The sequence below is a fragment of the Camelina sativa genome, chromosome 17 (assembly GCF_030686135.1).
Source record: "Camelina sativa cultivar CO46 ecotype springtype chromosome 17, ASM3068613v1".
Taxonomy (NCBI): domain Eukaryota; kingdom Viridiplantae; phylum Streptophyta; class Magnoliopsida; order Brassicales; family Brassicaceae; genus Camelina; species Camelina sativa.
Window position 1 is genome coordinate 17,244,245 of NC_141896.1, and position 120,438 is coordinate 17,364,682.

The window sequence follows — 120,438 nt, forward strand, 5'->3', positions numbered from 1 at the left end:
TATCATTTTTTTTCTGTATAGTCCAAATTCCTTTTCAAATTCTAGCTAAGATGAAAATGGATACTAACTACCACACACGCGTACATTGGATTTGGATTAAATATCAATCGGCGTTAATATCATCATATCATTATCAACGACCCGTTAATAATTTATATTTGTGGTACATAAGATATGTTAATTTTGGTGGTGCTAAATTTTTTGGTAAGATGGATAATTTCAAACAAGTTTTGTTTGGAAGTGCTATATAATATGATTATCTAAAGCTAATACGTAGAAGAGGTAAATAAAGTATAGGTACACATTAAATAGAGTTGTGAGAAATCTTTTTGTCTTTGTCGTCCTAAGTGATACAAAAGTCCAATTCATAGAAAGGCAGGACACAACTAAAAGATGTAAAAGTCACATCTTAGGATGTTGTTGTGTAGCATGAGAGTTGGGTCCGCACGAAGGAGCCTAGAGATAGACTGAGAGACATTGGCCTCGTAAATATCACATTCAACCTTCGGTTTGCCGCTTCTTCTATTACAGTTACCGGATATTAGATAAATGAAAGATAAAATGTATGTACGTGCTTAGTTTTTTTTTTTTCTTTGGGTCAGTCAACCTGTACGTACTTAGTTATAAAAGTATTATATTGACGAATATAATATTTAAAAGAAATTATCATCTTTCGGTTTTTCTCCTTTATCTTTTTTTTTTTCCCAAAAGTATTACATTGCGTTTGCAAAGACAGCTAGTAAAATTTGGAAAGACTTCCTAATTGACAAGAACAAGAACGAACCCTACTTGTTGTTTCCACTTCCCACTTGGGAAAAACTGAAAAATGATAGAAGCGAGATAGAGAAATAATATATTCATTTTTATTGGCATCATAGGAAGAGAGAAATTAAAAATTATAATTATTCATGTCAGTATGTTTTCAAAACTAAAAACGGTTAAAGCTACTTTTTTATGGCTTTGCCAGTTCCTTCCCATATTTTATGCTGTCTATCAACCTCAACGTTTGGTTTGATGGTTTTGTTTTATTTAAGGTCAAACAAACAGAAAGAGAGTTTCGAATACCTTAGGAAAACTGAAAGTAGTAATTTTTGTTAGAAAATTTTATTATTGTCAAATAATTGAAGACAAAATTAAAATCTGCTTTCGAAAATTCAACAGACAAAAAAAAAAATACTGTGTAATAATAATTGAACCATGTCTTATTTGGACCAAATCAATAGATAGATTTATTAAAAAGATTGAAAGGGCAGTTGGACCCACCAAATTAAAAAGAAATTTTGGAATTTTGTAATAATTTAATTCATATTAGGAGAAGGGTTGGCTCGTGGCTGGCCTTTTGGGATGAAAAATGAAATGACATGTTGTTTGTGGTCCTCTCCTCTCTTTTAAAAACTCTTTCAATATTCATTTTTTGAAAAAATGAGTAAATCCCAAAACGTCAGTGACCGTCATTTTGATTAAACCCCGTTTGGCATCCCCATCTCCTCATGATTTTTGTGGAAACCTTTCCAAAATATCTTATACTTAGATTTGTTTTCTTAACCATTATACTATTGGAGATGTCATCCTATAGATATGCGTTTACAAATCAAGTGTAAGAAAAATATAGGAAAATTTTAATGCAGGTCGAATAGTACCAGAAACATATCCGTACATATAGATGATCTGATATTTTCCACTCAGCCTGGCCGCCTGGGGCATTACGATTTGGTATCATATCCCAATCCCGTTTTGGTATCTGACGAGGGCCTAACAAAAAAAAAGTTAACACAAAACTTCTTGGACCAGTGAATAAAATGAGGTATTGAAGCAAATTTGAGTTTAGGGTTTTTGACGGGACTCATAAATAAATTAAAGCCCAACTACGTAGTCAACTGACTCATTTCGGCCCTCTTCTTCGCCTTGTGATGCTTGTTTATGTGAAATCATAGCCAGTTTATTTATCACTTACGCAATCATTGCGCGGGGTTTAAGTGTTAGAACAGGCTGAACAGCATTAACAAATAATTGTTAAGTGCTGGTAATTTTTTAACTTTCAAATTATCTCGTCTTTTGAGCTGCTTATATTGTATACTCCAACTCCAAATGATGTTGTCGTAAGTTTAAAACAAAAGAAATGAATATAAGAGTGTTGCTGGTAATTTTAACCAGTTGAGCTCAAATATTTTTTTGGAAGAGTACTAGACCTGGTGTCGAATTCAAAATTCTTACGCTCCAAAATATTCTTAAGGAATTTATTCGTTACAAAATCAACCTTTAAGGATAGCATTCCAACATTGATAGTTTAGTTAGTCAACCTAGAATCATTATTTTAAAGAAGAGAATATGTCTTAACTTTTTAAAAACGATCGTCAACAAAAATAATACTTAAATCTTTTTTGACAAACTTTTTTTTCTTTCAAATATGTAGCAACGCATTTTCTTTCAGCTTTAATAATTGAACTTTTTGTATTTCATACTTTAAGCTGGCTGTTTTGTTGTTTTGTTTTCAACTCTACATCCTCAGTAACATTCAAATATCCCTTTTTTAATAAAAGGGAAGTACATGACTTCAAATTGGTAGACCATATACTATTAATATAGGTTATAACTAAGATTAATTATTTGATAGGTTACATGGATTAATTATTTGATAGGTTATATAGATTTATAATTAGGATCCTCTTAAAAAGATATTTCAAAGTATAAAATAAAATCTCCAAAAAAACATTTAACTAACCATGTATAGACAAAAAAATCTCAGAAATTAATCATTTTTCTGCAGATTACAAGTGATTTTCGATTATACTAAAAAATAAAATCTATCAAATTTTATCAGAAAATTTTGACTGAGTAACATGTCAAAATTTGAATATTTAAATTTATTTCATATTTTTTTTGTTGAATTGTATTGTTTTATATACTATAATAAAATTTTACAATAATTTAATTTGGAGTCTTTAAAAATAGTTTAATTTGATATTTTTAAGAATAATAAATATATGATAGATCAAGAAGTTAAAAATTATAAACACTCTAACTTGATTTGTTATAGCATTGGTCAATAATATGTCACTATAATATGAAAAAAATCAAGAAATATGATTTCTTGCTAGAGCACGGGTTAAAATTTAAAAAATATGATTTCTCAGATTAAATTTAAGTTTGGAATAATGTTTTTTAGTAGGCTTTCTCGGTCACGATGATTTTGACAAATATATGTTACATATTTGGTCCTAAAATAAATATGAGCTATACTATAGGTTAAGTCATAAAATTAATAATCAAAATTTAATATATAATTTTAAAAACTAAACAAATCAAATAAAATTAACAAAAAAAAATTATTTTTTTTTATCACACAACTTAATCAACGTTATACCGCAGATTAAAATCTAGATATACTAGAGTATATCTTACAAAATAGATGTTATTTTCATAAATCATATTTAGTATATGATTTCATGGCATAATATTCCATCCAGAAATTTTTTTTTAAAACAAATAAAATAATCACATATACGTTGTTTTAAATAAAAATTATCAAATAAACAAAATAAATAAATTTCAATCCGTGTTCTAGCACGGGTCATATTCTAGTTTAACCAAATAAAAGCATATTCTTCCAATAAACATACATTCTCTGCATAAACAAAAAGTAATCTGTTAATATAGTATACTCACGTTGATTAATTCCAAATAAATACTAAACTAATTCATTTCCATATGTCAACTAATGCATTTTTTCAATATAATTTTCTTAAGAGCTATTTTTTCTAATTACGTACACTTTACCAAACCAACAGAAGAAAATGTCGAGATAGTTTTTTTCGCAATTTTATCCAAGTTTATCTTGAACAGGCTACTTCGAAAAGCCGACCCCAATTATTGAAGGAAAAAAATATGAACACTTACACTATTTTTTTTTTCTTTTGACACACAAAATTGGGTTAATATATAATTCGTGTGATTGTTAGCTAAATTTGTTTCTTTGTAGTTAGTAAGATGTAAAAGTTCTTGTGGTTTTAATTTTATCAATAAAATTTGTTTATCTTCTTTTCTTTTCGTATTTAAGATTAACAGTTTTTTTGTCAACTATTTAAGATTACAGTCACTACAAGGAAATGATTGATTTCCTACCATAGAAATCGAAGGAAATTAGTAAGAAACCGTTGTTTCTTACCATTTTCCTACGAAAAACGAAGGAGGAAATAGCCCGAAGGAAATCAAAATTAGTGAGAATTTGGAAGGAAATATCTTTCAAAATTCCTACAAAACTATTTTCGAAGGAAATCTCGTAGGAAAAAAGAAAGAACAGTGAAAGACAGTATCGTCTATTTTCCTTCGATATATTCAAAGGATACTATTTCCTTCGGTTTTCCTTCTAATTATTTCCTTTAGTTTTCCTTCCAAATATTTCACTCCAAATTCCTTCGAAAATTTAATACTATTTTCCTACCAAAGCTTCATTCATTTTTCCTACCAAAACTTCATTCTTTTTTCTAAATCAAACCCCCAATTAATTTTCCAGTTAGTTTTGCATTTTTATAAATTCAAAATTTATTAACAATTGAAACAATATATAATCCCAAATACAGTTTTACGATCCATACAATTTTAACTTTTTATATATATATATATTAAAATTAAGATCCCTTAATGGGCTAGGGCTGGGCCGATTACAATGAGGACACAGTTACAAAACGGAAGCAATCGGAAAATCTCGCCGGAATCATATCGGGGGCTCGGGTCTTGCTGTATAACCGGAGGCAGAGAGTCAGGGCATTAGCTCCGGCGGATTCAAGGCCACGGCTTTGCGGTAGACACGGCGGCTTGGAAAGACCCGGCGAGAATCTATCCCCTCCAACCAACACCGGCAAAAGACCTTTCAAACCGGACCGGTGAAAACCACCACGGCAGATACAAAGGTTGTCGGCTCAGGCAAACCCTCTTTCACCAGATCCAGAGGTTGTCGGCTCAGTCATTTTTTCTCAGATCCAAATCTGAAACACAAACAAAAACACAGAAACATCGAATATGAAATCGATCAATTCCATCAACTCAACGAAATGAAAAAACTAAACAAAAATAAGGTAATAGTCTAATAGATCGAAATCGTGGCATTGAGAGAACCCACAGCTGTAGAGGATCGAGATATGGTGGTGAACGGCAGCGGAAGCTTCGAGATGTGATGGTGGTGAACGACGGCTCGAAAAGTACTTGTGAATTCTTTGTTCATCATCATCTCGTTTGTCACAAGACTGAAATTGACGACATGAGTAAAAAAAAAACTAAAGAAACTTGTGTTTCATCGGTGAAGTAGAAGAGACAGACATAGGAGAAGAAGAGAGAAAGGAAGAAGAAGATATAGGCCGTTGGATTCATTCAATATATCAACGGTGGACAGTGCAATCCTTGTTTCAGTATATTAGCCAATAAGAAGCTTTCACTAATTAATATATTAATGTGTTAGAAAACCTTAATTATAGGAATTTTAATGGAAACCAGTATGTTTGTTTTAAAATTTTATTTGAAAATAATCTTCACATATTTGAGTTAAATAAATAAATTCTTTGGTTAGTGTTTTGGGATTAAGAAAATGACTTAATTTAAAACTTTAAGGATTAAGTTTGAAAAAGTTTATTGATTTTCTAAAACAAAACTAGAACTATAAGTAGTAGAGATTTAAATTTATAATTAAATAGATAAAAAAATTATTTTGTAATATATATTTACTTTAAATATATATATATATATATATATATGTGATTTTAAATTTATAAGTAAATGAATTTAATAAATAAAACTTACAATTTTCCTACAACTAACTTTTTTGTAGGAAGTTGGTAGAAATTATTTCTTCAATCAGTAGGAATTTGGAAGGAAACATATTTCGTAAGAAATTGGAAGGAAATGTTTCTACGAGTTTCGTACAAAATATCTTCGGTATATTTTTCGTAGGAAATTAGAAAGAAATATTCTTACCAAATTCCTAACCCTTTTTTTCCTATTTAATTCGTTCCATTTTCCTACAAAATTTTCTACGATTTTACGTTTTGAAAGATTTTTGTAGGAAATTTCCTACGAATTTCTCACAATTATATTTCGTAGGAATTTTCCTCTCAATTTCCTTCGATAACTGTTTTTTGTAAAATAATTGTAAGTTTTTGGTAGGAAATTTGTCTTACCAAAACTTTGGTAGGAAATTTAGTAGTATTTAACCATGTTTTCTTGTAGTGAGTTTACAATCCCCTTTGTAATAAAACGGAAGTACACAACATTGTTTTGTAGATAATATATATAATTTTAATAAGTGGTTACAAATAGGTTATACATTAATTAATTAATAGATTAATTGGTTACAAGTTAAATAGTGAGTGCAACCTTAATTGTTTCCAAAAATCTTAAAAGGTATTCGAAATTGATAGATTAAATTGGTTACCGAATTTGTCCAAAAAAAAAAAAAAATGGTTACCGAAAATCTTATTAAGAATATTCCAAATTGATAGATTAATTGGTTACAAGATTAACAGTCGGTTCAACCGAAATTTATTTTCGGAAGTACATTGTTCCCAAAAATCTTTTAGAGAATCAAGCAAATTTATTTTTTCGGAATCACATTGTTTCCGAAATCTTAAAGAGAATATTTCAAATTTATTTTCGGCAGATTTTTTGCTAGACCATATTTTTAACCAACTTATTAGAGATGATAAAATATACTATGAAGTATAACAAAGGAATAAAATCTTCAATTAAAAATAAATTCTTAATGAGAATCTTCTAAACTTTCGATATAAATCATCCAATTTTCCTTTCACCATTATCGACATTGCTCATATTCATACCGAAAATACTCCAAAATAGAAATGACAATCGTTTATTAGTTTACCATGCTAAACCTCTGAAACATAATATTTTATCTAAAAAATCTATTAAAAACAATCATATAAATTATATTAAAATAATATATATAAAAAGAATTTCAACCTGTGCTATAGCACGAGTACTAATCTAATTTATTACTTTTTCTAAAAAATTGTCTAGCTGATTTTGAGGGCGTACGTAAAACTGTTTCCACCGAATTAAATGTAGTTTGTGAGAATATAAAAATGTTAGCATTTAATTTAATGATCTATAAAATTTAATTTGATTAACTAGTTTGTGCGCGTTATTCTAATTCTATACACTTATTTGACGTTTACTTTTGACCCTGAACTCATCCCCCCGATCGCGATCCCATCTAACGTATTGATCCACTCACAGGATCGACGATCCACCCACAAGCCTTGACATAAAATATCGCGACAAGAACCACACGTGTCCCATGGTTCATTGTTTATCATGTTTGTAATATGTTTTTATTACTAACAACTATTACTGATTCGATGTTCAACACTAGTTGACCCTTTTTTTGTTACAGACTCTCTCATCGAAGACTTTCCTTTTTCTGGCAAATTTTTAACGTTGATGAGATACAAACTTTGAGCGTGATCACGTCAATTTAAGTGGGTCCTTCGTCACGACAACCTTTAATATTATTAGCTTACCAACCTTTATTTTTTTCAAATGAATGCCTTCGTCTTGTCTTTCTTTCTCCTGTAGAGGTTTTGGATATTCAATTATTAATTCTCCTATTCTCTATTTTGAATTTTGTGATGGCAAGCTTAATGCCGTCAGCTCCACTTACTACTATTTAGTGGTAAACATAATGTGGATAACTTGCTGATACAGAAACTTACACTTGCATTTTTAAATTTCATTTTTTTTTAGTCTTCATGGAACCACAACTAAAAAAACATAAATTTGTGAAAAATTAAAGAGTCCCAAACAATTTACCTAAATCTGATAAATGAGAAATCAGCAGAGCATATATACACACACTTCTTCAATAAATATTTCCATATATATGAAAGAAAGTGTCAATTATTAGTGGAGTAGATACCAAAGATCATTTACTTTTAGTTCATCATTTTTTCTTCTGTTTTTAATTCGGATATATATATACTCCATATTAGAAAACTGCCCACAAAACTCAATCGTAAATGTTATGAAACAAGATAAATGAATCAAGAAGATTTATTAATGACGATATATTAAAAATGTCATGCATCTAGCTAGCATGGATGTTAAAGAAAAAACAAAGATTTTCATTGTAGCTAAAGTGGGAGTGAATGATGACTTAATGTTTCTCTACTTGAAACACTGTCAAGTTTGATCAAATTAATAGAAAACACGGATATGAATGAACCAGATAATCAAAGTGTGAAGGTGCGTATAACTGATCATAATACCGTAATAATTTCCATAAAAATTTATTTCTCATCAAGTGTGTACATATGCAATAACCGATCACCAAAAAAAAAAAAAAAAAAAAAACGTTCCGGAGTTTATTACATTTACCGTATGCACATTCCTTTGATCCCAATGCCAAGAAAAAACAAAATGCTCTCGTTTCTTACCAGTATATCTAGATAGCAATTTTACGAATAATACATGCTAACAAAATGAGGCAAGAGTCCAAAAGAATATAGAAAAAGCTAAACAAGGCACGACGAACTAACTAGTTATGAAGGCGATCAGGGGAACTAGGGATCCTTCTATTGGAATCTTCAAAGGAAGAATTTGTGTTGTTTACACCAAAAGATCTTCCCTTAAAATACCTTTGATAGAGTCGTTGATGAACATCGTCGTCGTCCTTGTTGTTCTTGGACGCGAGCAGGGCTTTTCTGTCTTTTCCGAGTTGGTCTTCCGATAGTTCCGGAACTTGTCGTCCTTCCCGGAAAAGCCAGATCTGGAACAGAGATATGAGTAAGAGAGCGACGGAGAAAGTCAACAGAATATCTCGACAACCCATACAGAAACGGAGATGAAGAAAGAGAGAATGTTTCGATGAGGGAAAAAAAGAAATAACGAACGTGAGAGATTATTTTGTTTTCTTGATATGACAAGAACGGTCAGAGATTGTTATATTCAGACATGAGATGAGACAACTCCAAATCTTTCTCTCTTTCTAACTAGTCCCTCTCTATGTTTTAATGTGGTGGAGCAGGCGCAGCCCGGAGGGAAGATGACGGGCGTGCTGTGTCATTGAGTCATTTGTAATTTGAGTGATCGAGTCTCTGTATCTGTCGTTTTCTATGTCACTGCTTTGTTCTTTTTTTTTTTTGTTCACACATATATATCTCTCTATCTATAATTGAAATAGCTGTTATGTATAAATATACAACGAAATAACCTATACAATGTGTTGTAATTTACAAGGAAAAGTTAATATACGTTTTTTTTTTGGCAGTACGTATATCACATTTGCTCAATTATGTTTTAGATTTACTGATTTGGGTTTCTTGTCACATGCATGTTCCTTAGATATTCTCTGTTTATTCCTCGGTTAGATGGTCCAAATTTTTTAAATTATGATTCATTGTTTTAAAAACAATGAAGTGGTCCAACAAGAAATGTATGCAAAAAAAAAGAAGATGATAATCATGAGTTGCATTCCCAAGATAGGTGCCATTTTCGTAGCGTTGGGAATTGAATGGATGCAATTTATTAGGCAGACCATATATTGATTTTTTTAGCTACCCGATGGAGATGTAAAGAAGAAAATGTATACAACAAAAGTGGAAACATAGTAGCTATAGAAAGCAAAACGAAGAAGCTTGCTCAACCTACGTTTAAGTGTGTCGGTGATCAAATTTGAAGAAGACATAACGATCGATGGAGGCGAAGTAGCAATGTTGATATTCTAATCACGCAAAACGTTTTCTGTAATGTAAAATGATTTTTTTACAACAGAATAAACAAATTATGTTGTCTAAATGAAACAAATTAGTATATGGTAGTTTTAAACTTCGTTAAAGTGTAGTAAAACAAATGATATACAAATTTCTTGACAAACAGGGATATATATATACGTATATGTTTTGGGTAAGGAGTCAATTGGTCACATGGGTATGTCTAACAAGAAGAATAATGATAGAAAAAGCAAATGTAAAATTGATTTGAAGAGAGATCCAATATCAAATTTGGATTGTCTATATAACAATTTGGGCTAGCTGATAGCAATAATTTGATTCAGTAAGCAGTCCCGTCTTCGCAGGTCCATGAGACCTATTTCTTGGGTAAAATCTCTTCCCCGAAATGAACATAGAGATGATCCAGTCTCTCACATTTATTGTAGCATCTACGATAACTCAGTTAAACTATATACTTAAAAGAAATGGAAATATTAAATTACTAAAAATGTGGTACTCCAGAGATTTAAATAAGAGTTTGGTGGTTGAAAATAGTTGCCACTTTTCTATCACTGTTGTGAGGATAGTAAAAAAAAAAAAAAAAACGAGAGTGTGAGGACTATTTCATGCATGCTACATATTCAGATATTCTATATATATGTATATATGTTCGATTCATTTTGAGTTTGATTAATAATCGAGAAAGCAGTAAAAAACAAGAAACTAGAATTTTGTCTTCTGATTCAACTTCTTTCGCCATTTTCTTCTTGTCGTTGTCTCAAATTTATTTTGTCCTTTTACTCTCCGTTCTCCCTTTGATCCCAGACATTATTTTATTTGTTCAGTTTTAAATATTTTGACTTCCATATCAGTTTAGAAACTTACTTACCTCTATATTTATCTTAAAACTACACTTTAGGAATTACATGACGACTACGCATATGGAAAAACACAGAGTAAAATTAGAGCTAAGTAAACATGTTTTTTTTTTTTTTGTAAAAGGGATAACATTGGGTATTTATTCTGTTTAATCCTAGAATCGAACCCATGAATTATAAGACATCTCTACAAAATAACTAAACATGTTACCAGAGATGTTTGAGTACAACCAACGTATGCAAAAATGCAACTAAAGTCGTCATATCGATTTCAATGCCTACAAGCCACCCGACTTCTAGATTTTTCTCCTCCATGTGGCTTTTTTTTTTCCCAAATGTATTTTTTAAATTTTATGGAAAATTTTAAACCTATTTATTGTGTTTGTTAATGTCTACGTACCCTATAGTGGTATGGAAATTATGAACCGTGAATCCAATTTTCATTCGTTTCGAACTTCTACCATCCGAACAAAGATATATAGAGTCTAGTTTAGTAGAACAGTGTGGCTGCTTCTAAGAACCAACCTAACCAGGATTCATGTCGGGCAAAGATAGGATCCAAAAAATGAAAATCAACAGGTGTACATCTATAAAAAGGATCCAAATTCATAAAGAACCTTAGTTCGGTTTGCTGAACCGGGAGAAAACCAAAAACTTATACTAAACCAAGAGAAAAGCCAAAACCAAGTTGAGAAAAAGTCCTCAAATTAGGTAATACTTTTCTTTTGACAAAAAAAGTTTATGATCTAAAGACTAAAAGTTTAAAATGAAACCATACCAAATCAAAACAAGTAATTTTGATTACAATATGCATGGTTCATACGAAAACCGAAAAAGATGATCTCCATAACCGAACCGATTGGAAAAAAACGTTCAATCTTGTCTTATGTTATCTAAAGGAGGAAGCTGAGTGGAAGAAGTGTTCAAATTCCAAAGATCATCGTCCCACACAACATCATTATACAAAACTTCATAATTTTTCTCAACGAACTCAACGTCCCAACATGAAGGCAACCAAACGGTGCTCCAAGTCATCAGCTCATCGACCACACCATCTCCCGCCTTGAGCCTCATCCCCCACAATTCCTCCTCATCCTTCACCGCCGCAGCCGCAGCCACCGTTGCTGCTGCAGCCAATGCATCTACCACCACCACCTCCATCTTCCTCTCTTCCTTCTTCTCCTCCTCCTCCTTCTCCTCCGGTCCTTGTCTCTTCCTCTCCCTCTTCATATAGAATATGATTAATGTATGTTTGAGTGAAGGGAGAGAAGGATACGCTATTTAAAGGAGGGATCCGAAGAGGAAATGAGTTTTTGTAGAGAATGTGTATGTATGGAGACATAGGTTTAGGACATGGAAGAGAGAGAGAGAATACAGTTGCTTAATCACACACCATCTGTCTGTTCATTCGGCCCTACGTGTCCTCCATTACTTTTTGATACAAATATCTTTGAGGAGAGAGTGGTTCACCAGAATAATTATATAAACTCGAGTTTTTTCTTTTTAATGTGTTGAAATAATCAAAATGCCGCCCAGCAGAATTGAAACTTCCGCACGTACTTTTTTTTTTTTTTTCCTTCTGTTGTTTCTTATGATGTAAAAAGAAGAAAAAGAAAAAAAAGAAGAGATTCGTTAGAGTACTTTAGAAGTGGGAAATGATATTAGAAAATAGTGGAGATCCCACCTGGACAAGGAAGTAGACCTAACGTACATGAGAAAGAGACAAAATTGAGCACAAAAAAAAAATTGTTAATGTTTGGAAAGGACGAGTTGAGATTGTGTGTCTCCGAAGGGCCAAGTCGTAAGTGGACCTTTTTCTCACACAGTCACACGCACACGGTCCATGACGATCGATGTGAATATATCATCATTATATTCTTATTTTCTTTTTCTTTTTTTCGCTTTGTTTGATTGAATACATAAATTTTTCCACTCAAGTACGTTTTATATCCTATGGCCGGTGAAGAAATAAGAGGGCTTTCGTAATGCAGCAAGTTTGACTTGGGTCAATAATAAAAATATGTCTATGAACTCATTGAAATTAAGGTCTTAATGGTAGTAGTTGTTTTTAGGATGGTTTTTTTTTTTTTTTTTTTGTTTTTCAAAAACCATTTAATTATGTGTCAAAATCATAGAAAAGGTAGTTTCCCTAAAGTATAGGGAATCTAGATTTTGACAGTTTTCTACAAATTCTTTAATAAAATCTAAAACCCCACTTTTATGAGTTTTAGAAAATGGTACATGATTTTATTTATTTATTTATTTATTTGCAAAATCCAAAAAAAAAAAATCAAGGGAATTTTGTTTAATGTACCACATTTTCCACAAAACTTTCTAAATATACCACAATCAAGATTTCTTTTCTGATCTACCATAAATGTAAGATAAAATGACGTTTTTGCCCTTCTGCTAATATGACAAATTTCGTAGACAATTTGAGGAGTACAAACTTGTCCATTAGCTTAAATTACTTGTCTAGAACATAAATAAATAAAGGATTAGTTGTCTCTCCTTAGTGCGAGTTTAAAACTGGTCCACTGAGTTAATAAAAATGTTGTTTATTAGAAATTTTTGTGAATTATCTAGTGCATGACAAATTTAATAGAGGACAAGTGGACATTGTGGACAAGTGTAAAACTTGTCTATCGAGTAAATAAAGTATTGTCTTTGTAAAATAACTTGTCCACGATAAGATTATAGTGGACAACCTGATGCGTTTAATTGGTCTATCGATCTTGCAAAGAGAAGCGGAAGACTATGCCAACGACGAACGGTCAGATCCAGTAGTGAAAGTAAGACCAGCAACAGAACTAAAAAGCAAGGGCCAAGAGATATATATGAGGAGGCGATCTGGCGGTTCCGGTTTGTCCGGCGAAAGAGCTCTGACGAAAGAGCTCCGGCGACGGCGGTGGTAAGAAGAGCTCCGAGAAGAACCAGGCTGAGAAGAACCAGATGAAGACATGGCGGTTACTGATTCTCTTCTTCTTCCACTCACTGGTTCACTCTCTTTTTCGCCGGTGTATGAAAAAAAAAAAAAAAAAAAAAAAAGAGCGAAAGAAAATAGAGAAGAAGAACGGAAGCAAAGAGAGAGAGTTAACGTGAAAATTGAGAAGGAGAATGGAAGCGAAGAGAGAGAGAGTTAAAGTTAAAGTTAAAGAGTTAATAAAAAACAAAGAAACATTTTGTTTTTTAGTCAAACAAATGGAGGATACACTAGTCATTTTGGATGAGCAGATTTGGTAGATTGAAAAAAGATTTATGGTAGATTGAAAAAAGATTTAAGAATGTGGTACATTGGAAAAGTTTGAGTTTCAAATGTGGTATAATTGTTAAATATCTCAAAAATCAAAGGCCCTCAATGGTAGTAGCTTTGATGATGATTTTCGGATTCTTGTCATTATGCATGTAAGCATTTTTTCTTGTTAAAATATCACACTTCTAACAAGAACCTCCTCCCTGGACGGTGAAGTACTTCCTCCCGTTCTTGTTGAAGATGTAAAACCTTAAGGACGATCTGTCAGACCCTTCACTGCGTTTGAAGCTGAGACTTCATAGTCAAGTCCCAGCTTTACTCTCTTTATGTTTTGAAAGAAAAAAAAAACAGAGGATGTGTCACATTAATGTTTGAATAGACAGTACAAACACAGTATCTAAAAGACATAACTAGATGTTCTTGAATATTGGATAAAATCTAAGAGCAAAGAAGATGACATACGTGGCAGATTTGTGTTGAAGCTATCAGTGAATTGTCGTATGAAGGAGCGTGCAGACGCAGATGTGATGGAGAGACAAAACTATAGATAAACAAGGGATGGTGTTTTTGTTGCGACTTGTTATGTTTAAGGTTTTGTTGTGAATGAAATATTGAAATCTATAGAACATAGACTAGTGAGAGTTACGTATATAGTAAGAGAGATTTGCATTAGGATGCTTCTGGGAGCCTAAAGAGTTAAGACAGTAAATGCGAATTTTACATAATAATGTTGTTTTTTTCTGCATAGTTTTTGTAAAACTGGCAAACTAAAAAGTTATATCTGTATGGTTGATACGGTGGTCACATTTAACACCATTGAGAGATTGACTACAGAATCCACCCGAGTTTAGTTGACCAAACACCCTAAAAAAGATAAGTTACAAAAGAATCACAAGTCACAACACTTTAGCATACTCATTCCCAAACCTATGCATGCACCCAAGAAAACAACGTTATCCTTCTCACACTGTATGAACTATGAAGCAAATACAATTGCTTTTATTCACAAATATGACGTAGCAACTACATTCATGTCAAGGATTTCCCTTCTGTTGCTGCTACTGTGGGTCCAGTAACCCCATAAGATACATTCACTAGTTGCGCTGCAGCACGAGCAGCTGCTGTTGCACGATCAGCGCTAGCTAGAGCAGCCCGAGCTCTCTCCATTACGTCAGTCTGATCCCGTCTAGTATCAGGAGGTACTTGAGAAGGTGAAGTCAATTTAGATGATGACATGTTTTTGCTCGCTGGGTTTTGAGCTTGAAGCTTTTGGAATCTCTGTGTGGCCTCTGCAGGCAGACTTTCAACTTCCCTAGAAACTGAAGACTGAGTGTAGCCGTGCTGGGATGGCTGAGGTTCAGAGATACCATCTTGACGATGCATTTGCTTAGCTCCCCCCTACAAATGACGTTAGAACAAAACTATCAACTTTATATACCAACTTCATTTGGTAAAGCATTTCCTAAATCAAAGCAAACTCAGCATTCGTGTACAATAATAACTAGGCATCAGAAGATTATCAACTCATTGCTATGCAGATATATAAAGTTATGATCGGACGGGTATAGAAATAGTGGGCAGCACATTTGGAGTTGTAGTTTCCAAATCAATGTCATGCTGCTTCCATTTAGGGAAACCACTTTTTTTTTCCTCAGTGACACAGCTGAGTAGTATCAAAGATTCAAAGTTCACATCTGATTTAGGAGTCTGATGCATGTGAATGTAACTGACTAACTTCCCCGTAAACTGAAAAGTCTAAGTTCAGAGAATAGTACCAGTAGATCTTCATGACTCTTCATGAACTCTGCTACCGTGGCAGAAGAATCCCAATTCAAACTGTACTCCTGCGCAATATCCTTCAACATCTTGAGCCTTGCTTCTCCCGATGGACTAGTTGGAGAAAGCTTTTCAATGATCTGACCAAAAAGGTAAAACAATCCAACTAGTAAAACACTTCATTCAAGAGTGCAGTTCTCTAGATATATGTACACAAAAACATAAATAAGGAAGAAACTAGCCCCCCCAAGTATACTAACAGTACGATTGACACCAGAATCCGGACGAAGCTCAGAAGCAACCATGATAAATTCTTTTCCATATTTTGTACCAAACAGATTCTTAATTTGCACAAGATCAGGCACTTCAGAGCACCTTGGAGCAGCAAAGATAATACTAGCAACAGCCTCTCTCAACTCTCTAGGGCATTCCCTATACAAAGAAACACACATAACATATTAAGGATCATCCCAACTAATCCGTATTGTAAACTCCCATCACATATGAAAACCAAAGACTCACTTTTCACTTTCAAGAATTGGAACACGAGCAAGTACAAACTCGCAGAACAGCTCCAGTATCTCATAAGCAGCCCATAAATTCAGTTCTCTGATCACATGCTCCACCTAATCTCTCAAACAAGAACATAAACAACGTGATTGTTCATTGTAAGAACTAACATACACAAAATCAAACTGGGATGGTATAAAAATGAACGAACCCTGATTCGAGCTATAGGTTCTTGTCCAGCTTGCAAGAACTGAGCTATCTCCTTCTTCATATGCTTAAGCTGCATATCTCTCTTGTTTTGCAGCAACTTCATCCGAGCAATTGCCAGATTCAAGCTTGTCTTGCTGTTAAAAATTACTTCAATTTCTCAAATTTTGTGGACGATCGATCAAAATGATAGTCTCTAACTTCAAATTGAACAACTTTTTGAAGAACCCTAGCTTCTTCAAATCAAAACCCAGATCCTAAACGAGATAAACGTTTAATAATAAGAAGAAGAAGAAGAAGGAGGAGATACCATTTGGCGCCAAAGATGCCACGGTTGAAGAGTTGGTTAAGCAGCGACATTGAATCAATCGGAGCAGAGGGAATCAATACGGAGGTTGCCGATTTGAATTTGATCGTCGATTTGGGAAACAGAAGACGAAGTGAGTGCAAATAATACCCTGCGGCGCGGGACATGGATGTTACGGTACGCGTATAACCTTACCCAGTAAGAAGCGTGCGTGAAACTCCACTAGTGACAACGAGAGTGGGTCACATATAGTAATAAATTGATTGGAAAACAGAGAGGCCAATATATACACTAACTCTCTTAACCGAAATCGAACCGGAAAACCAAAACTCTCGAGTCGGTTTAAATGTTGATCCATTAGAATTTAGAACTTAAGAAGTCAATGTGGTTTACACGAATTTTTTTTTTTTTTTTTTTAATAACGAACACGTTAAATGTCGGATCGAATTGTATCATTTACCAATTTCTGTTTCATACTATTTAAATTGTAGTATTTGAAATATTAAATTGGCTTAAACCTCCATTTGGTTTCATGATCAACTCTGTGAAAGAAATGTAATTAAAGTAATGGTTAGACCACACACTAATTCTCGGCCAGTAACCTAATTCCATAGGTCGTATGTTAATGTTACGGTAAGTTCCTTGGATCAAAGTTATATACAAAGTTTAAAAGATAAGTATATTTTTTTCACCAGTGTTTCAAAAAAAAAAGTATATTTTTTTTCATCTTTCTACTAGTAAATTTAGAATGCCAAAGTCTACGATCTAAAAAAAGAAAACAACTTAAAAACTAGCACATCCGGTTGGTTACATACAAATATTGTATAAATTTGTAGATCAAAAAAATAAAATTAAAACAACATTAATCACATCATAACACATTCGCAATACTTTCAACATCGATTATATTGTCCAACAACAAATTTACTTTCTATCTTTTATAAAATATTTACAAAAACAACATTAATCACATCATAACACGTATTTGCAATGCAATAAACATCGATCGTTCCACGACAAATCTATTTTCTATCTTTTATAAAAAAATTGTAAAAAAATATTTAAAACAACATTACTCACATCGCAACGCGTGTTCTCAATGCAAGAAACATCGATTCTATCGTCCAACGACAAATTTACTTTCTATATAAAAATTTTGCAGATAAAACAAAAATAAAATAAATTAAACAACATTACTCATACCATTACGCGTGTTGCAAAAAACATAGATTCTATCGCCCAACAACAAATCTATTTGTGTATAAAAATGTAAGTATAATAGAAAACTTCCTAAAAAACGTTTCATACATTTTTCTTTTAAATCTTCAAAAACAAATCGGAATGAAAGTACTAGAAATAAAAAAGAGGTAAAGAGACACAAATCGTGTTGCTCACTATGACAAGAAATCAAGGAGCAAAGCTTGCTCGATAGTCGACCAACATCTAGGCTCCACAAAGAACGCGATGGCTGCAGGTAATTTGTAAACAGCTGTTAAAATTTTTGATAATTGTTGAGCTATGAAAATTTATTGATTAGAGAAGATGATGTCTTGAAAAAAGTTTGTTTAGAGAAATTTTCATGAGATGTTAGTCAATGAGATGGTATTCTTAAAATTTTACATATTTAACTAAACAAGATTTTGGTCAAGTTTTTCCAATCACTTTCATAATTTCAAAATTATCTATATTTCTACAATTGACTTTATTTGCATGTGTTACTTTCAGTTTCTCTTCAAACAATTTTAACTTAATACTTTTCTAACATCTTGTAAATTTCTTTTAAAAAAAAATAAGCGTCAATAACGCAACTGGTAAAGACTCTCTAGCAAAGTTTAGAAGTCGTCGGTTCGAAGGAAATTTTTTTGGAAAGGACCATATCAAATGTTCTGGTTCCTGGCCTAAGTGGATATACGGGCATAGGCCATAACCTCTTAATAATTCAAAAATATTTAAAAAGTTCTTAAAAGCTCAACAATTTTCAAAGATCTTTAAAGACATTAGTATTGAAATAATAAAAAATTTCTTGCGTGTCAAGGAGGAGAAACAGAGTACATGTGAATATTTTGGATTTATAAGGTGAAGTTTAAATCACTAACTGCCATTTTAAAGGATGGGATCAGGAGGGAGTAGTAACGCTTACATTCAAATGCTTTTTCAAATTAGAATTTATAATATCTTTTTCAAATTAGAATTTATAATATCTTTAAACTCTTTTTAAAAAGTAAAAGGAAAACACACAAATACAGATCTTTAAAGACATTAGTATTGAAATAATATAATTTTGTTTATGTTTAAGAAGATTAATATGGATTTAGCTCCATATATTCTCTTAAGTCAGTGACACTCGATCTATGGCCTCTAGGACTCGTCTTTGATGTTTTTCAGTAGAATCTAGGACACTAGCTAGGTAATATATAATTTCTTCGTAGATTTGAAAATCTAATCAAATTTATCACATTAAAATATCTTTGATTTTAAAACACGCTAGTAAGTACATCTAGTCTCTTACGATTGAAACAAAAGTTCAGTTCTTTAAAAAACATTTGTTGACATTAGAAAATATGATATGGTGAAAATCAATTTCTTACACATGCTAAATCATACTGTTTGATATCATTATCAATTTCTAAGAACCGTTCCTTCGTAACCGTCCTGCTCCCACTCTTGGAAATGACACATCAAATTCTGTGAAATGGTTATTAATGTATTTCAGTAAACGTTTCAAAATCAGAAAATTTAACTATATATTGACCAAAACAGTTTGTTTGAGTCTTCAGATTTCTCTCCGGGTTATCTGAAAAAGCATTTGAATGTATGCGTTACTACTCCCTCCTGATCCCCTCCTTTAAAATGGCACTAGTGATTTAAACTTCACCTTATAAATCCAAAATATTCACATGTACTCTGTTTCTCCTCCCTGACACTCAAGAAATTTTTCAAAAGTAACGTATTAACAATGAATACTTAATTATTTATACTAAAAATTTAATTTCTCACTGAGGCATCTCTCTTAATTCCCACCTTGACTAAATCTCTCTGGAACTTGGAAGCTTCCAATATTTCTCTCATCATTCAAACATTTATATGGGTTGTGGTTTGGACGGTTACAAGTAAGCTGTTTTAAAACATGGGCATGGTCGAAACTTATATGGTTCTCTGGAGCCAGTCCGAAAAACAAATTCCTCGTTATAAGGATGAATAAATAAGGGTACATGCAATGTTAAAAAGTTAATTTGAATTTACTTTGTAAAACAAACTAAAAAAACAAAATTTCTTCGTGCATGTCAGAGTGACAAACATGAAACATGCGTATGCATCTTTGTTTTTCGGGCTTGACTTAGTAATACATATATAAAAACAAAGAAATTAGCAATGGAGTGGACATAATTTGTCAAAGATGTTTATGAGCTTAAAAACAAAATCATCATATTACACATTTCCAATACTTCAGTTACAATTTTCTCTTTATGTGTCTACACTACACTAATATATGCATGCATGTACGTATTTGCATTTACTAACATGTTAAAATATATATATTATTGATATGAACGTACGTACTATAAATAAGAAGGCTACACCACCACTTAGGGGAGAGCTTAAGTTAAAGCGAAAAAATTTCCTTCAACAACAACAGAAAAAAAGCCAACTCAGTTTCGTGATCTCTACTCTACCAAAAAAAAAAATGGAAGCACTCATCACCTTGTCATCATTCATCACCTTGTCATCATTTTTCCGTTCTCCCCTTTCCACCGTCACTACCATTTCGCAGCGACCACGATCAGTGACCATGTGCATGGGAAAATCAGGGCCAAACACTCCCAAGGACAAGGTGGTCCTCATCACGGGTACTACCGGCACTGGCAAGTCACGCCTCTCCGTCGATCTCGCCAAACATTTCTCTGGCGAGATCATAAATTCGGACAAGATGCAAGTATATAGTGGGATAGAGATTGCAACAAATCTCATCCCACTACATGAGCAAGGTGGAGTTCCACACCATCTTCTCGGTGACTTTCGTCCGGAAGATGGTGAACTTAGCCCAGGAGAGTTTCGCTCTTTTGCGTCATTGTCAATCGCTGAAGTTGTTTCCAGAGGGAAACTCCCTATTATAGTGGGTGGGTCCAACTCATTCAATCACGCTCTCCTTGCAGAGCGTTTTGATCCGACAATTGATCCTTTCGCTCCTAGCTCGAGTCTTTCAACCATCTGCCCGGACCTGAGGTACAACTGCTGCATCTTCTGGGTGGATGTTTCAGAGCCGATTCTGTTCCAGCACTTGCGCAACCGAGTCGACAAGATGATCGAGTCGGGGCTGTTCGAGCAGCTGGCCGCTTTCTATGACCCTATAGTCGATTTAGGGCCCAGACTTGGGGTCCGAAAGACTATAGGCGTAGAGGAGTTTGATCGGTACTTCCGAGTGTACCCACGGGAGAGGAACACAGGAGTGTGGGACTTGGGAAGAAAGGCAGCCTACGAGGAGGCTGTTAAGGGGATGAAAGAGAGGACATGTCTGCTTGTTAAGAAGCAGAAAGAGAAAATTATCAAGCTAATAAGAGGTGGCTGGGAAATACAGAGGCTTGATGCCACGGCGGCTATCATGGCGGAGCTGAATAAGAGTTCAGCAGCCTTGGGAGAAGGAAGGAGTAGTTCGGAGATATGGCAGAAGGACATGGTGGAGGAAAGTGTGGAAACTGTGAATAGTTTCTTGTTGCAAGAGTAGTTTTTTTTTTTAATTAAATAATGTGAATGTGTGTTTAAAAAAAAAAATGTATGTTAAAAATAAATAAAAGTATGTGTGATTTGAAGAAAAATACCATGTTATGCTTTTATGTGAGTACTTGAACACCTTTGCAATATATCAGCTCTACCATATTTATGTTTTTAAGAGTCTGCGGTTCATAGGAACTTAAGCAAGCCACGTTTAAACAATGGGGTCTTTTAAAGCAGAGATTATGACCAATTGTATCAAAGTACGACAATTAATTTTGAAATTTCTTCGACAATGTCCTTCTTCCTTTGTCGTACTTTGATATAATCAGCCATAATTGTCGCTTTAGTAGGTCCTAATGAACTTAAACACAACATTGGCTACTAAAACCATAAATTTTGGTAGAGCTCATATGAAATGCAAAAGTTTTTAAGAACTCATATACAAGCATAAGATGGTTTTTTTCTCTAAAACATACATTATAGTTTTATTTAATTTTTACACACAAATTACAACTGTTTTTTAACACACAATTTACATATTTAATTGGAAAACAAAAAACTACCCTCCTAGCAAGAAGCTGTTCACAGTCTTGACGCTTTCCTCCACAACGTCCTTCTGCAAAATCTCCATGCTACTCCTTCCTTCTCCCAATGTTGTTAAACTCTTATTCAGCTCGGCCATAATAGCACCCATAGCGTCAAGCTTCTTGATCTCCCAACCGCCTCTTATCAGCTTGATGATCTTCTCTTTCTGCTTCTTCACAATCAGACACGTCCTTTCTTTCATGCCCTTAACAGCCTCCTCGTAGGCTGCCTTTCTTCCCAAGTCCCACACTCCTGTGTTCCTCTCCCTCGGGTACACTCTAAAGTACCGATCGAACTCCTCTACGCCTATAGTCTTCCGAACCCCAAGTATGGGCCTAAAATCTACTATAGGATCATAGTAAGCGCTGAGCTGCTCGAACAGTCCAGACATGATCAGCTGGTCGACTTGGTTGCACAGGTACTGGAACTGAACTGGCTCTAAACAAAACCGTCTACTTCACCTGTTTTTATCAAAGTATCGATTAATCTTGACATTTACACCCACAAATCCTTCTTCCTTTTCCGTACTTTGATGAAATTGGTTATAATCACCGCTTTAATTGGTCAACAATTTTCAAAAAAAAAAAGTTCTTAAAAGCTCAACAATTTTCAAAGATCTTAAAACCTTAGCTTTTCAAAATTTATATTTTCAATCATCATATATTAATATTTTGGAATAATAATACAAGCATAAACTTTCAAATTAGAATTAATAATATCTTTAAACACTTTTTTTAAAGTAAAAGGAAAACACACAATAACAGATCTTTAAAGATACTAGGTTTTGAACCCACGTGGATTTATTTGATATATTTTGATGAAGATTATATATAGTTGATGACAGTTATGAAATATTATCTTATTAAAAATTTTAAATTACTATTAAGGCAAATTTTTTATTTCAGATACACAATTTTTAAAAGTATAAAAATAGAAAATCAGTTGTATTATAAAATTAAATCTGATCAAAAATTCATGAATTTAACTCGACGTCCAGGCGAGGCGGATTAAACTGGTGACATCGCATATCCTAAACCATTTATTTGACCACCAGAAAAGGAAACATTTTTAGAATCATGAATTTATCTTGTTTTCTCATGTTTAATTGATCGCTACCACATATGTCTTTGTGTTTTTTTTTTAATGTTTTCTTATTCTTAATATTCTTTCTTATCATTTTCATTGTCAAATTTTAGGGTAATTGTCATCATTACTTTTACCATCCGGTTCTTCGTTATACTTTTCTTCTTCCTCTTCCTCGTCAACTTCTTCACATTCTTCCACTGAAAAACCTTTTTTGAGACTACCACACAACTTGTTAACCCGTCAAACTCCATGACCAAAATTATTTACTTTCTCATAAAATTTGTGCAATTCATGAAGACCAGCATAGTCAACACATGCATCCAATTATTGATAATTTCATTCATATACTTATTCGTTTTAGATCCACACGTATTGAAACTTCTCAAACCAAAATTCTTACTTGCAGAGAAAGTAATATGAACACATGTATAGTTAAAACAATATTTGTGCTTTTCGTCGATCCTTCTTCTTAAAAGCTCAAATAACATCAAATCAAGGTCTTGCGACGTCAATCCTTCTTTCTTAGACTTAAAAAAAAAAAAATTACTCCAAAAGTATCAAATCATCTGTAAAGTCATACACAAAAACATGTTTTACATTTCATAAGAGATATAAAGCACAAAGGGAGAGAAGTAAGATATTTTCAAGATATTAAAAAATTTGATATATAATATTTTGTAATTCTTAAACTTTTAAAATTTTAATAGATATTAAATATTTTAAATATTTTAAACGTTAGATGTAGTTTAAATATTTATAACATTTTTTTAGAGTTAAATATTAATGACACTTTAAATTTTTATAGAGTTTAAATAGTTATAATATTTTAAAAATTTTATGGAGGTATTTATAATATTTTTAAACATTCTATAATAAATATTTAAACCATTAAAATATTAAATTTAAATTAAATCAAATAAAACTTGTAAATTTGGAAACCTGATAAATAAACATAAATCAAGCAAACCTGATAAATTTATAGTTTAAAACATATTAGTTTTATTTATAAAGGTTCTCAGTTATTGTCTAAAATTTTTTAGCCGATGTGGGATGTTGTACATAATTCTTTTATTTCTATATATTTTACTTTTCTTTTTTTTTAAAAAAAATCTTAATAATATATATTACTACTATATTTACAAAAAAATTATTAGTGAAATATCTAATTCTTATTGGTTTTTTTAAATTCTATATGGACACCTTTAGGAGTTCATAGCTTCAACTTTTTATTAGTATAGATATAATATTTTAAAATTTCTATGGAGGTTAAGTAATTGTAATATTTTAATACATTCAATGAAGTTTAAATATTTTTAATATTTGATTCTTTTAAAACTTTCAATATTTATAATATTTTAAACTTTTAAAATTTATAAATTATAATTTTTTAAAATCTTTTAAAAGCTAAGAAAATTTTAAAATTTAAAACTTATAATATTTTGAAACCTTTTGAAAGCTAAGACTTTAGAAGTTTCAATATTTATGATATTTTAAACTTTTAAAAGGTTTCGAAATATTATATTTGAACCTTTTAAAAATTCCAATATTTATAACATTTAAACTATTAAAATTTAAAAATTATAATATTTAAAAACTTTTTAAAAGCTAAGAATTTTTAAAAGTTTCAATATTTATAATATTTAAACTTTTAAAAATTGAAAATATCATAATATTTTTTTTGAAACTTTTAAAAGTTTTAATTTGATCAACTAAAGACCGGATCAAACCGAATAAAACTTTTAAACTTGGAAGCCTAATAAATCAAGTTTTTCTGCTCATTCGTTGTTGGAAACATATTAATCTTATTTATACTGGTTCTGAACCATTGTCTAAAAATTTTCTAGCCGATGTGGATATTATACATAGTTCTTTTATTTCCATAAATTTAATATTTTCTTTTTTTCTAAAAAATTCTGTAAATTTAAATATGTTAATGAATGACATGTCAAATTATGATTGGTCGTTTAAAAAATACCTTAATATAGAAAATTCTGGAAATTGTATAAAATAATAATTAGTGACATGTTGAATTCCGATTAGTTGTTTAAAATCCTAAGTGGACAGCCTTAGGAACTTATAGCTTCTACTTTTATTTAGTATAGATTAGTATTAGAATAATATAATTTTGTTTATGTTTAATAAGGTTAATATGGATTTAGCTCCATATATCTCTTAAGTCAGTGACACTCGAACTATGGCCTCTAGGACTCGCCCTTGATGTTTTTCAGTAGAATTAAGGACACTAGCCCTTGATGTTTTTCAGTAGAACTATGGCCTCTAGGTAATATATAATTTCTTCATAGATTTCAAAATCTAATCAAATTTATCACATTAAAATATCTTTGATTTTAAAACACCCTCGTAAGTACATCTAGTCTCTTACGATTGAAACAAAAGTTCAGTTCTTAAAAAAAGCATTTGTTGACATTAGTAGGAAAAAAAATATGATATGGTGAAAATCAATTTCTTACACATGCTAAATTATACTGTTTGATATCATTATCAATTTCTAAGAATCTTTCCTTCGTAACCGTCCTGCTCCCACTCTTGGAAATGACACATATCAAATTCTGTGAAATGGTTATTAATGTATTTCAGTAAACGTTTCAAAATCAGAAAAATCTATATATATTGAGAAAAACAGTTTGTTTGAGTCTTCAGATTTCTCTCCGGGTTATCTGAAAAAGCATTTGAATGTATGCGTTACTACTCCCTCCTGATCCCCTCCTTCAAAATGGCAGTTAGTGATTTAAACTTCACCTTATAGATCCAAAAACAGTTTGTTTTTTTAGTTTGTTTTAAAAAAGTAAACTCAAATTAACTTTTTGACATTGCATGCATCCTTATTTATTCATCCTTATAACGAGGAATTTGTTTTTTGGACTGGCTCCAGAGAACCATATAAGTTTCGACCATGCCCATGTTTTAAAACAGCTTACTTGTAACCGTCCAAACCACAACCCATATAAATGTTTGGATGATGAGAGAAATATTGGAAGCTTCCAAGTTCCAGAGAGATTAGTCAAGGTGGGAATTAAGAGAGATGCCTCAGTGAGAAATTAATTTTTAAGTATAAATAATTAAGTATTCATTGTTAAGACGTTACTTTTGGAAAATTTCTTGTGTGTCAGGGAAGAGAAACTAAGAAACCGAGAAACATGTGAATATTTTGGATCTATAAAGGTGAACTGGTGAAGTTTAAATCACTAACTGCCATTTTGAAGGAGGGGATCAGGAGGGAGCAGTAACGCATACCTTGTGAAGAAGCAGAAAGAGAAAATTATCAAGCTGATAAGAGGTGGCTGGGAAATCAAGAGGCTTGATGCCACGGCGGCTATCATGGCGGAGCTGAATAAGAGTTCAGCAGCCTTGGGAGAATGAAGGAGTAGTTCGGAGATATGGCAGAAAGACATAGTGGAGGAAAGTGTGGAAACTGTGAATAGTTTTTTGTTGAAAGAGTATTTTTTTTTTAATTAAATAATGTAAATATGTGTTTTTTTCTTAACAAAAAAGTTGTATGTTAAAAATAAATAAAATTCTGTATGATTTGAAGAAAAATACCATGTTATGCTTATATGAGTACTTGAACACCTTTGCAATATATCAGCTCTACCATATGTATGTTTTTAAGAGTATGCGGTTCATAGGAACTTAAGCAAACCACGTTTAAACAATGGGGTCTTTTAAAGCAGAGATTATGACCGATTGTATCAAAGTACGACAATTAATTTTGAAAATTTCTTCGACAATGTCCTTCTGCCTTTGTCGTACTTTGATATAATCAGCCATAATTGTCGCTTTAGTAGGTCCTAATGAACTTAAACACAACATTGGCTACTAAAAACATAAATTTTGGTAGAGCACATATGAAATGCAAAAGTTTTTAAGAACTCATATACTAGCATAAGATGGTTTTTTTTTCTCTAAAACATACATTATAGTTTTATTTAATTTTTACACACAAATTACAACTGTTTTTTAATACACAATTTACGTAATTAATTGGAAAACAAAAAAATCACCCTTCTAGCAAGAAGCTGTTCACAGTCTTGACGTTTTCCTCCACAACGTCCTTAAAATCTCCATGCTACTTCTTCCTTCCTTCTCCCAATGCTGTTAAACTCTTATTCAGCTCGGCCATAATGGCACCCATAGCGTCAAGCTTCTTGATCTCCCAACCGCCTCTTATCAGCTTGATGATCTCCTCTTTCTGCTTCTTCACAAGCAGACACGTCCTTTCTTTCATGCCCTTAACAGCCTCCTCATAGGCTGCCTTTCTTCCCAAGTCCCACACTCATGTGTTCCTCTCCCTCGGGTACACTCTGAAGTACTGTTCGGACTCCTCTACGTCTATTTTTCTTCCGGACCCCAAGTCTGGGCCCTAAATCTACTATAGGGTCATAGAAAGCGCTGAGCTGCTCGAACAGTCCAGACTTGATCATCTGGTCGACTTGGTTGCACAGGTGCTGGAACTGAACTGGCTCCAAACAAAACCGGCTACTTCACCAGTTTTTATCAAAGTATCGATTAATCTTGACATTTGCACCAACAAATCCTTCTTCCTTTTCCATACTTTGATGAAATTGGTTATAATCACCGCTTTAATTGGTCAACATGAACCTAAAGGTGACACTGACTACTAAAAACGTATAAAATGGTAGAGCTCATATGAAATGCAAATGTCTTCAAGAACACATATAAAAGCATACCATTTTTTCCAGTTAAATAACAACAATTATATGTGCGTCTCTTAATCATGTTTAGTTGGAAATAAAAGACATACAAGCTTATGAGCTCCGCCATACTTATGCATTATTGCTGAGAGTTGAAAACAAAGTTTAGTTTCAGAAGATCCAAAAATTCATTATTAATAATTAAGGGAAGTTAAATTCATTAATAAAAATTCGGTCTTAAACTTGTTAGATAAGAGTTATTTGTTTCATCAATTATGATTTATTTTTAATCACTTTTGAAATAAGAGTTTGTGTTAAATCGCCTATTAGAGATGCTCTTAATTAATATACTTAGTTCTGTTTGTCACCACTCCACTTCTAAAAGTAGGGGTGGACATTTCGGTTTAACTTCGGATTTGGTTTGGGTTTGGTTCGGTTCGGTTTATTCGATTTTGGTTAAATTCTAATCAAACTCAACCGAAGTTAGTTTGGTTTGGTTTGTGTTGGGATCGATTTATGTTTGGTTCGGTTTGGTTTGGTTCGGTTTTAGTTTGGTTTGATTTTAATTCAGTTTAAAAATTAAATAATGTAACAAAATAAATTGGTTATGGTTTAATAATAGTTAATTAATCAAATAAATTAGAAAAGCTAGAAAAAAAATTGATACCTGATATTAAATATAGTTAAATACTCCTTCCTGTTAGAATTGCGGCATTTACTAAAGTAGAATCGAGAGAATACTTAGAATTGATGAGAATTGAATACATCGATTGTTTGTTACAAGGATATATATAGGGAGACTATGAACTAGCCGTTAGGCATACAAAGGGAAGGAAAGAAGATATTCTCATGGGATTAGTCTCAATCTTCCTTAATGGTGATAGCGACCTTTCCTTATTTGGTTGATTCGACTTCACTCATCCCCAAGGTAAACATGTGATCTTTCCTTGAGATATTTTGCTCTTCTCTTTCTTCTAGATCCTTCTCTTCTTATGGGCTTCTTATTGTTAAGGCCTCTCCTTCTTATACTACTCAACATCGGCCTCATTGCTCCCTTGTACGGACAACCTTCTTATAGTTGTACCAACAGCCTTGATATCAAGTCTCCTAGATCAATACTCCCCCTCAAGCTTAACCAGGTGAAACGGTTAAGCTTGGAACCCCGTAAGCCATCACCTCATTAAAAACCTCAAAATAGAAAACCACATGGGACAAAACTACCTTGAGGGAAAAAGAATGTGATGGTCACGGGTAGAAGACTTGATCAAGGGTGTGTCAAGTCCACCAGTCCGAGCTTGGGATGAATGTGATCACAAACTTTACGACAGGCGGCCTTGGTGAGAATGTCAGCGAGTTGGTCCACGCTTGGTGTATGATATGGGAGTGTGACTCCTTCTTCAATCTTCTCTCTAACTTTGTGGCAGTCCAACTCGATGTGTTTGGTTCTTTCATGGAACACCGAGTTTGTGGCTATGTGGATTGCGGCTTCATTATCACAATGCATAGGGATTGGTGTTGATGGTTTGATGCCTAGCTCTTCTAACAATGCCTTGAGCCATGTGAGCTCGGTGGTCAGCTTTCGCATTGCTCTATACTCAGATTCGGCACTTGACATCGAGACCACCTTTTGCTTCTTGGTCTTCCACGTGACTAGGTTACCTCCTATGAAGGTGCAGTAGCCTGTGACAGATCTTCGATCCGTCCTATCGCCACCCCAATCCGCATCACAATATCCTACAAGCTCGGTATTGTCATTCTTACCCATCCATATGCCTTGGCCGGGGCTCTTCTTGAGATAGTGAAGAATTCTTTGCAAGAGACTCCAGTGATATCTTGTTGGAGCTTTCATGTACTGGCTAACCTGATTCACGGCATAGCAAATGTCAGGTCGCGTAAGTGTTAAGTAGATAAGCTTACCCACTAGACGGCGATAGCGTGAGGGATCTTCGTATGGTGGGTCATTCCTCTCCCCCTTGCGTTCAACTTGGTAGCCATCAGGGAGCGGAGTGTCAACCGGTTTAGCTCCTAACATTCCTGTTTCACAAAGTAAATCAAGGGTGTACTTTCGTTGGGAAAGAAATAGGCCTTCCGGAGAACGACACACTTCAATCCCAAGGAAGTACTTAAGTTCACCAAGGTCTTTTATATCAAACACAGAATTTAAATGAGCTTTGATATCCTTTATACCTTCTTGGTTGTTCCCAGAGATGATAAGATCATCTACATAAACAAGGACAACCACTATACCTTTATCGCTTTGATGAGTGAAAAGAGAGTTGTCCGAGTGTGTTCTCTTGAAGCCATAACCAATAAGTGTGGTGCTCAACTTGTGGTACCAGGCTCGTGGTGATTGCTTTAAACCATATATAGCTTTCCTTAGTCTCAATACCTTTCCCGGAGCGATCATGTCTTCAAGACCCGGTGGTGGTGTCATGTAAACTTCTTCCTTTAATTCTCCTTGTAGGAAGGCGTTTTTGACATCCATCTGCCATAACTCCCAAGATAGATTCGTAGCTAAGGATAAGACTACTCTCACCGTATGAAGCTTAGCCACTGGTGCGAACGTGTCTTTGTAGTCCTGACCATATGTTTGAGTGAACCCTCGCGCCACTAGCCGAGCTTTGTATCTTTCGATGTCTCCATTGCTTAGTTGTTTGATTGTGAACACCCACTTTGAGCTTACTGCCTTTTTCCCTGGTGGAAGATCAGCTTCATCCCATGTGTGATTTCGTATCATAGCCTCCACCTCATCATCTACCGCTCCAAGCCATTCTTTGCTTTTTTGTGCTTCCTCATAGGTGTTTGGTATTGGTTGTTCGTCTAGCTTCCCAAGGAACACTTGATAATCGGGAGGTAGGTGTGCAAGATAACAAACAGCTTGAATAGGATGTGCTATAGCTTGGTTGTTGTAGTAGACGCGTTTGTCCTTCCAAGTAGACGGATGTGATCGAATATGTGTGCTTCGGCGCAGCTGTGGAGCTGGTTGTGGTGCAGGAGGTGGTTGTGGTGCAGGAGCTGGCTCGGTCAATGTTGGTTCTCCAGATGTCTCGGGCTCCTCCACAGGAGCTGGCTCGGTCAATGTTGGTTCTCCAGATGTCTCGGGCTCCTCCGCAGGTTCGTCAAGCCTGAGCCTACTTCTATTCTCCCCCTCCGGCTCCGGAGGCACAACATTCGGCGGGAAGTCGGACTGATCGGGCAACGATGAGCCGGTATGCGAGTCAGGTGTAGAATCCTGGGACAATCGAGAGGGCTGAGCTGGGGAGATGCCAAGATGGTCAAGGAGGAATTTGAGACCCGCTGACTGATCTGTAGGTGTCGCCAAATCTTTCAAGCCAGCCTAATCTTTCTTGTCAAAGTAGCCTTGGTCTTCAAGAAACTTGACATCGCGAGAGACAAAGGTGCGGTTGTTGACCGGGCAAAACATTTGTAGCCCTTTTGAGTGATGGAATAGCCTAGAAACATGCACTTGGTGCTCTTGGCTTCAAGCTTATTCCTTAGTTCACCTGGTACTAAGACAAAACAAACACATCCAAACACTTTTAGGTGATTAAGTGATGGTTTAAATTGATTTAGTACCTCAAATGGTGATCGATCTTCCAAGATCTTAGTTGGAGTTCGGTTGATTAAATAACAGGCTGTCATCACCGCATCTCCCCAATATCTTCTTGGTACATTGGTGTGAAACATCATTGATCTTGCTACTTCCATCAAGTGTCGGTTCTTTCTTTCTGCTACCCTGTTTTGTTGAGGAGTGTAGGGGCAACTTGTTTGATGTGCAATGCCATGCTTTGCTAGGTGTTCTTTGAATCGGTTGCTTGTATACTCGCCTCCATTGTCTGTTCTAAACACTTTAATCTTAGCATTAAACTGATTAGTGACATAGTTTTGAAAATTTATGAATGCATCAATCACACGGTCCTTGGAGGGAAGTAATGTAACCCAAGTATATTTTGATTTTTCATCTATAAATGTCACAAAATACTTGTTACTATCCCTAGAAACACATGGAGAGGTCCAAACATCTGAATGAACTAAGTCAAAACATTTTTCATAAAAAGTAGTAGACTTAGAGAAAACAGTTTTACAATGTTTGCCAAGTATACAAGCCTCACAACTAGAGTGATCAAAAGAAACATCAGGAATCATTAACTCAAGAGCTCTAGAGTGAGGATGACCTAGTCTAGCATGCCACATTGCATTCAACGAAATTCCAAGACGAGAACTAAATGAAACAGTTTTTGATGAGTTTGGTGAGCTATCTTCAAGAATGTAAAGATCATCTTTGGTTCCACCCTCACCAATCAGTTTTCCAGTCTTAATATCATGAAAGTAAACATCATTAGGCCCAAATATAGCATAGCAATTTAGATCATTAGTAGCTCTCTTAACCGACAAAAGATTTGAAGTAAACTTAGGCATATAAAACGCTTTAGACTCTTTGTTGAACAGTTTTAAATTGCCTATGCCTTGAATTGGTATTTTATCCCCATTAGCAATAACTACATCTCCCTTAGTCGGTTCTATATTATCTAGCAAGTTCGAGTTACTAATCATATGGTGAGAAGCACCCGAATCTACTACTAAGGAGTTGTTAAGCTTGAGGGTAGAAAATGTTTTACCACTTGACTCCTTAAGAGACAAGGACTTGAAGAAGGCCTCCAGGTCAGATTTCCTCACATAGTCACCGGAAGCTGCCTCTTCACCATGCTTCAAGGAACCGCCAGTTTGGACTTGTTCATTCTTGGTGTAGGTCGCATTGGCTCTCGGATCTTTGTGATGGGAACTTGGGCGTAGGTGAGGATGAAGGAACCAGCATTTCTCCTTAGTATGGTTCTTCCTCTTGCAGTGCTCACATCCTCCCTTTGGCTTCTGATCCTCTTGCTTGAAGACACCTTTGTTGGCTGTGACTAGCTCCCCTTTACCACTAAACAAGCCGAGAGAACCTTGTTCTTTTTGAATCTGTGCGCATACATCGTCGAGGCTGGGAAGCTTGTCTGACCTTAGGATGTGCTTTATGAGGTCGTTGAAGGTTGGGTTGAGGGTGAGAAGCAAGGCGAATACCTTGTCTTGTTCCCTTCGCTCGTTGAGTACAGCCGGATCCATGGTGTTTGGCCGGAGCATCTCGAATTCAGCCCAAAGTGACCTGAATTTCCCAAAATGTTTGTTAAACTCCATATCCTCTTGACTCAGGTCGTTGATAGACTTCTTGACTTCAAAGACTCGGGTGAGGTTGGAGATATTGCCGAAGACATTTTTGAGTGTCTCCCATAGTTCGCTGGCCGTTTCACAATAAGAGTAGGCTTCAAGTATGGGAGCCTCAAGGGAGTTTTGAAGTATGGAGAGGACAGTTTGGTCTTCTTGAAACCACTTAGCTTCTTCTTGACGCTTAGCCTCTTCTTCATCTTCTTTGATGGTTTCTTTTCCATCTCCTTTGGTGACTTGCCTTGGAACTCTTCCACCTTCGATGTGGTTCCAAAGTCCGCGGCCACACAACGCTGTTTTGGTGGTTCTTGACCACAGAAGGTAGTTTCCTCCTTTGAGGACAGTTGGTAGAACAAGCGGCTTGGTGTTCTCCATGGTAGAATGCTATTGACCGCCGGATAAAGCTTTTGACCGGTGGGTAAAAGAGAGAAAACGAACGAGAGTAGAAAGCGAACAACAACAAGAATGAAGAATCGGATTTAGAATAAAAGAGAATGAAGCTAGTTTCGTCAAGAATATGTTTACTTTTAAAAAGTTGAACCAATCAGAAACAAAACTGCATAAAATAAATAATAATAAAATATAAAAGTAATCTAAAAGTTGCCTCAAAAATTGGAAACATATGAAACGAACAAAAACCTCTAAAACATCATATATTATGAAACAGAGGGAATATATATTTATATTTAGTTGATTTTATTAGAAAAGTTAAAACAATGTAAAATAGAAACCAAATGCAAATAGTAATAGCTAAGATCACATATTTATAATTTTAATAATATTATTAATAAATTTAATAAACATATTGGGTTACTGGTTCGGTTCAGTTTAATACCGAACCAAACCGAACCATTTGGATTGAAAAGAAACATAACCGAATAGTTGGAAGTTAGAATTGGGTTTGGTTTAGGTTGGTTTGAGTTCAGTTGGTTTGGTTTGATTTGGTTTAAATGTCCACCCCTATCTAAAAGTGTATATATATATATATTATATATTTATCAGCCGGTAACCATATTTTACTATAACCATAATAATCGTAATTGGTACCGTTTATTTTACTGCAACTGTATAAAGCGTAACTAGTTGGATCCGATGACTTTGTTGATTGACACTGATCAACATTTTGGTTGTAAATCTTGTTCTTATTTCTTTCTTGGCAAGTTTACAGTAATAGGTTAAACTCTTTCGTAAAACCTCCCCTTTGTATTTTTTTTAGAATGATATTTACATTCCTATTAAAAAAATAGCGTTACTAGTTAAACAGTATGGTTACAACTTAAAAGACATATATAACCGCCAAACCGCCACGGATGGTACGTTACGTAACAATAAAACGAAAAACATTACAGTAATTATTAACTTGTGAGTTTGTAACTATGGTCATATATAGTTATAAAACGTAGACATCACATGTTGGAGAGGCTGACTCATTCACCTTTTTGCCTTATCCTTCTACGCTCCCTGCAATTTCGTTGAAAGCCTCCGATCCGCTGCCGCCTTTCTCAAACGTGTCTTAAAGATTGTGTCATCACATATCCAGATATATCCTGTAATTATCTACCACGTCATCTCTCTTTATTATCTTTCTTTTTTTTTTTCGCTTATATATTCTGTAATGATCCTAACCCAAAACCTCCTTCTCCTTTTCTCTTCTTTATTTCTTTCTTCCTTACCAAATATAGCAAAAATCTAGTTTAATTTCTGCAATGGAGGTCCCGATAATAAACAGAATAGGCGATTTCGACGTGGGGATAAACTCGATAAACGACCCGACGGTTTTGTCTCGAGCTTTAGCCGTCTCCAGCGTCGGAAAGTTGCATCAAGCTTATAGTTTCTGGAAATGGGGAGCTTTATTGCTACTTGCATTTTTAGCTTCATTCACATTCTTAACTACAAGAATCAAGAACTTAGTCTTTAGATTAATAAATGTAAACGTGTCTCTACCTTCTTCAACTCTTTTATATGATTACGAAAGCGACTCCGATTGGTCTTTCTCTTCAGACTCCTCAGAAGACGACGACGAAGATGATGATAAAGATGATGAAGATGAAGATAACTCGGTCAATAGTGATTTACGCGTTCAAAGATTTGGTTATCACCATGATGACGATGCTACAAATGGAAACATTCCATGGTTGAGGCGGTGCAGTGGTAGCTTCGGAGACTTGTTAGATCTAGGCTCAAGCGGAGTCGTGAAGCTATGGGAGAATCTTGATTTCAACGGAGAAAGAAGTCCACGTAACGCGGTGGCCTCTTTTCTAAGCAGATGCGGCTCTTACTCGTTGTTGTCCCCGGCTGTTTTGTTAGCGGCGGAGAGGAAAGGATCCGAGGACGTGGAAGTGAGTGCGTGGGATGCACGTGTAGGTTTCGGGGTGCCGGCGCTGCTCGCGGAGTGGAAGCAGCCTGGAAGGTTACTCGGGAAGATCATTAGGGTTGACGCGGGTGATGTGGACAAGATTTACGTCGGGGATGACGTCGGCGGAGAGATTGTAGTAGGAGACATGAGGATGGTTAACGGAGCATTGACGGAATCAGAGGTTGATAGAATGGTGAGAAGACGACGCCGTCATTAAAGGTGACGGTGCCATTGAGGAGATGTATTGGTTACAAATGATTGGCATGGTAGGGTCTAATTAAAGAAGGAAAAATCAACGTAAAAATGCATGTGACCCACAGAATTATTTTGTAAATAATTTATGTCTTGTATATATTTTTTTTCTGTAATTTTTTATTTTTTTCGGCAATAAAGAAAATAATTAAGAAAATCTCTTTTTTTTTGTTCTTTTAAGAAAAAGAAATTCAACTTCTTGTTGTCGTGTATTTTGGATTTCATGTTATTTGGTACGTAGAAGACTTGGAATATATTTTTAAGAAATTAAAGATAACTCGGAATATGAAAACGTATTACCTACGGAAAATAAAAATAAAAGCTGGAAACGTGTTGTTTTGGTTGGAGATAAACAATAGGCTAAGTTGTTATTGGACGCAAGATATTTGACTTTTCTAATCAAAACGTGTTATTTTGGATGGAGATACATTAGGCGAAACATATAATTTCTTTGGCTTTGGTCATTAGAATTCGGAAGTCACGTTACAAAATTCAAGGTTATATTAGCAACGATCTTTGTAAGACCTTGTTTATCGGCAGGTTCATAGGGGAGTTCTTAGCATTTTGGGGCAAAAAAATAAATCAGAACAAAAGAAAAAATCTAAGAGAGTCCCTTATATAAGAGACGGAAACTTGGTTTAAGGGGCGCTACGTGTCGGCATTTTGTTGGGCGGAAGAAAAATACAAAAGGGAAAAACAAAAAATTGGGAAGCTCGATTTTGTTTTTCCTCTCTCTCTTTCTCTCGCGATTGAATTCCCGAAACGACAAAGGTATTTGGAATCAGAGGAAGGGTTTGTAATCGAAGGATCTGGAATCAGAGGAAGGATTGAGTAGCGAAGGCGATTGACTCGCGGAGGCCAATCGCGATAGACAGAATCGAGTCCGAGATTTGGAGATGGATGCGATTGAATCAATTTGAATAGAAACCTTGCCATCGTGTTGAGGAGAGTGTTGTTGTTACTGTTTATTTCGATCGGAAAAAATTACTAGTTTTATCTAAATCTCTCTCTGTTTTTTTTTTTTTTTTTCTTAATTCACAAACTATGTGTTTTGTTCTTTGTTAGAAAACGATTTGATCCAACTACTTTTTTCTTTTCTTTTTAATTCAGTTTTGGTTTGGCTCTGTTTGTTTGTGAATACAACACTTGTTTGGTTTCTTTTTGAACATTAGAATTGCATCTATAAGTTTGATTGTATAGTTTCTCTTTCATCTTAATCGAAGATGTTTTTGGATGAACTATGAAATATGTGATTCAATTTGTTACTGAGTTGAGTTTGTGTAGTTTTGTGGTTTGTTGGATTTTGATTGAGAAACCTGATTTTGGCCAATTGAATAATAAAAGTAACTTTAGAACAGGTTGATGTTCTCTGACTACAAGATCTTTGTTCTTGAAACTAGAACTGGTTTCAGGATTGTAGTGAAATAGTATGGTTTGTAATCGATTGTGGGTGGTTTTGTTCTGTGTATGTGTTCTTTCTTACTCACAGGATGTGTCCTCCACTTGTTTGATGATGTCTTTTTGATGAATTTTGCAGGTATTGGTGGATTTCCAATAAAATCCGAAAGCTGCACATGAATGAATTATAGAAACTCAGAGAAGCAATAAATTGATTCAACATCCGAGAGCAACCACAACCTTGTACTCAGCACCAACAAGCCAAGAGCAACTTCAACTTCAATCCTCATGTCATGGTTCGTGCTTGTACTCGCTTCGTGGTTCAAACATGTACTCAGGTTTTTTTTTTCTTTCAACTTTAGTGCTCATGTCATGATTCTTTTTCATGTTTTGCTTGTAAATTGATCTTCGTCAACTGGTTCCTGGTAAAGTTAGTGAAGACGACAAGCTTGTTGAGTATGATGCTTTGCTCTTAGTTCCGTTATAGCTCTTATTGGTTGTGGGATTTCGGCCGAGGGAAGCGGAAATAGCTAAAGAGATCAAAATGACCACGGGTGAAGTTAAAAAGAAACAGATTACCCTCTTTACTCGTGTTCCATTTGGATTTGAATCGGTATATATGTTAGCCTCTTAAGCTCTTTCTCAGAAACAGATTGTTCTGCAGGGACGTTACTTATATTTTTCTTTGTTGAAACCATTTCAGGTTAGAGTTGAGATCTATAAAGCAAAGATGGAGCTATTTTTTGAGCTGGGGAGACTCCCTACAGAGAAAGAGGTAGTTGAGACACTCCAGATAACACCTGAGAGATACCGTGAAGTATTGAGGGCTGCAAAATAGGTTTTTTCACTAAATTCAAAACATGCGGTTACTCAAGAAGAGTTCATCAATGGAAACATGAAGTCAAGGCCTTGATGAAGCTCAAGCATCAGGCCCGAGTTGATTACCTTCGTCAATACATTGTCTGAAACCAAACCAAACTGAACCACCCCGCTCAACCAGTTGTGTATACTTGGTATGACTTCCCAAGCTACTTTAAATCAAATCATCTTATCACCGTTGTATAGTTGTGTATGTAATATTAGAGTTACTTATAGCTGCGTTAAGTGAATCACAACCATTGTATTATATCATTAGTATACATACCCATACTGAAATACATGTAAAGTTTCAAGTTTGAGATGGTATGCATTATTTTCACAAAATTTAACTGGTTGTTTCCTAAGAAAGCAGAATCAATGTAACCGGTTTTGTATAGTAATTTTACTCAAAAAGTATTGCCGGAACACTGAACCGGTGTGAAATAAAGTTTTTCTACTAGTTTTGACCCCGGTTTGATTGAATTGTACTTTTGTTGTAATATGTATTAATGTTTTTATTATGTTTTGTATGTTTGAAAATTAATTAAAATATAATATTTTCTAATTTTATAAAACCTTAAATGTTAACATATTTATACCACTTCTATTCTATTTAAAATTTTAAAAAACAATATTTTCAAAAATAAGAGACCCAAAATAAAAACCTATCAATAAAAGAAAAAATTTTACCTAAGAGATCATGAGTTCTTATATTCCAAACAGTACACAATTAATTCATAAAAAATTTAAGAACTCCCCTTATATGAACCCCCATAATAAACTTGCTCTAATGATCATATTGTACACATTGCAAAGCCTGATAGGCTCTTGAATCCACCAATTTCTTTGGTCTCTTGACTTTTAGTCAAAGTAAAAACTGTAAAAGGGTTTCATTCATATTGTTTTCGTCAAGCTCATGGATTGAAAAAAGCCTACATCTCTTTAATGACAAACTCTTACGGATTGAAAAAAGCCTTACACTTGTATCACTATATGACTGGAAGAAGTCAGTCAAAATACCCATCTAGGCCCGGGGACTTATTTTTTTTTTTCTGCATAGAAGAAAGAGGACTGGTATTCCATTCCTCCTTTGCTGGGATGGTAACAAGCTTATTGTTCATCTCGCTTGCGATTGTGGATATAATGTCGTTTGCTACTAACCGGAAATCTCCTCGATCTCATCATGTAAAGTACCTCTAGTAGTGATCCGGCAATCTTATCATATTTTACGGTGGGAGAATCCTTAGTCATCTTCTAGGATCGAGAACACATTGATAATTCTCTTTACTCAACTTACATCATGTATCCATTTTGAAAACTAGAACTGTAGAACTCTTTTTTTGTGTGGACAATAAAAGTTTCGGGTCTAATCCCATAAATCTCTTCGTACTGAAAGGTTATAACATGTAATCTGTTTCCTTTCCATGTGTCACTCGAGCATGGTTGTAAATTTGTATCCGGAGAGAAAAAAGCTTAAAAAATCATATAGGTTCATATATAGCTAGTTTTGACGTTTGGCCGATAGACCTTATTTTCCTTGATAAACTTTTTGATATCTATTTAGATTTTGTCCTTGGTTACAAAAATTGCTCCACCACATGAAATCTTAGTCCAATACGAGACCGTCCGTATCATCACGTCTTTCGAACCAAGTGGGTGCCACAAGCTCCCGGATAAGCGCTTCCTACAACTTCGAAAGTTCCTTTTGTGAAAATGTGAGCAATATATGAAGTTATTGGACGCGACCGAATGTCCGATCCCTCAAGATGATAAGACTTGCTTTTTGAATACCCTAGCTTGTTTTCATGTTTCGTATATATATACCTCAAGATGTAGAAACAATAATTAATCAGTCAAGTAAAGTTTCAGTTTTCTTTCAAGTCTCTACTCAGTTTCTAAGTTCGTTCATGGTATCAGAGCTTTTGTGAACCTTAACAGGTGAATCAATGGCCGATCCTGCAAATCCTTGCTTGTCTTATCCTTTTCTAAGTAATGTTCATGTCTTAAGTTCAATCACTATAAAGCTCACCGATAGCAACTATCTACTGTGGAAAACACAGTTTGAATCTCTTCTTTCCAGTCAACGTCTTTTAGGGTTCGTCAATGGAAGTGTCACGCCTCCACCAGCCACCAGAACAGTCACTCGTGACGATGCTCAAACTAAAGAGTCCAACCCTCTCTATGAATCTTGGTTCTGCACCGACCAACTGGTTCGTTCATGGATCTTTGGTACACTCTCAGAGGAAGTTTTGGGCTCTGTCCATACTCTGTCAACATCTCACGATGTCTGGCTCCACCTCGCTGAATCTTACAACAGAAGCTCGCTTTCGAGAGAGTTCTCTCTTCGTAGGAGGCTTCAGCTTCTCACAAAAAATGACAAAAGTCTGGCTGTGTACACTCGTGAGTTCAAGCGTCTTTGTGACTCGCTCAGTGCCATTGGGAAACCGGTTGACGAGTCCATGAAGATCTTCGGCTTTCTCAATGGTCTGACAAGAAAATATGATCCCATCACCACAGTCATTCAAAGCTCTCTCACTAAACTCTCACCTCTAAGCTTCACTGATGTGGTCTCCGAGGTTGAAGGATTCGACAGTAAGCTGCAGTCGTACAATGAAGCTGCTTCTGTCACACCTCACCTGGCCTTTGTGACTGAGCAAACCAATCATTCTGCTCCGCACTATGATCCAAGCCAGAGGGGTCGAGGTCGCTTTGGTCAAAACAGAGGAAGAGGAGGCTACTCGACACGAGGCCGAGGGTTCCCACAACATCAGAGCTCTTCACAGTCCCAGGGGCAACGACCTGTTTGTCAGATTTGTGGGAGAGTAGGACATACGGCTATCAAATGCTACAATCGGTTTGACAACAACTATCAAAGTGAGGTTGTCACTCAAGCCTTCTCCTCTCTGCGTGTGGCTGATGAAACGGGAAAAGAATGGCATCCAGACTCTGGTGCCACTGCACACATTACATCACCCACTTCTGGTCTACACGAAGCAAAGGTTTATGAGGGAAGTGACACAGTAATGGTTGGGGATGGAGCTTACCTCCCAATTACTCATGTTGGATCCACCACAATCTCGTCTACTAAAGGTATCATTCCATTAAATGAGGTGTTAGTTTGTCCTGATATCAAAAAATCGCTCTTGTCAATGTCAAAACTATGTGATGATTATCCTTATGGTGTGTTTTTTTATTCTAATGATGTATATATCATCGACTTGACAACTCAGAAAGTGGTGTCAAAGGGTCCTCGTAAAGAGAGCCTCTATGTGTTGCAGAATCAAGAGGGTATAGTGTTCTATTCAAATAGGCAGTGTGGAGCAGACTTAGCAACGTGGCATCATCGCTTAGGACATTCAAACTCTCGGATTCTTCAACACCTACAAACCAGCAAGGAAATTCAAGTCAATAAGAGCAGAACACTACCCGTTTGTGAGCCTTGCCAGATGGGGAAGAGTACTAAGTTGCAGTTTTTTTCTTCTGATTCTAAATCTTTTAAACCCTTAGATCGAATTCACTGTGATCTTTGGGGACCTTCACCAGTTGTATCGAATCAAGGTTTCAAGTATTATGCAGTGTTTGTTGATGATTTCTCAAGATTCTCTTGGTAAAATCCTTTGCGCTTGAAGTCAGAATTTATGTCTGTTTTTACTGCTTTCCAAAAGCTCGTTGAAAATCAACTGAATGCAAAGACCAAAGTGTTTCAAAGTGATGGGGGAGGTGATTTTACCAGTAATGTGTTTAAGAAACATCTAGAAGAGCATGGTATTCAACATCACATCTCATGCCCCTACACACCTCAACAAAATAGTGTTGCAGAGAGAAAGCACAGGCACTTAGTTGAACTTGGCCTATCTATGATGTTTCACAGTCATGTCCCACTGAAGTTCTGGGTAGAGGCTTTCTTCACTGCTAACTACCTGGTTAATCTTCTACCATCATTAGTTCTAAGCAACATTAGTCCTTATGAAATGTTGTTCAAGCAGAAAGTAGACTACTCTCCTCTTCGAGTTTTCGGCTCTGCCTGTTATCCGTGTATGCGACCAGTAGCTCAGCACAAGTTCGATCCAAGATCCCTGCAATGCGTCTTTTTGGGTTACAGCAATAACTACAAGGGTTATCGCTGCTATTATCCACCCACAGGGAAGGTTTACATCTCTTGCCATGTACTATTTAAAAGTGGGTAAAAACCCAGTGGGTACCCGAAACCCATGCTTAAATCTGGGTTTTGGGACCTGTTTTTTCTCTAAAAAATTAAATGGGTTAAAAATGGGCAGGTACCCAAAACTATAAAGTCTTACACGGGTTTACCCTATCAGTTATGGGTACCCATTGGGTTTTTTTTTCTTTCTAATCACCTATACTTTTTTTTTGTCAAGTCTAATCACCTACACTAAACCCGCAAAATCACATTTTCCTACCAAAAACACAAAACACGAAAACTCGTTTTTCTGCCAAAACCGCAAAATTACGTTTTCCCGCCAAAACAGCAAAATTATATTTTCCCGTCAAACCGCAAAATCACGTTTTCCCGCCAAACTCGCAAAATCTCGTTTTACCTCCAAAACCGCAAAATCTCATTTTCCCGCCAAAATCGTAAAATCTCGTTTTCCCGCCAAAACTGCAAAATCTCGTTTTCTCACCAAAACCGTAAAATTATGTTTTTCCGCCAAAACTGAAAAGTCATATTTTTCTGCCAAAACTGCAAAATGTCGTTTTTCTACTAAAAACGCAAATTCTCATTTTTAAATATTTATTGAAATTTAATATGAAATAAGCAAATTATGAACAAAACTTTAGTTTTATCTAATATATAATAATAAATTTTGTTTTATCTATTTAAAACAAAACTCTTTAATATATTTGCTATTCTTTATTTAAATTATATAAAATTATAAATTTTTGAAAATTGTTACAGATATAGTAAAATACACAAAATACATAATATAAATCACATTTGGTATCAAAAAATTAAAGATAAAATTATATATAATATAAAATGCAAAATACATCACGTAAGATAAATAATTCGGGTACCCACGGGTTTACCCACAAAACTAAAAATCCATTCGGGTTTACCCACTAGAACCTAAAACCCATTTGGGTTTTCAAACTTGGATTTTTTCTGGGCAGGTTTTTTTCGGGTTTGGGCTGGGCTGGGTTTTTAAACCCACGACAACATCCCTAGTCAATACCCTTTCAATGATAAATATCACCACTTGTCTCCACAATATCAAACGCCTTTATTGCAAGCTTGGCAACACTCAGAAGCTCTACCTCAGTTTGTGTTAGTTCCGTCTCTGCAACCGCTGCCTCGAGACACTGAAACTGATATACCATTTCAGAACCAAACAACACAAGAACAAGCAGAACCAGAACAGGCAGACAATGTTGTATATGCTGAAAGTGAATCTGAGGTTCAAGAAGAAAGTGAATCTGAGGTTCAAGAAGAAAGTGATGCAGAAGCCGATGAAGAAGCCGATGCACCAGTTCAAGACCCTGCAGAACCTAATCTCATAATCCCTGACAACAACCATTTGATGACAACAAGGTCGAAAGCAGGGATTCATAAACCAAACCCTTGGTACGTTCTTCTTGCTTCCAAACAAATCACTGAAGAACCTTTAAGCATTGTCGCGGTTATGAAACATCCGGGTTGGAATGGTGCGGTAATGGACGAAATTGGACGCATACATATGCTCCATACATGGTCATTGGTGCCTCCCACTGAAGATATGAACATCCTATCATCCAAATGGGTCTTCAAGACAAAACACAAACCAGATGGAACAGTGTATAAACTAAAAGCCAGGCTAGTGGCAAAAGGATTTGAACAGGAGGAAGGACTTGACTATCTCAAAACCTTTAGTCCAGTAGTTCGAACAACCACCATACGACTAGTTCTTGACACTGCCACAAACATGGACTGGCCTATCAAGCAACTCGATGTGTCAAATGCCTTTTTACATGGTGAATTGCAGGAACCTGTGTTTATGTATCAACCAACAAGGTTTGTTGATCCACAGAAACCTGACTATGTCTGTCGTCTCACCAAAGCTCTGTATGGTCTCAAACAAGCACCACGAGCTTGGTTTGATACCTTTAGCAATTTCTTGCTTGAATTTGGCTTTGAATGCAGTACATCCGATCTCTCACTCTTCGTCTGCAATCAAGGTGACAAAACTCTGGTTCTTCTACTGTATATCGATGATATTCTCCTCACAGACAGTGACACTGGCCTACTGGAGCAACTCCTCGCAGCTTTAAACAATAGATTCTCCATGAAAGATCTGGGTCCTCCTCGCTACTTTCTTGGGATCGAGATTGAAGCCTACAAAAATTGTCTGTTTCTACACCAGACAGCTTATGCCTCTGACATCCTCCATCAGACTGGCATGACAAACTGTAACCCAATGCCTACCCCTCTGCCTCAACAGCTTGACAGACTTGATGTCACACCATTTGCAGAACCTACATACTTCAGGAGTCTTCCAGGCAAATTACAGTATCTGACAATCACGAGGCTAGACCTTTAGTATGCTGTCAACGGATGCATGCTCCGACTAACTCCGATTTCACTCTGCTTAAGAGAATTCTCAGGTATGTTAAAGGAACTCTCAATATGGGGATGCCGATACATAAGCACAACAACCCTTCTCTCTCAGCATTCTGTGATAGTGACTAAGCTGGCTGCAAGGACACACGATGGTCCACAACTGGCTTCTGCATTCTCCTTGGATCCACCCTACAATCCTGGTCTGCCAAACGGTAGTCCACGGTCTCCAATTCGTCAACAGAGTCCGAATACAGAGCTCTCTCAGTCGTCGCTAAGGAACTCACATGGATCTCCTCTCTTCTACGAGACATTGGTATTGCTCAATATCATCCTACTTGTGTGTTTTGTGACAACCTATCTGCAGTCTACTTGTCTGCCAATCCTGCTCTACATAACCGCACAAAGCACTTTGATAAAGACTTTCACTACATCAGAGAAAGAGTAGGACTGGGACTTATCGAGACACACCACATCCCTGCGACACTACAGCTCACAGACATTCACAAAATCCTTACCACGATCCTCTTTTTTTGATCTGCGCGGCAAACTTGGTATGTCAGCTCGTTCCGTCACCTCCACGCCAAGTTTGAGGAAGAGTTTAGAAGATGACCCACTGGCCCATCAACAATGTTTGTCTTTTGCCGAATCAAAAGCACAACGGTCGAAACAGAATACGGAGAAAACACATAGCAGTACAGAGAAGAAGACAAGGGAGACGACAAGCTTCTCCCACCCAAACAAATTCAAGGTTCTGGAACTCTCTTCGAGTGACTCAGCCAACACAGCTGTTGACTAAGAGGATAAGACTTGCTTTTTGAATACCCTAGCTTGTTTTCATGTTTCGTATATATATACCTCAAAATATAAAAACAATAATTAATCAGTCAACTAAAGTTTTAGTTTCCTTTCAAGTCTCTACTCAGTTTCTAAGTTCGTTCAAAACCTAAGGTGCTAATTTTAGGATTTTTTTTCTCTATTACCAAATTGATTTTAGTAATTAGATTAGGAAGTGATAACCAAATTAATATGGATAATCGCATAGGACATTAAATATTCTGCCTAAAAGAATGAAACAAGAAAGTTGGGAAACTTGAACTTTCGGAAGGAGCCTCCAAATTCAACATCCCAAAATTGACTTGTGGCCAATTTTGAAACCGACATGTGGGAGCGTTATAAACACATTTACCTTTAGATTAAGGACATCTCTTCTCTCTTTGTCACAACTTGAGTACGAAAAATTAATTCGATGATTTGACGTCGAGTTTGAAAATTATACACAAATTATTTTCATTTTTTCCTTCCATAGCTTCCTCAAATTAAGCCTCACTTATAATGCAATTCCTTGACTCTTAATTTACCATCTTACCGACGATTTTCTTGTAAGTTTTAAGTTTAGGGTTGAACACAAATTCCCATCACAAAAGTCAATGAATCCAACATATAACCGACTAGATTCATCTATGGATTCAAAACTCTATTTAAGATCTGTATATGTCAAAAATGATATCATACTACAGTAATATATTTAACTTAGAATAACAATTAAAATGAGTGAACATGAATTGGAAATAAGCCCTCGTGTCGTCCTTATTTTACACAGAACGTGTCTACTCTCTCACTAACTAAATGAATCATATATACTAGTATACAAAAAACTTATGTTTGCATGTTACTCTCGCCATCTCCAACATAATCAAGTTATCATTACTCTAATAATTTATTACGTCCTTACATTATGTAGTTAAGACATTAAAGAAAACTATCTCTCTCTCTTTGTTTCATTTTAAATATTATTCAAAGGTTTTGCGCACGCAAAGTTTAGAAATTATGATATTTTTTTTATATTAATTAACTCAAAAGAGTTTCCCATTAGCGGAAAGAGGCCACGACCACTTGTCTGTGGCATGTTTAACAATATTAGAATATTGATATTATTTTAAAACTCAGAAAAATGTATATAACAAAATAAAATTAGAAAAAGATAGAACAGAAGACCTTGAAGATGAAAACAAGATGAAAGGTCTGTCTCAGTGGTTCTAACGCTTTAATAATGGAATGGGAGACTCAGTAACACATAGGGGTACGAAGAAGATAAGAGTTGTGTGGTCAAATCAAATCTTGAACATGCAACTTCGGCCAAAGGTAAAACGTATTTCTTCTCTATTCATTTTGAAAGTTTCTCGATCAACCAGAGTCTCCGGTCAACTGTTTTACATTTTTATTTGTCCAATAAAGCAGCAAGAACCAACGACTATTGTTTTGTACAATTTATTAAAGCTGCCCACACAAATCTTTCATCCTCTTCTCTTGTAATAATACAAAACCTCCATACAGAGCAGAGTTCTGTCTGAATCCTTCCCCGAAAAGTCAACTTGCTTGTCGCAATACCACAAAGAAGAAGGACCATACTTACTTGAACTTGAGTTCCCCACAAAAGGATAGCTAGAGGAGACTTCTAAGTTCTAATCCATCTCTTGAAGCAATGAAACCAAAGTCTTGATATTTTTGTGTAGATCTGGATATCGAATAACACACACAGGAGCTTGTGATCAGAACACCAATGGAGTCTGTTTCTGTTTTGGTCTTCTTCTTTCTCCTCCCTCTCGTGGCTGAAGCTAAGAGCACGAACCAGACTGGTTGCGAACTTTTCACCTGCGGAGAATTGGACTTCAAGTTCCCTTTCTTTAGGACAGACATGCCCTCTCGATGCGGTCTTTTCAAGCTGAACTGCAGTGCAAATGTTTCAGAGATACAGCTTGTAGAAGATGGGCAATGGTATAAAGTCAAAAGCGTCTCTCAAGCCAACACGATAACCATCACCGACACGGCGCTTAAAGAAAGCTTGAAAACCGGAAACTGCACTGACTTGTCAAGATTCTCACTTCCAGATTCGCCATGGCTCAACTTGCCCACTTTGTACAGATGCAACAACACTAGTATGAAGAATGGTTTCACTTATGGGAATTGCGGAGGAGAAGGAAGCAGTTTGTACTACTCTAATTTGGGAGATGGTCGTGATGTTCCAGGGTGTTCAGCTATCAGGTCTCCAAAGAGCTGGGTGAATCCAAGTAAAGGGGACAAGTATGATGTAAATGCTACCTTCTCTCTTTATATAGAATTGCCTCGAGGCTGCTATAGCTGCCACAATCGTGGTGGAGAATGTAAGATGAATAAGAAGAATAAGTTTCACTGCGATGGAGTAAACAAAGGTATGAAAACAGTGAAACATGTTCTTTACTTCAGCAACTCTGCTTGCAAAACACTTACCTATATGACAATAATTCCATTTCTTGTCTATTTTGCTGCAGAACCAAAAAGGTTCAATTTGGAGATGAAGCTAGGATTAGGTAAAAAGAGATGTCCTGTTTTGCTCCATCTTTCTCCATGAAAAACTCAAATTTGAATCAGTCTCCCTCTGTAATTGTTCATATAGGAATCGGCGGATTTCTCATCTTGATAATCATCTTGGTGGCACTCTATATCATCCATAGGAGTTGCAGAAGAAGGAAAGGTGGTCCAGAGCTCTCTAGAGACAACTCGAAATCTGACGTCGAGTTTAGCCATGTCTTCTTTAAGATACCAATATTTTCCTACAAAGAACTTCAAGAAGCAACAAACAACTTCAGTAAAGATAGATTACTAGGAGATGGAGGCTTTGGCACTGTGTATTATGGTAAGATGATGCACTATTAACACTTTTAGAAAAGTGTCAAATCTCTCTATTAATCTTTGCTTAAGATGCCATGTCTTCTTTAAGATACCAATATGCTAATCTTTGCTTCCGTTTATTAATCTCTCAGGAAAAGTGCGTGATGGACGAGAAGTTGCAGTGAAGCGTCTCTATGAGCACAATTACAGAAGACTTGAGCAATTCATGAACGAGATAGAAATCCTCACACGTCTCCATCACAAGAATCTAGTCTCCCTCTATGGATGCACATCACGCCGCAGCCGAGAACTTCTCCTTGTCTATGAGTATATTTCAAATGGCACAGTTGCAGATCATCTCTATGGCGAAAACCCGCCACACCAAGGCTATTTAACATGGTCAATGCGCATGAGTATTGCCATAGAAACAGCGAGTGCATTGGCTTACCTTCACGCTTCGGATATCATACACCGCGATGTCAAGACTACAAACATTCTGCTCGACGGCAACTTCGGAGTCAAAGTTGCGGATTTCGGGCTATCCAGGTTGTTCCCAAGTGATGTAACACATGTATCAACTGCTCCTCAGGGTACTCCAGGATATGTAGACCCTGAGTATCATCGGTGCTATCATTTAACTGATAAGAGTGACGTATATAGCTTTGGAGTGGTCCTTGTCGAGCTTATATCGTCGAAGCCTGCTGTTGATATAACCAGGTGCAAGAGTGAGATCAATCTATCAAGCTTAGCTATCAACAAGATACAGAACCATGCAACACATGAGCTGATTGATCAGAATCTTGGATATGCGACGAATGAAGAAGTTAGAAAAATGACTACAATGGTGGCAGAGTTGGCTTTTCAGTGCTTGCAGCAAGACAATACAATGAGACCTACAATGGAACAAGTTGTGCAAGAGCTAAACGGAATCCAGAACGAGGAACAGAAATGTGGAAACAACGATTACAAAGAGGAGACAATAACTACACACCCTTCGCCACCAGATTGGGGCGAGAATGCGCTATTAAAGAATGTGAGATTCCCACGTTCACCGATCTCTGTGACTGACCAATGGACCAGTAAATCAACCACACCGAATACCAGCGCCTACGAATTCTAGGATCCACCAGGTATATAGGTTTCATCATAATTGTGTCAACGAATGATAATAAGATGGGGCACTTGTGGGCTGTAGGTACTGAGAAAATGCACATAGTGACATAACTTGAACTACCAATCACCAATTTTCTAAGTCTAATTCTGTTTACTGTATGTAATATTGACTCAAAGTATTTATAAAAAGAACAAAAAAAATTGACTGTAAGAGTTAACTTGACTCACATTCACAGCCCTGTTATGATCTCAGTAGTAGTTATCTACTGATTTCAGGCCTCTTCTATCTAGTTAATCACTAGATTTGATACCAGAAACTAATTTGTATACATTATCGGAATAAAAGGCAAGATTCCTAAGACTTACAATAATTGTCTCTCTAACCAGAAACACGTCTTTCCTAAGTAGTCACATTGTTCCTTCAAAGTGCTAACAAGCTAATATAACCCGGGCAGGAAGATCCCATTACCTTGTGGTAAATGAAGCGCCAGTTTTAAGAAAGAACAAGGAATTATATCGCTTCAAAGTTACAGTAGCCTCTAACATCTGCAATGCCCACAAAATTCCGTCTAAAGCATCTGCTTTTGAAATTCCCAATTCCATTTCTATAAACCCCACAACCTGCAAATTTGCACATAGAGAGTGTGAGACGGAGAGGAATCTCAAGTATAATAACTCTGAGAATACCTCAATGAATATATCATCTTTAAATACTCGCTTATCATCAAAAGAGCAAAAAAGTATTTATTGATAGGTTACACATTTGTTAGAACGACGAGAAAAGGTTACAACTCAGATCACCACAAGGGGAAAATTTACTTAATTGGAACAGGGCATTGAAACAAAAAAAAAACCTACGAAGCAAAAAGCATGGTTTGAGTCTGAAAAAGCGTTATTTGCTTCCAAGAGGGATATGGGGAGTGCTGATCTTATTAGATTGAGTTTGTGATTCTCTCAAACCCAAATCTTTATCTTCTTCTTCTCCTCGTCGACTAACTAAACTCTTTCTTTGTTCTTCTCTTTCGCAATCCTCCAACTTATTAGTCTCTGGTGGCACAACTTGTCGGAAAAATCTAAGCATCATCTCATACGTTGTAAATGTAATAACTGCTGATGGAGTTGTCCTCAGTAGGTTAGTGGCACATCCACGGTACAACCCAGGAATCCCTTCGCTTCTAAACACCTTTGTGATGCAATCAACGACTCCCGAATACTTAGTCTCAGCGTTTCTCATTTGCCCTTGTTCTTGAAGCTTGGCCCTTATTACCTGTGGATGTAACATAAACTCATATTATAGTTGGGTCAGCTTAACAGTGAGGTAAAGAGGGGCACAAGAGAGAGGAACAAGACAGACCTCGTGTGGGTAAGTCAAAACAGAGGCGATCACTTTTGCGATTGAAGAGGCAATAGCAACATTCCCAGGACTCAGATTCTCCACGGATGTATTATCTGAGAACTTACACTAGCTATGATCAGAAACTAGTTCAGGACAGCACATGATTATGTAACAATATACTACTGGAGGAACCATGTCTTACCCATGTCTGCCATGTATTGCTTGATCTTTTCATAAGCTGGAAACTGGATTGCGACATGGCTTACTCCCGCCAAAGAAGGTAAAATGCCACTGTTCCAACACAAGAAAATAAGCGATATAACTACCGTTTAACATACACACAAAATATCACAAGAAAAAGGTGTTCCAATTTACGGAATTTCCATTTTCATTTAAGATACTAACCTGTACAACCCTCGCAGTCCTTCTTCATGACAAATTCTACTAAATGCAGACATTACACTTTTGTAAGGTACCACATCCGGCCTAATTCCTTGCGTCTAAGAAAACAGGAAGAGATTAGGTAAAGTATATAATATGACAAAAAAAATCCAACATGTCTAGTAAAGCTGAAACCAAAGGAGGAAGAAAAAAGTTACCATTAATCTTGTCTTGACAACCCAAAGCGGATTAGTTGCAATAGATGTTGCAGCTCCGGCACCAGCAGCAGCTACCATGTTTGACCCAATACTAAGCTTGCCATCTATCAGGAAAAATACAAACAGTTGAAAGTCAGAATGATAAATAAGACTTCGTATAATTAATTGGTCAAGTGTCTTAGATACTCTTCCGCTTTAACATAAGCAAACACAAAGCACACAAATTTATTTGTAATTTGTAAGTGATGAGAACCAACCACTTGACTGCAGTACATCCTTTAGTTTCCCATAAACTGAGAAGTAGACCTACGTGTGAAACCAAAATATCGATTGAGGAAAGCCCCAAAGTTCTTCAAAAACAGATAAATATCGATAACAAGACAAATTCTTGAAGAAAGAAAGCTCAGAAGAGAAACGTGGTGCTTACAGCCCAATTTGGGAGGAGAGCTATGATGGTAGGTGAAAGCCCTCGATACATTCCCCTAATGCCTTCATTCTTAACTATACTCTTCAGGCTTGTAATGATTACACCACCTGATATTTCAAACATATGTATAGCTTGTTAATACTCAATAGGCATAGCTCTCAGATGAAACATGCAACAACTTCAACAGAAACAAAACTAGTTGCATATACACAATCTCATACCACCATCACATTAGATCTACAACTACATCCACTACTTAATACTCTTAAGCAAATGAAGCTGAGTTAGTAGCAAAAGTACCTCTTTGACCAGCAGCTGGAGCTTCAGGGAGACCAAGAACCTGTAATCTTGTTTTGATCACATCTAATGGGCAAACAAAAGTCGCCGCGATTGCCCCTGAAAAAGTTCCCAAAACCAAACTTAGTCATACACACCCACAAGAATCAAAACGAAGAAATTGAAAGAAAAAAAAAAAAAAAAACACATAAATCGAACTCTCTCACTCACCAGCGGTGGCTCCAGCGCCGGCGTTTGCAGCAATCTCTCTAATACTACGGTAATCAAAAGCTGAGTTCCCATGTTCAATCATCTTTAATAACCCTAGAATCTCTCAATTTGGAATCAGAAGTCAACAAAATTGAAAACGAGATCCAGGAGTAGATGATGAGAAACTCGGCCGCGTGAATCGATGATTATATAGAGTTGTTCCCGTCGTTCTTGACATTGACCCAACCCACCACACGTAGAACAAAAGAAGAAAAAAAAATCGAAATTTGAATGAAGAACGTGTAGACGGGTGGTGTGATAAAAAAGGAAGAGACTTTTGTTGCGTACGATTTAGGCGGTCCCAAGTCCAAAGAAACACAAAAGAAATGGGTCGAGAGGTTTCTTATTTAGAGGAGGGGACCTTGAATAATCTGATTGATTTTTGATTCCGATCGAAGAAGAAGAGGAAGCGTCGTCACAGTTGGTTTGAGATGACGTCACATATCAGGCAACTCACCACACAACCCAAGAAAACACACTTTTGCCTCTCTCCTCTGCTCGCTCTCGCTCACCCAAGATTCATCACTTTGCTACCGTAATTAATAAAGGAGTCGATTGACTCAAAAGTAAATGTGATTCCTAGAAGAAAGTGAAGTAGTGAAAACAAATTGTAAAGAGTAAAACAGTAAATATTAAAACAAAAAAATTCAAGATTTAATATCTCTAACTGACGAAATTGTAATCTGATTATTGATGTTGATCAGAAATTAACTCAGGACATCTCACTAGATGCACGTTATTTTGAAGATCCCACTAATTAAACCGAGTTAAACCTAATTAAACCGACTTAAACCTAATTAAACCAAGTTAAACCAATTTGACCGAGTTAAACCGCAGTTTAAAGCTTATCCGATTTGGTTTCCGTTGAAAAACTAAAAATCTAATCGGCGACCAACTCAACAACTACAAATCAGGGCCACCACCGTCGTCCGTGCCAACCCACCGGAGCAGACGACTGAGCGGTCTAGTAAAGAGTAAAGTATTGAACGGTCATCATTCATTTGATCTTCGTCTGACCCTCTGGATTTTTAAAGCTAAGAAGAAGCTTTCTTTTCACATTTTTGGAATTCAGATTCTGCAGAAATGGGTAATCTGAAACTTGCAATGATCATCAAGAAGAACATCAGAGACGACTCCGAGTTCCTGCTCGAGAAGCAAAAACGGCCGGAGAAATTTGGGGACGAAGCGTATGATTGTTTCGTCGATTCCGATCTCTGGGACTTGCCATCAACGAATTTACCGATTTTAGAAGACGGAGTCAGGTCTGGATTTACTCTCTCTATACTCGAATCGTGCTCGGAGGAGGTTGATTTGATGAACTTCGACTTCGAATCCGCTCTGATTCTGGTAAGTTCTGAGTTTTTAAGCACAGTCCTCTTTCTCGTTGGTTCTGCGGATTAAAGATTCAGAGTCTATGCAGCTGTTGGAGAATTTAGGGATTGGTTTTAGCGATGTAGGAGAGTGGAGATTCATCAGGTTTGTAGAGGAGCCTGAGTTTGGACCTGGCCCTTGCGTTCGTACTTGTTTCATCGCTGGGAAGCTCTTGGATCATACAAATTCAAGTTTGCAAGGTTACCCTTTTATTCAATAGTATGCAATCTTAGAGGGAATATAGCTTCACTTGGTTCTAAAGAAACATTTTGAGAACTGGAAATGGAAAGAAGTAAACTCACTAGTTTGTCTTCTTAGAGTGCAGACAACTCGAAGTGGATGTCCATGGAAGCATGCCTTGACTGTCTTATTGATGTTAAACCGGGAAGTGATCGTGTTGGACCATTAGTATTACTCGGACTTGGGGATGCTTCCCGTCAGTCCATGAAGCATAAGTTGACATCTTCTCTGCCTATCCAGGTCTATACTTGTATTTTTATTTCATCAGTGTGGCTTCATCTTATGTATGTGTAATAAAATGCTATTCTTTCAATGTTTATCTCAGGAATATCCACCTGGTGTTATGCTTGTGCCAATGCGTAGCAGGACATTGAAACCTTTCAAGACAACGAATTTGGTTGTGTTTGCTCCAGATAATGGTTCAGGGGATCATCAAGGGACCGATTTTGTAGCTCATGGTGATGCATTGATTGTGGATCCTGGATGCCATTACAAACTCCACGTTGAGGTTTGTTACTAGCTATGTGTTTTTTTCGGTATATCATTTCTTTCTCTTAGGAAAGGGTACAAAAAATCTTCTCATTGTCTTAAAATATCTGGTCTTTACTATTCACAAGTGCATTGTTTTCTCTTGACCAGCTCAAGAAAATCGTTGATGCTTTGCCTAGAAAGCTAATTGTCTTTGTTACTCATCACCATCGTGATCACATTGATGGTAGGGATCTGTTGTTTCTCGTTTTTGTTTGGTAGCTTTTTTTGTTTTTCTTCTCATAAAAAAATCCAACACATACTACTTTATGCTTATGACCCTCCTCTTCATCCATGTTTCAGGTCTTTCTGCTATACAAGAAAGCAATCCGGATGCTATTCTAGTGGCACATGTCAAAACTAGGCATCGCATTGGTATCACTCTTAAATATTGTTTTTTCCATTCATGGAATCCAACTTCTTATTTTAAAATACTGTGTTATTCCAGATGGTTGGTCTGGTAACTATACCCCAGTTTCTGGAGGAGAAAACATTTATGTCAAGGGTCAGAAATTGACCGCCATTTTCTCTCCGGTACCTATTTATCTATTATAAATCCTCTGTAACCCTCAGATGGAATGTATATACTTGTAAACTACTAACCAAGAAAAATATTCCAGGGACACACGGATGGCCATATGGCACTACTTCATGTCTCCACTCATTCTCTGATTGTTGGTGATCATTGTGTTGGGTAAGACAGACAACTTCAGAAAATTTCTGTTCCTATAGGACAATTTAAGTCAGTGAAACTAGATTGACTCTTATGTTAAATCCGCAACTTGGGTTGTTTCAGTCAAGGAAGTGCTGCCTTGGACATCAGAGGAGGTGGTAACATGACGGTAAGTACTAAGTATGCTCAGGCTTTTCTCTTTTGAATACTTCAGTGCCGAACTTAGTGTGATTGTTGACCTGTGTTAGATAGTAATGCATTTTTATTGGTCTGTGCGAAATTTGTTTAGCCATGTTCCATTTTATCATTTGCAGGAATATTATCAATCGACATATAAGTTCCTGGAGCTGTCTCCAGATGTGGTGATTCCCATGCATGGAAGGGTCAATTTGTGGCCGAAACACATGCTTTGTGGATATCTTAAGTATGAAAAAGAATCTGCTGCTGTGGATAAATCTGACTTTCAAAAAAACTTGTTCATGTTTTGTCTATCAGTTGATTAAAATAGGATACAGGGAACCCAATAATAAGAGCAGTGAGCTTGTTTTCCAGGAATCGCAGAAGCAGAGAAGAATCCATCCTAAAGGCTGTGGAAGATGGAGCTCAGACGTTATATGACATAGTTGCCAATGTGTACTCAAGTGTGGATCGCAGATTCTGGTGGGCTGCATCATCAAACGTAAGGCTGCATATCGACAATCTGGCTGTAGAAAACAAATTACCAGAGGTAAAAATACTCTTATTTTAATCCAAATGCACACAAAAACATGTCTCTAAAAAACAACCTTTAGTAAGTCCGTAGCAAATTAAGTTACTACCACTCTTTCTCACTGCTTATTATATTGAGTTGGTCCAGGGATTCTCAATCCAGAAGTTCAAAGCAAGTTGCGGACTGCGTTTTGCGATACGGTGGACAGCAGGTTATGTCATTAGCCATATTCCATTCAAGACCAATAAGCCAGGTTTTATTATGTCACTGATAGCTGCAGGAGCTGGATATTTTCTTCTGTACACATCTAAAAGGAAGAACAACCAGATTGAATCTTGATGAGTAAGTGACAGTAAAGAATGGTAGGGATCTATAAATCGTATAAGAAGTTAGTAAATTTGGCAATATACCCTTTTTATGAACTTCGACTTCATTATTAGAGTAATAAAAACACTCCAGAAAATGGGAAGTTGACTTCTAACTAGAGCTCTCTCTCTCTCTACTTTAAATTAACTCTATGTACTAAGGAATTCTAAACTGACGTTTGGATGAATATGGAAACTTCTCAAATTCATTAATAGTACAATATATTTTTTAGTTGACATTTTTATTCAGGTAACTGTATAGTATTAGTATTACATTCTAGTGATTTAGATCCTTTTCCCGAGCAAAAAATGTCCCAGGTAAATTTGTAGTTACGTAAAACTTTAGATCTTTTTTTTTTTGGTGTTACAAAAGTTGAAGATTGAGCCCATGTTGAAAGTTGAAACACTATATTCAGTTAATCTAGTTTAAAAAAAAAAAAAAAATCCATAATTGATTGGTTCTTCTAATCCAAATCCAACTCGGAATTTCGGAAATTAAAAGTCTCATGTAACTTACTTAACCAAAAAAGAAATAAAAATTAGTGAGATTTATTAAAGAGCTAAGATAAATATCAAGTTAGCCAAATTATATAGAATCCTATAAACAATTAATATTTCGAAATAAAGTAATTGGTGGAGTATATTAATTTATGAAAATTGACCTAGTAAAAGTGTAATTAGAAGAAGAAACTGAGAAGAAGAAAACTCAAAAAAAAAAAAAAAAAAAAGAAAACAAAAGACTTAGATAAACGGTTGAGATGAAAGATTAGTATTAAGAAACAATCCAACGGATAATAAATCACCGTCTAAACTTGAAAAATGGAAATCTTATACAACCCGGGAAAATGTTAAAACCCCAAAAAGCACATGCGTATGTTAGCGAACTATCAAATACCGAAACTACCCTCCGATCCAGTATTGATTACCGAAAAAACTCTCCTTCAACTCTCTGCCTATATATACAAAAAGCTTCAGCCCTCCTCCTTCTCTGGCGGTATCATAATAAAAAAAACACCTAGCCGAAATAATTCTCCGGTAACAATTTTACGGCGACTCTGAAAAAAAAAGTTAGCGATTTCTTGTGAAAAAGTCTCTGTTCGTGGCTTGGTAGATCGAAGAAAGAGTGAGTGAAACGAAATCGATGGTGTTTCCCGGTGAGATGACGACGAAGACGGCGACGAGACCTGAGCAAAGATCGAAGAGTCTTCACAATTTCCCTTTACCGAACTTATGGGGGAACCAGAGACACCTCAAGTGCATGAAGATCGACGACTCAAACGGAAACGGCGGCGATCACCACCGACTAAGACGCCGATCTCCTCCTTCGAGATACTCCGATTCGACGGCGTTTCGATTCGGCGGGTCCGATCATCTCCGGAGCAAAAACGCGGAGGCGTTTAAATCTGGAGGAGGAGGAAGCGAGGAAGGGATCGAGGAGTTTAGGGTGAAGCTTATGTCGGATCTGAAGACGGTGAGGGATAAGATCACACAATCCATGTTTAACAAGGACGTAATCGAAGAGGAGAGGGAAGAAGAAGAAGAAATCTCCGGTTCTGGTTCCGGTTCAGGTTCCGGTCAAGAGAAGGAGGTCTCTCTCTCTCCGGTGAAGCCGTGGAATCTTAGGAAACGAAGAGCGGCGGCGTGTAAAGAACCGGTTTCCGATAAGGGAATCGCGATTGAGGAGAAGGTGGTAGTGACGCCGTCGTTGAGAGGAGGCGGAGTGGTCGAAGCGGAGACGGTGAAGAAGATGCGTCCTAAGTTCGCTGTGAAGCTATCGAAGAAAGAGATCGAAGAAGATTTCGTTGGGATGTTAGGTCACCGACCACCGCGTCGGCCCAAGAAACGGCCCAGAACCGTTCAGAAACAACTCGATGTAAGTTTCTTTGATTTTGATTTTTGATTTTAATTTGAGTGTCTGTATTGTTGACTGATAAAAATTTGGATTCTTTTTGGTTGTATGCAGAGTTTGTTTCCTGGGTTGTATTTGACTGAAGTGACGCTTGATGCATATAAGGTTCCAGAAGAGACCACCAAGGTATAATCATCATTCATCATCACGGATTTATTCAAAGGATTTGGCTAGGTTCTGATTCTTTAATATTTGCTTTTTACAGAGATAGATGATGAGGATTTGTAATTGAAGTCTCCTGTCAATATTTGAATCTGGAGTTTGAGGGTTAAAAGATCTTGGAGGCTCCTTCTTCCTTTCTCTTGCTAATTTTCTTTTCTTGATTAATTCTTTCTTCCCAACTTGTTCTGAAATAAAAAATTGTACAAAAAGAAAAGTTATTTAGGTTCTGGTTGATTAATACATAATAATAATGTTTACTTCTTCATTCAACAAAAAGGTTTATTTCTTTCTCTGAACAAATCTATACTATTGTAAGGGAAATCAAAAAGGTTGTTTTCGTAGACTATATAATAATAAGGTGTTGTTCTTTCTCATACATAAGATTCCTCACATGCGTGTGTGCTTAATTAGTAGTGTGTGATCTTGATTAATTACTGAAAGCAGCCTAGATTTGTCTTTTGAGTAGTGCACATTGATGCACCGACAGAGGCAGAGAAGCCCATAAAATCTTTTGTGTGAGAGATTTTTAATTTAAGACAAGAAAAAGGCTTTTGTCTTTTGTTTCCCTTTCTCATATATGTTCTTCTGCTTCAAAACTGATAAAGGGAACAGGAGTTGTTGTTTCATGGTTTAATGTCCAGGAAGGTGATGATGATTGATATAATTACTATGTTTTCCCGCGTTGGCTTTGTTTCCGCTTAATTATTGAGTTGAGTCTTTTTGACTCGTTCTTCCGCTGGTTCACTTCTTCCGGTTTGGTTGGTTTAACAAGAACTGCCGTGCTTAACTTGACTCTTTTAATTGTGGTTGACTTTGCTATATACCACTATGATTATTCATTTCTATGGCCAAACTATATACATAGTTCTTCAACTTTGTAATAATCTGAGAGAAGAGATAATCTACAATTTGAAACTCAGATCAGATCTGTTAAGTATTGTGGGCTTTATGTTCTTTTGGTATTTTTAATATAATCAAATTATCTTTGTATACGTCACACTTTCGTTTAAATTCAAAATATACTCTACTTTCTACGGTAACATTTATCAGTCAAGCTGAAAGTTCAAATGAAATATACCTTCAATTCTCTTTTGCTTCTTGCTCAGCTTACGGATACAGAGTGATCCATGGCAGAATAGCGCTTCAAGCCTTCAAGACAGGACTAAGAAGCTGAACCTTAACCTTTATTCACTGAATCTGTGCGTCTCTTCTTGGTTAAAATTGAATAAACGAATGATATAGAACTAACTTTTAGAGCGAAGATGATCTTCCGAGTAGAAGTGGCTGTTTAGGAGAATGTTTTGGGTACTGTGAGGGGGATTGGTTTCCTTGGGAAGCAAGTTATTATTTTGGTTTAGGGTTTCGTTAGAGGAGGAGATGCAGCAATATGCAAGAACAATGAATATGGCATGTGTTATGGAATGTCTTCTTCAACATCTGACTCAGATTCAAGAGCAGCTCCTTGAGTCTCTTTCTTTCTTTACTACTGCTTTCTCCTTGCTAAACAATGTAAGAATGAAGTCTAAATGAATTGCCAAAAGCCTCCTCGCCTACCAGAAGTTTTTACAAGAACAGTCACCATTTCGGAAATGATGAAACCTCTTCCTGTCTCTTAAGATTATGTCTCGCTGCACCACCCACGACAAGAACCTGAAGAAATTATGACAGTCTCCACAAGTCCTCAAGTTCTTGAAAACCCTAATGGTTGTTCCCGGAGGAAGTTTCATTAGCCCAAACGCAACTGCAATCTTCTCACTATGAGTAGTCAACATATCTTCCTTGTGACCATCAGACTCTATGTCGTGCAACACAAAGCTCGTGTCTGGTACAAACCCCAGCCTCCTCATCTCTTTACCCAACTCTTGAAGATAGTTGTAAACAGCTTCTGCCTCTGGATGCGATGTATCATCCACCAAAAATGTATGCACTTGCGTCTCCACTTCAATCCAACTACAAGCCACTTCCTTTTTTACCCCTCGATCCCGCATTAGTTTACGCACCCTTGCCGCTTCCTCCCACTTGCCAGTAGCTGCATACATGTTCGATAAGAGCATGTAAGTCCCATCATGTTCTGGTATGAGATCAAAGAGTTTGTCTGCAGCGATGATCCCTAGTTCCATGTTTCCATGGACTCTGCAACCAGAAAGAAGAGCTTCCCAGATTTCTGCACTAGGTTCAAAAGGTAATGATTTTATTACACTTTCCGCATCAGAGAATTTCCCAGATCGACAGAGCAAATCTATCAGTCTTGCATAATGATCTGCACCAGGAGGTATACAGTAAATAGTTTCCATCGAATCAAAATACTTCCGTCCCTGTTCTACCAAACCCGCGTGACTACACGCTGTCAAAACTGTAAGCAACGTAATCCGATCAGGTCTTATCCCTTCTTTCAACATCTCCTCATACACCTCTACTGCTTCAGCACCATGCCCATGCTGTCCCAGTGCAGCAATCAAAGCATTCCAAGAAACCGAATCCAAACAAGACATAGTTCGAAACACCTGTCGAGCTTCCTCCACAACCCCACATTTCGCATACATTGTAATAAGAGCATTTCCAGCAGAGAGGCTAGAGTCAAACCCTATTTTAACCAACTGGGCATGGAACTGTTGCCCATTACAATACGCTCCCAGCACTGCACATGATTTGATCGCCCCAGAAAACGCATAATCACAAGGCTCGAAACCTTCTCTCTTCATACAAGTAAACAACTTCAAACCTTCTTCTCCAAACCCGTTTTCAGCTAACCCTGATATCATTATCATCCAGGTCAAGATATTCTTCTCTTTCATCTCTTTAAAAACCAACTTCGCCTCACCTATGTGCCCAGAACTAACATACCCTGATAACAAAGCGTTCCACGAAACCAAGTCTTTTGCCGGCATTTTCTCAAAAATGGCTCTTGCCTCATCAAATTTACCACATTTATAGTACAACGAAACTAACGAATTGTCAAAATGAAACGAGAAATCCTCCCTTCTTAACACATAAGCATGAACTTGCTTTCCCAGCTGAAGCAATCCAGCAGTAGCACAAGCCCTTATAACACTAGGATACGTAAACTCGTCAAGCTCAATTCCTGATGAAACCATACTCCTAACCATCTCCAACGCCTCGTGATACAACCCTCGGTTAACATAACCAGAAATCATAGCATTATAAGCAACCACTTTCATATTCTCGTCCATCACCTCAACCAACTCTTTCCCTAAATCAAAACAACCGTTCTTTACATAACCAGTAATCATAGTAGTCCATGACCTCTCATCTTTCTCAAGGATCTCATCAAACACTTTTCTAGCCGAATGTAACAGAGACGGCGAAGAAGCGCATTTCGAATACACAGACACCAGAGCGTTCGAAACCGAAGTGATAGAACCAGCACCAGACTTCAGAGCTGCAGCATGAAATTGCAGACATTGCTTCTCCTCTTCGACAACTAAAGCTAAAGCAGCGAGAACACTCGCGAAAGTGAAGTTATCGGGTTTGAATCCTTCGTGCTTCATCTTACAAAAAAGGTTAACAGCAGAGTAGCCATCATTGTTATGAGAGAAGCCAGTGATCATCGCATTGTACATCACAGTATCTCGCATACTCACAGGAGTTTCCTCGAACACTCCACGAGCGAGAGTGATGTCACCTGAAGCACAATACCCGGAAACCATGGTGGTGCTAGCGATTTTATCTGGTTCAGATATTTCGTCGAACAGGTGGCGTGCGTAACGAAGCTCTGACGATTTACAGTAAACATCGATCAAACGGTTGAGGATATGTGCACGTGGCTGGAACCCGAAAGTGATGATATTGGCGTGAACGGCTCGCGCGAGTTGCAGAGACGTTCGTCTGATCGGTAAACATAGGCGGAGACTCGCGGCGTAGCTGTTGGCGATGGCTCGAACAAGGTCTGGATTCGGTTGCATTTCATATTTTATGGTTCGGTTCGATTTTTTTTCAAACTGTACCAAAATTAATCTCCTTTTTATATTAAGCCAGCTTCGGTTTAAAGTAAACCAAAAGAACCGATTAAATTCACTCCGGTTAAGATACCCGTCCAATAATTTGGTTACATCTGGTTAAAGTAAAACCGCGTCTCCTCCACAGCATTAAACCCTAAGAGGCTAAGAAGGTCCTCAATTCTCATTTCTGTTAATTTTGTCAGTTTCGACGCCATGGTTCTCAAAGACGATAACTCCGAGAAATCTCTCGAGCTCTTCCTTAGCATTGGTTTGGACGAGCGAACAGCGCGCAATACCATCAATAACAACAAAGTCACCGCGAATCTGACCGCCGTTATATACGAGGTGTGTCCTCTCTTCTTCTCCTCCTCCTTCTTTGTGTTCGCTATCGGCTCTTATTGTATCTGATGAAATTGGATATAAGAGGATTGAGTTTTCATTTTCGTTTGCGAAAGTTTTGATTTCTGTCAATCTGTTGACTAAATCCAAATTTTGATGTAATCTCAATTCGTAATGTTTTGATTGATGATTTTGACTCCGTTGCATGTATGATTTTGTTGATAATTTGATACTCAATTGGATGATTGAGACAATTTGTTCATGACGCTTGTCTTTTGTGTACCAGGCTGCTGTCACTGATGGATGCGATCGAACTACTGGGAATCTATTGTACTCGGTGAGATATATTTCTAATTGAACCTACTGGCCTTGAGATTTTTTTTTTGTCGATGCTTATAAGTAACTTATTGAGGTGATATTTTCCTTCGAATTATGTGTAACAATAGGTTGCTACTAAGTACCCTACAAATGCTCTTGTGCATCGTCCTACATTGCTTAAGTACATTGTTACCTCTAAGGTTAGTAAATGGCTCCTTTTATTATATCTGCCAGAACATCCTTTTCTTGGGTTAGGTTCTCTTTTGTCAATGCGAAACTAGCGGACGCTTGTTTTCATTTTCTCTGATTGATGAATCTGCAGATTAAAACTCCAGCCCAGTTGGAAGCTGCATTTGCTTTTTTTGCCAATACCGGCCCTGAAGACTTCAAGCTAAATGAATTTGAGGAGGCATGTGGTGTTGGTAAGAACTTTTGTGTTTGCTGGTATGAGTATTAGATTTCTTTCTTTAATGCCAATGTGTGTAGGGTTTCTGTTTTTTTTTAACCCAATGCTTTGAGGTTACAATTTTCTGTGTCTTTCCATTTATTTGGGAATGAGATCTTATTGTATTGCTTTGGAACAGGGATTGAAGTTTCCCCAGAAGATATTGAGAAAGCAGTTAAGGACATCTTTGAAGAGAATAAGAAAACAATATTGGAGCAGCGCTACCGAACTAATGGTTAGTAATTGCTCTACACCTCACTGTCAAAGGCATTAGGTTCATTTGAGGCATATCTACCGTTTCTCTGATTCTCTATAATTTTTCACATAACCAGCTTATTCTGTTTCTTTGTTGAATGATGTATGTATGTTATGTAGTGGGTGAATTATTTGGGCATGTCCGGAAATGTTTGCCATGGGCGGATCCTAAGATTGTAAAGGTGCGTTAACTTTTTCAGCACCCTGACTTCTTTTGAAGCCACAAACGATATTGTAGTTTTCTTATCCACTCTTATGTGTCTGCTATAGAAACTTATAGATGATAAGATGTATGAATTGCTTGGTGAGAAAACCGCAGCTGATAATGAAAAACCTACAAAAAAGAAGGAGAAGAAGGAGAAGCCTGCCAAAAACGAGGTGATTGGAGGTTTCATTTGAATGTGTTTTCTGTTGTGTATATTGGGATTTTAATTCTTCATTGTGGCTTATCTTTAGGAAAAGAAAGCTGTTGTGGAAGCTACCCCAGAGCCATCTGAAGAGGACCTTAATCCTTATTCTATATTCCCTCAGCCAGAGCAAAATAATATGGTAACATCTGCTTTTAGTTTATTTATGCTCATTTATTGTACTGGATTTTCAGTTTCACGTTCTACACATCTGAAACTTCTTCCATTGATAATCATATATCCGGGGTTGATTCAGTCATACAATACTAGAATACGTATGACGTGTATTGCGTGCCTTTCTTTGTTGTGATCTGGAACAAACTTCTTATAACATGTTTGACCTTAAGTTATTCTTTTCATGGGTGCATTTATAGCTAGCGTTTGTGATGTAACATATGCTTATTTATCTTCTCAGGTTCATACAGAAGTGTTTTTCAGTGGTGGCTCTGTGCTCAGATGTAGCAATTCAAAAGAAGTTCTTGACAAACATCTCAAAGTGACTGGGGGAAAAGTTTATACTCGTTTCCCCCCTGAACCAAATGGTTATCTACATATTGGACATGCCAAGGTAAAATTATACATGATATGAGGTTTTTGGGATATTTTGCATGATGGTGTATAATTGGTAGGGGCAACGATTTTATGTTCATTTCCGTTGCTTGTACTTTCAGGCTATGTTTGTTGATTTTGGCCTTGCAAAGGAGCGAGGGGGCTGCTGTTACCTAAGGTAAAAATTCTTGTTTGCGTTTACTTGAGTTTCTTACATCTTTGCTTTTCTATAACAATCCTTGTTTCTTCTATAAGGACAATTTTCAGAATTCCTTGTAAATCTGGTTTTCAGGTATGATGATACAAATCCTGAGGCAGAGAAGGAAGAGTATATTAATCACATTGAAGAAATTGTCAAGTGGATGGGTTGGGAACCCTTCAAGGTATTGTCAAGTATTTTGCACTGATAGTTCATTGTTATTATTATTTGTTTGACCTTTTCCATTGTTTGAATCTAGATTACATACACCAGTGATTATTTCCAAGAACTGTATGATTTGGCAGTGGAGTTAATTCGGAGAGGTCATGCTTATGTTGATCATCAGGTCAAACAATTTAAACTCTGTTAAATGGATTCCTGTTGCTTTTCTAATTAATTGAGATTATTTTGCTCTAGTAGTGCAACAATTCCACACATTAAACTTATCCTGTCAAATTGTTTTCATATTTTCAGACTGGCGAGGAGATAAAAGAGTACAGAGAGAAGAAAATGAACAGCCCCTGGAGGGACAGGCCTGTTGAAGAATCTCTAAAACTTTTTGACGAAATGAGACGAGGAATGATTGAGGAGGGGAAGGCAACACTAAGAATGAAGCAAGATATGCAGAGTGACAATTTTAATATGTATGACCTTATTGCTTATCGAATAAAGGCGAGTGAAACTAAAATCATCTCTGGTTAGATATAAGAGGCTCTCTCCCGTCTTTTGCTGTCTAACTTGTTTATATGCTTTGCAGTTCGCACCTCATCCTAAGGCTGGTGACAAATGGTGTATCTATCCGAGCTATGATTATGCCCACTGCACCGTTGATTCTCTTGAGAATATAACGCATTCGGTATGTCCCTTTCTCGGTCTTTCTATTTGCAGCATGAATTTGTATCATTGACGGCTGCATTTTGTGACCCACTATTTTACTTTCAGTATCAAAAGCATCTGTTGTTCTTAAAATTATCTTTGTGGTTTTGACCTTTTCTTTTATCTGCACAATTGTAGCTCTGTACTCTTGAATTTGAGACCCGGCGTGCTTCATACTACTGGCTATTGCATTCCCTGGATCTCTACATGCCATATGTGTGGGAATATTCACGGCTGAATGTCACAAACACTGTAATGTCCAAGCGTAAGGTTCGTAAAATACTCAACTTGCCTGTGAACAACTAAAGAAATTTTATGCTGAGATTCATGCTGGTTGTATCATTTTTCCTTTTTTATTTGCTGCAGTTGAATTATATCGTGACAAACAAGTATGTTGATGGTTGGGATGATCCACGTCTTTTGACACTTGCTGGTTTGAGGCGGAGGGGTGTGACTTCAACTGCGATTAATGCATTTGTACGAGGAATTGGAATTACCAGAAGGTATGCTATATATCTGAATTGACTTGATACTGCTTGGCTTATGTCAAATATCTTTGTTAAATTTGCTCTATCGTTTCTATGTTTAAGTGATGGTAGCATGATACATGTGAGTCGCCTTGAGCATCATATTAGAGAGGAGTTGAATAAAACAGCTCCTCGCACTATGGTGGTGCTTAATCCTCTTAAGGTTGTCATCACCAATTTGGAATCAGACAAGGTTATGGAGCTTGATGCCAAAAGGTGGCCTGATGCTCAGAACGATGATCCCTCAGCATTCTACAAGGTAAACTGTGTTACACATAGACTAGATTTCTACACACAATGTAACATCTTTCTGTTTTCTTGATCTTGTTTTCTTGGGTTGTTGATCTAGGTTCCGTTCTCTAGAGTTATATACATTGACCAGTCTGACTTCCGAATGAAGGATTCAAAAGATTATTATGGGTTCGCCCCTGGTAAATCTGTTTTGCTAAGGTATGGAAAGGGATGCTATTCTTCAGTATTACTTTTTTTTTAAATATGATTCATTTGTGACTAAATGTGCTTCCTGCTGTTTGCAGATACGCTTTCCCAATTAAGTGCACCAATGTTGTCTTTGCTGATGACAATGAAACAGTTCGTGAGATTCATGCGGAATATGACCCTGAGAAAAAGTCAAAGCCAAAGGTTCTTTCTTTAGCCATCTTTATAATTTCTGCAATTTTGTGGCTCTTCCTAACGGTTACTTTTGATCTGTAGGGGGTTCTACAATGGGTAGGTGAATCTTCCCCAGGAAAAGAGCCCTTAAAGGTTGAAGTCCGATTATTTGAGAAACTCTTCAACTCCGAGGTATAATATATATTGTTCTTTAGCTTTTTATAGTTACAAAGATTGTTCCCTAAAGCTAAGTTGTATCTAATAATAACAGAACCCTGCTGAACTAAATGACGATTGGCTCACTGACATTAATCCGAACTCCAAAGTGGTAGTTTCTGGTGCCTATGCTGTGTCAACCCTTAAAGATGCTGCGGTCGGAGACAGATTCCAATTCGAGAGGCTAGGTATTTTCAGTTTCAAAATTATAGGAAGGGCTTGCAATTCTAGATGAAGAGACACGATAGAGATTTTTAACATAACTTGTGATGCATTAGGTTATTATGCGGTGGACAAGGATTCTGAGCCAGGAAAGCTTGTGTTTAACCGGACGGTCACACTCAGGGACAGCTACGGTAAAGGTGGAAAGTAAAACACTCCACCCATATTAACGCTGTGTTGGTCAAAACTCCCCCAAAAAGGCGTTTTATAACAAAACAGTACATGAAATGGTTTGGTTTGATACGCACATTGTGCAACAGTTAGTTTTTTTTTTCTTCTTGAATGGTCAAAAACAATACAATTCCATGTTGTTATCTTTTGAAAGATTTTATCTTCAGATTACAGATGTCATACTAGTGTGCCAGATGGAATTTTATTATTAGCGTGTTTTTATGAATTGTTCTGAAAATCGAGAAAGCACTGCTTTGATGGGAATGTGATCAATTTCAACGTGCGCTGCTTCTCAATATGATTCATTCCTATGGAAAGCACATTTTTAACTGCGTTTGAATAATAATAATAATAATACACAAAGAATCAAAAAGTTGTAAAGGAAGAAGATGGAATATTAGGGATTAAGGAATAAGGTGCTTTTACGATACGGACGATAGTGATCAAACTTTGGGATGTATACACTATACAGTCGATTAGAATGTTTCATCCATTTTTTTTTCTTTTGGTATATCGAATGTGTTGGACAATTGTTTTGCTGGAAGACGCCAATTCCAGCATGGACTATGTCTGTCTACATGTGATCGTGAAGATACACTCACATACGTTCACGAATACTAGTGAAGTTTTGTTTTTATGTTTGATTTAAGCTTTGTTTTATTTACTATTGGATATGTGTTTACCGAACAGAATGTAGAAACCATTACCACACCAAACCAAAATCTTAATATAGGAAACTCACTTTCTCTTATAAAGAAGCATGTGTAAAACGTATTTTACTCATGAACTGTAAGGTTTATTTACTTTTGAAAATAACAAGTCTTGTTCGTTTACTTTTTTTACTTTCCTAGATGAAACTAACAAGTCTTGTTTATTTACTTCTTTTTTTTTTTCTTTTTCTAAAATCATGTGTTCTATTATCAAAAAAAAAACATGTGTACGTCCGATTTTAAAAATGATAGCTGGAGTATATTGAAGTCCACGGTTCGGTGATTATGGGTTTTACTGGAGGTGTGACTGAGTGATTTTTGCCAAAACTTTACTGTTTCTTGAACTACATTTGAGTTAGGTGATTGGTGCATGCATGTTGATAATTACAACGTCATTCGTTGGTCAATAAATTTGACTGATTACTATTCCAGTAATACCTACCAACAAAAAGAAACATACGACTCTCCAACGACATTATATTGAACAACTTATATAATTTGACCAGCTAACAGTTTATGGCCAGTTGATTTCTCAAATTTCCATTTTTGTTGGGTTGCCCGGAATAACCGGTCGTCATTTTGTACTAGACTACTATACAAGGGGTGAAGATGATTATATAAAATCGATACACGTGTAAACCGATTGACATAATTAAACGACCCTAAACCAATTTTTCTCACTTTTTTCCCTGTGATACACGTGTAAAAGATAAGTAATAGAGAAAGGTAGCTTTGGGGTCGTTGTTTTTTTTTTTTTTGGGTAACAATGTGAAGTTTTGGGGTCGTACCGGAAGACGAAAACATATAACTAAATGCAAGTTTCTACTTTTTCATACAAGAAGATACGGTTCACAAGAGTAGGTTATTGTTAAAGAGAAAAATAACAAGATTTAGATTTATAGAAAAATTGTCCCATTGCTCCATGCATGTATAAGTAGCTTTGTCTCCTATTTAATCTGATACTCAAATGTGATCCGTAGATAACTTGAATTATTGGAGATGAGAAGGAGACAAAGCATGCAAAGACTTTCATCTCCAAAAAAAGTTTGTTTTAATAAATTTATGTACTCTTGTCTTCTTGACCTCTAAGATGATTGAAAAGTTTATTGCAACTTTATAATGCCTCCCGTTGGGTCCAAATCACTCGAAAGCTCCCATGAAATGACTTCCAAATGTGTGTACGTATATATAATTAATTATGGAGATAATGAGGAAGAAGTTACCTTTAAAGAAGAATAAAAGATTACACAATTCATAAGTGAAAATAAAAGGCTATCTCTCTCAATAAATTTAAAGCTCTTGTGGGACTATATATGTTCAACTAATTTTGTACTTATTATCATTTTTGAAGCCACATATAGGATTATCAGTTGGTGGTGGACAAGCTCCTCTTATGTGTAAATGGCTAAATGCAGTCAATTTTTATATGTATGATGTATCATATCAAGTTTAATGAAATTTAATCTAACTCCTATTCCCCCAATAAGTAAATTGAATGCTTTATTAGGTACTAACTTCTACTATATTTTTCAATATTTAATTTTAAACTAAACAATATATGGAGTTACAGAAGGTCAATATCTTGACATCTTGTTTTTTTATTGATGCATACAAAAGTAGAGGAGGAGAAAATAAAATCGAGTTACGAATGTCTTTGGTTTCAGTATATAGTACATTAATTCACGTGTGGTTCCTAAAAGTACCCAATTGGATTATAAGTTTTATATATCACTAGATGAATACCCGCGCTACGCGCGGTTTAAGTTTTATAAATTTCATACTTTTTACTTTTTGTTAAAATACTGTATGCAGATATTTTCTTCTAATCTTTGTTTTCATGCGTTAATGTTGAAAGTTAAAATTTACATAGACATCAGTTTTTGTTTTCATATTGCAATGAATATTGATGTCTTCTACATTTCGTGTACCTTTTGTTCGTTTTGCATAGTGATGCTCATTTTTCCAACAATTTTTATTTTTTAACTCCTTTTATTTTTAGGTTTATTTCTGCTCCTTAAATTGTATTAGTAATTCAATTAAAATGAATAAATGACCAACATAGTTTAATCCATCGATAATTACATTGAAGTGGAGAGTGTATTTTATATATTGTAAGTTTTGGAAATGTCATCAATAGCATGATGGAGCTTAGGTAGATCTTATTAGATGTTTAAAGAAACATGTAATGTAGAAGCGAGTGAAATGATTTCAAATTGTGAGTAGTCTCAAACAAATGAATCTTAGCAATCTAATCGAAAGGAGTTTTAAAAAACTACACATCAGAGTCAAAATGAAGATGATTTAAACGAAATAAACTTAAGATCGAACACAAATTTTTAGTTGATATTATAATGTTCGAATGAATATAACAAAATGCATCATAAATTTTATTTTTATTTTTAATGATATGTTGTTACAAAAATGGAGATAAAGAATAGACCCAACCACCATATTTCAAATGGAGAAGCGCACGTCTTGTCTCATATATGCCTCGACCCACGGGAAGCAGTATTTGGTCTTGTACGTGCAGTGGTAGCTCTGAAGCGTTTTCCTCTTCCTTTACCATCACAAACCTGTTCCCCTCTATTAGAGACTACACCAATCAACGTGACAACAATAATAGATAAATAAACAATGGCTTGCAGTTAGAGCTTTCTTGCTCCATCAAATAACTATCTATCTTGCATACTTAGGACATAAGCACTTTCTAGTGAAACAGGTAAGCAATTCAAACCACAAGCATATAACCAAATGCCCATATACCATAAAAATAGAATGGCATTATATACAACAAATAAGCTTTAGTAAAAAAGACAATACCAAACTTGCACCCAAACACTCCATCATTTGGTAGTAAGATCTACCATGCAAAGGAGTATGCCCTTTTCCATGATTCGGAGAAATAATATTCGGTCTTGAAAGAATAATCATTAGAAAAATTATGACTTCAAAACTCATGGTTCCTTTATGGACAATAATCTATTAGGCAAAGACTCGTTTATTTATTTTCGAAACAGGCACACCGCTCTGGTATGACCCTTCTTATTCCAATAGACGTAACCTATAGAAGGTGAACCAATTTTAAGAGTTACACGTGTCATTCTCTTGTGTGCTGATGTGTCAAGCTGAGGGAGAGAGTTCACCTACTTTCATATATATGATTTCAGAAGAGAAGATGTTGAGCGAAACAATTAGAGCACAAGGTTAGTCGTAGAATATTCTTTAAAACAAACTAATCATATTAATGCCAACGAACATGCACACGTCTAATTTTCTAAAGAGATAAAAACCCATCAATCGTTTTCTAGAACCTTGACTATATATATCCCCGTCATAATCTTGGATTTACCATCGTTTATATATATATATATATATATATATATGAATCCCTTGATTTTGGATTCTTTCACATATGTAGAAGAGAGATTAGATTTGGTCTCCTTCAGAAGATCCAAACTTACAAAACTGAAAACAATTTATAATATTCAAAGATTAGGATTTTTTAGGGGGAGACGTACGATACTATTCTTTGAGTTGCCACTTCCTCATATTATATTAATTAGACTATTAGTCAAATGTAAATTTTTTGAACAATTTATTTTACGTTACTTACGTATAAAATTAGTGTTTAACTTTATTTCCATTATATCAATTCAGAATATAAGAACACATATAATATCAATCCAAAACAAATACTCCAAAATATAGGTAAGAGGCATATATATACACCCCGGCCCTCTGAAGTTGTAACTAGCTTGTAAAGAACATACACCGGGATGTGTGGGCTCTACGACCTAATTAAAGTGTGCATACTCCTTAAACTGCCAAATGTCATCCATGTTCCACATTGGATCTTGTGTCACATCATCCTCGTACGTAGAATCAGCCACGTGACAATCTTGCAATGCTAAAATGTCTGAATTGCCCATAAAGGTCACCATGTACTCCTCCTCTAGGCAAGGGAAGGAGCTGTAATCTTCACTCACACATTGACTACTACTCCCTCGTGATCCGTCCAAGTACAATGAACATGTTGTTTCAATATCAGACTCCATGAATTGTGAATTTTTCTTGAGATCTACCGACATAGAAGTGGAAAAATCCATGTTGGAACAATCAGGAGAGAAATTGTTGTCTTGTAAAACCGGTCCAAGTAAATCAGGAGGAGTAGCTTTAGTGTTGGTGTTTGAGTTATCTTTCATCTTGTGGATCAATCTTGGAACCCAAAAGCTACGGACAACTTCCAAGAACTTGTGGCTATTGGAATCGATGTTGAGCTGGCGTGCTTGTTTCTGAACTCTTGTTCTCCAATAGTTTTTTATATCGTTGTCTGTTCTTCCGGGTAAATACTTCGCAATTTTCGACCACCTACGTAAACATGTTACACGTAAGATTATTAAAAGAACTATAAAGCTAAAGAGAACATATTAAGTACTTATTAAAATGATTAACGTACCTATTACCCCATTTAGAGTGGAGCTCGAGGATTAAGAGTTGTTCTTGAGGAGTGAGATTCCCACGCTTTATGTCGGGTTTAAGGTAATTCAACCATCGCAGTCTACAACTTTTTCCAGTTCTCTTTAGCCCTGCTTTTTTTTTTTGATAAGAAAAAGTTCAAATTATACACACTCTTTTCACCACTTGCATTTGGTTGTAAAGCATGAAAACGTAAAAGAAAAGAATATTACCAGAAGATTTAGCGAGAAGGTTCCATCGGCCTTCACCGTTATGGGAAATGTAATTGGTGAGAAGAGTGTCTTCCTCAAGCGTCCAAGGTCCTTTCCTCTGCTCTGCACCCTCGTCATTTCCATTATACCTAATTGTATTTGACATATTTGTTTCCCTTTTTAATTAAATATTCAGTTTTTTAAGGTTTGTTGTGGGTAGAGAGAGAGGGGGAGAGATAAAAGAGAAAAAGAGAGAGGCTTTTGTGATTTGAGTCTTGAGAAGTGAAAGTGAATGCAATGGTGGTAGGGAATTTATAGACTCGTGATATTGGATAATGTTCGTACTTTCTTTTATAACATAGATCATATATAGATGCCACACACCCAAGTTAAACCACATATATTTCTTTTTGAAAAGAAAAAAAAAATTATGATTATAATTCACCCACTAGATTGCTATACAGTTGTACTGTTGTTAAATATTAACATAGCATCTTTTATTTTTGTTTTTATGTTTTTCCAATACAAACATTTTAATTTTTAACGATTTAAAATAAATATACTGTTTGTGTTTGTCAATGAGACAGGGAGGACGTGTTGTAAAGACTAGTCAGTAAATCTACCCTTGAATTTTATGGGTTTACGTTTGTGTTCTCAGCCTTACAATACACCATGTCAAATATATATTCTTGTTAAATCGTCTGTCAAAAAAAAAATATATATATATATTGTTATAAAAATGTCCATGGTAAAATATAACAATGGTGGTGAAGTAAAAATATACCAGTCGTAATCTACTAATCTACGACTATGAAACTAGATAAATAAAAAGTACACAAGCATTTAAGTTCGACGTATGGAAAAATCAATCAAATCTTAGGCACCGGTGGAACTCTTAGCTAATAGCTTCATATGCGAAGTCACCATCTCGGATTAAGATACTCTGAAACAACACGTGTCATTCTTTGGAACTATATGTTCCTTCTCAAATTCTTGATAATGTGAGAAACATATAAATCAACTCGTTCATATATAAATCAATTCGTTTTTAAAAAAAAATAAACATATTAATAGCACAATCTCTATTTCAAGATAAGTTTAGTGGGGCAAAACAAAAGTGAAAAGATAGAAAGAAACACATGGAAAGAAGAAAGGAACAACATGGGTGGAGACAGCATTACTAAATTAAGATTTCTTGATATAGAAAGTTATTAGTGGTAAATCGTGCCCATCAGTTTCTTTTTCCGGAAACCCGTAGGTGGTTGATTGAATGATATGATCTAAAGTTAGAATTACGATGGTGTTGTTACACCGACTCATTAGAGCCGATGACGACACGTTGATTAAAATTTTCTTGCAGACAACTAAAGCTTTAAAGACCATATTGTCCACCAATAATGAAAATTTTCTAATCGGATCATGAACTGGTTAACAGAGAATCATATCTAGGACTAGGAATACTTGGCTCAGTGAGGGACTGAGGATTTTGCTCCAAGTTGATATTTCCATTCACCATTTTCTTTTTGTTTTGTAATTATTAATGTTTCAGTTGTCCTTCTGTTATTCTCCGTTTTTTTTTTACATTGGCTGAAAACAACGTGGGCCAAAAAAGGCATGTAAACATTTTGTAATTTCTTATGCATTTGTATTAGTAAACTAGGCCCATTTAATTGCAATAATTTATCAATTAATTTATTTCATCATCCAAACATATGTATTTTTGTGATGATTATTGCAAGTTGATGAATTTTATATGAAATTAGATGAATTAAAAGTTAACAACAATATTTTATCGATCCCTAAAACGTTTACACCAAAAATTATTCAAAAAACCATATTTTAATTTTTTTTTTTTCCAAAAATATCATCACTAATTTAATTTTCTAAAAGCATCTCAAGAAGATTTATTTTTAAAAAAAGTAGGAACATTAAAATTGATTTTCAAGAGTGTAAAATTTAATTTTTTTGGTTTTGGGTTAACTATTTTAGATTTAGGGTATAGTTTTAAAAGTTGAAAGTAGTTTTAGTTTTATGGTAATTATGAAAGAAAAAACATTTTCATGGTATTTTTGAAAAATACAATTTATAATAATACTTTTCTGTAAAAAAAAAGTTTAATGGTAATTATGAGATTTTCTTTCCAAATATACCATTATAAATTTTAGTTTTCTAACTATACAAGTTCTCTTTTTACTGTCGACTTTTTAATAGTTATATAGCAGTATCAAAGCCTTACCAAGAGCTGGCTAAAAATGCTAATGCTAGTTCTGACTTCTGAGACTGTTCTCGAGGAGGTTTTGATCTTCTTGCTCAATTGGAAAAGCAGGAAGATGAGGGAGGAGTGGAGAAGATTGGTATGGTTGAGTTGCATGTTTTAGTTTATCTTGCTAAAATATTGGGTCAAATGATGTCATTCCAACCTGAACACCTTAAATATGTGCTTGAAAACCATGGAGGTCTCAAATGATTGAAATTCTTATGACACCAGTTCATGATAGGCCAGACGATTTACATGACAAGATGGGAGTCTTGGAAACTGAAATGAATGATATTTCAAACCGTCGCTCTTGGAGGAGCATTGTTTCTTATCATGCATGTTACCAGCAAATGCAGAACATGAGTCAGGATCATGCATTTTGCGAGCATCTACCGCCCATTCCACAACCCAAGAAGTTACAACACAATTCTGACCAAGGTCCTGTGGATCTTAGGCGTCCTCCCGTGGGCCCGCTTCCATCTCTCTACCGCCGCCCAATTGAATTTATATATAACTTAAATTTATATATTCTCTAAAAATTTTGTTTTTCAAAAATATCATAAACACAAAAAATTATATTCAAAAATGTAAAATTTAAAATTTTAGATTTTTGTTAACTATGTTAGATTTCGGATATAGTTTTGAACGTTGAAAGTAGTATTAGTTTGTGGTAATTTTTGAAAAAAATATATTTTAACGGTAATTTTGAAAAGTATAACTTATAATGGTATTTTTTTAAAAAGAAAATCATTTCAATAGTATCTATATATTATGAGAATGGCCCTCAAACATTTACTTCTTTTGCTTTTGACAACACAAAACACTTAAATTGATGTTGCATTTAAGTGGATACATATTACGGTAAGGTAAGAAGCCAAACAGGAAAACAAAATAAAATTAATGTGAAAGCGAGATATTCCCAACATAGAACTATTAGTAAATTGGATAGTTGCCTCATTATTGATGTAAGAAAATGGTAAAAGTAGTAGTGAAGCTAATCTTTATTGATAAAGATGGGCTTGGATTTTTCTGCCTCCTCACAATCATATCCATGTCATCAAAGTCAGATTTCTTAATCTCTATACTTAAAACATTTGATTGAAAATTTTAACCACATATTGTGAGGTTAACGTTAATCTTAAACATTAGTCTCGGAGAGAAGTAATTGCACATTGGATCAGTGATCCACACTATGTTCTTAAGATCCTTCCAACCACCCAAACCTATTTTGAGGAGAGGACTTTGAAAACTGATTCCTTCTGTTAGTTATAACATGAAATATTTTGTTTACCATTCTTATCTCTTTTTACAATATATATAGTTTTAAGTCTTACCAAAACATTTTCAAGTATATATTTTCGGTAACTTGCCGATCGAGCCGCTAAGTATAATGTTTAAGTCGTCGTACTTAAGTTTTTGTTTGATAGCCTAATAATGCAAACTTGTGATGATCACTCGTCGATCATTAATGCAATTTCTTCTGCTTCAATTTGGCACCATACTTGTTACATTAAAAGGGATACTCAAAAGATCCCGGCAAGTTAGATATATCTAACATTGAACATTGGTCCCACAAAATCTACTGCACAGTGGTAAATGGAAACCTAGCAACGAAGTGTCTCTTTGGTCTCACACGTTTCTTTCTCATTCTCACAAAGTCACACAATACAGGCGCAAATAACCATACCATTTAAAAAACTAAAAACTAATAATATAAATTATTGATCCCGTCTCTATCTATATAACAATCACAACTCAATGCAAGTTTTATGTCTTAGAGTAAGAAAACAAAGCTCAAGAGAAAAATATTAATATTTTGATTTGTAGTAGGGCAACTCTAATGGCACGGTTTGAGCCATATCATTATAACCAAAATCCAGAGCTAATAAATTTGGACTCACCAGCTTCTACTCCTTCCAGATTCATGCTTTTCTCCGATGGAGCTTTAGTTGATGCCCATCACAATAATTCTCACTTCTCACAAAAATTATTGCACGGTGACGACTTTAATTTTTTTTTTTTTTTTTGGTGTTACAACATCTTTTCATATCCATCTTTTAAGCATATAGATAATTGTTCCCAAAGTTGATAATGCTAGAACTTACAGGTGATTCGGGAAGAAAAGGCAATAAAGGAGTGAGTGGGTCGAAGAGAAGAAGAAAGAGGTTGGAGGAGGAAAAAACCATGAAAGAAGATGAGACTCATCAGAAGCCAAAAGATGTTGTCCATGTCCGAGCTAAGAGAGGTCAAGCTACTGATAGCCACAGCTTGGCTGAAAGGGTAATTCTACAAAATACATACTCAAACGTACAACAAACCTAAATTTTCTTTAGATTCATATATATCAAAACTGAAAAAATGGCTTGTGTTGTGGAATGCATAAAGGTACGAAGAGAGAGGATTAATGAAAGGCTGAAATGCTTACAAGACCTTGTTCCAGGCTGCTACAAGGTGATTAAACATTTTGCGTCTACAACTCCCTAATTTTTGGTTTAATAATTCAAATTAAAACAAAAAATCTCCTTAGCCAAGTAGTTCTACAAAAATTCGACAGAATGCCAAGTTTTCTGATGCTATCTTTTTTTAATAGTTTAAAACTCATTATAAATATAAACTTATTATTTAATACTAATCTGTAAAGCTCAGAATATGTCTAACTATTAAAAAATATCTCGATGAATCATATGACTGAAATACATGGAAATAATTATTTTTCTTCTATACGGGACGCCAAAATCTTAATCATAGAGGTTATGGCAGCGTTACTTACGTAAATGAACAGATAGTTTTAATTAAATAAGGGACCCTTTAAATAATCTAATGTATAACAAAGTTTTTCTTTGTCTTCATAAAAAATGGGTTTATTCTTTTTAATGACACTCAAACGTGATGATGATGCAGACAATGGGAATGGCAGTGATGCTTGATGTCATCATAGATTATGTTCGATCACTCCAGAATCAAATCGAGGTTAATTAGGCCATTTCACTCTTCATTAACCATTTATTTTTTGGTTTTGAAACTTTTTTTTTATATAACCCAATAATAATTAAATGTCTTTATGCTCTGGCCTCGTGCCTGTCTTCAGTTTTTGTCGACGAAACTCTCTGCGGCAAGTGCTTACTACGACCTTAATTCTTTCGACATTGAGCCAACGGATATATTTCAGGTAATTATCACTCACATATGACATGAACACATGATTAAGCTATACAAATATTATTAATAGAATTGTGTTAATATTATTAAGTTATTGTGAAAACAGGGAGGGAACATGTCTAGTGCTGAAGAGATGGAAAGGATTCTCATTGGGACTCAGCCTCCTAATTTCAGTTCAACATTGCCCTTTTAATCATAGAAGTATCAGAGAAATTATTCTCCTTCTCTAAGACTGAACTGAACTCTATAAATAAGGACTTAATTACCATATCAGTATACCATTTATCATAAGTTGTGTTAACCTTATCAAGCTTATCCATATATAGTATGAACTGTTGTACCTTGCTAATTATAAGAGTAAAGATATGTTACAAAGATGCTATATTTTGAAGTAACATATAACATTTTGATATTACAAGGAAACGAGAGACACAACAATTAGACATACTCACACTTTTGACTTGCAACAATTTTGTTATGAGAGTCACTAAAGGCAAATTTGGGTCAAAGCATCAGCGATGTGCTTCATCGGTGGTCGTTTCTCGGGGCTAGTACTAACGCAAGCCATTGCAATCTTCAGTACAGCGATGACCTCTTCTTCAATCTCTGTGTCATCAGGCACCAAATAAGGATCCAAAATGTCTGACATCTCTTTCTTCTCATCAATACACATCTGAATCCACTTCACTATTTCCATTTCCGATTTACCAACAAAAACTATAGGTAACCTTCCCGTTATCATCTCTAGCAAGATCACCCCAAACGAGTATACATCCCATTTCTGTGATGGCTTCACTGTTGCTTTCGCCGCTTCAGGAGCCTGGTAAAATGAGCTCAAGTTTGCAGATGGTCCAATCGATGAGGCGCTCTTGTTGGATGGTCGGTCAACTGTGGTTGATTCCAATGTTCCAGCAATGCTAGTGAGGTGCATGAGTCCAAAATCCGAGATATGAGGCTCCATATCCTGTCCCAAGAGTATATTGCTGAGCTTCAGAGATCCATGAACATACTTTTTGGGGCTAAACTCATGAAGATACACCAACCCTCTTGAGATTCCCCTCATTATCTTTAACCGAACTCCCCAAGACAGCGGCTTGAATGACACCATTCCAGGATTCCCTAACAATTAGACACAAGACAAAACTGAGTTTCATTCAACACAGACAAACAACAATATGATAAAGGTTTATTTAAGTATGTACCATGGAGTGCATTGGCAAGACTTCCGTTTGAAATATAGTCATAGATGAGAAGCTTCTCCTCGACTGACCAATAATAAGCTTTAAGACTAACGATATTCGGATGCCTTAGCTTCCCAATCGCTTCAACCTCTGTCTGAAACTCCTTGCATCTTTGAGATCCTCCTTCTCCCAACCTCCTAACAGCTACAGTTAAGCCATCTTCAAGAACAACTTTATACACAATCCCGTTCCCGCCTTTTCCAAGAACGAAAGCTGAAGCCTTGAGAAGCTCATCTAAATCCAAAGCCATATGTTTATCCAACAGAACAAGATCCTGTCGTTGTGGCTCAAGTGTTTCCGAAGAAGGTGACTCTGATCCTTCTTTTCCAAAACATAAAGAACTTTTCTTTTCTTTCCCTTCTTTCTCCAACACATAACCTTCCTCATCCACGCTGTTACGTCGCGCGCAAATCTTCAAGTAGCAACAAGAGAAGAGAAATCCCACAATGCAGATTCCAATGAAATCACAAACCACAATTGCAACAATAGCAGTTATACTCAAACCTTCTCCTTTCTTTGACTCACCTCCACTTTGGTCGTTGTTATCAGGTACAAAAGGGTGAGAAGCTGGAGAAGTGTCTTTATCTGACAAACAAGGATCTTTCAAAGGAGGGCCACAGAGCCTCGGATTCCCCAAGAATGCAGTTGGACCTCTGTTAACTAAAGCACCAGTTTGTGGGATAGGTCCACTCAGATTGTTGTAAGCTAGATTGACATAAACTTTCTCAGGCAAATCCCCTAAGCTAGCTGGTATAGAGCCACTAAACGAGTTATGAGACAAATCAAGAGTACCTTGCAATCTAGTCAAATCCCCTAAATCATCAGGAACAAGACCACTGAGATTGTTAGAAGAAAGGTCAAGCTTCTGCAAAGAAGCCAAAGCATGACCAAATCCACTAGGAACAGAACCAGTGAGATTGTTCTGATTCAAATCAAAGCTCCTAAGCCTCTTACACCTCAAAACCGATTCTGGGATCGACCCGTTAAGAGAATTACGAGAAAAATCCAAACTTTGCAGGAACTTTAGGTCACCAATCTCATTTGGGATAGACCCAGATAAGAGATTACCATAAAGAACCAAACTTTGAAGCCCTTGAGCCTTGAAAAGCTCAGCAGGCAAGCTCCCACTAAGCTCATTGCTTCTCAAATTCAAATGGCGGAGATTAGTGAGTACACCTAGAGATGAAGGAAGGAAACCTACAAGTTTCTTCCTTGGGATGCTAAGAGAGACGACAACCTTGTGGTCATCACAAGTGACTCCATTCCAAGAACAAGGGTCTTGATCCTCTGAGTTCCAGTTACTCAGAGAACCATCTGGATCTCTTGAGATAGAACGCTTGAGAGTTAAAAGAGCAAACCCTTCGTCGTTCAGAGCATTCAATTCGACATTGAAGTTCCAGATAAGAAGAACCAAGAACAAAAGTGATCCCACCGACATTTCCGAGGAATCAATGAAAGAAGTTGGACAAGAATTAACTTTTTTTGGTAAGGGAGAAATCAAGAATAGTTTTTGCGGAGATTGATGGAGAGAAAAAGAGAGAGAGAAGTGAGAGTGTGAAAGCAAGAAAAGGAGAGTGAGAGACGTTGATAGAAGATTCGGCTTCCTAAGTTGGACCTTTGGACTATTCTCTATCATCGTTAATATCCCCATTTTATTTGTTTGGTTATCAAACAATTTATTTTGTTTTCAATTGATTATTAAGAATCTGTTTTCATTAATTGGTAACGTTAATTATAATCAATGTTGAATTAAATGAAATAAAAATGTTTCGAAATATACAGAACTTGAGAATAATGATGACAAATGTACAAAACAGAAGCTCTTGCAGACACACATTCATGCACTTTCTTTATAACGAAAGTGAACCTTACTTATGCCAATTTTTTATCTCAAACAATTGCATTATACTTCTATTTGTTGTTTTCTTTTTCGTTTTCCCGTAAGGAACAAAATAAAATTTTATACCAAATTTTAAGTAAATTACATTGTAAAAGATAAATAAATGAACTAAATGCTTCACTCGAAATAATAATAGTTGCAGTAGAGCAGTAGACACTAGACAGGAGTGAGCTGGAGTAGAGAAAAGCATCTAATTTAGTAAAAGTTAAAAGCCTTACTTCTACTTTAATTTTATTTTGGTATTGAGAAGAATAGTAGAGTGACTGATTAGTACGCGCGGCTCCATGATTATCCCACATTCTCTGTATAAACTATAAAGGAAATACCTTTATGAACTATTATGTCCCCCTCTCTTTGTATATACTTTTTTTCAGCCGTTAACACACACATTTGTATCATCAAGTATTCATTAAAAAAAAAAATGTGATCATTATGTCTTTAGTTGTCTAGCTACTCCGAACGTATATCACTACTAATAATAAACTTTAAAATTAGTAGATATTTCATATGTGTGTATATATGTAATAATAATGTATTATTTATGTGTGAATGTGTAGATGGAAGTGTATATATGGTGATGAACGATAAAGCTGATTCTTAATAGTAAGTTTTATTTTTTCTTAGCTTGTACTAGCAGAAATTGGAAACTTATTTCAAAAAATTAATTAAAATTTCCTAACAATCAAGAACATGAATGCCAACAAAAAAGTAATAGCAAATCCGATAGCCGATAGGAGTGAAGAAAAGTGTTGCTAAAGGAGACATCATATACGATGAACAGACATCCATGGACCTGTATTGTATGCCTATGTTTTGCTTTTTCATATATCAATCATCCATACCACAAAACATGTACAATACATACATAAAAAGTGAAAATGAATGTTCTCAATCTTTTGTAAATTAGTTTGCACACAAAAGAATACTACAAGAACGTAGTCGAATGTCTAAAATATCATTTGATTACTATTTTTTAATACTTTATAGAAGTGTGTCCTAGTAAAAGAGATGGATGTATGGAGCAGCAAAATATAAGTAGCTAGACTAGAGAAAGACAATGGTAGGCTCCGACTTTGGCACGTGCGAAAAATAGTAGCGTGTAGGTGTATGTCGGGGGGAAGTTAAGTTACTTAGCCGTTGCCATGGAGCGCATAGAACATCATTACCAAACTACGCGTTTGGCGTTCCACATATATTACGTTACATGGTCTCACTTTGCTCTTGTTATGATTTTCTTTTTTTTTTGTTGGACCCCAAAAATATATTACTCGTGTTTATGACTTTTTTTTCTTTACAGTTTTCTCTAATATGTTCAAAACAGTTAATCATGAATTAATGGAAATTTTAACCACACTAAAGTGTGACGCTGTTTCTATGATCTAATTAACACTTATGTTTAGAGACTATGTTATAATTTATATAACGCTGGATAAACTCTGTAGTTATCACTCTGTAGTTATCACTCTGTAGATAAGCTCCATTGTGTCTATAACGCTGAAAGTCAAAGTGAGTGTAGTTGACGTAAGATCGGATTTAAATAGTTGTAGTCAGATTTATAGTATCTACCCAAGGTATATTTTTTTTTAATAGTAAATCACAATATATATATATATATATGCATATATTTAAAATATAAAAAAATCTAAGAATTCCACCAAATATCTTTAAAATCTCACTCAAATCTTTTAAAATAAAAAATTTACTAAATTTCACAAAGTCTTCCAAAATCTTGAATCCAAATACACCCTAAATGAAAAAGGTGAAATTTCTCAGTTGGCAGTGAATGTATGTTAGAACTTTCGTGTCTAAACATGAAAAGTCCCTTATTAATGGCATGGAAAATCTAATTTGTTGTTGTTGTTGTTAGACGGCTATGAAAAATTGTATTAGAAATAGTTTCAAATCATTTCGAATCACACAAGGCTTTCAGATTGGCGATGGTTTATTAGCAAATGCGTTGATAGGTGAGGGTTGTTGACTTGTTGTATGTGGGCAAATATTATGGCGAGAGAAGCGTTTCCAAAAGTAGAGTAGACCCATGCATGCGTGAAGTTTCATTAAAGAGACTGATGATCACTAGTACCAGCAGCCAGCTTTTAATGGTGTCCAAGATTAATTAGAAGTGGCCATTATTTGAATCATATATCTCCTTTGCGGAGTTGCATGTATTCTAGAGGATGTCAACAAAAAAAAGTTTGCTTTATTTTTTCTATAAAGTTCAGTCGGTGTCACATTTTTATGGATCGAAAATATAAGCCCAATTAGTAAATGGCCCACTGGAAACCGGAAGAAGAACACGAGTTTCGTTCGTAAAATATAAAAGGAAGGTTTCTTTAAGATTTAGGTTTTGGAATCTTGTGCTCTAAGCTTTAGGTTTTGAAATCGTGTGCGTCAAGTTAAGGCTGTTTTCTCGCGGCGGGGCTGTTCCTTGTCGAGTTGCTGAGGTAAGGGCTGTTCCTTGAAAATATTTTTCTTTTCTTTTTTCTTATCTCTCAGTACGTACTTGCGCCTTTGTTGGGGTTTGTTTTTTGTTCTTAAGATTTGATAATTCATGTTTTTCTTAGAATCTGATTTTAGTGTGTTTTTGGTTTTGAATTGTAGAGAAAAAAAAAATGTCGCAGAATGATTCAAAACAAGATCCGGCGGCAGATGGCTCAATCATGGAGGATGGAGAATACCGTGCTCAGGATACTCAACCTGAGTCTGAGACTGAGGATGCAGGACCACCCGATCTTCCTAAGGGTCCTCCTACTCCTCCTACTCTAGTCAGGGGTCCCCCTCCAGGCGCACCTCCCAAGTATAGACTCCCTGTGGTCACGTTTCCACTCCCTGAGTATAGACTCCCTGAAGGGGTCACTCAGAAGGAGATTGATATTATTCACCTCACTGCGCAGTTTGTAATTCGGTATGGTATCGGTTTTTACTTGGGGTTGAACAAGAGAATGGAGGAGGATACGACGACGAAGAACCCTTTGTTGGACTTTTTGAAGCCAAGTCATCGCTTGTTTAATTATTTCGATCGGCAGGTTGTTTGGCATGCGTGTATAGTAAAGCCATCCGTAGACGACGACGACCTGCCTGCTATGCCCGTTGTTATTGAGGGTTTTTTCCGTCTTCTTCCTCGTCTCGAGGAATTGGGTATGCATACTTATCTGGGTGGTTTTTCTCCCCTGGCTGACGAAGAATGTAATAATTTTCATCTAAAAAAACTGCCGCCACGTATGCCGTCACTGCGATCTCAGCTTGCTCTTCTTCAGCCTTACGTTCAGCTTCCACCCCCTTCAATGGAGGAGCCTTACATTGTGAATCCGCCCACTTTAATAGAGTTGGCGCAACATGCCTCACGTATAGCCGGAATGACTCCTCTTCCACCATTGCCTCTACCAGAGTCAGTCCTTGTTCCAGAAGACCAATTTCTTGCACGACATCCGGTGATTGTTTTCTTCCGACTCTTGCATTTCCTTTTTTTTTTTTTTGCCCTTCCGATCGACTTAATTGACTTGTATCTGAGTAGCAGTAACATATACGTACGTTTGCAGGGTTTTTCTACAGTTACGGTTTTTGTTGAAAACTTACATGTCAAAGACATCGTAGTGGAGTCGCTATCGCAAACCGTGGCAACTTTGAAGAAGAAAATAGCTGGGGAGACCCGAATTCCACCAAGCAAACAGAAGTTAAGTGGAAAAGTTGGGTTGTTAAAGGACAACAGGTCACTTGCACATTACAATGTGGGGCCAGACGACATCTTGACACTATACCAGACATCTTATTAGTGAGATATGCAGCAGTGAAGTTGTTTTTCACTCTCTTTAAACCCCTTCTTAAGCTTTGTTTATGGAGTGGCAGCTGCTTGTGTATGTAACACCTCTTTAGTCTGTGATACTCTTATGTACCGATCTGAAGCCTAGTGAGAGCTGTGTGACATTGCGCATGCATTTCACAAGGAAGGTACCCTATCATATATACACAAAGATTTGTATTGCTGAAAGATGTATTCTATCATATAGAGATTGATTAGAGAGATGTATTGGACCGTTGCGCAAGGTAACATCTCAATACTGTAGCAAACAAAACCTATAAATATATACACAATTGTTTAAAAATTAAAAACTATTAGAAAATCTTAACAGTTGATTTGATTCTTTAAATACTAAATAGTTATTATATAAACAACTAAAACAAATACTATTAAGAACAAAACTATGAGCTAAAACAAACAAAAAAATATTATTAAATATACAACTAAAACAAATATTTTAAATACAAAATTATGATTAAATACTAAACTAAAATAAATATGAAATATAAAAACTATAATTAAATATAATAATAATTATAAACAAAAATTACTATTGAATACAAAATTATTATTAGATATAAAAAATTAATCACTCGAAACAATAACATATATATTTTGCCATTTACCGAATGCAATTTGACTTAGTATTTTGTTTATTGGTAGTATAATATCACTTAATTTTTAAAATAATAATTTTTGTATTTTTTATTTATTTTAATTTTATATTTAATTCTAATTTTTGTAGTTTATCGTAATTATTGTATTTAAACCTTTAATATTTTTTTTAATTAATTACGTATATATGTGTATATACGTTTTGTTTGCCATAATATTGAAAAGTCATTGTGGCGCAATGGTCTTTTTTTTTCAACGAAGCATGTGTAAAATGTCCAAGTCAACGAAATTTTGCTATTATATTCGAAAGTCAAACAAAGCTTTAGAATTTAAATGACATTTTGAAAGTTAATAATTTTTTTGTTCCAAATTTGTAAGTTGATGTTTTTTTTTACAGTTTTCCCATATGTTATTACACTCATTGGTTTATTTGATTTCATTTTTTTGTTCTCATCTGTTAAGAAATTTGAATATTAGCCTCTTCATATTCTTGAAGTATTTGAGTTGGCATGTTCACAATGTCGCCGTTATTACTTCGTCTGTCTTGTTTTAAAGTATACTAGACTATAACATCTGGATATAAAGCTAATTTTGTTCGAAGTGGGAGCCTTGATTTATTTAACTCTCATCCTACTCTCTCTAGTGTATACAAGGATGTAAGTGTTTTACATACTTGAGTGCAATTTGTAATGTATATATGTGCATGTGTTGATAATGATATTAGTTTTTTATTTTGGTTATTTTTTATGCATAAGGTTATTGTGCTTCGCTTATGGATTCAGGCTATATGGTGCCTCCGTCCAGAGTTGTTTTCAACTTTCATCCCCTTCATCCGAGCTGTCAGACTGGAATATGTCGCCTATACCGCTGACACTTGCTATTACCCTGACTTATCTTGTTGTACTGTTTTCTAAGTATTTTAAGGAGCACCCAATTTGTATTATAGGTGCTACCATTTTCTAAGTATTTTAGAGAGCACTCAGATTGTATAATAGGTGCTTTTTCTAAGTATTTCAAAGAGCACCCAAATTGTATAATAGGTGCGGTGATGATGATGATGATATTAATTACATTGAAGAATCTACGTATTTTAATCTTCGCAATTTTGTTGCATTTGTGAGTAGAAAAATAAATCATTGAAACGAATCTTTTGAGATGAACTCAAACTCGTATGGACACAATTTTTCAGATTTGACCTTATCGGAGTCTAAAACAGCATTTTCAAATTTTATGAAGTACATTTTATGAGTATACTCTTTTTGGAACATCCATTTAAGTAAAAAACAATTTCATCTGTTAACCCATCATCTATTTAATTAAACTATTTTTAATTTAACCCATCTGAACATCCATTTAATTTAATTGTTTGATGGGTTTAAAATGGATTCAAACACAATTGATTGGGTTCAAACGGATATATATCTAAAATTTTGATATAAATTAAAATAATTTTAAAATTTTATTGGTGTCAATTGCACCAACAACACTCAACGTGCCTCCACCCCTGGTTGTGACCATTATGGTGGTACGAAGTGCATGGCTTACAGATGATGTTCCACAGTTGCAGTCCTGACTGTTTTCCGCAAAATCAAATCAACTGAACTTTTGAAACCATTTTTCCTATTAACCCAAAATCCAATATTAATACATCAATTTTTCCCAAGTGTTAATCTATTTAAATGTTTCTTGTTACAAATTAATCAGAAGTTCTTGAGTTTGCTCAACCAAGCTGGAGGAGGGTAATGTAAATGAGTAACTTCAGATTTGTTAATACTGGATCTACATTAGAGATATCCACCAAAGGAAAATAGTATATGATACAAAATCAGTTAATCTTATATTTTTTATTATTCATGGTTTAAATGACATAAATTTGAAAATTTATTGTTTAAATGACATACATTTACAAATTCATAGTTTAAATGGTTTATATTTAAAAGTTCATAGTTTAAATGATATCTTTTTGAATTAAAATTTCCATGAAAACAACGTTGTTTTGTCAGTAGCTGAGTGATTAACAGCATAGTAACGTCTGTTAGAAAGTCAATTATCGGATTTAACGTCATATCTTTTTTAGCTTGGTCAACGAAACTTCATGTTTAAAAAATCTACTCAACAAAAATTCATGATTTAAATGATATTTTTCTCAACTAAAATATAAATTTTCTTCGAAGGTGAATAAGCGGTTGATGAAAGAATGACTTAATGCTATATTTCATAAATCTCGGTAATAATAGCTTAATGCGTTTTTGTAGGTACGAGATTGTTTTAAATAAGCTGCTTTAAGACAATATTTAATTATGACTGATGATGATGATCATGGCGACGGTATCAACTATATACTTCAAATATCCAAAAAAAAAAAAAAAAAAATATATATATATATATATATATATCCAACCTACATTTTAGAAGACATTGAAATCTATATACTTCAAAAAAGAAAAGAAAAACCAATTAAATAATTTCCTAAACAATTTAAGAAAATGAATGACACCAAAAAAGTAATAGAAATTCCGATAGGATTGAAGAAAAGTGTTGCTAAAAGAGATATCATACATTGAACAGACATGCCTGGACCTGTGTTACATGCTTTTGCTTTCTTAGCATACCATTCATCCATACCACCAACACGATACATATATAAATAAGTGAAAATTGTTCTGTTTTTAAAGAAAAAATAAATAGATTTCACAAAAGAATACTACGAGAGAATGTAAAAACGTTTAAAGTATCATCTGATTACTATTTATTTTTCAGTAAAAACACTTTAGACTTTAGAGTATCATCCTAGTAAAGAGATCGATGAATGCATGCATGGAGCAGCAAAATATGAGAAAGACAATGGTAGGCTACGACTTTTGCACGTGCGAAAAATAGGAGCGACTGTGTCGGGAAGTTAGCCGTTGCCGTGGAGCACCCCTTTAGAACATCTAATGAGTATCATTTTCAAAACTACGCATTCCATATATGTTACGCAATAACGTGGTCTTTTTCTGAATTGTTTTTTCTTCTTTACAGCTGTCTTTAAATATACTTACGAAAACAACTAACAGATGTTTTACTAAACGAACTTACATTATTGATACATATTTTGATCTATAGTTTTGAACCAAAAATTACTGGGAAGGGTCTCACTAGAGCCGATTATAATTATTAGTTTATTACACAAGTAATAACAATGTCATATCAACTAAGTTGATGAAACCTTTTAACAAAAGAAAAAATTAAAAGATAAGCAAAAGAAAAAGAAAAAAAACTAAATGGATGGTGGTCTAGTGGGGATTGAAAAGTGAAAACTCAAAATCACAAGTTCGACTTCATTTGAAAGAAGAAATTTACGCTTCAAACATGGTATTTATCAACGGTTCACCTCGGATAGCGAAAAAAATTACGGAGCAAAGATTCAAAACTTAAATCTGTATCACTGTATGCATCATTGTCATTAACGTTGTTAGATGGAGTCGACAAAGTCTTTTTCATTAAACATACAATCCATACATATATAGTTTACTTGAAGGTTAGTTTTAGGTAAAATATATGTTGAGGTTTTGTATTAGGCTTATTTGGAAAATTTTGTTATGAAAAAAAGGATTTGGGAACAAATTAACTAACCGGGGTACGTGTAGGAGCATCGTTATTATCTGTTAATTCTTTACATCCTTTAGTATTTGTTTTTTATTCGAGAAAGTTAATTTCTAGAAAGATTCCTAAATCCGGACACTCTCATGAGCAAAGAGTATTCAACCTCTCCTAGCAACTCGAAAGGTTCTCTCTGAATCATTCAGATATATATATATATATATATATATATATATATATATATATATTAAAATCGACAACACTAGATTATATATCTTACTATGACAATTTTTTAATATTTGTATTGAACGTAGAGAACTCCTGATGCGTCATGCGTGTGGTGTTCAGACTAAACGAGTAACAAAGCCACGTGATGTCGTAAGGTCTCAGTGTCGTATCATGTCTGTATATAGCACGCATCGAAAATCTCTATTCTTAAATTTATGACAAAAGGTCAAGAAATGGACACATTGCATTTCTTGGTTATTTATCTATGTACCTTAGATGTCCACCTTATAAAATTTATGATTTTATTTAAATAAAATTGGTAACTTAGTGACGAAGAGTATCTTTTCTGCGGCAAACGTTGTTGTTTCTCGTCATGAGTACTTTACATATCTATCCTCTTCTATCTATAAGTAAGTGTCTGCGTTAAACTCAAGATCTTAACCCAACTTACAAATACATAATCACTTAAACCTATCAAAAGAAATGAACAACGATGAAGAGTTTCTTCGGCTATGGTTGGAGAGAGTGAACTCGCTGGCTGATCCCGAGGCCCATAGTAACGTGCGTAGGATCAACAACGAAGGAGGTGAAGAGAATGCAAGGCAAAAGAGGCCAGCTGAGTCAAAGAGTGACGGAAAGAAGAGTCGAGTTAAGAGACAGTGCGCGACTAAATCTCCTGATGAATTGTTGGCGAAAGTAACGAATAATAATAGTTTTGGTATTGATGCTTCTTCCCCAAGAAACTCTTGATTTCCTCATTATTTTATTTTCTTCTTTGAATTAGGAGATGAAGCGAGAACTTATAAGAACCAAACTTGAAGAACTTAAGGCAGTAACACCCAATTGCCCACAGGTTCACAACCTCTGCCTCCTTATTTCATATTTGATTTTGTTTTTCGATTCGGAGATGATAGTTTTCTTTTAATTCTATTTTCTTATAAATTTGTAGACGGATGTCAACGCCATGCTTGATTGTACTATCGAGTACGTGAGGCACTTGCAGCTTGCAATTCTTTTTATAGGTAGAAATTTATATATGTGGCCATAGTCAATTGTATTAGTTTCATTGAAGCTTATCTTTCTCGTTGTTAATATCTCTTCATTTGCAGCATTCCATGAATACGTACGAAACACTAAGATGTGAGACTGGAGACCGTTGTCGCTGTTTTGATACTCTTCAAGAGTTTCTATTATGTTGTTCTTATTATCTCAGATGTTGTTCTTTATGTGTTTGTTTGTTAGAATAAAGTTGTACTAGAGTTTGATCCGTGCTTTTATCCCTACTATTAAAAGAAAAATATTGTCTGAAATAAACTTTAGTTTTGTAAAAATTTACAATACAATGTCATTGAAAATAAGACAAAATAATTTATTTGCGATAAGGACAAAAGCGTAATTATATTGATTCTGTAATCGGATAAACACGCGGATTCTTTTTACCCATTAGTCTGACCCGGTTTTAACTTTTAATCTCAACCGTTTATTTTATTTTTGAGAATAAATCTGAACCGTTCAATTGACTGAGTGTACTAAACCTAAATTTTATTTTTCTTTCGCCTATGCTCTCTCTCTCGCCGTCTCTCCCAAATGGAGAGTTAAAGAATTTTTTTTTCCTGTTTGTCGACAAAATCGAAGAGATGATAAGAGGAAAAGAAGAAGGCAAAGAATTTTATTCAAGCATCGTGTATATGCTAAGGTATTTTGTTTCTTTTATCTTTTAATTAAGTTTAGATTTTAAATCTATGTTTGATGATTAAAACCGAGTGTAATTGGAATTTTGTTTCTGAATCTTGATGTAGAATGGAAACCAAGTGATATATCATTTTTGCTTATTTAAACATGAAGATTTCAGTCAATTGATATACTCTTTTTTTTTTATAGCTCGATCTTGGGCTGAAGCTATGGCACAAAGTAATTGGGAAGCTTACAAGATGTAAGTTGTTTTTGTATTCTAATGAGACCTTATTTTGTTCATTTCCCAGATTTTTATTTCTTCTTAGTTTCATGTTTTTCGGTTTTGTAGGATTGACGTTTATATATATACGTATGATCGATCATTTGGTGAAGAAAAAAATTCAAAATACTGCAAAATCGTTTATGATTGGAGGAAAGGTTTCACCTGATCTGAGCTGGTAATTATATGACTTTCGTGATCAGAGTAACTATAAGAATATTAAACCATCAGATGTTTGATGGTCAACATCATGATTTTAAGATGGCTACCTTTCACATTCTCTTTTGTTAATTCACATCATAATTAGTATTAATTGTTTAGGTACGATGAAATGAGGCAGAAGTTCAATCGAATACATTGCTGGAGGTGATTCATCATCTTCTTGCGCTATTATTCTATATTTGGTGTTTATGTGCATTATTAGAAGAATTTGTGATATCTTCTTTATTTGGTTTCGTTTTTTCAGGTGTTATCCATAACTCAATCAAATTGGCCCAAGTAAAGGACTGTTAAACCTTATCCTCATAACTATTTTTAAATGTTAGTACCTTTGTTGCTTAACCTTACAATTTATTTGATTACTGCAGTGGATGCTTCAAACTCTTTAGGCAACCAGTTACATGGGATCCATTGGAAAGAACAAATAGGGAGAGGCAATGAAGGATGCTACCGTACCTGGTGTCAATGTGAGTCTTCTTTAGGTTTAGTTATTGGTGTTTGGTTCTGATTTAAGTCCATATCAACGGGTGCTATAAACTGTTTATTACCTATTCTTCTATATCCAGGTCCACTATTTTGGAGATGAGTCAAAACCTACTGTTCTTGGTGGAGAAAGGTTAGGGTTACAATCAATCTTTATATTTTCTTTTGATTATTTTCTTAATAAGATATCCTTCTGTTGAGTTGTATTGAGGCGTGTCTCCTTTTTTGTAGGTCGCTCATTGCAAATCTTTTTACTGCAAGCTGCTACAAGGTTGAACACTTGCATATGCATGAGTACTGGGCTTTAGGTAAAAATATATCTCATCTACTGCCCTTTTTTAAAGAGTTTATTTTATGAGATTTGATACTTTCATATGTTGGAATCTGCTGAGATTTTGTGAAACATGTTTCTTTTTTGGTAGTTGGGAATGCTAAGTTCTACTACATTGATGGATTCTTCGTCACAGTATATCACCATAATCCTTTCAGTTGATATGTGAACATGCAGCTGCTAACAACAAGCTAAGAAGACATGATCCTTTATGAGAACCAGACATTTCATATTTTGTAATGTCTTCTCTTTGATCAGACTTCAACACATTTCTCTACTGTTTCTCCCTAACAGTAGCAAGAATCAAGGTTTACTGACATCTGAAATACCTATCTACTCTCAGTTAGTACATGATTTTTTCTATTAAGAATTTTTTTTTTTTAAGAATCTAAGTTATTGGATAAGTTGAGGTTTGTTTAGTTTTAGCAACCAGATGGAATCTTATAGAATTGTCAGTTTTGTAGATAACATCCATGTTGTTTCTTCTTACGTTCTTTGTTTTTAATTGTGTACAAAATCAATCTGTGTGACATGTTTTTGTTGGGTATATTGTAATGTTCTCTGTTGAACAAAACGACAATGCACATTTTTGGATGAACTAAATTTTTTGTTTTCAAACCAATAAAAAAGATTTGACAATCTGCAACAAGTTTTGATTCGATTAATTTGGTTTCTTTGTTACAATTATATTTTCTATATTTAGTCTTTAGAATTATGGTAAGAATATAACGACTGCAAGTATTGTAAAATGAAATCCATGTCGTCGGCGAACCGCTGGTTCCCTGAGATTCGAGTTTCCGGCAGCAATCCAGCTTCAGCGAAAGCTGAAGGTGGCTCAAATCGACCCCCTCCCTTCCCTCCCGACCCCCCAGACAATTCCCCACTCATCTCCTTCTCTGACTTCCCCCCTCTCACCCCCACTTCTCCCTCCTCTCTCTCGCCCCTAACCAAAACTGATTATGTCGACCCAGAGCGAGTAATCCTAGCACTTCCTGCTCTTCACAAATCAACTCCTGTGGTAGTAAACCCCCAGGCTCAAGCTATCCTTAACTCATACAACCTCTCCTTGGCCCCAAAACCTAGATCTGCAAACACTGCTACAGTGTCACAAGGAAAAACTGTAGCCCAGACTGATGGTCTCTTTACCAAATCCCCACCAAAGGTTACCCGTCTCTTACTAAACCCTTTCCACCCCAAAACCTTGTCGCAAGAGACTCAAGAGGAACACGCCCAACTGAACCCTTCCCATCCCGAACCTTTGGCGCAAGAGACTCAAAAGGTACAAGCCCAACAATCTTCTCAGCCATCTGTTATTCCCCCTTTGACTTCCTGTAATCAAGAGAAAACCCGTCCAACTATAGCCTCAAGCTCAAGCTCGTTACCTCGTTGTCCTGGTGATCCTTCAGGTGCCATCTCTCCCGAGGGTCCTCTGTTACCCTCCCCACCATCCTCTGCCCCAATAACTGTTACTCAAACCCAGCAGTTGGAGAAGAGTCATCAGTCAGTTCAACAACAAACCTCAAGCTCAAGACCTGAAACTTTGGCTCAGAAACTTAAGAAAAGTGCAGATAGAACCCTAACCCGCTTGGCCCCTGTAGACTATTCCCCATAAGGGAAGCCTCGCATTGTCATTCCAGATGCAGTCTTCCAAGAGGGAGCCGAGCTTCACAAAGATTTCATCATCGGCACCTTCAAAGGAAGGCTCCCACCCTACAAACAAATTCATAGTGTGCTTAGCCACATGTGGGGAAGAGGCCAAAGGCTAGAGATTCACCTAAACCATTCAAAAAACTCAATGTTAGTCAGGCTGCCCAATGAATTCATTCGAACTAAAGTTTTAGAGAAAAAACTGTGGTACATTGGAGACAGCATGTTTCTCGTGGCTCAGTGGAATGCTTCTGGAGGTGAGAACATGAATTTGGATGCCATCCCCATTTGGGCGCACCTAAAGGGCATGCCTTTTGACTTAATGCACCACAAAGGAATAAGTCTTGTGGCTGGTCTAGTGGGTGAACCTAAAGAAATGGATGAGTTCACTAGGAACCTCGTCAGTCTTTCAGAAGCCCATGTTAAGGTCGAGAGAAACTTAACTGAACCCCTCCCCTCTTCGGTGGAGATTCAACGAGAAAGTGGAGAAATAATAACAATCTCAGTCGAGTATCCTTGGGTTCCCCCCACTTGTTCTCACTGCAAAGATATAGGTCACGTAATTCGCTATTGTCCCTCAGTTGCACCGTCCTGGGTCCAGAAACAAAAGACTAATGAAAAACCTCTTCCCAAAGGACATAATGCGGAAACACCACCTTTTCATGCTCCCACGAGTAGTTCTATCCCTGACCCTGGAGCTTCCTCTGGTCTCTCTTCAGGTTGCTCCCCCCTTCCTCCTTCCCCACCCACCTCTCTTGTTTCAGAAACCCTTCCTCCTGCTGTTCAGTTTTCCGTACCTCAGGAGAAAACCACTACTAATCACCCTATCCGACCCCAATCCAAAGCAAAAGCTAGGAAACCACCCACTACACAAAACAAGTCCACTCCCTTGCGAAACATCTCCATCCCAATCTCCACTAACCCTTTTGACATCCTAACTAATCAACCACCGCCTTCCCAAATTCCAAACCCATCCTCAGAAACACCTCCATCCCCAAATGTCTTGCCTAACCCGCCTAACCCACCTACTTCCCCCCTCCCGCCTTCAGCCATGCAAATTGACCCACCTACCTCTTCTGACCCTAATAGTCCTACTCTGGCGAATCTCCCACATAAGGGAGAGGATCCAAATCACCTATAATTTTCTCATTTTCCTATGTATATACGGCCCTTTTTTTGGAACGTTCGTGGTCTAAATGACCCGGATAAACACAGGCCTTTTGTTAACTGGCTAACTATGCATAAGCCTACTTTTGGAGCTATCTTAGAAACCCACATAAAGGAACCAAATTTGAACCGAGTGATGAACCTTGCTTGCCCAGGGTGGCATTACACTTCAAACCACTCTTCGGACGAAGATGGTAGAATAGTCCTCATCTGGCGTCAGCCTGCCACAGTCTCAGTCCTGCATCAAACAAAGCACTTGATCACAGCGGAAATTTCAACCAATGGTCATCGGTTTTACTTTACTGCCGTCTACGCCCCTAACCTAGGTGAAGAGCGAACTGACCTTTGGTGTGAAATGTTGAGCCTCCATCAAAGATTTCAGCTGGACACGGCTCCTTGGTTGGTAGGAGGGGACTTTAATCAAATAATTCATCCAGCCGAACACTCAAGTCCCTTTGTAAATCACTTAACCTCGCGTATGGTTGAGCTTCGTGACTGCCTCCTGCAACTTGAGCTCCTCGATGTACGCTATCAAGGCCCAAACTTCACCTGGACAAACAAGAACCCGTCAAACCCCATTGCAAAAAAACTAGACAGGTTATTGGTGAACAATCCATGGTTAACGTGTTACCCTGATAGTGTAGCTACTTTCTTAGCCCCAGAAATCTCAGACCACTCTCCTTGCATCCTTAACCTCAATGCAAACCTCCCCACCTCAGGGACCAAACCTTTCAAATTTTTCAATTTTCTCACCAAGCATCCCCTGTTTATCCAAACGGTTGAAGCTGCTTGGATTCTTGCTGGAAACTCCACTTCTCGGGAAATATGTTTGTCGACACTAAGTGCAAAACAAAAAACACTAAAAAGAGCGTTAAAAACACTTTCTCGAGAGAACTTTTCAAATATTCAAATCAGAGTGAGAGAAACTAACCTTTTGCTTCAAGCTATGCAGGTACAATCCATGTCATCCCCTTCAACCACTTTGTTCCAACAGGAGAGAGAACTACAATCCAAATGGGAGTTTCTGCGACAAATCGAAGAGGCTTACTTCAGGCAGCGGTCGCGCATCAACTGGCTCAAAGAAGGGGACTTAAACACGGCTTACTTCCACCGGATCACTCAGCTTCGGAATGCATTCAACGCCATCAGATCCTTCACAACTCTCTCTGGTACACTGGTCGACAATCCCATTGAGATGAGCTATATGGCAGTTAGTCACTTCCGGTCAATCCTTGGTCCTCTGATTTTGCCTCCTCTTACCATTTCCCCAGCCTGGATTCAGTCTCGAATCAATTTTCGTTGCTCTCCTGCACTAAAACAATCAATGGTCACCTTACCATCTATGGAAGAGATTCGAGTAGTGATGTTTAAGCTAAATGCAAATAAAGCGGCAGGGCCTGATGGCTATACCTCTGCTTTCTACAAAGCGAGTTGGGAGATTCTGGGTCAGGAAGTCCAAGGTAGCATCCTCAAGTTCTTTCAAACTTCTTTCCTCCCTTCGGCAATCAATGCAACAACTCTTGCTCTGATTCCAAAAACTCCAGGCGCCACTCTAGTGTCGGATTTCAGGCCCATTTCATGCCTCAATACCCTCTATAAGGTCATCTCCAAACTGTTAGTTTCTCGACTTAAGCCAGTTCTCCCGGATCTGATCCAAAGGAACCAGTCTGCATTTATAAAAGGAAGACTGTTAGTAGAAAATACATTGCTAGCAGCAGAGCTTGTTAATGGCTACCACAAAGAAAAAGGACCAAAGCGCATTACAATAAAGGTCGACATAGCAAAAGCATTCGACACAATACGATGGGAGTTTATCTTCAGCTGTCTGCGAGGCATTGAAATCCCTGAACTCTACATTCGTTGGTTGCAAGCCTGTATCTGCACCCCTTCTTTCTCAGTGGGTTTCAACGGTAATGTGCACGGGTATTTCAAAGGCTCCAGAGGGTTGCGGCAAGGAGATCCGCTCTCTCCTTACCTCTTCGTCATTGCTATGAACTGTCTCTCGTTCATGCTTGACCAAGCTGCACAAGGAGGCAAATTTCACTATCACCATAAATGTCAAAATCAAAAGCTAACTCACTTATGCTTTGCAGATGATTTGCTTATCTTCGTAGATGGCTCGCTAAACTCACTGCAAAGCGTTCTTCAAGTCTTAAAAGAGTTTGAAGAAGTCTCGGGCTTAGCAATTAGCCTCCCAAAGACAAGTTTCTTCACTTCTGGCCTCTCGGACCCTGAAATCAATCAAATCAAGTCAGAAACAGGCTTATCTCACGGTCAACTCCCAATCCGCTACCTAGGAGTTCCCCTCTGCACAAAGAAACTCACCCTTTTAGACTGTGCTCCGCTTATCCAAAAGGTGAAAGGCAGATTTAATGCGTGGTCAACTAAGACCCTTTCCTTCGCAGGCAGACTCCAACTGTTAAATACAGTCATAAACGGGATCACAAACTTCTGGTCCTCTGCGTTTGTACTGCCAAAGAGATGCATTAATATCCTGAACTCTTTGTGTGGTGCGTTCTTGTGGAAAGGAACTACGGAGGGCCATCACTCAGCAAGGGTGGCTTGGGCGACGGTAACAGCTGCAAAAAGTGAAGGAGGGTTAGGAATACGGGATCTGAAAAGTTGGAACAAGGCATGTATGATCAAACTTATCTGGCTCCTTTTCTTTTGTTCAGGCTCTGTTTGGGTAGCTTGGTTTAGAGGATCTGTTCTCTCGGGTAATCTTAGTAACTTCTGGACGCGGAAGCCAAACACCAAGTATTCCTGGCTCGCGAATAAACTCCTAAAAATGAGAGAAGAGATTTACCCCTGGATCAAGTTGAAAGTGGGAAATGGAAAAAATTGTAGTTTTTGGAGTGACCATTGGTCGAAACTGGGAAGAATGTCAACCTACCTCCACCGTGAAGGCATTTTAGGAATCCCGAAAGGAGCCACTTTAGCAGACTTATGGCATCGAGGAGCATGGAGGTTGCCTCCTGCACGGTCAGAAACGCAGGTCAACTACCACATAGAGCTCTCAACTATTCATCTTTCAGACGATCCTGACACACATACTTGGTGGATTGACGATCAATTAAAGGATGCCCACTCAACAGGAAAAATATGTCAAGCCCTCAAATGTAACCTCCCTACGGTTTCATGGCATAAGGTAGTTTGGTTCTCTAGAGGGATCCCGAAACATAAATTTCTCACATGGCTATTTGTGTTGAATCGAAACCCTACTCGGGACAGACTAAGAGAATGGGGACTGCAAGTCGACCCAGTTTGCTTACTTTGCAATGGCGAGGATGAAAGCCGAGACCATCTCTTCTTTAACTGCCCTTTCAGCTGGACCATCTGGCACACTACAGCTCGCCGCTGCTCACATAATGCAATTCGATCATGGAATGGAACAATTCAGAGCCTTATCTCCCTCAGAGGAAGTCGAAACGCCAGGTTACTGCTCCTCATCGCTTGGCAAGCCACGATCTATGCCCTATGGACAGAGAGGAACCATCGACTTCACAGAAACTCTTTCAAATCGGCGGATCTTATCATCCGTCAGATTGACACCTTGATCAGAAACAGAGCCTTAAGTTTCCGCGACTCAAATCCTGCCCTCACCTCATCTATACTTCTCCAATGGTTCGCAGGATCAGCACACTGACCAGGTTTGAAACCCTAATCGCCCCTGGAGGCCATGAGATCTAAAGCTCGAAGATTTTTCTCTCTCAATCATTGATGGCTATTGAAGGTGGTTTGAAGTGTCTATACCGCCCAACCGTCTATCTGGTTCACTCCTAACTATTTGGTTCAATTTTAACTCCTCGGTTCAATATTGGTTCTGTCCTAATTATGGGTTTAAATTTAGCTACTACTTAATTAGAGTTTTCATAATTTGAGCTTCCTTTTGGGCCTCGCCCTGTAAACATTTTGTTTCTCTCTCTTTTTTTAATTTGAATGCCCTTTAACAAAAAAAAAAAAAAAAAATTATGGTAAGAATATAATGTTATATGTCAAACTAGATTGCGAGTGATTATATGAACTAAATAACAAGAAAAGTAATTATAAATAAATATGACAAAAATAAATTTTATAATGTATCAAACTCATACTAATTTCATTCTATGGATTAAAAGAAAGCATCTCTATATTATTATTATATAAAAATTAATATATGAACGGGTTAATTATTTTATTCTCTTTTTAACATTAAAATTGAACTTATAATTATTTAAACAAATAACTATATAAATCTTGGATTCAAATGTATCAATGATTTGACCTAAAATTGTTAATAAGATATGTCGATTAAAGTATCAACAACAAAATTATTAAAAATATTGTTGTTATGATTAAAATTTTACTGTTCAATCATGTTACAAAAAAAAACTTTAAACTTTACAATTTATATAAATATAAGTTGGGATGTTCTACTCTCATAAAACAATTTATATAAAACCCAATTTTATCCTTAATAATGAGACATTTGATTAGTTCTCGAATTCAAACCGACATGGTACAAAATCATCCAGACATCCACTATAGTTTGGATTCATTTATTTATTAAAAAAAGATATTAAAAAAATAATATACAATTTTAACTAAAATTGAATCAAAATTTGGATTAGAAAATATGCTATTAATATCATGGAAACTGGAAAGTACATTAATGATTATGCAAGTATTAATTGATACAATTATTTCTCATATAACGTGATTTATTATGCTTAAATGTATGGATTACATTTTTGCCATATATTAAACATTTTTGTAACTAAAACAAAACGAAAATTATGGAAATGTAATTAAGTAGGGATACATGGTCAATAATTATGGAAATGTAACTAAGTAGGACAAAAAAATTATGATGGATAAAGAGAGAAAGACAAGATGGGACAGGATGGGATGGGATGGGATGGAACGGGACGGGAAATGTTTCCTATTACAAAGTAGATATGTTTGGATTTATATGAACAATAATTTAAACTAAAACCAAACTGAAATCCAATATTTATATTTATTATCAATATTGTACAAATAGTTTTATATATTTAAAATAATAAGATTCTAACTCATTTTTTCAAATTTAAAATTTATATGAGAAAATTTAATACTAAATTAATTTATATGAAAGGTTTAAATTAAAAAAAACCACGACATCATGTTATTAATGTTTGTCGAAAATTTGAAAGAAGAAAAAAAATAAAACCATAAATAAATATGAGAATAAGGTGGCTGGATGGCTTCAATTGTAGAGACTTTCATAAGGTGGCGAATAAAGTGACGATTATTATCGCGAATAGTGTCACGAGAAATGGTAGATTTTAGTCATATTTAACATTTGGTGGGCCATCTTGGCTTCATGATCAAGTGCATGATAATGAATAATGTTGTTGGTGTTTATTATTGTTCTTGGTTACTTTCGATTCTCAAACTATTTTTGGTTATATCTGATGACCAAAAAAAATGACAAATAAGTCTCTTATTTTTCCACAATCATCAGTCCATGATTAAAAACTTTTTGATTCATCATCACTTAACAAAAGCCAATATGCAATAAATTACATTTCATGAGAAATCATTATTGTAATCACCTAATAAAGAAAAATCTTTTTTTTTTTAACTCCACGACTAAAGAGCAAATAAATAAGAAAAACCTTTTTTTTGTGTGCCATTAAACAAAAAACATATAAAACTAAAAAATTTGATGTATTATGTAAATGAAATTATGATTAAGTCTGGGGAATTTAAGGTATTACAATGAGAAATAATGGATATGCAATGGAAATGGGTAATTCGTATAATAGAAAAGATTGCACTTAAACAATTTTCTTAAAAAAATTCACTATGTGACATATAAAGAACTAATATGAGATGGATATTTTGAAAATTTGGTTGAAAATATTCAAATGGAGACTTTATATATTTCGTGAAGTAATTCTCCACTTTGGAACGGGTAACTTCAATATTTTAGTATTTTTAAAACAGTTAGATAGTTTGTTAAAATTGTATTTTTTTGGATAGTAAAAGCTAATTCTATAAAAAAATATATATATTTAAGAAGAATATGGGTATCCCATCTAAATTTCTTATCTAATCTCTATTAAAAATATTGTCTACCAAGTAATTATGTGAAAGAGAACGATCATAATTGTGACATCCCGGCTTGCGGAGAGGTTTAAAAAAATTATTTGGTCACCTATGTCACCAAAGTGCAGTTTTCTTTTCGGTCAAAGGTCCTGAGAGAACTCTAGAGTTAAGCATGTTTGAGCTGGAGTAGTTTCAGGATGAGTGACCATCCGGAAAATGATTGTCGGAACTGTGCGAATGGAGACAAAACACATTGAAAGATCATGTGGTGATTTGTAGGGATGGTAAATAAATCTTTAAAACCTTCTGGACGTAACAAATCGACTGTCAGATATGGATGGGCCCAATTGCCGGAAATGGAGGTGGGCCTATGGATCGGGAATGGACATGAGTGGGCCCACTAAGGTGATGATCAGAGCGTTACAATAAAACAAAAAATTATGATAGATATGGGAAGATAGGAGATGGAACGGGACATGATAAAACGGGACAGGGACGTGTTTCCCGTTCCTCTAGGTTATATAGTATATACGTGTAATAATCTAAATTAAAACCAAACTTAAATTAGATATTTAAAATAATACAATTATATGAAATATTTTGTCCGTGCTATAGCACGGGTTACTACCTAGTTTATATTATAATTTTAGAATAAAATACGATCTCGAAGATTACAATTAATTCAAGATTAGGATCTTAAAAACTTTTAAAATTAATCATATAAATTATATTTATTCTAAAATTATAATATAAATAAAATAAATTTCAATCCGTGGTCTAACATTAAGGTTTAATTTTTAATAAACAGAATACGATTTCAAAGATCACGATTACTTTTGTTAAATTAGCGAGATTTGATTTTTTTTTATGATTTGAGAGTATATTTTTATCCTTTTAATAATTATTTTATTGATGTGGTTTATTAATAAAATATGTGGAAAATAAATTGATAATATTGTGATTCTAGATATTTGGAACCATGATCTTCCGAAAATAAAGTTTAGAATATCCATGAACTATCAATTTAGAATAACCCGTTTATGATTTTAGTTTTATTTGTTACAATTAATATATAGATTAATTTATAACTTATGTATAATCTATTTGTAATTATTTATTAAAATTATAAAATCTACCAAAACAATGTTGTGTACTTTCTTTTTATATGTTTTTGGTTTAATGGTACGTGTTTTGTTGTAATACGATACCATCTTTAAATTGCGTTCTGAACTTAATAAAGGATATTGCCTAAGATATGATCTGATCACTACGCCCACTTTTCGGCAACTGTCCGCCTTATAATTCTCTTTGTTTAACCTTACGATATGTTTTAGTGATGCAATTTTTTTCTTCTTATATACAGATCAAAAAAGATATTTTTTATTTTTTATTTTATCAATTGGATCTAGTGTGTGATCTTTTACATATCTGATATCTTATAAGTATTTGGGCTAGAAAAATTTAGGTCTTATATCAATATAGTTTATGATCATGTGAAACTATTAAAATACTACTATTTGTTTTATTTGTTTTGAATAAAAATATTACAAAGTTTAACACACTAAAAAAACAAGGTTTTGTGAAATTTTACTAACGTTTGGGTCCTTTGGGAGGCCACTTCTTATAAAATTATAAATATTTTAGAAATAAAATATTGTGAGCCTTAAGGTTGGATGTAACAAACCGAGTCTGCATTTTTGTTCAAAACTTATTTTTAGTATGAATTGCTAACATAAATCATTACATATATGCCAAAAATATTGAATCGGATATAAAATAAAGTTTTATATTGACAATGTTTATTTTCTTTAGAATGGCAGTGATAAATTGAAAGAAAAAAGTACATACACAGGAAAAAGATATAACTTCAGAATTACTTATTTTTAAAAATAAAACAAAATTTTTAGCTTCAGTTTCAGCATAAAAATCAAAAACTTAAAAAGGGTCAAAATCTAAAACCAAAAAAAAAAAAAAAAAATCATGGCCTGATCAGCAATCCAGTAACTTATTTATTTTTCTTTGACATTGTGTTAAAAACTATAATGGAATAACGATGTACGTGATAGTTAAATACTAAAACACTTTGTAAATCTACATCCAAAATCACCTACGTAAGTAGTTAACAAATTTATCAAAATCCAAACTTTACATATTCCAGTGCAGATAGTTTCTTGTTGTTATCGAAAAACAGTTGAAACCTTTGATCTCAAATTCGAGCCTTGCTGAGAGAGGACTACTTACGCCTTACACATATACTATAACAACGGATCCTGTTTAAGGGATCAAGGTGCAAACGACATCAGTCTAGAAGAAATCGACCTAACGTGTTCCATACGCTATATTCTTTAACAAAAATTAATTTCCAAACTCAAAAGGATTGAAAGATACCTTGACGTAAAAGAAAACTCCTTTCAGGTCGCGTTTTCCTGATTCGCCGGCACAGGATCTAACCTAGAAGAATGCTCTGTAGCCGGAGACAACGCATAAGCAGCAACTGGATAATTAACCATATGTGGCTGCATCGGCCAGACTGGTAAATAGCAGAACATCATTGGCTACTGCGGGGGCAAAGGCTCTTGAACGATAGGCCGTGACTGGTCTCGTACTTCTACTATATCTGTTTCTTTATCTGATACTCCTCCGTTACCATCAGCGGCTGCGGTATTTTCCGGCAGCAACATAGAGGCGGAGGTTGTAGGAGCCGCCTTTTCCTGTCTCATATTCTCCTCGCCCGCTGTTGCATGGACTTTGTCTCCAAGGAAAAACTTCGTCGGACCATTGCTTGGCGGGAAAATCGGGCTGGCAAGAACGGAAGATGAAGAGGTGAAGATCGGCGACTCGAGACCTAGCAACCGGTTGACCGTCACAGACTGTCGCTTGGACTCAGGGTGATTTAACGGGAAGAGGAAGAGACGGATATGCCGGAAGCGATTGGAGTCATACCCGGCGATCATGTTCTGTAGATCATCGTTGTCAGAGACGGTGATGAGAGCGTCGAGGTCGCAGCCAGGGAGCTTGTACTTGAGAGAGAAGTTGCGACTAAAGAGAAGCTTGTCGGAGAGAAGCTTGAAGAAGTCGACAAAGGAGATGCCACGTGGAACGACGACTAACCGCGTCTCTCCGCCGAGGTAGTGGAGGAATTTTTCCGGTGGGAGGGGCATTATACGGCCACCGTAGCTACAGAGCAGACGGAGGTTGGGATTTAACGACGGAGCTTGCGGTTCCATGACGGTGGCAGCGATTTGGAGAGTCAAATCACACAAATTTGATTGGTTTGGAAATTACATATAAAGATTATCTTCTTCTAAAAACGATTTTATTTTTAATAATTAATAAGCTTGATAAACATGAAGCTTCAAAAATATCTCATAAATATATTCTGCAAATAATATTTTCATCTTTATATAATAAGTTTGAACAAGAAAAACAAATCTATGATATAATAATTAAATATAAAATATAATACATGTAAACAATGAAATACAATTTATTAACATCATATATATGCACATATAAATAAATAGAAAATATTTCAAATCTACTAATATTATTTGTAGGCATATATATGTATATATTATTTTATATTTCATTTACATTATACGTATTATACATATTAGTTCAATATATATATATACGAAGGGCTATTGTACATATAATTCAGAACATTTTTTTATAATCATTTATGATTTAAAATGGAGAAGATATCGTTCAACTTGCCTATAAATTCAGCAGTTCAAGATATGTTTCTTTTGGGATAATATTATGGTTCTATAATGTGGCTAAGGCGTACAATTGTTAAACGTGGTTCTCTCTTTAAGTTGTTAGATAGAACAATGGAAGAACTGTTTAACTGTTTCGTGTTAATCGCTAGAATCGGACACTTTGTTCATAGTATGAGAGAGATAAAGTATAATAAAGCACCTGTGGTCTCCCTCTCTCATTTAATTTTTAAAATTATAAGTTCATGTGATGCTGCACGTAGTTAGATTTGATTGATTTTATCAATATTTGTAATAGGATTTGAAAAGAAAAAAAATTCCACACTACACGTTTCATCAATGAGCATTTTTTTTTTTTTTTGGACAAACCATCAATGAGCATCTAAAAACAAAAGCCCATTGTAGTGCCATCAAGGCTAATGTAATGTTAATTATCCCAATTTAGTTTAGGGTTGCAAACAAGTAGTGTGCTATAAATATATATGAAGTCATGAGAACTTTGATGGTAACCCTTTTGAGACAACTCTCCTTCATATTTTATGAGATTATAATCTGAAAATCAATTGATTTTGGTGACAATTTAAGAGTTTTCTTATTCTACTTACAGATATATATATATATATATATATATATATATATATATATATATATATATATATTATAGAATTCAGTTCAACGACAACAACATATTAAAGTAGAAAGTATTGGGATTAAAATTAAGGATAAACTTCATCTCATTAGTCGTCATACAGTTTATTCGACTAAGAGGGATTATCACAAAAGGTCAATTAAGAAACAGCAAAGAGGTAAGCTATACAAGCTTTGTGGACGACATCGAGATGGCATCACTTATTATCCCTCTTTACAAATACATTAACGTATAATATTAGCCATATATATGAAATGCATACGTAGAAGTCTTTAAACGTACTTAATTATTTTTTATAATGGAACACCGATGATCATTAGAGACGGAGGAAAGGGCCAGTGACAAACCTAGCGATATTTCCGACATTCGTTTGGACGACACTGACCAGAGTAACGGTGGAAGTTAAGAGGCCATCCGGTGGGAAAACAGAACACGTGGCCAAAGGAAGACGTACGGTGACAGCGCACAACGAGGGATTAAAGAGACTTGTTTCCAAAATGTTGGCCACAATGGTGAAGGCACCGGCGGGATCGGTCAGTACTTGGCCAAGGTTGGCGTCTCTGCCGTTACAACTTAAGAAGACGGTAGCAGCGGAAACAGGAGGGGCGTTTAGGTCACCGGTAAGGGTACACCGCAAGACACCTTGAATTTCGATGGTCCGAATTTGGAGGCCGTTTATAAGAAGGCCGTTTATAAGAAGGCCGTGGGAAAGGGAAGCGAGTGAAGCCATAAGAACAAGGGAGAGGAGAAACACATTTGCTTTCGCCATTTTTTTTTCTCTCAGTTTCTTCTTTACTTTCCAAGGAGTGATTTTGTTTTTGGTTGTGTGTGGCCTATGTGTGGCAAAGAAGCGAGTGAGAAGGGCTATATTGTTAGGAATTGGTAAAGAAAATATTATTATAATGCAAGTTGTGTCCTCATTAAATTATTACATACGACTTTATTATATATGGTCCACAATTAGCAATTTAGCATGCATGGCTAATTCCGTTTCTTGAATTTTGACCTTTCAACTAGTGCTGGGCACGGAATGGGTACCCTTGAATTTTCTCCGACCTTTTACTCGTCCCGATCCTAACGGGTAACAGAAAAAATTTACTCATACTCGACCCTTAAATAACGGGTACCCGGAGAAACGGGTACGCGGTAAAAAATAGTTGACCCTTTACTCGTCCCGACCCTTTATTATTACCCAGAAAACGAGTACCCGATAGAAAAAAGTTAATAATCGCAATAATAATTTTATCTTTTGAAATCCAAAAATGAAAAATTCATAAATTTATGCAATATATAGTTCCAAAATTATAAAATTACGAATTTTGAAAATAAAAATAATATATTAATTCAGTTAGGCTAAGTTGAACTTAGGTTTTAACTCTAACTCTATAAATTAATAATAAATAATAATAATAATAATACAAAATATTAACGGGTATTTACGGGTCGGGTAGCAAAACGGGTAAAGGGCCGAGTAATGGGACGTGTATTGAAAACTAAACTAATACTCTATACTCGTCCCTTACTCACGGGTAATATAAATATAATACCCTTTACTCGACCCTAAAGCTGCGGATACCCTTTTTTGGAACGGGTACGAGCCGAGTAACGGGTCGAGTACGAGTAACGGGTATTAGTGCCCAGACCTACTTTCAACTTGCTCCGTTTTAGAAAACTTTTAATCACCATGACCACTACAACTGCCACCCATAATCACCATCCGTGCCGTACCTATGCATGCTATTTTAGGGTTTAGGGTAAATAATTCAATTAATTAATTTTAAAAACAATGAATTCTAAAATCTATTTAATAATAACAATCTGAATAACTGTCAACAACAGTTGCGATTTTTTGTTGTATATTTTCATAAAATATTTTATTTTTATTTTTTAACAGAAAATTACAACGGTTGCGTCTCTCTAAAAAGTTGCATCTGTTTAATGTGAGTTGTGTCTCTTACAAACAGTTGTGTCTACTCAAATGTTCACATATTAAAAAAATTATATATAACTGATTTCTCATCATTGTATTCTAAATTTTCTTTTTATTTCTATTAGTTAAAAGAGAATTTGTTAGAAATGAAGTCTGATCACTCTAAGAAATTTATTGCAGTTTGATATATTTTATGAATCATTGTAATATTTAGTTATATTCAATCTCCAAGTATACATAATACATGTTCATAAATTATTAATTTTAATCTATTGAAGTATATATTTAGCCATTTAATTGAACCATTACAACATTGGTATATTTAATTTTAAGATCACACCACTTAGATAAACTCTTCATAAATTATTATTTATTAAGTTTTAAATAACTAAAATATATTTAAAAGAATTGTTGCAACCTTTTAATTATACCACAACAAATCATTGTTCGCTGAGACAAATTTCTCGTTTTGTTGTAACATCCGCGAACCAGAATTTGGGATTTTGGAAGGAGTGTCGATCGACACCCTAGTGGCATCGATCGACACCACTAATTTCTGGGTTCGACCGGTTTGATTTAATTGCCGAATTGGTTCGGTTTGGTTCAATTAAAATCCCTAAAAATCGTGTGTAAAAGGGGAAAAACGACCCTAGGTCGTATTATTTGTTTGTACTCGCCGCTGTTGAGAGAAAAAGAAAGGAGAGAGAGTTCTTAAGCTTTTGGGAGAAGTTTGGGAGATTACTTGCTGTTCTTGAGAGTTTTGGAGCTGGGAAAGAGTTAGAAGCTTGCTAGGAGTGAGGATTTCGTTCCTACTGTTCAGAATCTTCCTGGAAAGAGGTGAGTGCTTGACCATGGTTGATCTAAGCATGAGATCTCCCTTGTTTTGTGTGATTCCTTGTTATTTGTGGTGTTTGCTTGCTTGGGTACATTGTATTTGTGATTTCTAGTGAATTCCGAGATGATTAGACGTGTTTGGAGTCGATTCTGTGTTGATTGGGATCGGAGTTCGTCGCTGAGTTTCGCGCAGATCGTGACTGCAGAAGAGGCATCGATCGATACCACTTTTGTGGAGCATCGATCGGTACCGTCTTGAGTAGCATCGATCGGCACCATTCCGGCATCGGTCGACACCAGTTCCTGTAGCATCGGTCGACACCGATTGAGCATCGGTCGACACTAGTACCTGCCGAGTCTTATTTTCCTGGTTTGATATGTTGATTGTGTTATTGTTGTTTGTTGACTTGGGAGTCTCATATGCTTGTGTGTATAACCCAGTAGATGGGAGGACGGCCTCACTAAGTATTTATGATAATACTTACGCATCTCAATTGTTGTTTGTGATGTGCAGGTAAAGGCAAAGTGTGATCGTGGAATCAAGGCGATGATGAAGGGGTGTTCTAGAGACTTGATTGATTGTGGTCTAGCTGTTGTTAGGTTGCTAGATTAAGTCAAAGGAACATTGTAGGATGTTAGTTGTTGGTTATCTCTTTATTTGATTGATGTTATTGGTTATTGGATTTGAATGTTGGAATTCTTTTGGTTTAATGGAATTTGTTTTATTTGATTATCCGCGGTTATTGATTGATGTTAGGATGTTAGTGGGTATGGGACCACTAGTAAATTAAGGTATTAAAAAAAAAAAAAAAAAACGGGAAGGGTTGTTTCAATTTGGTATCAGAGCCCTTACGGTTCTAGGTCTAGGGTTCATTGTGCTTTTGCTGTTGATGTTTAGGATTACATGCTATAATTGATTGTGTGGTTGGCAATTGTGTGTGGCATGAAGTCCTAGAACATCCTCTTCGAGCCTGATTGTGATTCCATGGTGAGTTGTGTTTCTTGTGTATTAGAATTATTGTTTGCTTAGCCTTCTGTTCTTGGATGATACAGATGGTTAGGGGTGAGGATGCTGTTGGTCGCGGTCGTGGTCGTGGGCGTGGTCGTGGTCGTGGTCGGGGACGAGGTCAGGTTCCTGAGGCCAGTGTGAGTGTGACCCAGAGCATGGCCAGTGAGGAGGTGGCGGAGTCACAGGTTCATCCTAGTGTGTCTGGAGACCAGGCTGGTTTGGGTGACGGCAGGGCGGATGGGCCCGGTGTCGGTCACGGTGTTGCCCCGGGTGTGGGGGTTGCAGCGGGAGGTGCTCCAGGCAGGGAGGATGTCTTGATGGACTTGCTAGCTCAGGTAGCTCAGGCTTTGCAGCGACTTCCAGCAGTTGTGCCGCCAGTGGTTGGTGGGCAGGATCCGGTAGTGCCGCCCGTGGGTGGTGGACAGGTTCCAGTGGTGCAGCCTGCAGTGGGTTTGCAGGCAGGTGTGCAGCCGGGGGCCGAGGTAGTGGATGCTCAGTACGTTCGGATGATGGAGCAGCTGCGGCATGTGGGAGCAGGGTATTTCTCAGGAAGTACCGATCCGAGTGTAGCGGATGAGTGGAGAGAGCGGATGGAGGATATTTTCCTTTCGCTTAGGTGTCCCGACCGGTACAGGGTGGATCTGGCAGTGTTTTACTTGTCAGGAGATGCTCGTGTGTGGTGGAGGTCGGTGACAGCACGGAGGGTGCAGAGGGGTATGTCTTGGGGAGATTTTGTGGGGGAGTTTAACTCCAAGTATTTTCCTCAGGAGGCACTTGATCGTATGGAGGCACGGTTCTTGGGTCTGACTCAGGGGAACCGTACAGTGCGGGAGCTGGATGCAGAGTTCAGTCGGCTTGTAGGGTATGCAGGCAGGGCATGGGAGCCAGAGGCGGCTCCGGTGCGGAGGTTTTTGTTGGCTCTGCGGGATGATTTGAGGACTCGGTGTAGAGTGAGGAGTTATGCTACGAGAGCGGAGTTGGTTGAGGTTGCAGCTGGGATAGAGGATGATTTGAGGTCACAGGTGGTTGTGGTCGGTTCTTCAGTGCAGCCACAACAGTCTCAGCAGTCTCAGCCGTCTTCTGTTCCTAGCAAGGGCGGCAAGCCTGCGCAAGGGCAGAAGCGGAAGTTTGATGCTATGCAGAGGTCGAGGCACGGGGGTGCGAGATGCTTTGGGTGTGGTAGTAGGGACCACAAGGTGACTAGCTGTCCACAGAGAGGTGAGCAGCGGGCAGTGACAGAGCAGCGGGCGGTGACGGAGCCGCGGACCGATACTCGAGTGTGTTACTACTGCAGAGAGACGGGGCATATCAAGCCTCGTTGTCCCAAGTTACAGCAGAGGGCAGTAGCAGTGTTGTAGGCTGGAACTCAGCCAGGGGTGCAGCAGGGTGTGCAGCACGGTGTGCAGCCGGTGGGTTGGATTGAGCCAACGACTCAGGTGTACTCGACCCAGGAGCCCGGTGGCACTAGTGCAGGAGCGATCACAGGTATAACTTCTGAGATTCGAACTTAGTCAATTCAATAGTTCAGATTATATTTGTTTTTGCTTGTGGTCAAGTGTTAGGTTCTCAACACATGAGATTTGTGTAGGGACCTTGTTGGTGGGCGGGTTTAAGTCCCATGTTATGTTTGATTCTGGAGCTTCTCATAGCTTCATTACTCCGGAGTGTGCCGTGAGTGCGGGGATCAGAGGGGATTCTGGAGAGCGTTCAGGAGTCGTCAGAGTTGCTGGAGGCAAGTTTCTGAGGGTTATTGGACGAGCTGGAGGAGTTGATATTCAGATCGCAGGAGAGTCGTGGCCAGCGGATTTACTTATCAGTCCAGTGGAGTTGTATGACGTCATTCTTGGTATGGATTGGTTGCATCGGTATAAGGTGCATTTGGATTGCTATCGGGGTAGAGTGGAGTTTGAGCGTCCATGAGGGAAGTTGGTTTTTCAGGGTATTAGACCGACTTCGGGGAGTCTCGTGATCTCAGCCGTTCAGGCAGGGAAGATGATCGAGAAGGGCCGTGAGGCTTATCTGGTTACTATATCTATGCCAGAGTCAGTGGGGAAGTCTACGGTTAGCGGTATTCCGGTTGTGGAGGACTTTGAGGATGTGTTCCAGTCATTGCAGGGATTACCACCATCTCGGTCGGATCCTTTTACCATTGAGCTGGAACCGGGGACGATGCCGTTATCCAAGGCTCCCTACAGGATGGCTCCAGCAGAGATGGCAGAGCTGAAGAAGCAGCTGGAGGATTTGTTGGGCAAGGGTTTTATCCGTCCTAGTTGTTCACCGTGGGGAGCTCCGGTGTTGTTTGTTAAGAAGAAGGATGGGAGTTTTCGGTTGTGTATTGACTACCGGGGTTTGAACCGAGTTACTGTGAAGAACAAGTACCCTCTCCCGAGGATTGATGAGTTGTTGGATCAGTTGAGGGGTGCTACTTGGTTCTCCAAGATCGACTTGGCTTCAGGTTATCATCAGATCCCTATTCATGAGACAGATGTGAGGAAGACAGCCTTCAGTACGAGATATGGGCACTATGAGTTTGTGGTGATGCCGTTTGGGTTGACAAACGCGCCAGCTGCGTTTATGAGATTGATGAACAGCGTGTTCCAGGAGTTCCTGGACGTGTCAGTCATCATTTTCATCGACGACATCCTGGTATATTCTAAGAGTCCTGAGGAGCATGCAGTACATCTGAGAGCAGTGTTGGAGAAGCTGCGGGAGCAGAAGTTGTTTGCTAAGCTGAGTAAGTGCAGTTTCTGGCAGCGTGAGATGGGGTTCTTGGGTCATAGTGTTTCAGCTGAGGGAGTTTCAGTGGATCCAGAGAAGATTCAGTCCATCAGGGAGTGGCCGAGGCCGCAGAGTGCCACTGAGATTCGGAGTTTCCTGGGGTTAGCAGGTTACTACAGGAGGTTTGTTCGGGGTTTTGCGAGTATGGCTCAGCCGATGACTAAGCTTACAGGGAAGGATGTCCCGTTTGTGTGGTCACCAGAGTGTGAGGCAAGTTTTGCAAGTCTCAAGCAGATGTTGACTACCACACCGGTGTTAGCATTGCCTGAGCAGGACGAGCCTTATGTTGTGTATACAGATGCTTCTAGAGTGGGGTTGGGTTGTGTACTTATGCAGCAGGGGAAGGTTATAGCTTATGCTTCGCGGCAGTTGCGGAAGCATGAAGCTAATTACCCTACTCATGATTTAGAGATGGCAGCAGTGATCTTTGCTCTTAAGATTTGGAGATCCTATCTGTATGGTGGGAAGGTACAGGTATTTACAGATCACAAGAGTCTGAAGTATATCTTTACTCAGCCTGAGCTGAATTTGAGGCAGAGGCGTTGGATGGAGTTAGTAGCAGATTATGATTTGGACATAGCTTACCATCCTGGTAAAGCTAATCTGGTTGCAGATGCCTTGAGTCGGAAGCGGGTGGCTTCGGCTCAGGAGCAGGATATGGAGGTGTTGGTAGGTGAGATTAGTGCATTGAGTTTGTGTGCTATCTCACAAGAACCTTTGGGTTTGGAGGCGGTTGACAGAGCAGATTTGTTGAGCAGAGTGAGGTTAGCTCAGGAGAGTGATGAGGGGCTGGTGAATGCCTCTAAGGCTGCGGGTGCAGAGTATCAGGTTTCTGCTAATGGTACTATCCTTGTGCATGGTCGGATCTGTGTGCCTAAGGGTGAGGATTTGAGGCAGGAGATACTGAGAGAGGCTCATTCGAGCAAGTTCTCTATTCATCCAGGGGCGACCAAGATGTACCGTGATCTCAAGCGGTATTATCACTGGGTCGGGATGAAGAAGGACGTAGCAGACTGGGTGGCGAAGTGTGATACTTGCCAGCTGGTGAAGGCGGAGCATCAGGTTCCTGGTGGTTTGTTACAGAGTTTACCCATTCCAGAGTGGAAGTGGGATTTGATCACGATGGACTTCGTGGTAGGTTTACCTGTGTCGAGGACGTTTGATGCTATTTGGGTCATTGTGGACCGTTTGACTAAGTCTGCACATTTTCTGGCCATCAAGAAAACTGATGGAGCAGCGGTTTTGGCCAAGAAGTATGTGAGGGAGATAGTCAGATTGCATGGTGTACCTGCTAGTATTGTGTCTGATAGAGATTCCAAGTTCACTTCGGTGTTCTGGAGGGCGTTTCAGGCAGAGATGGGCACGAAAGTGCATATGAGTACAGCCTACCATCCTCAGACGGACGGTCAGTCAGAGAGGACGATCCAGATTTTGGAGGATTTATTGAGGATGTGTGTGCTGGATTGGGGTGGTCATTGGGCAGATCACTTGAGTTTGGTGGAGTTTGCTTATAACAACAGCTACCAGGCTAGTATTGGGATGGCTCCTTATGAGGCCTTGTATGGGAGGCCGTGTCGTACACCATTATGTTGGACTCAGGTGGGGGAGAGGAGCATATTTGGTGCAGATTTTGTTCAGGAGACCTCGGAGAAGATTCGGGTTCTGAGGCTGAACATGAAGGAGGCTCAGGATCGGCAGAAGAGCTATGCTGATAAGAGGAGAAAGGATCTTGAGTTTCAGGTTGGTGATAGAGTGTACCTCAAGATGGCCATGTTGCGGGGTCCGAACAGGTCTTTGACAGAGTCTAAGTTGAGTCCGAGGTACATGGGTCCGTTCAGAGTGGTTGAGCGGGTGGGACCAGTGGCATATAGGCTGGAGTTGCCTGAGGTTATGCGTGCGTTCCACAAGGTATTTCATGTGTCGATGCTGAGGAAGTGTCTTCACGAGGGTGATCAGTTGTTGGCTAAGATTCCTGAGGATCTTCAGCCTAACATGACTTTAGAGGCGAGACCAGTGAGGGTGCTCGAGAGGAGAGTCAAGGAACTTCGGAAGAAGAAGATTCCTTTGATGAGAGTCCTGTGGGACTGTGACGGAGTAGAGGAGCAGACTTGGGAGCCCGAGGCGAGGATGAAGGCAAGGTTTAAGAAGTGGTTTGAGAAGCAGACCGCTTGAGCTTGTCTAGCCGGGTCCGAGCTGTAGTCCGTGGCTGGAGCGGGTACGGAGTATTCCAGCCCATCTCTCTTGATTTTTGGTCGCTTAGGGGTGGTTGGTTGTGCGACTAAGTATCAAGATGAGGTGGTGCTCGGGATGCGGGTTGTTGGCTCCGGTTGTTGTATTTTTGGTTTTTCTGATGTAATTTCGTTGAGATTGTAACGATTATGACATTTTGAGATTAATAAGATGAGTATTTTTCTTTATGTTTGACTGTTGTTGTCATGGGAAAAAGAGAAATAGCTCGGGTTTCTATTTTTGGAAAGTTTCCATAAATAGAAAGTTTCCACAAAAGGAAGGTTTCCATAAATAGGAAGTTTCTAAAATGGGAATGTTTTGTGGAAATGTGAGGTAGATCTAGCCGGGAGATACTCGTTAGCATCAGTATTTGTTTTGCTCTAGGCCGTGTGGGCCCAACTCACGTGATACCGATAGCTCGATGGACTTTGTTGCCAGAGAGTGGGAGTGGTATGTTGCTTCGGATGACGATCCGAGAGCGCGCTTGAGGGTGACGACCCAAGAGCGGGATATGTGAGGCTCCCTGGATACCGTAGCTGTGAGCCGAGGCTCGGCAGTGAGCCGGTATGTCTCGAGGGTTGCGACCCGAGAGCAGGGGGAGTGTGTGTGTGTGACTTCCTGGATGCCGTAGCTTAGGGCGGTTGGCCTGATAGCGAGCCGGCATGATTCGTTGGTTGCGACCACGGACGGGGGAAGCACTGAGTTGTGAGCAGATAGTGTTATGATGCGAGTATATTGGCTAGAGGGAGACCTCGAGGGTCAGTCGGAAGTGTGCGGGCTGTTGCGACAGTGGCACGGGAAACCTTGACTGATGGTGTTTAGTCCGGTCTAGGGACGTGCGGGCCGTGATGACGGTGGCACGGAAGTCCTTGGCAGATGGACGGTATTGCGGGATTCGGGGACGAATCCGTATTGGTGGGGGAGAATTGTAACATCCGCGAACCAGAATTTGGGATTTTGGAAGGAGTGTCGATCGACACCCTAGTGGCATCGATCGACACCACTAATTTCTGGGTTCGACCGGTTTGATTTAATTGCCGAATTGGTTCGGTTTGGTTCAATTAAAATCCCTAAAAATCGTGTGTAAAAGGGGAAAAACGACCCTAGGTCGTATTATTTGTTTGTACTCGCCGCTGTTGAGAGAAAAAGAAAGGAGAGAGAGTTCTTAAGCTTTTGGGAGAAGTTTGGGAGATTACTTGCTGTTCTTGAGAGTTTTGGAGCTGGGAAAGAGTTAGAAGCTTGCTAGGAGTGAGGATTTCGTTCCTACTGTTCAGAATCTTCCTGGAAAGAGGTGAGTGCTTGACCATGGTTGATCTAAGCATGAGATCTCCCTTGTTTTGTGTGATTCCTTGTTATTTGTGGTGTTTGCTTGCTTGGGTACATTGTATTTGTGATTTCTAGTGAATTCCGAGATGATTAGACGTGTTTGGAGTCGATTCTGTGTTGATTGGGATCGGAGTTCGTCGCTGAGTTTCGCGCAGATCGTGACTGCAGAAGAGGCATCGATCGATACCACTTTTGTGGAGCATCGATCGGTACCGTCTCGAGTAGCATCGATCGGCACCATTCCGGCATCGGTCGACACCAGTTCCTGTAGCATCGGTCGACACCGATTGAGCATCGGTCGACACTAGTACCTGCCGAGTCTTATTTTCCTGGTTTGATATGTTGATTGTGTTATTGTTGTTTGTTGACTTGGGAGTCTCATATGCTTGTGTGTATAACCTAGTAGATAGGAGGATGGCCTCACTAAGTATTTATGATAATACTTACGCATCTCAATTGTTGTTTGTGATGTGCAGGTAAAGGCAAAGTGTGATCGTGGAATCAAGGCGATGATGAAGGGGTGTTCTAGAGACTTGATTGATTGTGGTCTAGCTGTTGTTAGGTTGCTAGATTAAGTCAAAGGAACATTGTAGGATGTTAGTTGTTGGTTATCTCTTTATTTGATTGATGTTATTGGTTATTGGATTTGAATGTTGGAATTCTTTTGGTTTAATGGAATTTGTTTTATTTGATTATCCGCGGTTATTGATTGATGTTAGGATGTTAGTGGGTATGAGACCACTAGTAAATTAAGGTATTAAAAAAAAAAAAAAAAACGGGAAGGGTTGTTTCAGTGTTGCATCTAAATAATTTAAATATTAATATCTAATATTCAACGTTATTCTATAATCTAACTAAAATTTTAGAAATGATTATATCAATATAGAAATTTAATAAAACTTAATATAGAATTTATAGTTGCGTCTATTTATCGTAACTATCGTTAAAAACTATTTTAATATATATTTTTTGTTTAAGTTGTGCATTTTAATTTTAATTTTTTCTTTGATACATTTTGACTCGTTATTAAATATATTTTTAATTATAATGATTTAATAGAAAATTACATTTACGCATTACAACCATTAATTCAATATTGTCAGTTAGGATCACTTTGTCACAATGATTTTTTTAATTGTAGCTCTTTACCATAATTCTTCATAAGATATCTTATATATTTATAATAAGTTGCGTCTATTCTAAATATTTTTTTTATTATAAGTTTTCATTTTGATGGTTATGTTTTTAATAACAGTTTATGTTTAATGTTTATGTATTCAAACTATTATGTTACATTCAAATGATCATAATGTATAATTTTAAATTTTAAATTTTATTTACTTTTTCCTAAAATATTTTTTCCGCGACATCGCGGATGTCTGAGTCCTAGTATAAACAGAGGCAAAGAAAAAAAAACGAAAAAAAATTAGCTATAAGAATAAACTGAATAATTATGTATTAGATAATTTTTATTGCTAAAAAACTTTGAATGTGCATTTCCATCTTCATTTGTAATTTTTAAACGATACTATAATATATACAAATATACAAGTTAACATAAATTTATATACAAATCACAAATGTAATACGTAACGCAAAGAAACACGGAACGGAAGCACAAACGCGTATACAAAGTGAAAACAAAAATATTGCAAATGATAGACGGGAAGACTACAATTTCCCCATGGAAGATAGCTACTAGATTACAGTTACTACTGCGAACCATATGTGGCGTCGAACACCATGGTAATGTACCGTCCGGATTTGTCACTGCTTCAGCGAAGTTGGTGCTTGACTGGCACATCATAAGTAAATATATGGGGGCTCTGAATACTGGATGGGCGTTAGGGTCTCCTCTAAGGTTACATCCCCAAGACTCCGTAAATCTCACCTTGGCCTATGCGGAGGCTACCGAGTGAGAGACCGTAGGATATATGGAGTTGATATATAACCATTTGCTTTCGCCATTTTTCCCTCTGTTGCTTTGTTATGTAGAAAGATTTTGGTAGAGTTGGGCAAAGGTGCATACCGAAAAGAATGAGTATGAAGGGCATTTATAGCATTCGATTTAACAACATATCAAAGGAGAGAGGTACTGGAATTACAAATTAAGGGGGAACGTCTCATTAGTCATCATATAGTTTATTCGACTAAGAAGGACTATTACAAAAGATAAATTAAGAAACAACAAAGAGGAAAGCTATATAAGCTTTGTGGACGACATCGAGATGATCACTTATTATCCCTCTTTACTAACGTAAAATATAGGAAATGCATACAAGTCCATGAACGTACTTACTTTTTTATAATTGAACACCGATGATCATCAGAGACGGAGGAAAGGGCCAGTGACAAACCTAGCGATATTTCCGACATTCGTTTGGAGGACACTGACCAGAGTAACGGTGGAAGTTAAGAGACCATCCGGTGGGAAAACGGAACACGTGGCCACAGGAAGACGTACGGTAGCAAAGCATGTCGAGGGGTTAAAGAGACTTGTTTCCAAAATGTTGACCACAATGGTGAAGGCACCAGCGGGATTAGTAAGTACTTGGCCTATGTTGGTGTCTCTGCCGTTACAACTTAAGAAGACGGTCGCAGCGGAAACGGGAGGGGCGTTTGGGTCACCGGTAAGGGTGCAACGCAAGACACCTCGAACTTCGATGGTCCGAATTTGTAGGCCGTTTATGAGAAGGCCCTGAGTAAGGAAAGCGAGTGAAGCCATAAGTACAATGGAGAGGAGAAACACATTTGCTTTCGCCATTTTTTATTTCTCAATTTCGATATTACTTTCAACAATGAGTGCCTTTGTTTTGGTTGTGAACTTGTGATGTGGCAAGGAAGCAAATGGGGAGGGCTATTTAAATTGTTAGGAAACTGGTAAAATATAATATCATTATGCAATTTGTGTCGTCATTAAATCAATTAGTTACGATTTTGGTATGGTCCGCACCGCAATTCTGCATGCGTAATTCCATTCCTTGAATTGAAGAACTTTGCTTTTCAAGTTGCTCCGCTTTAGTAATTTCTTTTTTGTTTTTTTTTTGTCAACCAAACACTAATTAGAAAGAGACTCCAAGATTGGTAGCCCAAAATAGAGAAAAAAGTTTATAAAAAAGGATACAAAGAGTAAAGATCTAGACGACCAGACAAGACAATCCACCTTCAAATTCCCTGAACGTGAAATTTTGGACAGGGAGAAATGAGGGAAGACAAACTGGAGAAGGAAAAGATCGTCCAGGAAATTAGAAAAAGCTGGTCAGTCATCATGAGCGTGAACCATCGCGACTAAATTTGTATAGTCTGTCTCAAAATTCTAACAGAAAACACGTTTGCAAGGATGCACTCCATGGCTTTAGTAAATTCACACGTATGTAATTTGAATATAATCAAAATTTTAACCATGACACAAAAAAATATATATCAAACTCTTCAAATTATAACACTACATTTAATTATTTGTTTTTCTTTTAAGACGGAAAATTGAATTACGGAAAAGTAAACTTCCAAAAGGAATGAATTATATGCATATGATCTTATTTACCTAAGACATTCGTATTTACTGGTAAAGTGTTTTTACTAAAGGGATAACTCAACTTGTAAGTTAAGTATTTTTATTGCTTAAGTGTTTTTACTAAAATATTTACATTCATATTTCTATACATGTATGTTGCAACAACTTTAAAATACATGTAACAGATTACATGTCACACATATAGTGTTGGCAATCAACGTGGGTAAGTTAGCCATTGTGATTTCCCATATAGGAATATATATTCTTATATATTCATTATTATTCAACAATTTGAGGACAGAAGATGACAAAGATAAGAATGGACCGCAAGGCCATGGACCTGTAATATTTAATATATCCGTAAAGTGTGGGAAGCCGTTATCAATTATCACAATCATCATCATGATCATGATCGTCATTAGCACCATACCATGCCTTAACATCACAAACCAGCATCCTCATCATCATATGTGACTACCAATTATCATATGGACCATCATCATCAGCTTGCTATCAATACCTCACCACCATAACTATCATCACTAATATTCACATATCATCTAAGTTGGCTTTTTAGAAGCATTTGCGACATCAAACATGAAAACTTCACTACTTCAGTAGTACGAATAAGTGCATTTTACAAAACGTAAATGAACAAAGGATCAAAATTTTCAAAATACATTCGATCTAATTTATTTACTAGTCTAATATCTAAAGTTCTTTGTTAAACATTTATTTATCTAAATGAAATTATTATAAAAGGATAAAATCCACACACAAAAAAAAAATCTAAAAATTCAAAGGATTCCGATTGATATTTATAACCGAAAATAAAGAAGATTTATATACACTCGTATGTATCATATATCACAAACACATAGGTATGGCGGCGAACCCATACTAAATATACAAGTAGCCCAGTATTATTCTAGGTTTTGATAATCACACATGGAAAGCTATCGAAATGGGAGCTGCTTATAAACTTTGTGTAGCGTAAGCTCACTTATTTCTCCCTATAACACATCAAATATATAATCGTAAGACCATTATTGTTATATAGCATGCATGTAAGTCCTCTTTGGCCCTTTAAGGAAGCAACGACAAGATCATTCATCGGTGAATGGGCCTGCCTCAAAAATAGCGGTATTTATTATACCCGTCACGAGAACAGTGATCAGTTTAAGTCTAGCAGTAGGACGCCGTCAGGTACGAAAAGAGTGCAATTCCCCGCTGGAAGATTAGCAGAGACACCGCATGAGAACCGTTCTTGAGAGTTTAAACACCATGTTAAATGTACCTTCCGCATCTGTTACTGTTTCAGCGATGTTGGTGCTTGAGTTACCACATCTTAAGAAAACGGGGGCTCCGAAGA

The 120,438-nt window shown here is 36.6% G+C and overlaps 19 protein-coding genes and 4 long non-coding RNA genes across 33 annotated transcripts; 10 read left to right on the plus strand and 13 right to left on the minus strand.

Moving 5' to 3' along the window:
* Positions 1-4,524: 4,524 nt before the first annotated feature.
* On the minus strand, positions 4,525-5,292 carry LOC147923916 (uncharacterized). Its single transcript, XR_015585865.1, has 2 exons — positions 5,120-5,292; positions 4,525-4,985 (listed from the first exon to the last, which is right to left on the minus strand). It is a non-coding gene; the product is annotated as an uncharacterized LOC147923916 (long non-coding RNA).
* Positions 5,293-8,270: 2,978 nt separating this feature from the next.
* On the minus strand, positions 8,271-8,974 carry LOC104756957 (CLAVATA3/ESR (CLE)-related protein 43-like). The gene has a single exon (XM_010479625.3). It carries the CDS (start codon positions 8,834-8,836, stop codon positions 8,543-8,545), a length of 294 nt encoding a protein of 97 aa, XP_010477927.1. The 5' UTR covers positions 8,837-8,974; the 3' UTR covers positions 8,271-8,542.
* A 2,186-nt stretch (positions 8,975-11,160) lies between these two features.
* LOC104756958 (uncharacterized) lies at positions 11,161-12,031 on the minus strand. Its single transcript, XM_010479627.3, has one exon. It carries the CDS (start codon positions 11,822-11,824, stop codon positions 11,468-11,470), a length of 357 nt encoding a protein of 118 aa, XP_010477929.2. The 5' UTR covers positions 11,825-12,031; the 3' UTR covers positions 11,161-11,467.
* Positions 12,032-14,595: 2,564 nt separating this feature from the next.
* Positions 14,596-16,903, minus strand: LOC104756960 (uncharacterized). Its single transcript, XM_010479628.3, has 6 exons — positions 16,651-16,903; positions 16,345-16,477; positions 16,146-16,249; positions 15,884-16,055; positions 15,623-15,763; positions 14,596-15,245 (listed from the first exon to the last, which is right to left on the minus strand). The coding sequence occupies exons 1-6, from the start codon at positions 16,812-16,814 to the stop codon at positions 14,877-14,879; spliced, it is 1,083 nt and encodes a 360-aa protein (XP_010477930.1). The 5' UTR covers positions 16,815-16,903; the 3' UTR covers positions 14,596-14,876.
* A 994-nt stretch (positions 16,904-17,897) lies between these two features.
* LOC104756961 (adenylate isopentenyltransferase 6, chloroplastic-like) lies at positions 17,898-26,613 on the plus strand. 4 transcript variants are annotated; one of them, XR_015585813.1, is made up of 2 exons: positions 17,898-18,121; positions 26,163-26,613. XR_015585813.1 is itself a non-coding variant. In XM_087493952.1 (2 exons), the coding sequence occupies exon 2, from the start codon at positions 20,333-20,335 to the stop codon at positions 21,368-21,370; it is 1,038 nt and encodes a 345-aa protein (XP_087350078.1). In that variant the 5' UTR covers positions 17,932-18,121; positions 20,222-20,332; the 3' UTR covers positions 21,371-21,461. The 4 variants fall into 4 exon arrangements, 1 of the variants encoding a protein (XP_087350078.1); XR_015585812.1 differs by having other exon boundaries at positions 26,256-26,613; XM_087493952.1 differs by lacking the exon at positions 26,163-26,613 and adding an exon at positions 20,222-21,461 and having other exon boundaries at positions 17,932-18,121.
* A 680-nt stretch (positions 26,614-27,293) lies between these two features.
* LOC147923917 (uncharacterized) lies at positions 27,294-32,807 on the minus strand. Its single transcript, XM_087496573.1, has 5 exons — positions 32,094-32,807; positions 31,817-32,018; positions 31,082-31,213; positions 29,202-31,010; positions 27,294-27,508 (listed from the first exon to the last, which is right to left on the minus strand). Exons 1-5 carry the CDS (start codon positions 32,805-32,807, stop codon positions 27,294-27,296), a joined length of 3,072 nt encoding a protein of 1,023 aa, XP_087352699.1.
* Positions 32,808-34,094: 1,287 nt separating this feature from the next.
* Positions 34,095-35,671, plus strand: LOC147923918 (uncharacterized). The gene has a single exon (XM_087493852.1). It carries the CDS (start codon positions 34,613-34,615, stop codon positions 35,477-35,479), a length of 867 nt encoding a protein of 288 aa, XP_087349978.1. The 5' UTR covers positions 34,095-34,612; the 3' UTR covers positions 35,480-35,671.
* A 269-nt stretch (positions 35,672-35,940) lies between these two features.
* LOC147923919 (uncharacterized) lies at positions 35,941-38,115 on the plus strand. 4 transcript variants are annotated; one of them, XR_015587364.1, is made up of 4 exons: positions 35,941-36,463; positions 37,052-37,250; positions 37,344-37,525; positions 37,616-38,115. It is a non-coding gene; the product is annotated as an uncharacterized LOC147923919 (long non-coding RNA). The 4 variants fall into 4 exon arrangements; XR_015587365.1 differs by having other exon boundaries at positions 36,002-36,463; positions 37,348-37,525; XR_015587367.1 differs by having other exon boundaries at positions 36,230-36,463; positions 37,052-37,208.
* An 8,351-nt stretch (positions 38,116-46,466) lies between these two features.
* On the minus strand, positions 46,467-49,708 carry LOC147923920 (uncharacterized). Its single transcript, XR_015586624.1, has 4 exons — positions 49,557-49,708; positions 48,423-48,675; positions 47,594-47,926; positions 46,467-47,515 (listed from the first exon to the last, which is right to left on the minus strand). It is a non-coding gene; the product is annotated as an uncharacterized LOC147923920 (long non-coding RNA).
* Positions 46,887-49,298, plus strand: LOC147923921 (LEAF RUST 10 DISEASE-RESISTANCE LOCUS RECEPTOR-LIKE PROTEIN KINASE-like 1.1). The gene is made up of 4 exons (XM_087494869.1): positions 46,887-47,535; positions 47,635-47,673; positions 47,760-47,999; positions 48,127-49,298. The coding sequence occupies exons 1-4, from the start codon at positions 46,887-46,889 to the stop codon at positions 49,092-49,094; spliced, it is 1,896 nt and encodes a 631-aa protein (XP_087350995.1). The 3' UTR covers positions 49,095-49,298.
* A 79-nt stretch (positions 49,709-49,787) lies between the features above and the next one.
* Positions 49,788-52,919, minus strand: LOC104756964 (nicotinamide adenine dinucleotide transporter 2, mitochondrial). The gene is made up of 9 exons (XM_010479633.3): positions 51,957-52,919; positions 51,750-51,845; positions 51,450-51,556; positions 51,280-51,328; positions 51,023-51,126; positions 50,829-50,923; positions 50,626-50,714; positions 50,442-50,536; positions 49,788-50,354 (listed from the first exon to the last, which is right to left on the minus strand). The coding sequence occupies exons 1-9, from the start codon at positions 52,036-52,038 to the stop codon at positions 49,980-49,982; spliced, it is 1,092 nt and encodes a 363-aa protein (XP_010477935.2). The 5' UTR covers positions 52,039-52,919; the 3' UTR covers positions 49,788-49,979.
* A 159-nt stretch (positions 52,920-53,078) lies between these two features.
* Positions 53,079-56,120, plus strand: LOC104756965 (Metallo-hydrolase/oxidoreductase superfamily protein). The gene is made up of 12 exons (XM_087494870.1): positions 53,079-53,342; positions 53,416-53,566; positions 53,692-53,846; positions 53,932-54,114; positions 54,246-54,321; positions 54,438-54,509; positions 54,583-54,668; positions 54,755-54,828; positions 54,931-54,976; positions 55,122-55,231; positions 55,360-55,534; positions 55,664-56,120. The coding sequence occupies exons 1-12, from the start codon at positions 53,079-53,081 to the stop codon at positions 55,853-55,855; spliced, it is 1,584 nt and encodes a 527-aa protein (XP_087350996.1). The 3' UTR covers positions 55,856-56,120.
* A 639-nt stretch (positions 56,121-56,759) lies between these two features.
* Positions 56,760-58,228, plus strand: LOC104756966 (uncharacterized). Of its 2 annotated transcripts, XM_010479639.3 has the most exons (3): positions 56,760-57,754; positions 57,845-57,916; positions 57,996-58,228. In XM_010479639.3, the coding sequence occupies exons 1-3, from the start codon at positions 57,023-57,025 to the stop codon at positions 57,999-58,001; spliced, it is 810 nt and encodes a 269-aa protein (XP_010477941.1). In that variant the 5' UTR covers positions 56,760-57,022; the 3' UTR covers positions 58,002-58,228. The 2 variants fall into 2 exon arrangements, with proteins under 2 accessions (XP_010477941.1, XP_087350481.1); XM_087494355.1 differs by lacking the exon at positions 57,996-58,228 and having other exon boundaries at positions 56,870-57,754; positions 57,845-57,922.
* A 678-nt stretch (positions 58,229-58,906) lies between these two features.
* LOC104756967 (pentatricopeptide repeat-containing protein At1g25360) lies at positions 58,907-61,902 on the minus strand. Its single transcript, XM_010479640.2, has one exon. The coding sequence runs from the start codon at positions 61,873-61,875 to the stop codon at positions 59,503-59,505; it is 2,373 nt and encodes a 790-aa protein (XP_010477942.1). The 5' UTR covers positions 61,876-61,902; the 3' UTR covers positions 58,907-59,502.
* Positions 61,903-62,026: 124 nt separating this feature from the next.
* Positions 62,027-67,285, plus strand: LOC104756968 (glutamine--tRNA ligase, cytoplasmic). Its single transcript, XM_010479641.3, has 22 exons — positions 62,027-62,256; positions 62,537-62,587; positions 62,697-62,768; positions 62,891-62,990; positions 63,153-63,248; positions 63,389-63,450; positions 63,539-63,646; positions 63,725-63,817; positions 64,091-64,243; positions 64,347-64,402; positions 64,517-64,607; positions 64,683-64,769; positions 64,898-65,095; positions 65,181-65,279; positions 65,438-65,569; positions 65,666-65,802; positions 65,890-66,085; positions 66,176-66,276; positions 66,363-66,468; positions 66,541-66,630; positions 66,710-66,842; positions 66,933-67,285. The coding sequence occupies exons 1-22, from the start codon at positions 62,125-62,127 to the stop codon at positions 67,025-67,027; spliced, it is 2,388 nt and encodes a 795-aa protein (XP_010477943.1). The 5' UTR covers positions 62,027-62,124; the 3' UTR covers positions 67,028-67,285.
* Positions 67,286-71,378: 4,093 nt separating this feature from the next.
* LOC104756969 (transcription factor MYB62-like) lies at positions 71,379-72,765 on the minus strand. 2 transcript variants are annotated; one of them, XM_010479643.2, is made up of 3 exons: positions 72,446-72,765; positions 72,214-72,343; positions 71,379-72,125 (listed from the first exon to the last, which is right to left on the minus strand). In XM_010479643.2, the coding sequence occupies exons 1-3, from the start codon at positions 72,588-72,590 to the stop codon at positions 71,552-71,554; spliced, it is 849 nt and encodes a 282-aa protein (XP_010477945.1). In that variant the 5' UTR covers positions 72,591-72,765; the 3' UTR covers positions 71,379-71,551. The 2 variants fall into 2 exon arrangements, with proteins under 2 accessions (XP_010477945.1, XP_010477944.1); XM_010479642.2 differs by having other exon boundaries at positions 72,214-72,346; positions 72,446-72,727.
* Positions 72,766-76,343: 3,578 nt separating this feature from the next.
* Positions 76,344-78,222, plus strand: LOC104756970 (transcription factor bHLH75-like). The gene is made up of 6 exons (XM_010479644.2): positions 76,344-76,678; positions 76,789-76,961; positions 77,067-77,132; positions 77,583-77,651; positions 77,770-77,850; positions 77,947-78,222. Exons 1-6 carry the CDS (start codon positions 76,522-76,524, stop codon positions 78,031-78,033), a joined length of 633 nt encoding a protein of 210 aa, XP_010477946.1. The 5' UTR covers positions 76,344-76,521; the 3' UTR covers positions 78,034-78,222.
* Positions 78,164-80,744, minus strand: LOC104756971 (receptor protein kinase-like protein ZAR1). The gene is made up of 2 exons (XM_010479645.3): positions 79,043-80,744; positions 78,164-78,959 (listed from the first exon to the last, which is right to left on the minus strand). The coding sequence occupies exons 1-2, from the start codon at positions 80,730-80,732 to the stop codon at positions 78,328-78,330; spliced, it is 2,322 nt and encodes a 773-aa protein (XP_010477947.2). The 5' UTR covers positions 80,733-80,744; the 3' UTR covers positions 78,164-78,327.
* Positions 80,745-89,521: 8,777 nt separating this feature from the next.
* Positions 89,522-90,536, plus strand: LOC147923922 (transcription factor MEE8-like). The gene is made up of 4 exons (XM_010479646.3): positions 89,522-89,901; positions 89,990-90,058; positions 90,155-90,227; positions 90,315-90,536. Exons 1-4 carry the CDS (start codon positions 89,689-89,691, stop codon positions 90,347-90,349), a joined length of 390 nt encoding a protein of 129 aa, XP_010477948.1. The 5' UTR covers positions 89,522-89,688; the 3' UTR covers positions 90,350-90,536.
* A 118-nt stretch (positions 90,537-90,654) lies between these two features.
* LOC104756973 (adenosine kinase 2) lies at positions 90,655-93,810 on the plus strand. Of its 3 annotated transcripts, none has more exons than XM_019239710.2 (9): positions 90,655-90,901; positions 91,087-91,138; positions 91,229-91,337; positions 91,467-91,525; positions 91,626-91,657; positions 91,747-91,845; positions 91,945-91,994; positions 92,093-92,169; positions 92,284-93,810. In XM_019239710.2, exon 9 carries the CDS (start codon positions 92,941-92,943, stop codon positions 93,802-93,804), a length of 864 nt encoding a protein of 287 aa, XP_019095255.2. In that variant the 5' UTR covers positions 90,655-90,901; positions 91,087-91,138; positions 91,229-91,337; positions 91,467-91,525; positions 91,626-91,657; positions 91,747-91,845; positions 91,945-91,994; positions 92,093-92,169; positions 92,284-92,940; the 3' UTR covers positions 93,805-93,810. The 3 variants fall into 3 exon arrangements, with proteins under 3 accessions (XP_019095255.2, XP_087352258.1, XP_019095257.2); XM_087496132.1 differs by having other exon boundaries at positions 92,284-92,831; XM_019239712.2 differs by having other exon boundaries at positions 91,481-91,525; positions 92,284-92,831.
* Positions 93,811-103,168: 9,358 nt separating this feature from the next.
* On the minus strand, positions 103,169-104,420 carry LOC104756974 (RAF-like serine/threonine-protein kinase 20). The gene is made up of 2 exons (XM_087497352.1): positions 103,467-104,420; positions 103,169-103,348 (listed from the first exon to the last, which is right to left on the minus strand). Exon 1 carries the CDS (start codon positions 104,303-104,305, stop codon positions 103,634-103,636), a length of 672 nt encoding a protein of 223 aa, XP_087353478.1. The 5' UTR covers positions 104,306-104,420; the 3' UTR covers positions 103,169-103,348; positions 103,467-103,633.
* Positions 104,421-105,762: 1,342 nt separating this feature from the next.
* On the minus strand, positions 105,763-106,215 carry LOC147923923 (uncharacterized). Its single transcript, XM_087496574.1, has one exon. The coding sequence runs from the start codon at positions 106,213-106,215 to the stop codon at positions 105,763-105,765; it is 453 nt and encodes a 150-aa protein (XP_087352700.1).
* An 11,375-nt stretch (positions 106,216-117,590) lies between these two features.
* LOC147923924 (uncharacterized) lies at positions 117,591-118,386 on the minus strand. Its single transcript, XR_015586326.1, has 2 exons — positions 117,852-118,386; positions 117,591-117,647 (listed from the first exon to the last, which is right to left on the minus strand). It is a non-coding gene; the product is annotated as an uncharacterized LOC147923924 (long non-coding RNA).
* Positions 118,387-120,438: the final 2,052 nt, after the last annotated feature.

Coding starts and splice junctions, on each gene's coding strand:
- LOC104756957 (XM_010479625.3), bottom strand. CDS start 8,836: ATGGGTTGTCGAGATATTCTGTTGACTTTCTCCGTCGCTCTCTTACTC.
- LOC104756958 (XM_010479627.3), bottom strand. CDS start 11,824: ATGAAGAGGGAGAGGAAGAGACAAGGACCGGAGGAGAAGGAGGAGGAG.
- LOC104756960 (XM_010479628.3), bottom strand. CDS start 16,814: ATGTCCCGCGCCGCAGGGTATTATTTGCACTCACTTCGTCTTCTGTTT. Junction 15,764..15,883: donor ATTCTGGTGTCAATCGTACT/GTTAGTATACTT, acceptor CTTTTTGGTCAG/ATCATTGAAAAGCTTTCTCC. Junction 15,246..15,622: donor AGAGTCATGAAGATCTACTG/GTACTATTCTCT, acceptor CGTCATTTGTAG/GGGGGAGCTAAGCAAATGCA.
- LOC104756961 (XM_087493952.1), top strand. CDS start 20,333: ATGGAAGCACTCATCACCTTGTCATCATTCATCACCTTGTCATCATTT.
- LOC147923917 (XM_087496573.1), bottom strand. CDS start 32,807: ATGGATCCGGCTGTACTCAACGAGCGAAGGGAACAAGACAAGGTATTC. Junction 32,019..32,093: donor TTACTTCAAATCTTTTGTCG/GTTAAGAGAGCT, acceptor CATGATATTAAG/ACTGGAAAACTGATTGGTGA. Junction 27,509..29,201: donor AACACCAATCCCTATGCATT/GTGATAATGAAG, acceptor GTTTGGAGCCAG/TTCAGTTCCAGCACCTGTGC.
- LOC147923918 (XM_087493852.1), top strand. CDS start 34,613: ATGGAGGTCCCGATAATAAACAGAATAGGCGATTTCGACGTGGGGATA.
- LOC147923921 (XM_087494869.1), top strand. CDS start 46,887: ATGGAGTCTGTTTCTGTTTTGGTCTTCTTCTTTCTCCTCCCTCTCGTG. Junction 47,536..47,634: donor CTGCGATGGAGTAAACAAAG/GTATGAAAACAG, acceptor ATTTTGCTGCAG/AACCAAAAAGGTTCAATTTG. Junction 47,674..47,759: donor GGAGATGAAGCTAGGATTAG/GTAAAAAGAGAT, acceptor TTGTTCATATAG/GAATCGGCGGATTTCTCATC.
- LOC104756964 (XM_010479633.3), bottom strand. CDS start 52,038: ATGATTGAACATGGGAACTCAGCTTTTGATTACCGTAGTATTAGAGAG. Junction 51,846..51,956: donor CGGCGCTGGAGCCACCGCTG/GTGAGTGAGAGA, acceptor GAACTTTTTCAG/GGGCAATCGCGGCGACTTTT. Junction 50,715..50,828: donor GGACTGCGAGGGTTGTACAG/GTTAGTATCTTA, acceptor GTGTTGGAACAG/TGGCATTTTACCTTCTTTGG.
- LOC104756965 (XM_087494870.1), top strand. CDS start 53,079: ATGGGTAATCTGAAACTTGCAATGATCATCAAGAAGAACATCAGAGAC. Junction 54,115..54,245: donor ATTACAAACTCCACGTTGAG/GTTTGTTACTAG, acceptor TCTCTTGACCAG/CTCAAGAAAATCGTTGATGC. Junction 55,535..55,663: donor TAGAAAACAAATTACCAGAG/GTAAAAATACTC, acceptor GAGTTGGTCCAG/GGATTCTCAATCCAGAAGTT.
- LOC104756966 (XM_010479639.3), top strand. CDS start 57,023: ATGGTGTTTCCCGGTGAGATGACGACGAAGACGGCGACGAGACCTGAG. Junction 57,755..57,844: donor CCGTTCAGAAACAACTCGAT/GTAAGTTTCTTT, acceptor GGTTGTATGCAG/AGTTTGTTTCCTGGGTTGTA.
- LOC104756967 (XM_010479640.2), bottom strand. CDS start 61,875: ATGCAACCGAATCCAGACCTTGTTCGAGCCATCGCCAACAGCTACGCC.
- LOC104756968 (XM_010479641.3), top strand. CDS start 62,125: ATGGTTCTCAAAGACGATAACTCCGAGAAATCTCTCGAGCTCTTCCTT. Junction 62,769..62,890: donor AGTACATTGTTACCTCTAAG/GTTAGTAAATGG, acceptor ATGAATCTGCAG/ATTAAAACTCCAGCCCAGTT. Junction 65,280..65,437: donor TTGAGAATATAACGCATTCG/GTATGTCCCTTT, acceptor GCACAATTGTAG/CTCTGTACTCTTGAATTTGA.
- LOC104756969 (XM_010479642.2), bottom strand. CDS start 72,590: ATGTCAAATACAATTAGGTATAATGGAAATGACGAGGGTGCAGAGCAG. Junction 72,347..72,445: donor CCTTCTCGCTAAATCTTCTG/GTAATATTCTTT, acceptor AAAAAAAAAAAG/CAGGGCTAAAGAGAACTGGA. Junction 72,126..72,213: donor CACTCTAAATGGGGTAATAG/GTACGTTAATCA, acceptor ATGTTTACGTAG/GTGGTCGAAAATTGCGAAGT.
- LOC104756970 (XM_010479644.2), top strand. CDS start 76,522: ATGGCACGGTTTGAGCCATATCATTATAACCAAAATCCAGAGCTAATA. Junction 77,133..77,582: donor TTGTTCCAGGCTGCTACAAG/GTGATTAAACAT, acceptor ATGATGATGCAG/ACAATGGGAATGGCAGTGAT. Junction 77,851..77,946: donor AGCCAACGGATATATTTCAG/GTAATTATCACT, acceptor TTGTGAAAACAG/GGAGGGAACATGTCTAGTGC.
- LOC104756971 (XM_010479645.3), bottom strand. CDS start 80,732: ATGGGGATATTAACGATGATAGAGAATAGTCCAAAGGTCCAACTTAGG. Junction 78,960..79,042: donor TCTTGCCAATGCACTCCATG/GTACATACTTAA, acceptor TCTAATTGTTAG/GGAATCCTGGAATGGTGTCA.
- LOC147923922 (XM_010479646.3), top strand. CDS start 89,689: ATGAACAACGATGAAGAGTTTCTTCGGCTATGGTTGGAGAGAGTGAAC. Junction 89,902..89,989: donor CTGATGAATTGTTGGCGAAA/GTAACGAATAAT, acceptor TCTTTGAATTAG/GAGATGAAGCGAGAACTTAT. Junction 90,228..90,314: donor GCTTGCAATTCTTTTTATAG/GTAGAAATTTAT, acceptor CTTCATTTGCAG/CATTCCATGAATACGTACGA.
- LOC104756973 (XM_019239710.2), top strand. CDS start 92,941: ATGAAATCCATGTCGTCGGCGAACCGCTGGTTCCCTGAGATTCGAGTT.
- LOC104756974 (XM_087497352.1), bottom strand. CDS start 104,305: ATGGAACCGCAAGCTCCGTCGTTAAATCCCAACCTCCGTCTGCTCTGT.
- LOC147923923 (XM_087496574.1), bottom strand. CDS start 106,215: ATGGCGAAAGCAAATGTGTTTCTCCTCTCCCTTGTTCTTATGGCTTCA.